The 121,504-nt window shown below is 45.5% G+C and overlaps 4 protein-coding genes and 1 long non-coding RNA gene across 8 annotated transcripts; 4 read left to right on the forward strand and 1 right to left on the reverse strand.

Moving 5' to 3' along the window:
• Positions 1–7,667: 7,667 nt before the first annotated feature.
• Positions 7,668–14,780, forward strand: LOC128829271 (tachykinin-4-like). Of its 2 annotated transcripts, XM_054014609.1 has the most exons (5): positions 7,668–7,724; positions 9,421–9,483; positions 11,570–11,669; positions 12,882–12,935; positions 14,349–14,780. In XM_054014609.1, exons 1-5 carry the CDS (start codon positions 7,704–7,706, stop codon positions 14,399–14,401), a joined length of 291 nt encoding a protein of 96 aa, XP_053870584.1. In that variant the 5' UTR covers positions 7,668–7,703; the 3' UTR covers positions 14,402–14,780. The 2 variants fall into 2 exon arrangements, with proteins under 2 accessions (XP_053870584.1, XP_053870583.1); XM_054014608.1 differs by lacking the exon at positions 7,668–7,724 and having other exon boundaries at positions 9,073–9,483.
• Positions 14,781–16,476: 1,696 nt separating this feature from the next.
• Positions 16,477–33,479, reverse strand: KAT7 (lysine acetyltransferase 7). 2 transcript variants are annotated; one of them, XM_054014547.1, is made up of 15 exons: positions 33,247–33,479; positions 30,695–30,842; positions 28,970–29,146; positions 28,520–28,759; positions 27,323–27,405; positions 26,998–27,087; positions 25,771–25,869; positions 25,486–25,596; positions 24,353–24,544; positions 23,890–23,979; positions 22,994–23,134; positions 21,243–21,336; positions 20,383–20,529; positions 18,897–19,003; positions 16,477–18,312 (listed from the first exon to the last, which is right to left on the reverse strand). In XM_054014547.1, the coding sequence occupies exons 1-15, from the start codon at positions 33,259–33,261 to the stop codon at positions 18,211–18,213; spliced, it is 1,836 nt and encodes a 611-aa protein (XP_053870522.1). In that variant the 5' UTR covers positions 33,262–33,479; the 3' UTR covers positions 16,477–18,210. The 2 variants fall into 2 exon arrangements, with proteins under 2 accessions (XP_053870522.1, XP_053870521.1); XM_054014546.1 differs by lacking the exon at positions 33,247–33,479 and having other exon boundaries at positions 30,695–30,881.
• Positions 33,480–33,600: 121 nt separating this feature from the next.
• Positions 33,601–51,942, forward strand: LOC128829239 (uncharacterized). Its single transcript, XR_008443303.1, has 4 exons — positions 33,601–33,852; positions 37,110–37,197; positions 51,394–51,495; positions 51,758–51,942. It is a non-coding gene; the product is annotated as an uncharacterized LOC128829239 (long non-coding RNA).
• A 4,021-nt stretch (positions 51,943–55,963) lies between these two features.
• FAM117A (family with sequence similarity 117 member A) lies at positions 55,964–86,191 on the forward strand. Of its 2 annotated transcripts, none has more exons than XM_054014548.1 (8): positions 55,964–56,104; positions 73,561–73,727; positions 78,079–78,174; positions 78,802–78,906; positions 79,297–79,431; positions 82,593–82,818; positions 83,210–83,363; positions 84,447–86,191. In XM_054014548.1, exons 1-8 carry the CDS (start codon positions 55,981–55,983, stop codon positions 84,787–84,789), a joined length of 1,350 nt encoding a protein of 449 aa, XP_053870523.1. In that variant the 5' UTR covers positions 55,964–55,980; the 3' UTR covers positions 84,790–86,191. The 2 variants fall into 2 exon arrangements, with proteins under 2 accessions (XP_053870523.1, XP_053870524.1); XM_054014549.1 differs by having other exon boundaries at positions 83,243–83,363.
• A 6,237-nt stretch (positions 86,192–92,428) lies between these two features.
• Positions 92,429–99,949, forward strand: SLC35B1 (solute carrier family 35 member B1). Its single transcript, XM_054014565.1, has 9 exons — positions 92,429–92,646; positions 94,249–94,352; positions 95,022–95,152; positions 95,812–95,842; positions 96,070–96,230; positions 97,508–97,634; positions 98,613–98,719; positions 99,058–99,211; positions 99,585–99,949. The coding sequence occupies exons 1-9, from the start codon at positions 92,444–92,446 to the stop codon at positions 99,635–99,637; spliced, it is 1,071 nt and encodes a 356-aa protein (XP_053870540.1). The 5' UTR covers positions 92,429–92,443; the 3' UTR covers positions 99,638–99,949.
• Positions 99,950–121,504: the final 21,555 nt, after the last annotated feature.

Below are 121,504 nucleotides of genomic sequence, written 5' to 3' on the forward strand. Positions count from 1 at the left end.
GGTGCGTGGGCAGGCGCGCAGGATGGGGGTGGGAGGGGGGAGCAGATTTAATGATAGGGGACGCTTTTAAAAATAGAACTGAGTTTGCCCTCCCCTGTTTGAGCGGGTGGGAGATGCGGCTGTTCTCGTTCTTTCCATGGTATCGGAATAACACGGAGGAGGGATGGAGTCACTGGCAGATGGACTGTCCTACGTGGGTTAAAACCGAGCTCTGCCTTAAACTGCAATCACAATAGAAATGACCGAAATAATGTCACTTCTTTAGCTTCCCTTCCTTCCTGCTTCTCCCTCCCTCTCTTTTTCCTCTCCCGTGCTTGATAGGAACATTAGCCACCTCGCAGAGCCTCACGTGCAGATGCATCGCTACCACATCCTGCCCCCCACGATTACATCCAAAAAGAAAAGCCAGCAAGGATTTCAGGGCTCAGTGGGAGAACAGAACCAGCAGCAGCAGTAGCCAAGGGCTGGATTCCTGGGGCTCCACCTGCTGAGGAGTGTGTCGTTGAAAAAAAAAGGAACATAAGTACGGCCAGACTGGGTGAGACCAACGGTCCATCTAGCCCAGTGTCCTGTCTTCCGACAGTGGCCAGTGCCAGGTGCTTCAGAGGGAATGAACAGAACAGGAAATCATCAAGTGATCCATCCCCTCGCCCCTTCCCAGTTTCTGGCAAACAGAGGCTAGGGACATTTCAGAGTTTGGTTTTGCATCCCTGCCCATCCTGGCTAATAGCCATTGATGGACTTATCCTCTGTGAATGTATCTAGTTCTTTTTTGAACTCTGTTATAGTCTTGGGCTTCACAACATCCCCTGGCAAGGAGTTTCACAGGTTGACTGTGTGTTGTGTGAAGAAATACTCCCTTATATTTGTTTCAAACCTGCTGCCTATTAATTTTATTGGGTGAGTCTTAGTTCTTGTGTTATGAGGAGTAAATAATACTTCCTTTTTTACTTTCTCCACACCAGTCATGATTTTATAGACCTCTATCAAGCCCCCACCCCCCGCCCCCGCCAGTTGTATTTTGCTGTGCAAAATATACCAATCCAGAGGCTCCAACTCTGTGGGTGCTCTGGGGCTGGAGCACCCACGGGGAAAAAATGGTGGGGGCTGAGCACCCACCAGGAGCCTCCCCATCAGCTTCCCCCCTCCCCCTCAGTGCCTCCCACCCACTGGCAGGCCCTGCTGATCAGTGCCGCCCCGCGCCTCCCGCCTACTGCCATCAGCTATTTCACAGTGTGCAGGAGGCGCTGGGGGGGGGAAGGGGAGGAGCGAGGGAGCGGTGCGCTCAGGAGGGGGTGGAGCAGGGCGAGAAGAGGCAGGGTAGGTGTGGCGCAATGGCGAGAAAAGGCGGTGTGGGGCGGAAAGAAGTGGGGAGGGAGTGGGGCCTGGGGCAGAGGCAGGGATAGGGTGACCAGACAGCAAATGTGAAAAATCGGGACGGGGGTGGGGGGTAATAGGAGCCTATATAAGAAAAAGATCCAAAAATCGGGACTGTGCCTATAAATCAGGACATCTGGTCACCCTAGGCAGGGATCAAGCACCCCCTGGCACATTGGAAAGTCGACACCTGTGTACCAAACTGCCCCACTTCTGGTGAGAAGCAAACTCTGAATGTGCAACTAGTATAGGGGGTCCAGAATAGATGAGAACCAGGAGGCCTGAGGCGATAGTGGTATTTCAAATGATACTGGGGAAAGAAAGAAAGACGAGAACAACCTTAGACATGGTCCATTCTCTCCAGTTCATGACGGCACCGACACTTCGTTTCTGACCTTAGGACCCAGCCCTTCAAGGTGCTCAGCGCTCCTCCATCACCACTGGCTTCAGTGCGAGAGTGGGGTGCAGCACATCGCAGAATCAGGCCCTTACCTGGTTTGCTGCTGATCCGCCCTTAACCCCCATGTGCCCAGTGCTATGGTTGTCAGCTGGAAGGGTTGCTCTCTCTGTCTGCTGCCCTTGCAAACCCCACCGTCATCCCCTAAACAGCCCAGGGGCCTTATCATGACAAACACAGTTATTGTTGTGGTTATGATGATGATGAAAGTGCCAGTTGGAAGCTACAAAGGGAATGGTGCTTCCCCGCCTGTTTACTCGCCCGCATCGAGCTAAGCAGCCATCTGGCACGGAGCATAGTTGCTACACAGTGTTTTGTCCCTTGCGTTCCCCACATATGCTCCCCCGGCCTCCTCATTAACCTTCCCTCAAGAGTCAAGTGTCTCCATTGTCTCTGGCCTGCTCCCCCGGAGAGCAAGCGGGGCTGGATTTGCATGACAAGGCTGAAGCACCCAGCTGTCCTGCGGGATTTCATGATCACTGCTTCCAGCAGCACCTGCCATCTCATTACCACCCCATTGATCCAGACCCCACTCGCATCAGGACCACGCTGCTGCATCTTCTCTGCTGTTTTTAGCTGCGCTAGCTAGATGAAAGCAAACGCGAGACTGCCTACCTAAGCTGCAATCATACCTCCAATTGCAGTGTAGACGTATCTTCTGGGCTCAGGAAACGCTGCTTGCCCAGGCCATTCCATCCCCCTCTAAATCTCAGGCTACTTAAATGGCCAGTCCATTCCCAAGTAACTGAACTACCCCTATATCCTCACATTCGATTGTCATTCTGCACCTGCTGGGCCGGTAGCTGAATCTTTCCTGGGTGCTGCCAAGGTGTCTGATGTACAGCTTCATGAACCAGGGGAGCAAAGGGTCCCCTAGGATCACTATTGGCATTTTAATATCGCTGCTGGTAATCTGCCGGTCGGGAAAGAAATTCCCTGCTCATAGCTTTCTGTGTACAGTCCTGTTTTCTTATAGATCTGAGGGTCATGCACCTTCCCTGACCAGCCAACACTGATGATGGTGAAGTGTCCCCAGTGATCCATCAATGCTTGCATAGCCGCAGAAACGTAGCCCTTTCTGTTGATGTGCTCTGTGGCAAGGTAGTCTGGTGCCAGAACAGGAATGTGTGTGTGCCATCTACCACCCCACTGCAGTTCAGGAACCCCACTGCTGCAAATCCATCCACTATGTCCTGCACACTGCCGAGAGTCACAGTCCTGCACAGCAAGAGACTATCTATGGCCCTGCACACTTGTGTGACACTGGCCTCTGCAATAGGGTTTCCAACCCCAAAATGATTTCCCACTGACTAGTCGCAATCTGGCGTTGCAAGTTTCCACAGTGTGATTACCACTCACTTCTCCGCTGTCGATGCAGGTTTCATTTTGGTGTCCTTGCACTGGTGGGCTGGGGCAAGCTTGGCACACAGATCTAGAAATGTAGCCTTGCGCATCTGAAAGATCTGCAGCCACTGCTTGTCCTCCAAAGCCTCCATTACAATGTGCTCCTACCTGTCAGTGCTCGTTTCTTGGGCCTGAAGTAGCACTCCACCACCTGCAGCTGCTCCGCATACACCTTGAATTGGTTCTTGCGATGTCCCACAGCAATCGGACCTGAAGAAGAGCTCTGTGTAAGCTCAAAAGCTTCTCTCTCTCACCAACAGAAGTTGGTCCAATAAAAGATATTACCTCACCCCCTTGTCGCTCTAATATCCTGGGACCAACATGGCTTCAACAACACTGCATACTCCAAGAAATCATCACGTTCCCGCTGATTCGGTTCTTCTTACGGCTTTGCAAATACCGGAGGATCATGTGTCCTGTCCTTGCAATGCTTATGTCAATAGTGCAGAGCTGTGCAGGCTCCATGCTTCTGTAAGAGATGGCGGACAGCGAGGAGGGCCACGAGTGTTCGTGGGATTTTTTTTTAAAGGTGCAAAAATTATGGGATACAGATGATGACGTTATGGGATGGAGACAGTTGCACACTGGGCAGTTGACCCTTTGCTCTCAGTTAATCCTGCGTGAGTCATTGCCAAAACTTCCCAAAAGACAGCATGCCGGATGGTGGTGGGTTGCACTCTGGAATACCAATCTATGGTGCACCGCACTGTGCAATGACACAAGCACTCCTGGTGAGTACATACAGCGCCAATGCAAGGAACCGAGTATGCATGCACACATGCGATATACGAACTGCAGCGGCTTTAGGCCGACATAAATTGTGTCTACAGAAGTTTGTAGTTTAAACACGGATACAGACTTGGGAAAGATTCCAGAAATATCTTCTTTTTATTAATTATTTGTATTTCGGTAGTGCCTCGGTCTTCCAGTGCTGAACCTGGACCAGCGGCGGCTCTATGTATTTTGCTGCCCCAAGCACGGCAGTCAGGCGGCTATTGGCGGCACGCCTGTGGGAGGTCCGCTGGTAACACGGATTCAGCGGCATGCCTGTGGGAGGTCCGCCAGTCCCGCGCCTTCAGCGTACCCGCTGCTGAATTGCTGCTGAAACCGCGGGACCGGCGGACCTCCTGCAGGCATGCCGCCGAAGGCAGCCTGACTGCCGCCCTCACAGCAACCGGCACCCCCCGCGGCTTGCTGCCCCAGGCTCGCGCTTTGTGCACTGGTGCCTGGAGCCGCCCCTGACCAGGACACCCATTGGGCTAGGAGCTGTGCAAGCACAGAACAAAAACATGGTCCCTGTCCCAAAGAGGTTACAACGTAAGTATAAGAGAAAAGACAACTGGTGGAGACAGACAGACAGATGTGGGAGAAGAAAGAAAGAAAGAAAGAAAGACTCCATACTTATCACCATGATGGGCAGCAGTCACAGCACACCAACTGCCTTATGGTTGTTCATTTTTTTGTAGGCATCATGGTAAAGGAGAACTTTTAAAAAGGGATCCCTTCATCTCTCCCCAAAAAAGCCCTCTTTAAAATCTTTCCTCCTCTGTTCTGGGAAGGTTCCTTTTTCTAGGAGGACCTTAACTTTTCATTTCCTAATTTATTTAGTGTTTAAATTCATAACCTTGATTTTGTATTATCTAATCTAATCTAACCTATTTTCACCATACACACCCCAATCTCTCTCTGCACACACACATAATCATCATTTATCTCCACAAATAAGCATCTGTCTATTTAATCTGCCTAGACACATCAGGCTAGATTCTTATCTCACTACACCAGTGTGATATCTGAGTAAGCGGGGTTACTTTTGGATTTGCACCAGGGTCATTAAGATCAGAATCTGGACTACCGCCACAAAAGTATTCATTGCATCAGAATGACTAGGAATAGAGTCACACGCTACCCTCTAATAGTGGGATTGCCCCTGCCGCTAAGGGAACCAGAAACTGTGGCTGGGGAATGTATGTTACATGCTGATCTGTTAAGCACTATATAGCCATGCTAGGGGAAAATATAGATGACTCCCCTAAGATTCCTGATGGGATTAACTCCCATCCCTGGCCTGTAGGATGCCCAGATTTCTTTCTCCTTCTGGGGAATTAGGCCCAATGTGGGGGTCCCCAACATTTTTTCCTTTGAGATTCCCAAACTACTAGTACTCTGATTTTCCACAAACATCTTTGCATTCATATACCAGAATCCTTTGCAATTTATGCTACTGCAATAATAATCATCAATCATCATCTTTTTCTCTAGAGGTTACAGCACAGGACTCGAAGCCAAGACTTCCGATGTCAATTTTGCTCTGCCACCGGGTTGCTATGTGAACTTGGGCAATTCACTTCACTGCTCTGTGCCTCAGTTTCCCCATCTGCAAAATGGGGGTTAATAATATTTAACCTACGTACCTGTGAGGTTTAATTCAAGCTACTAGAGAAATACAAAGGATGGTTACACTGTGCGGCAGCAGGGTGTCTTGATTCCAGTGACCTATGCAGAGTTTAGCAGCCCTACTTCACAAATCCCCATCTGCACCGGGTCCCAGCAGCACTGACTCATTGAGGCACGATGGTTCATTACGGAGCACTCTATGAGGATGAAGAATAAAGTCAGAACTAAAAGCACAACATCCTATGTCAGGGAACAGAATCAAAGCCGGGCTCTCTCCTCCGCTCCAAGCCCCTGTAGACCTGATAGAACCTGGCATGAATAAACTAGGCTCAGGCTAGTCTGATCATAGACAGAGACTGGATCTCAGAGGCACAGACAGGGAGGTAATTATATGAAGCTGCTTTCTGTGCAATGCTGGAGTTAACGGCCTGTCATCATGTCTATTAGAAATCTCTTTTTTCAAAGTTTTCAGCTGTGAAAACTTACCCTGGGCAGAAGCGCAACCAGAATGCTCTCTGTACAGGAACAATATTTATTTCCTCCCATTTTTTACTAAATTCAGGGGGGAAATTCATTCAAGCATGTCCAAGTTCAAAGAGGCAAAATAATTGGCATTTGCCAGTTTGAGATTTGCTTTAAAAATCCTGGGTATGATTCTTAGTTACACTCTGGCAAAAAGTGGCCTTAAAGTGGGTGGACGTTGCTCCTTGAGAATGCCCCCTCTACAGGGGGTTCTCTGACCAAGATAAACTTACTGTAAAGTTTCTAAATCCACCCTGCTCCCAGCCTCTGGGGTTGGGAACATATTGGGGTGTGGCTGGAATACTGCATGCTGTGACTATCCTCTGTTTCCCTGGGCCAATGGAGGCCATGGGAAGCAGGGAAGCAAGGCTGCTCTGACATACCCGGGGGGCTGAACAGGGCCCTGCATGGCTCCAGAATACAGGGAGCACAAACATGGCCTAAAGCCCTCTTTGCCCCCAAGTCCATCCCCATTGCTACCCCAAACAGTATAAAAAAGCATTTCCTTTGATCAGTTTTGAATTTGACACCTTTTAATTTAATCAAATGTCCTCTATTCTCCTGTTATGAGACAGAGAGAACAGAAGTTCCAGTCTACCTTCTCTAGACCATTCATTATTTTACATAATTTTATCAGGTCCCCTCTTATTCATCTCCTTTTTAAAAGGTAAATTATCCCCATTTTTTCACACTCTTCATGTGAGTTTTTCCATGTCCCTCTGCCTGTGAGATTAAATATCTAATGCCGGGCGGAATCTGTGTTGCCTTTAATAGCTAATACATGCTAGAGGCTGAAATTTCAATATTAATAATACTTTGAACTTCTCTAGCATCTTTCATCTGAGGGCTTGTCTACATGGGAAAGTTTTACCAGTAATACTGGTATAATAATATTGGTATAGTTAAGCCAGTATAACTCCCCATATGCACATTCTTATTACAGGGACTTTTTTTGGTTATGCTTAAACTGCTTTCCAAGTGACATGAGCTAAACTGAAAAAAGGCCCCCTTATATCAGAATAAAGATGCAGGGAGTGCCACTGCTTTAAATTTGCCCCTTAGCTTATATTGGTAAAACTTGCTCATGTAGACAAGTCCTGAGAATCTCAAAGATCTCTGTAAGCAGTCATTAATTAAGCCTGTTTTTCAGATGGGCAAACTGAGGCACTATGAATTGTCTAAGGTTACACAGTAAAGCAGTGAATCGAACCCAGGAGTCCTGGCTTTCAGATCCCCAACTAGACAGGCTCTTTTCTGCAATAGAGGAGCTCTGCTAGAGTGTTTTATACAACAGGTCACCAAGCGAAGTTGTGAGGAAGAAGAAATTTTCATTGAATATCCATCTAATTTTTCCTAATCGAAACTTCATTTCAAAGTGTCATTATTTCAAATGAGGATTAAAAAAAATCCCTCCTACACAGTGTAAGAAATCACTCAAGGAGAATGCTGGGTAAAGGTCTGGCTTCTGCTGGCAAGGTATTTAGGGGCAGTGTCTATAAACAAAGCAGCAGTGGGAGTATACAGCTAGCAAGGCAGAAGGACTGAGATGAGATTCCTGAAAACTAGAGTAAGATGGAGACGTTTTTATGAAGTCCTTGTTCCATTAGTAACTGTCTGTTCTAGGGTTTAACTATGACAAGATGCTCTCCGAGTGGGTGCACAGAATGTACAGGCTGAGTCAGACTCAGATGAATTGTAGAAGCTATTCAGTGGGTGAAAAGGTACTGTTGATGTCGTAGAGGGAACATGCACAGTTAAATAAACTGATAGGAAATACAGGATGAAAAGAGGTCCACCTCGTCCAGTTCCCTGCCGTCAGCAGTGGCCAGTGCCTGATGCTTCAGTGAAAGGTGAATCCTTTCCCCCAGCATACACACATTTGCCAGGCCAGATATGTAATGCGGTATATGGGGTGGATGAGTATTCCTTTTGGAGTCCTTCAGCAATCAGCTCCTGTCTGCTTGGTTACCCCTGTATTTGTGAGCAGCTTTGAAAAAGCTTGTTGGGTTCTGGTTTTAGAGGTGGTATAGCTGGAAGATCAATACTGTGTTCAGGGCCGACGAGACGGCGGGGAAGCCGGTACAAATTACCGGGGCCCGGCTTCTCCCTCCCCTCGTTGGCCCTGTTTAGCCGGTCCGCACTTGCTGGGGGGCGCGAACTCGCTCTCGGCGGCCCTGTGTGTTATGGGAGGGGGAGGAAATCACCGTCTGGAAACAATGTTTGTGTTTGGACGTAATTGGATGCTTCTTTGCAGTTGAGCTGTGGAGTCAAATTGACTCTCTTATCACTGTGGGCTGGTTGTGTCGTGTGATTTCAGAGCAGTGAGACCCAACATATCATTTCCCGGCTCAAAGGAGGGAGCTGTCCCTTCTGATGAGCATGAAATGGATGGCAGGAAGAGGGATAAAATGACACTTGGCAGTAGAAGATGAAGCCCTAAACTCCTGACTTCCTCAGGATCAGAGGATCTGCCATCCCCCCTGAGCAGAGCACCCATTGGAATAAGTGTGTGTTTTTGTGTGCAAAAGGAATGCTGCAAATATCAGGGAAAAGGAGAGCACCCATCAGGGAGAGAGAGAGAGAGAGAGAGTGTGTGTGTGTGAGACAGAGAGAGAGAGAGGTCAGAAGCCTTTACAAAGGCATAAGGATATGGCTTTGCCATGCAGCACAGTCAACCTGCCTTGAGGTTTGAGTGATGGAGAGAGGGAATAAATGACAGTACAGTGGAGCACAGAGCATCCCTCCCTCTCCTGTACTAAGCCCTCCTCCCCAGAGATTACCCTAGAATCATTGGGTACTTCTTTAGGTCATAAGAGTAGCTGCTCATTGATTGGACTGGGGAAGGTACATTCCTTTGAGAAATCTGGATAAATAGAGGCAGCAGAGCTCAGATTTGCAGACAGGTAAAAGGCGAATCTAGGACTTTGACAAGACAGAGGAAGAATAGAAAGAAACAGGCACTGAATTAGGGAATTGATGTCTTATGAAACTGATGTGCATACTTCGGTCTCTTACCAACTTACAGTGCAGCTATAAGACAGAAATAAACAAAAAAGAGGGAGGAAAAAACCCAAGATCTCGCTTCTAAACTCCCTCAGCAGAACGTGAAAGAGCCCCAACCTTCTCACGGAGTTTTTTAAAACCCAACTATTTAAACATTTGCTAGTTTAGACGAGGATCTTTAGCGGTTTAGACGAGGATCTTTGTCAAGAGCTATGGAAAGCTTTAGAGTTTTTTTCCTGCTGATTTTTCTTTGTTCACAGATTTTCTGTTTTGAAGATGTGCCCAGTTTGGAGAAAGACCCTTGGACAGCCCCGTCTCTGAAGGTAAATGGCTTATTCTTCCTTTCTTTGTGGATTTTTGAAGGCTGGGAGGGTGTTTTGAAGCCATTTATGGCTTGGGGAATTTATTCTCTCAGTATCTTAGCAGTCTGATTTAACTTTATAGTCTCCTGCAAAGGAGGACCACTAAGAGCTAGTAGTGATGCTTTGAACTGATGTAGGACTTGACCTCTTCAAAGTCCTTTCCAAACAACAATACTCACAACACCCTAGGAAGGTGTGGTAGGTAGGGAGGTATTTATTATCTCCACTTTACAAATCGGAAAACTGAGACCTAGACAGGTTAAGTGACTTCGCCTCAAGCGTCTCTGGTTAAAAAGGAAACGTGTGTAACATATTTTTAAAGGAATGGTTTCTAAGAAAAACATCCATCAGTAATCCCATTGGTGCTAGACACCACAGCAATGGGTACATTAGAAATAAGGTACTTTGAAGGATTACTACATACGGTCTAGACAGCGTATCTGCTTTGAAGTGCAGTTGCATACAGAAAAGGGGCTACGTTAAATATAGCACCTTCTTCAAATCCTATCTGCTCAGTTCTCTATCACTAGTAAGCGTTAGCCAGTGCAGCTAAGGGACAGGAAGCTAAAATATATTCTGCCCCATGTATCAGCAATTAAATTGTCATGCAAGCTTCCTCTGAATACTGTAAACTTTTCTACTGGCAATAAAGGGGAAAAATAACAACTATACTTAGCTTGTACGCAGTGCTTTTCATTTGTAGTTCTCAAAGCACTTTACAGAAGAAGGTAATGATATTCATCCCTACTTTACATGTGGGGAAACTGAGTCACAGAGCGAGGCCATGATGTGCCCCAGGTCATATAGCAAGTCAGTGGCAGAGCTGAGAACAGAATGCAGGAATCCTGACTCTCAGTCTAATGCCCTTGCCACTGGACCACACTATCGTCCCAGTATGGCTCGGCGTTTCAGATCTCATGGTGAGTTGGCAGGCCTGGTAGTCTGAAAACTCCTCTTATGATTTGTAAGCTATAAGCAAAGTTGACTGGGAAATTGCTGAAAGCAAAAGGTGGAACCCTTTAATGTCTTAATGATACATAGGAAGTGCCAGATTGGATCAGATAAGTTTGCTGTCCTGTCCCTGACAGTGACCAGTATCAGCTACTTCAGAGGAAAATGCAAGAACCCTACAGCAGGTAGTTATGGGATAACCTGTCCATCAGAAAATTTTCCTTCTGACGCCCAACCATTAGAGCTTGGTTCATGCCCTGAAGCAGGAAGGCTCATGGATCTTCAAAAATTCTGTGATTTTTTAATTTGAAATATTCTTTTTACTAACAGCACGGTATATTAAACAGGAACTAACTCCTACCCTTTATAAGAGTTCCAGCCTTCCAGGACATGAGGTTAGAGTTAAAAAAAAACCTCACATTCATGACATATATTAACGCATCTGAGAATCTTTACATTACAAAGGGCAGAAATCACTTATAGACTATATCTCAGTAATAAGGAACAAAAGAAAAAGTGGAATTGTGAGTTTGTTTGAAACCAAACACTGAAACACACTCGTCCCCCCAGTGCACACACTGAGCCCGATTCTCTACTGCAATGGAGAACTGGGCCCACATGCACTGGGGTTTGTTTTACCCCTTAATTTGCAAAGTATATACAGCAAGGCTGCTGCTTTGCCTCCGGCCGATTTACAAGAACCATGATGAAAATCACTCGTTGCCATTACATGTTGTATTATCATTAATGTTCAGAAGTGGTTAAAATGATCTGAGCTCTGAGTGGAAATTTCATAGCCTGGACTATCTAGCTACAGGGATTGGATCTCCTGGAGTCATTTAGTAGCACTATGGCAATTAATGTCAAGCTGTGTTATTGAAGTCCAACAAATCTCTGTAGATATCAGTATCTGCCTGTGTAGGAAGCTAACGCAGTAGCATGACCAGTTTGGCGTCCCTTAACTACTTCACCCTCAATGCTCCAAGCTGCTGCTTGAAGGGAAGTTTTCGCTCCCAGACTCTCAGCTCTTTGGTCATTACTAACAGCGGGGATGGGATTTCAGCTTCTGTCCTTGGCTCTCCCTTTTGCTTTCTAGGATGAGGGCTTGCAGAGCAGCTCCCTCCAGCGCTTTGCACAGCTGGTGAAAAGGGGGAAATTCCAGCAGTTCTATGGCCTGATGGGAAAACGGGCTAGTGGTAAGTTCAGTGCTTATCAGAAATTAAAACAGGCGTCCACCCCTGCTTAGTCCATCAGACCAATGCCTGCAAATTGCCACTGAATGCAAGGACCTAGTACAGAGAGGCAGACACAATAATTTTGCTTAGAGTCACCTGCCTCTGTGTCCCTAAAAAATGATAAATGAGCTTTTTCCACCACCAAATCCTAATGGGAATCTAAGTGGTACCTTGATCTGGTGTTAAGGGGAGGAAAAATGTTACTAATGAGATTGCTGTAACATGCTGATGTGCTCCAATCTGTATGAAAGGAGAGAGAAGAACAAAAACCATCTTGAAACATACTCATGCTGCTTACCCCACCCCCCAAAGGCAGATAAATACCATTCCTATTGTACAGCTACAGAAACTAAGGCAGGCGGTGAAGTGACTTGTCCATGGCCACTGGAGGAGTCAGTGGGATTAGGAGTTGGGTGGCCCTGGGTCTCAGTCTCACACTCACACCCTCAGAATACACCTCTCTTTCAAAACAATGAGGGGCAGGAGAAAGCTTCAATCTTCCATCCTGCCATCAAAGGATTCTTATTTGGACAGGTCAACACTCAACACCTAGTTCCGGGCTTTCCTGGGGTCAGGTCAATCCAGACAGACTAACTTTGCCCGAGCTTTTTTTTTAATTCCTAGCTTTAAACCACAAAAAACTTTTGAACCAAAGTCCCTTCTTAGGAACAATACTGTCCTCCTCGCTCAGCTCCAGAGTAGCTCCGGGCCAGCAGCAGAGGAAGAGACACAAGGCTCTTCACCCTTCTAGAGTATGGCCGTTCGGCAATGGACAATGGCTCACAGTAATATAGCAGGGGAATCGGTGACAAAACCAGAGTAAGGGCTTGTCTACACCCTGTCTGGGTATTGCTTTAGCTAATATCTGTTTGAAATCCATGTAGTTAAAGCTGTACAACCCTCCCTTAGTGTGGATGCAATACTGCCAGTATAAAGAGGCCTTATATCAGTAAACTGCAGCCAGACTGTGGGTTTTACTGCCTGAAACTATTCTGGTAGAAAAATAGTTTTACTGGTACAAAAACTGTGTGTAAACCAGGCCTAAAGGAGGCCGAAATGACCAATTCTCATGTCCTCTGTAGACATGCTATCGGTATGGGTCCCCATCTACTTTTCCTGCGTTTAACTTTTATACGTCTCCTTGCCAACCTCTGCATCTCTTTGCCGTACTAGGGCACCAAGGAGCGACGTTCATAGGACTCATGGGACGAAGATCCTCCAGTGGAGGTGGGTGAGCTCCCATGTCTGACGCTCCTTAGATCAGTCTCTCCCCCCGTCAGTTATCCTGACAGGGAGCTCTCAACTCATTATTCACCTGTCCTCCTCCTCCGCCCACTTATTTATAGCTGCTGGAGTTTGCAAGAACTTTGCTTGATGCAGACAGACCCTCATTGGTTCAAGTCTCTCTGGTGGCATTTGTGCGGGTACAGTTGTGTCTTAGTCATGCAGCACAGGGTTTTTATTACGCCCCCCACTCCCTTTCACAAAGGAACTGCCCTCTTGGCAATTTACCATCATATATACTGCATGCTATTCCAGCTCCAACTCTTGAGAAGAAGCTGGTATTAACTAATTGGGAATCTCCAACTTTCCTACCAAAATTAGTTTGAGCACAATTTAAAAAGAAAGATACTGATTCCCAAATATTGGGGTGCGAGGATAGGGCATTTCCCACCTTTAAGTCCACACGAGAGTGCAGCCTAAAAGCTAGGAATAACTACTGCAGATGATAGCATGACTTTATCCCCTCCGTGCAAAGTTATTCCAAGTTGGCGTTTTTCTCTTCCATAGAATATTTTGTAGCTGCAGTTTATATGATTTTGAAGGAAGCTAAAACTTGCTGGAACACAGGTCTCTTCTTACACCCGCCCCCACTTGCATATATTTTCTGCTCCAGAATTATTATTTGTATTAGGGTAGCACCTAGAGGCCCCACTCAAGATTGGGGCCCCAGTGTGCTAGGTTCTGTGCAGACACATAGTAAGAAACAATCCTTGACCCGAAGAGCTTACATTTTCAACAGACAAGATCAACAAGGGGTGGGAGAAATGATCCCCAGTTTGCAGATGAGAAACTGAGCCCCAGAGAGATTGAGTGACTCGCCCAAGGTCACACAGGAAGTCCGTAGCAGAGCCAAGAAAAGAAATCTGGGTTCAGGAGTCCCAGCCTTGTGCCTTAACCACAAGGCTACCCTCCTATCAGGCCTGAAGGTCTTCTCCACTGCAGAAATTGGATCTCAGACCTGGCCCATATTAAAAAGTTAGGTGGACCCAGCTACGTGAAAAATCCACCCCCCTGGGTGACATAGTTAAGTCAACCTAACACCTGGTGTAGACAGCACTAGGTTGACAGTCAACACCAGGTTGACTTAACTATGTCGCCCAGGGAGGTGGATTTTTCACGTAGCTGGATGAATACTGCTATGGATACTGGCTCTGAGGGAGGTGGATTACTTACACCAATGGGAGAACCCCTCACATTGGCACCGGCAGCATCTACATACATTGAAGTGCTTCTGCAGTGCAGCTGCAGTGCTACAACTGTGCTGCTGTGCATTTCAAGTGTAGACAAGCCCTCGCTACTATAGAAACCAATCCAAATAGACGTCCCTCATGCAGATATTTTTCTCTCCTCCTACAGAGTCAACACAGGACTGGGACAACAGCCAACCACTTCCTGCATGGGAGCCATAGCATGACCCTCCATCAGTGACCAACATCGGCTCCTTTCCTTCACAAGCATTAGACTACGATAGCTATGTCGTCTGCTCGTCCATTCACACCCCATGAACGGAGTAACACAGTGCTTTTCTAGTACCACATAAGCACTTTAGGATCTTTTCTTTTACCATTGTCTCCTTTGGTCAAACTGCTATGATATATAAATGTATTGCTGTTGCTGGGACGAGTTGGCGCTTTCTTTACGATGAGCAGGGCACAGGGTTAGTACGTCCCGTCCTTAATCCTGTAGCCGGGACAGATACACACTTTGGTTTCCTTATTGCATTATTTCTGCCGAGGTGATAAAGCCTGAAATGTAAGTTCTTAAAAATCAAAAGAGGAAGGAAATGCTTATCTAGTATCTTTTCTTCAGTATTTAAAGTTAATAACCTGACTGCAGGGAGCTATTGGGGACATAAAAGTTGTGTAACTAAAGTACACAACGTATATGGCAAGAAAGCTTTATTTTCTCTCCTTCATCTCCCATTTCAATTCATTATGGAATAAGCACCGATTGTGGGGCAAGCACAAAAAATAGCACCTGAAAAGCTTTCAGTCACCTCGTTGTGGGCGGGAACGGAGATATTTTTTGTTCTGTATTTGTACACAGAACAATTGCTCAGCAGTGTTATAATGAGGTGCGTCGCTCTGGTAGGTTAGGCCATAGTACTCTGTAGTCTAAGGCAGAGTGTAATTAGGAGGCTACTGCATTCGGTAAACTTTCAGCCATTAAGAGTATGAAGAATTTTCCAGTAATCACTAGCAGCCTCAGCTCAAAGAGATTACAGTGTGTCTCAGCACCATCTTCCTCTCAAGAGATACATACAGCTGCTGGTTGAGAGAGACGCTCCCCTCTACATCCCCACAAATACAGCGCGATCCTCACAGAAACCTTGAGCATCACATTAATATTTCCTCTGGTCCCGGTAGTCTAATAAATGGAGCAGTGATGTCCTGGTACAGCTACCAAGCTCAATGGTTCTCTGCCAAATTCTCCACAATAGTCGTTTTCTATGGCAAGAGTATCAGACTTCACTGGGGTGAGACATTCCCTTATTTCTACTCTCCAACCCTTCCACTCTAGAAGGGTGGGGGAATGATGCCAGCAGAGCTATTTGGCAATGTACTCATCAAGGTTTCATATATTCTCCTTGCTGATCAAAGGCTATTCCTCTTCGTGGAGGAACAGAAACAGATGGCAATACAGGGTAGGTGCACAGATGCTCATCCCAACCAGAGTGTAAGAGAGGAGAGCAGAAAAAAGGGAAACCCAGGGTGATTTGCTTCCCACAGTGAATCTCTGGAGAGAGATGGAACCACAGCAGTTTGATTAGCTTCCAATTTAAATCAGACATTGTAGCAAAGGCTCAAAATCTTTGAGGTCTGCCTTGAACTTCAAACTTTTGATCTTCAAAAGACAGAGACTTAGCTCTTCAAAATAATCCTGGGGGGGGGGGGGGGGAATGGAAGAAATAGGTCTCGTTTCAAAGAGTTTAAGGTCAGAAGGGACTATTAGATCACCCAATCTTACCTCTATAGCACAGCCCATTAATTATCAGCCAGATACCCCTATATTAAGCCCGAAGACGTCCATTAGACTAAAGCATTTCAGTCCTCAGGAGACTAAACTGTGTGCCACGGGCAGAGAACAGGAGACTAAAAGGTGCCATGATCATGGAAGAACAGCTAGGGTAAACAACGAGGCAGCTCCTCCCTTCTTACAGCAACTTTGGGTGGCCGCTTGGTATGAAGTATGGATGTTGGAGGTACAGTCTTAGGGCTACTGTACCTGCTAGAGTTCCACATTCCCAACAGCGCCATCCACTGCAGAGTCATTTCTAAACAAAGCTAATACAGGATCTAGGACATTTTTAACACAGCCAACCTGAAGGCTGCTTCAGTCACTATCCCCATTACAATGACAGCATATAGGGAGGTTCAAAATTAAAGTATCTTACACGTTAGGAATGGAAAAGCAGTCTCACTCAACGGAAGAGCCACCTTAAATCTCCACTGCTCAGGAAAACTAAAAGGAAGGAATTGACGACTTGAGCAGAGAACATGCTTTATTGAGAAGTAGATACAGGAATAGCACATTCTACCACATCAGGGGAACAGGGTTTAGCTTGTGTACATGACTGGCCTTCTTCCCCACTCCCCAGAGTTCCACCCTGCCAGATGGTTCCAAGAGAATGTCTTCAGCTACAACGTAGGATCCAAGGGCACTTGACAGCAATCCTCAGTAATGCCCACAAGAATATAAATCCTGTGCCGAGATCTATTTATTTAGGGAGGCAAAGAAAAAGGCACAGCCCACCATGAAAGGGCCCGTAGAGAACTTCTCCACACTGGGAATGGTCAGTGATTAACAAGAAATGGCCCTTACTTACCAGCACAGGGCAAGAGCTTCATTTCAGACACCACACAACAAGAGATCATCGGAAGGGTCTAAATGCAGCTATCACTCACCTCACACCTGTCCCCTCGCAGGAGATAGATGGGAAACACATGGCACAAGGACAGTGGTTATACTTGAAAGCCATTTTACGGAGGTTTATTTTGGTGGTGCAGAGGGGTGTGTGTGTGGGGGGGGTCACTGTTGTTCTACAAGAACAGACAGGATGCACTGTTAACAGAAAAGCAACCATCCATACAGCTAGCCGGAGCCGCTGTTGATGCACAGAATGTATGCTTTAGACAATCCAACAACTGAAGATATTGCTTTATAGACTTTCTGTGGCTGTTTGGACAAGGATATCAAAAATTCACCTGAAATTAATATTTTATTCCTTTAATATAGAGAGAGTCTTTTCAAAAAGCTACAATTCAAAGACTGTTTTAGGAGAACGACTAAGTTGAAATACACTAAACTTGTTTCTATACGTGTAAAGGAAACCACCAACTCCAGCAACAGGAAACCAGTGATATCTGACCTAAGAGGCCTGTACTGCCATGATACCGCACTAACCTCAGGAGAGCCTGCCACACCCAAAAGGGCTACTCTGTAACAGTATGTCACATCACAGTGCTTTCACACTATTAATCTGGACTCTTCCAGGGTAACACCAATGATCACACCACTCACTGACAGGTGCAAGTTGTGCAAGATTCCGAGTGTACAATATTAGCAGTCAGTTTTTGTTACACGAAGACCTGGTATATTATGTGGGGAAGCTCTCTTTAAAGAGGTGTCATGCTCTCTTACTGAAACTAATTGATACATGGGGTAAGGAAGTTCATCAGACAGGATTAGTTATAACAATGCTAAAGTCAGTAAACTGGCAGCATGTTGGGAACCTGCTTGGATGCAGATTTACAACCCTTTCCCCAAACAAAACGTTGATGGAATAATTTGGAGAACAGATTTGTAGACCTTGTTCAAAGGCCACAGAAGCTGTCCTGTCCATTACTTAGAAAGCAGAGTGCCTGCAGGAAGGAACACAAACAGATTATAGGACACGACACAACCTCATTGGAATAAGAACGTGAGGGTAGGACCAGTGACTGGACAGGTACAGTACCAGATATCAGAACTCCTTGGGCCAGTGCTTGGGTCCTATACAGATCCAATCCTTGCAACCTCATTGAGGCCGAAACATAAAGTTCCTCAGAACCAGCGTCTGTGGTGTGCACAAAAGATCTGGGCCAGAACAGTACCAAGGGGAACTGATCTTCCTGGAGGGTACTGTACCAGCCAATCACAACAGCAACAGATACAACAGAGATCCCTAGGGTACTTCCTACTGCTGGGGTTCTTCACTGGCTTCTGGAGTGATGGCCAGTTAAGTTCCCTTGGGAGGGGTCCATTTCAAACAACTGGGATCCATTGTCTTATTGGTGTTTGATCTTTTTGCCTCTTTGGCTATCCATTCGTCAATCAGATCCTGAGAAAGAGAGCATGAAAGGGCAGGTTAAACCAAAGAGAATAATTGATGTGAATTATCCATTGGACAACCCACATGTGAGTCCAACACTCTGGAGATGACCTGCGCGCCATCTGCTTGGTACCACAGAGATGATATGTTGTGAATGGAGCAGCCCATATTACTTTTTAGGAACTCCACTGATAACATAGGTCAGGCTGTCTTCACCTACAGGTGAGAGCCCCAGAAAGGGGAAATTTAAAAAAAAGTGAAGAGGGGAGCTGGGTTTGAGGAGTTGCTTAAGACTAGCAATGGAATTTCCCTATGTCAAAAAACAGCACAGAAGGTGGTTAAAAAGTAGAGGATTTCTACACTAGTTGGGGGGAGGAGGGAAAAAAATCAGACTGGGGACCCACCTGAAACTTTATCAGATATTTTGTTTCGCTTGAAGATTAAAAAGTTCCCTCACCAGAATCAAAGCGCAAGAAAACCCAACACAATGCATAGGGAACGTAGATTAAGATACGATGTTATCCTATGGACCTAACACACAAAGCTGAACTGTACAGCAACAAAAGTGCAGGTGCAGCCACCAGAAGTCTTACCTGTCTCTTTAACACCAGGTGTTTTCCCTTCCAGTACTTGAGCATCTGAAGTGCCTGCAGAGTACTAACGATGTCAACAGGGTTCACTGCAGTCTCCTGGCTGATTTCTGAAAAACAAGATCACAGTCCACAAGAGGATAGACCACCAAGGAATTCCCTCGAGACTGTAGCTGTCGTACTTGTTTAGTTCTCAAATACAACTTCATGTTATGCCGTGCCCACCCTTCATAATTATATCCACAAGATGCCTTGCAAATACTGAGATCTTTTAAGTTTAATGCCAATACTCATTCCTTTACTTCAGCCTGGTCAATGATTAGGGAAGCAGTGTTATCTAGTGGTCAGAGCAGGTACTGGGAGCCCACAGTCCATTCCCAGTTGTGTCACTGACTTGTTATGTGACCTTAGGCAAGTCATCACCTCTGTGCTTCACTTTCCTCATCTGTGAAATGGGAATAATTGTTATCGCCCAAGGGGTGGCTGTGAGGCTTAACTGTTTGTGAAGAACTTTGGAGAACCTTAGATTCTATACAAATTGCTAGTAATGAAGTCTACGTATCTATCACTGCATATAGTTGAAGTATTTTTAGAAATTTTCGGAAATTTCTCCTTAGCCAAATAGTTTTTCCCTTTTGAAATTAATATTCTAAATTAGCGATGCATTTTGTCCTCTAAAGAAAGCCACAACACAAATCACCATCCACCTCCTGGTACTCTCTGTAGCCAGTTGGGATAAGCAGTGACTGAATGCCATTTAGTCAGACCTCAATAGTGACCTCTGTGGAGGAAAACTATAAAGATTTACTGGATTGTCACACAAGTGTCAATTCAGACAAAGACAAGAAGAGAGGCAAAATGACCCCAGCTGGCCACCAGCACCAAACCTCAGAAGAAAACAATTTGGATCTATTGGGAACGAGCGAGAGAATACTCACCACCTACACTGAGTAATGCAGCAATGAAAAGAGTTGATTTTTGAAAGCATAGACATGAGCTAAGCAACAGTCCATGTGCCTGCTGTGTTCCTATTAACTAGATCTGCATAGCATCAGAGGTGTAAAACATTACTCATTTGTATCTAGTTATTCAGGCTGGCTTTTCTGGAGAGGGAGCTGTGCAGGGGAGCTGCTCTGAATGATGCTGACTTTCAAGTTGCTGTTTTGATCCCTATCACTCACTGTTTTTCTTTTTATAAACAAAATTAATTAAGGGCATAAACGTGGGTGCTTTGAGAGTCTTCAAAGCCCAGCAACCTAGCTTAATTTTAAAAACAGTGGGGTGAGACAGCCAGACAAAAACCCATCTAATTACAGTCTAGAGGAGCCACGCCACTTTAAGAACCCCAGTAAGAGAAAGCAACTCACCCATGAGGGTAAAATGGACCAAACGTCAGTCAGGGCAGGTTTGGAGAAAGGGGTGAAGAACAAAGAGCACAGAAACGTTCCTGAACAAGTTCTCTACAAGCTCATTTAGCACTAGAACACACCTTTGATAGAGATCTCTTTGCCTTGGAAATTATGCAGATAACGAAGAAGAACTTCCTTCCAGTAACTACGGTAGCTGATAAGGCCCAAGTCAGACAGCGGGCGTTCTGGAGAGCCAACCTTCTCTTCCACTTTGGAAAGTAAATAACCTGCGAGCAAGAGAAGACGTTTACTCACAGTATACCAGGCTCTCTCCTGACTGTCAACTAGCTACAGTTAACTGCAGGGATTTGTCATCACAGATGCCCAAAAAGCAACATGTGTGTTGCACAAGTTCACCAAGAAATAGTTAATCTGGGGCAGCCAATGCCTCCTAATGCTTTATTAGTAGCACTGGAAAAACAGCTCAAAAGTCTTTTTCCATACAGACAGACCAACTATAGCTAAGTGGTGAACGATTATAATTCAGTCCAGGAAATACTGCTGACTTGCATCATTATCAGTATGATCCGAGACACATTTGGAAAGAACCACAAGAGGCAACTGTGCAGATTTTGTTAGCATAAGTTTCCCTGCAAGGGAGGAACAGTACCTGGATATGAACCATGCTAAAGGCTCTTCTTTTGATTGGCCACTTCTGCACCCACATATCTGTTACAACCCTGCCCTGAATGGCCCCACTGGCGCACACATGCAAAAGAGTGTTCTCAACAGCTCTTCTGGGAGTCAAGGGCACTGATACATTATGTACAAGCTTGGTTTGAAGGAACCTTATCTGACGCAGCTGTGCATTTTTCTGCTTCTCAAAGGTCAGTGCAGGAATACAGTATAGAGACAAAACCTGAACTCTTGAAGATAGAGGGTTTGCCTCATTTCACAGACACGGCTGAAAGATTTTGCCATAACTTTTCCATATACGTACTGAAGTCAATGAGCATTTTGCCATAACCCTGCCTCATGTACTGGGGCATCGTCAGAATACAAGACACATTGTAGTTGAGGAAAGAATTCTTCTCCTGAAAGCAAGAAGAGGGAGGAACTAGATCAGCAGGTCTCAATCTGCACAAACAGCAAGTCTATCACTATTGCAACAAGCCAAACAAGGCAGCACAACTGACGCAATACAAGTTGAGGGAAACAGCAATGCAATAGCCAGCCTGACAACTAACTTTCAATGTGAGCTTCCTCCACCCACCAAGCTGGCTTAGAGTTTATTACTGTATTAACCATTAAACTGGGCATCCACTCTCATGATTGCTAGGAGTAGGATGGAAGGCAAATAGAGCCCTGTCATGAGAGATTGTTGATTTAACCAGGACATTAGGGTAGTGCTGGCACAGCAATCTCTGTTCTGAATCCAACAACCTTCTTAATTGCACATGCAACATAAAGTCAACACTGCATTAGAATGATACACATACTGCACTAGCAAAAAGTTTAATGAGTGAAGAGACCCATTAGGACAACGCAGGATATTTCTTTATGTTTCTTTAGTGCTTTATCCAGTCATAATTTAGGTGGCTTAAGAGACGGAGCTTCCAACACTCTCCTTGGGAGACTATTCTACTGTCTAATGGCTTTCATTTGCTGCAGTTTTTACTCTCTCAGGACAATTGCACCACAGAAACTGCATTTAAGTAAAGACAGCTAGGAAGTGTACTTCACAAAGATGTACTAGGCATTAAAGAAAAAGTCCAGAGACACTTCTGTCTATTAAGGAGGCAACATGGGTGAGCAGACAAGGCACAGAACTATGAGCCAGGAGACCTGGCTTTTACCCTAACTTCTGCCACTGACATGTGGCATGGCCTTGGGCAATTCACTTCACCTTTGTTCCTCAGTTCCCCTACCTCTAAAATGGATATGATATTTTCCCATCTCAAAGTGCTTTATAAAGCTCTAGGGATAAAACGCATTAGAAGTGCTAACTATTATTAGAAAATGAATCTAAATTTATCACAAAGGAATTCATCTCCATTTGAGACAGGGAGATCCTAGCTGACTTGTATACAAGTGATTACGAATTACTGTTTAATATAACAAAGTCTCTTTGCAAAAGTTTGATTTTGCTAGCAATTAGGAAAGCTAAATAGCAAAGCTTCTGTAGTTTAGCTTTGAAATTTTAGCTCTTCCTGGACACTTGGATGTTGGGACGGACCTGTCTGGTTTTAAGATTAAGTTAGATAAGTTTATGGAGGGAATGGTTTAATGGTAAAACATAGTAGCCAAGGAAAACCAAGCAATGGTACGTAAATAGCATAATGGCAAACAGGGGTCAGGCTAGAGACTCTTGCCTACATGCTCGGGGTATTACTGATCCCATATTTGGGGTTGGGAAGGAATTTTCCTCCAGGGTAGATTGGCTGAGCCTCTGGAGGTTTTTCGCCTTCCTCCGCAGCATGGGGCAGGGATCACTAGCAGGAGGGTTGAAGTCACTAAAACACAGGATTAGGGACTTCAACGGCACAGTCCAGGGAAGGGTCTTGTGGCCTGCAGCATGCAGGGGGTCAGACCAGATGATCATAATGGTCCCTTCTGACCTTAAAGTCTATGAGTCTATGAGTCTATGGGACTTGTAGAAAACTGAGGAGTGAGGGTTTGCACAGATGACCTCTGTCTTGAGCTACAGCATTAATACAGGTTTACATATATTGGTGGTTGATTTCTACTGACCTTGGAGAAATACCCTATCAGGTGGCAGCCAGTGTTGTCAGCTTCTGTCATGACATAGAAGAGGAAGGGTTCAACATCGTAATACAGAGTCTTATGATCCAAGAAAAGCTTCGCCAGCAAGCACAGGTTTTGGCAGTAGATCTGGAAGCAGAAGGAGAATCTGACACACCTGTTTGTCATGGTGCAGCATCTCTGAAAGAGAACCCCTTCCACTTTTGAAAGGATGGGAACTGTAACAAAATACAGATTAGAGTAGATCTGTTCTTCCACCAAACGTGCGTCTTCTCAAAACAGCTTCATTCCTAGCCATGGCAACAAAACCCCTCAATACCAGTTTCTAGCAGGGCTTAGAAGGGTCTTCCACTATAGCAATGGGTCTAGCCATTTGGAGGCAACTGTACCACTTCACTAGACTAAGCCCTCGGTTGTACCTGCCAGTACACATGCTAGTCAATTGTGAATGCTCTAACCAGCAATGGAGCTGGGTTGCTCCGCTGCAGTTTATAGCACTCGTAACTGAACGGGAGACAGGCAGTGGTGGCATGAGTCCAGGAACGGTGGGTACTCATTAAGGTTCAGAAGGGGAACTGATCATACAATTGACAGCAGCTCCTGCACTAGTACTTGTATGTGAACAAGCTGATGGAACCATGGACTTGCAGGAGGGCTGAATAACAACCACAAGGAAGATGCAGATAGACATTATTCAGGTGCACTGTTGCAAGAACCATCCAGTGCATTAAGGGGCAGTGGAGGCATTAACACCCCTTCTGGAATCAGAGGGAAAGAGGCCATGACCTCCTGCTTCTCTACAGTGTAAGGCAGGCGACATATAAAGTGCATTAGAAAGGTGAACACCAGAAGCAAGACTGTGCCACCATTGCAATTCCAGTTACCTTGTTCTTTTTCCCATCCACTTCAAACACCGAAATGGAGCCTTTGCGGTAAATTTCGTCCCCTGGTGGATGTTTCCAGACACATTTTGCCTACAAGAAAATGACAGTCAAAGTTAGGGTAACAATACTGCTCTAGCAGCTGCTTTGAAAGCAGAAAGAGCCTCTTGGATACAGTATAAGTGTTCCTAACAGGGAAACATTCATTCCTGGTCAGCTACAATGAGAAACTGGATTCCCAGCCCCCACTCCTACTTCACTGCGGTCCATCCAGCTGGCCCAGGGATTCAGACAATCTGAGAAAACCTGTCTTCCTTTCAAAGCTGTGCAGAGCACTTAGCATTCAGGCAGGCAGGCTCCCAAAGGGACTATTCGAGCCCAAAACAGCTACTTTGTTTTGACGTGTTTTCATTATACTTCCAATCTCCAAACCTAAGGAGCTGGGGAACTATCACCAAGGATTTACCATGTGTCTGCGCAGTATTGTCTGACTCTTCATGTATTTGAGGCAGAACTCGCACATGTAGAGGCGTCCCAACCGAGCATACTCTTCTGGATAGGGAGAATGATACCAGGTGTCCAGCTCATAGCGGCCAAAGGCAATCGTTTTAATCATGTTGCTGCCTTCTGTGATCTGGCCCTGAAGCCGCAACTTCTCCTATCAGCGGAAGGAATAGAGGAAACGTAATAAAAAAGGAAAGAGAAAAACAAACATTTATTTCCCTTCTGTGAGCCTCTTCCAAAGCCATCTTACAAAATGCAAATCCCCACGGAGCCCTCCATGCTAGCTTGACACATATTAACAAGTTTCTTGTCATGCCGGTCTGGCCTGTGATCTCCAGGACCTCACATCACTCAACCTTACCTTGGATGGTTAACTTGAAACAAATTTACCCTCCAGGCCCACTTTGTATTTTCTCCCTCCCACAAGGGGAAAAGGGTCACTGACCATTCTGGTCGAGGTGGCCCCAAGGTACCACCAGAGCCCATCAAAATTGCTTCTGGATCAGCTTTGGGGGTGGGAAGCGGCATCTCAAGAAGCTGTTATCAGTCTAGCTTAAGACACAGTTCTGAACTCCAGGATGGCAGCGCGCTGATAGGCTGGCCTCTTGCAGAGCATTTTAAACTCTCAACTCAATCAATACTCAGCTATTGTTTCAATGTGTGAAGCTGTTGCCCATTCTGCCCAGGAACACATTGATCTTCTCTCACAGGAGGAAAGCTGCAAATGAGCACTTGATAAATGGGATTGAATCACTCTCTTGCCTCAGAACTCTTGCAGTGTCCAAGACTGGAAATGCACAGCTCCAGCTGTACTGTGGGCAAATTCATTGTTGTCAGACACCTCTAGACTCCTTATATTTTTAAGACCTAAATACAGGAAGACAGTCAGCCCTGGTGTAACTCCACTGACTTGGCTCTTATTTTGAACATGTTACACTCTGCATTCTAGTGCCATTTACTCTTTGCATCGTTCAGAGGTGGTTCTTCTCACACACTCTCACTCATCAGCATAAACACTGCAGACTGTGGGGACGTTCAGCTCTTGGAAAAGCAAAGGCCGCTGCTAGCAGACATGTTAAGGATTAGGAGTCTCACCAGGTCTTCAGAGGCCCGTGCTTGTGCTCTTCGGAAAAGCTCTAGGTCATACTCGCTAGTCAGGTTTTCCAAGAGGGGTTCTCTGGTGTTGCCATAGGTTTGTCTGTGTTCCTGAAAAAGTTAAATATTAGGAGCTTTAAACCTCTGAATGATCTATGCCAACCCTGGGCTGCTGAATGCCACAGCCTTGTTTGCCCAGCAGTCTGCAGGATGAGTGGAAAGCAAAATCTCCATATGCTTGTGGCATACTATAGAAAGGAACGAAAGTAAATTTTGCTGTCATACCATGTACTTTTCTTTCTGCTCCTTGGTTAGTCCCGCATTTCTTTTCTTCCTCAGCTCTGCTACCTTCTCTTTGTACCGCAGCTGTCTCTCTGTCGGTGCCTGAAAGAGAGAAGCTAGGAATAGTCAATGCACTTAGCTTACTTCAAACATTGCCCGTATCCTTTCCGTTCTAAAGGACTCAACATTCCATGCGTTCCCCCTTTCATCAAGTCTTTCTCCCCTGAAGGGTACGTTCAGTTGATTGCTCGTCACCAATAGCTAGGAAGGGCAATATGAAATCACAAGGCAACATAAAGGAATATAGAGTATGTTACATGAGCAATGGGTTGATAATGTGTGCTAGCTGCATCTTCCATTAAAAAAAAGTGTTTAAATGAGTTTTATGAATTTCAAAGCTCATGAGAGAACACAGATTAGAGACAGGCAGAGCGCAGACATGTAAAGGGCAGAGTCCCCTTTCTTCCCCAGGCCTGTTAGTGCGCCTCAATCCCAATGCACAGAACCATACTCTGTCTATCTGGGATTTTATCATGTGAACCAATATTCCTTGGAAACAGACTCAGGTCAAACTTGTTACAAAAATAAACTCATCTAGATTTGAACCCAAGTGTCCAAAATTTGAGAAGCATGAACCACTGAAGGCCTTCTCTTTGGTTTAGCAGAAGGTATACTGACCAATGAGTTTCTGTAGAAACACCTTTGCTCTGCATTTCAAAAAGCACGAACAGAGAATAATCTCTCAGAACAGCCACTGCCTATTTTGCATAACTATAATAGATTGGTGGATTATGATGTTTCCTATAGCAATCAAGGCCAGCCACATCCCATGTTCTCACCAGCAACCAGGGTTTTTTTTTTTTGGAGATATCCTATCTCCTAGAACTGGAAGGGACCTTGAAAGATCATCGAGTCCAGCCCCCTGCCTTCACTAGCAGGACCAAGTATGGATTTTGCCCCAGATCCCTAAGTGGCCCCCTCAAGGATTGAACTCACAACCCTGGGTTTAGCATGCCAATGCTCAAACCACTGAGCTATCCCTCCCCTGCTCCAAACCCTCATCTCATGATTACAATGGAGAGGATAATGGTGCACGAGGGCCCAGCACAAAGCCCATTTCAAAGATGAATCAGGAAGCAGAATGCAAGAGTTCTAATCACAAAAGCTTGAAGGCCCAAACTGAGGTTTCGCACCTGGAATTGGGACACTGCTTATGCAGAGAATGCATACCTGATGTCTGGTGGCATGCCTGTTGTTGTCATCCTGTCTGTGGGACAGCATCCTCTCCTCGATCTGTTTATCTCGGCTCTGCGCTCTCACCTGGAAATCAGAAAAAAAGCCCTCAAAGCATGTGAGGAGTCTTTTTCCAGTTCCCCTTTGAATTCCAGTATACAGAATGCACACCGTGACACAAATATGCACTGCTGTTTCATGTCTAAAGTGAGACTACACTTCGAGCATAATAACCATCAGTTTAACGCTGGGCTATTAATGACAGGCCTTGACATCTCGTACTGTAAAAGCAGAATGAAAACAGAAGAAGAGAGAAAGTTACCTTGCACTCATCTGCTGAGAGATTATGATATAGTGGGCATCCTGATATGGAAAAGTGTCTCTCATGCTTCCCCGTTAGGTGTCCTGTGGAGAACCAGAGAAAAAACCTTACAGCCAGTAAGTAAAAAAGCCAATAATTAAAGCATCTTTAGATCAGGTGGTTAGACACTGTGGCTAGGTTTCAAAGAGGGGCTAAATAAGTTTATTACCCGTAAAACAGGACGAAGAAACCTCATGATTCACAAGATAAGCTGTAGGGGCCAAAAAGGAAACCCAAATATACACACTACACCACATTATCATGTTAGATCATCTTCCTTCCAAGTATCCTGCTTCTGGCAGTAACAAGGGTCTTACCTCAAGAACCCTATATTTTCCCCAAGCCTTTATGTTGATAACCCATCTCCTTTCTGACGGATCAATTTCCCGTCACATCACATCCATTCCCCTTGTACTCTTACCCCTCCTCTGCAGGGTGCAAGAATTCCAAAAGGATTTACTAGGATTGGAACCAACAAATTTCACCGATGTTCCATCCAGAATACCGCAAGATATCACAGCACTGACACGCATTGCCCACCTCAAGTGAGAAAGGGTATTTCAAAATCCATGGCCCATTCAGTTGCTCTCTTTGCTGAGAAACTATTAAAAAGGGGGCAACTGAAGTTCGCGTAGGAGGAAACTGAAGCAAGATCAAAACTATTTCCACATATGCCAAAGAGCCAACAGGTGGCACAGCATCCAGTCACTATTAACGGACTGGATCTCAACTACTGACCTAGAAGAATATTCCATTGACCTTCCAGGCCCAACGCTGCAGAGAATTTTGCACTAAGCTCAGAGCTTTTTGTACAAGTGATAGTGCATTGTGAGAACTCCACTGATCTGGGTGCAGATAGAGAAACTTGGAAAACATCAGCACTGTAACCATCCATTCTCAGGCTTTTCTTCTCCTCACCACCCTCAACTATTTCTGGCTAAAAGACACCCCTGAAAAGTATGTACTGCTGGCGTGTTCTAGTCCCCCCAAGTGGTTTTCTATTTCAACCACTCAACAAATACCCTGATCCCAATAAAATGCAAGCTGCTAAGACATACTATTCCATCCAGTGGGAGTTCTCAACCCTGTGAAACGCGGGCTACCGAGCCCAATGTCAGAAATGGAAGGGAGAGGAACTAATCTTGGAGCTGACTTTACCTAGGGAGTTGCAACCAGGCGTGGGACACTTCATGTTGAAGTTGTAGCTTTCATGGAAACGGCGGCGCTTGGGGCGGTGAGATAGGTCACTTCCAGAATCCTTCATGGACATGTCCTTGGCAATGCTCTCATCATGGGACACATTTGGACTAGATATATCTATGTCAGACTCTGAAGAGGGGGCATTCCCAGTTGGGGTGCGCGGTGGAGACTCGTCATGATCCACTGCATTTTTGGTATCTGAATGAGAGTTGAGATGTTATAGATTTGCATGAAGGGAAGCTTACAAAGAAATGAATTACGTGACTTCACACAGCCACCTGCTGCAAACCCTCATTCTTAGGGCCCTGCATTAAACCATCAGTCTCATAGGGCTGGTCTCCGAGAGAAAGCACACCACTTGGCTGACATCGTCCTGCAAGCACTCAAAGCCACACCTCACTCCCGTACCTCTATCAGAGAAGTCGACCACTTGCTCTGTTTCTGATCCAGATGAGCGGGTCTGTCGGAGTGGGTATTTTTTTGGAGTCACAGGGGTGGGTTGTTGTTGACTGCGGGTCACCCTCCTAGTAGAATAGGCAGGCTCCTCTGTGCCAAAGGATGGCGGATTACGAACTGGACTGGAATCTAGTTTAATAAACAATAAAAAACCAAATTAATTGAGGGTAACCACTACCAATCACGAACGTGCCTCCCCGCCTGATCCCAAAGCCAGGGTCAAATTATCTCTGGTTCTGCTCCTATCAACAATCCAAACTACAGGTTCAACATCATCTGACAGCTTGACCCCAATATCAAGGTATCTCTTCCAACACCATTGATACATCTACTAGCATCGAGATCTGTTCTGTTCGTCTAAGCTGCCCTCTTTCACAGTTTTACAGACACTATGAGCCACCAACAATCTGAGGAATGAGGCACAAAGTCAACTTGCTCTGTACTCCATCATTTATCCAATGGTTACAAACCATCTCCCACTGAGAAAGAGAAAAAGCTGCCTGTGAAGATGAGGATCATTACTAGTTAGATCAGCCCTCTGTATACCACAGCTGCTTTTGGTGCACGGCAATAGAGTTGGGACCCTGCATGTAACCTTCCAGCATTACCACCCTTAATAAAGATTCTCATGCAGCAAATTCTCCAGCAAAAAATGTATTTTTCCTTTTAATTACTGTCAGCCAAGATCAGCAGTCCTTAAGTCAACTATGAGAAAGTGGAAAAGTAAAATGTACCTTCTGTCTAGATGCCAAAATGTAGAAACTTGCAAAATATGCCCCACTGACACAATATATTGGTTACACTGTATTACACAACAGGCTTTCAACTAATCTAAAAATACACTCCTCCTCACAGCACAGAGCCTCAACTTCTATTTCTGAGCACCTCCAAGCAGCCTGAAGTCTCCAAATACCAACTTCCCTCTTTCTGTCTTGTTATTTATATGCTGTTCTCATCACCGTGATATTACTAAGCTAAAATTCAGGAGAAAAAGCCCTGAGGTCCAGTTTCAGGGATGTGGTTACAATGAAGCCATAACAGAACAGCAAATTCCAGGTGTGCCAGGCCTTTCTGCAAAGGCATGTTTTGAACATTTCTTTTGATTACAATACAAACAGCTGTTCCTTTAAATAACTCAAGCGACTTAGAAATTTTGGGAACGTTCATTCATGTGAATGATACGTAGCACTTCTATATAACTACTCGCTTAAGAATCTTTAAGTGCACCAAAACCACTAAACTGAGCATCACAAACGTTTATATTGGGTAGGCAGCATCCATTATACACATAAGGAAACTGAGTTAGAGAGGTCAAGTGACTTTTTAAAGGTCTCAGAAAATCAGTGGCAAAGCTAAGAATAGAACCTAAGGATTCCAACTGCCAATGCCTTTAACTACGAGACAACACTACCTTTCAGATCAGGGAATAGATAGGAGGTCAGACTTCCGACCCCCTGTTTAATCATTAGATTGAACAGCCTCATTTATATAATGCATCCTTGCAATGCCTTTGTTCCTTTCCCTGGCACACCTGTATTCAATGAGAAAAAATAATGAATGGGATTAACTAATGTGAAGGTATAGATTCACTGAAATTCCTTTAAGTATTACCAAGCCAAGAATATTGTGACTGCCCAGCCAGCTGCATCTGGTGGGGCTAGGAAGAAAGGCATTTACCTTGAGAGCTCTGACTGAGCCTGGCTGAGGAACGGGTCACGCGGGCGGATCTTCGCGACGTGCCATCGCTTTCAGAGCTGTCTGTGTGCTCAGGATCTGTAGAGAAATCGGAGTCTTCGGTTCCATCTGAACTACTGCCTGCATTCCTCTGTAACACCACAGACCCAGACATTAGCACAGGAGCACTTCTACTTGTATACTTGTATTAATACTAGAAATAAGAGAATATTTGATGCTAGAAAGATCATTTCAATACACAACAAAAACAAACTAATGGCTTTCAGGTAGTTTGCTCTGGAGGAAAAGCTCGCTTTAGTACAATAAACATGAGATATCAGACAGTACCATCCATAACACAGGATTTTTGCAAACAGATCAAGTCCCTAAAACTACAGATGACACTAATTTCATTTTAGAAGAACATACTTGAAGTTTCAAGCAATTCAGACATTAGCTCCCTAATTTAACAAAAAGGTTCCAGACTGACTGCTCTCTTTCCAGGGCTCTCACTACACCACTAAATAAATTAATGGAGATATCCCATCTCCTAGAACTGGAAGGGATCCTGAAAGGTCATTGAGTCCAGCCCCCTGCCTTCACTAGCAGGACCAAGTACTGATTTTGCCCTAGATCCCTAAGTGGCCCCCTCAAGGATTGAACTCCCAACCCTGGGTTTAGCAGGCCAATGCTCAAACCACTGAGCTCTCCCTCCCCCCATACTACACATAAGCAGCAGTGCTTCCCCTTTATCCGCTGAAAGCCTGCTCTTGCAAGAAAGTGAGACAGCAGAGCCAAAGCCCAGCAGAGTTAGCAGTGGGAAAGATGGGAATCAAGACTACATATTCTAACCAAATGACCATTCCACTTGCCCCACTGGGGCAGGGTTTGGGGTCCGGAGTGGGAGTGATGTGAAACAAAGCCCAGGACTGAGTGAACATGCCATGGCAGGTTGATGAATGCAGGTGCATCACCCTGAGTCTTCTAGATGCTCCTATATACAGGGAGTCCCAGCTACAACCCTGGGATTTGGGAAGGAGGAAGGTGAAGGAACCCAGGGGAATCTGAGGGGAGTATAAGGGGTAGCTGATGAAGTTCATCAAGGGTGAGCTTTGGCAGTGCACAATTGTGTGGTGTAGAGGGGGGAATGGGGGAGGGGTGAGATAAAAGCAATCCTGTGGGAGTGGTATAGCAGGAATAGCTAAAGCAACCCACGGTGGGGGTACGTTTAGGGCATAGAGGGAAATATGGGGGAAGAAATAAGGCCAAGGGTAGGAGGGTGGCATAGAGCTAAGCATGGGGAGAGCTAAGACAGTCAGGGTGGTAGTACAGGAGAGTGCACAGGGGGGGGGAATTAATGCAGCCCCATGCAAAGGTCTTCCCTGGGGTACATTAACTCCGCCAGCTATTTGCTTCGTTTTACAACAGGCTACATCAAAAGCACTGGTGAAGTCAGTACCAACGCAAATGTCCTACAATGATTTGTTTATACTGCTCTACATACTAATACACTGACACGGAAGTACACTATTTTCTGTGCCAACGGATTCATTTGATCATTATAGGGCAAAAATGAGACAGGCAGGCGGCAGCCACGTCCCGGGACTAGTGGGGCTGTGACACGTGGGTGGGTTTAGGTCTGGATTTTGCAAGCAAGTCGTTTTTAAGGGAGGTGACACTTGGGGGCCCGCAAGCCCAACCAGACTCCTGCCAGGGGTCCAGGGGTCTGGGAAGGGGGGGAGCCGCTGCTCCAGGGCGGGGAGTCAGGCGATCCCGGCCTGGGGGTGCCCTGGAGGGGAGGATGGGGAAGGCCAAGGCCATCTGGGGGAGCCACGGGGGCTCCATCAAGCGCTACACCCCTGTCCCTGGCTTGGGCACGGGGCGGCCCTACGTATCCCGGCCGCAGCCGCTTTGTTTTGCCCCCGCCGCGTTACCGTTCCCTCAGGCGCGCTCCCCCGCCTGCCCCAACCAATCACGGTGGAAGAGGGGCGGGGCGGATAGGCATCCTCTCCAATAGAAGCGTTAATGAGAAAGAGGCGCGGCCCCCGGGCGTGACTGACGGGAAATGCCGGCCTATCCGCGTGCATCTCGCGGTCACAGACCCAACCATTCAGGGAGGACCGATTGAATGGGAGGGAAGGGAGAGCGAACGGGAGAAACAAGGCACGCGTGGGGAGGTGACGGTAGGGGGCGGAGAGGGGCAGCAATGACGTCCAATCGGCGTCCAGCTGTGCCGCAAGGAGGAGCCAATCGACGACCAGGTCTCCAAGTAGGTGTCCAATCAGAAAGGCAAGAAGGCGGAACGTGCGCCAAGAGGGGGAAGGGGAAAAGATGACCGTTGGGGCGATGAGCGATAGCAGCGGTGACCAATCAGTGCTCAGCAGGCCCTACTGGGGAGCCATTCAGGTTGCAAGATGGGCGGGCGCAGGGGGCTGAAGGCCGCTATTTTCGCTCGGTTTTCATGGCTGTAGGGGGCTGTTCGGTGGGGGGCAAACGGGATCTAACCGCCCTTTCCCGCCCCAGGGCCTTTCCCGCCCGCCCGGCCCTGTACTCACCTTCCTGCGCGGCATCCTTGGTGGGGGTGGGGGCGGGGGCAGCGAAGGCAGTTGGTCTCCGGTGCCCCCGGCCCGGGAAGCGGCGGTAGCCGCCGCGTTAGCACCGGTGGGCTCCGTGGTGACAGCCGTGTCTCTCGTGCTCTCTCGCTGACGGTCACGCCGCGCCAGGCCGCTCCTCCGCCGCCAACAGCCCCTGTTCCCAGCTAGGTCCCTCACGCTTCCGCCGGGACACGGTCCACACCCCCGTCACGTGACTCAGATCTCGCCTCACGCCAGCGGCCGCCGCCATCTTGGATTCGGACAGGTAGAGTCAGGCTCTGTTGACACTGAAGCTGGCGGCAGCCATGTTGGATGTGGGCACTGACATTTCCAGGCGGGGGGGCTGCCCGCCATCTTGGTTTAGGGCATGAAGACGGATTCGACCCTAGTGACGCTCGAAGTTTGAAGGGCCGTTGGGGAGTCGGACAGGATGTTTTCCAAGGAGCCTGGTGGCTGCGGCGGGTTAGGGCAGGCCCCGACTGCCTCGGAGGCCCTGATCGGCCATCTTGGCTGCTGTCACTAGAGCCCCTTGCTGGTTTCATTGATCGGTTCGGTGTGAGTAGGTCGGTGAGTGTCGATGATTTTCCTTCGGGAGGCGGGAGAGTTCGGTATTGTGGTCTCCGTACTGCACCCTGCCCTCCTCTTCCTGACCACTTCATCCCTGGGCTCTGTCTCCTCCAGACTCAGTCGGGTATCCGCTGCTGAGGCGGGGTCGGACAGGGGGTATCAGGGGACTGGGAAACGGAGTTCTGTTTTACCCAGCTTGGGGTAGGGTGACCAGACAGCAAATGTGAAAAATCGGGATGGGGGTGGGGGGTAATAGGAGCCTATATAAGAAAAAGACCCCCAAATCAGGACTGCCCCTATGAAATCGGGACATCTGGTCACCCTAAGCTTGGGGTGGCAGCATGAGTTGGTGGATGGAGCAGCTCATTAGAAGACCAGTGCTCATTGTAGGATTGAGAACCCCAGTTCCCCCCCCCCCTTATTATTTTCACACGCTGCTGTTCCTTAATCTGGCATTGAGATGCTGTGTGATAGTCACTTTACCGTTCAATGTCTCCGTTTCCCCATCTTTCAAATAAGGATAATAATACTTCCTATGTGGATTGTAGGCATAACCCAGTAATTTTTGCAATATGCCTCATGGAATGAGTAAGTAAAATCTATATGAATAACTATTTATTGATTATTTTGTTATAGTCTGCGGTTACAAACCTGGGAAGGAGAGAACTCTATCAAATGGAAAGTTTGTGTGCCAGTCACAAATAATGAAAAAGATTAAAAGAAATGGAGGGGAATGTTATTAGATTTTTAAGATTGCAATTCCCACTAAGTTAAGCAGATTTCTTAGTAAACAGTTAATGAGCTAAAAGTTTATTGTGAGGTTTGTTTATTGCTATAATAATACTTGATAATGTTGTTTATATTTCATTAGCACCATATGGCAGTACCAGTACTTAAAAAAAAAAAAAAAAAAAATCTCACAGCAGTCTGATGGGGTATTGTCGATAAGGCCAGACCCGCCCTAGAAACTTTTGCCGTTATGGCATTTTTATACCAGCAAAAAGCCTTAGTGTAGACACAGGTATGTTGGCAAAAATGTCATATTGCTTGTAAAACTCATTTTGTTGGGGAAGCTGGGTATGAGCTTTGCACTTCTACTGCAGGAAGAGGGGAGGCCTTGCTGGTATAGTTATACCAGGAAAATCCTTTCTAGCATAGACAAGGTCTAAATGTTATCCCTATTTCTACTGATGATGTGACCTATCTCCTCCAAATCCTAAACCTTAAGAAAAACTGAGGTTGTTTCCTTCCACCCCAAACAAATCATGACGTTTGCAGGACTTAAAAATTCTAAGGTTCTTTAGCTGGATGTTATTCTGTAATCTTGATATCTGATGTATTTGAAGACCGGTTATGGAATCTAAAAGAAAAGTCTTGATCATTTGAGGTCATTTAAGAACAGCACCTTTTCATTTTTGCAAAAGTGTGAACTCTGGGGTTTTGTCCCAATTCTAATGTGGGCAGTTGTATTCTGCCTCACTTAAATCCTCTTTCAGATTCAATTGGATAAAGAAGCCTTTGCTAAACTGTTGTATAGTATTCCTGCATATTATTAAACACTGCTGGGGTGGGATGTGGCAGTTGCTGTATTTTAGTGTTGCGTGAAGGATTTGTCTGTACAGCTTGTACATCAGTTATAGTTTGTAAAGTGTTTTGAGATCAGTCTGGCTGAAAAGTTCTGTAGAACTGAAGTTCTGTTAAGTCACAGGTGTAAGATGCACACTTAAGCAACATTCCACAAAAATCATAAGTTAACTTCTTGCAAATGTGCACATCCTGTCAAGTTACCTACTTCTTTGGACGGGTCAGTGCTGACAGGAAACTATTGGCTAAATGGGACAGACAATCCTGTTGTGACAAGACTTGATTCAAGTTTCTTTGCAGAAGTTAATAACCAGTGAAGCTAAACAGCATTTTGCAAATTGCTTAGAGAATATTGCTCTATTATCTTGATATAATAACTGTCTGCTGCTCCTGAGGGACAAGAACTGTAGAATTGAGAACAAAGGGCATTTTGTGGCCAATGAGACCTTAGTTTCCATGTTTAACATGGGCAGGGCTTTATTGTAGTTATAACAACAAGATGCAACTATGGCAGCAGAGCTCTCTAAGCAACATACAGTATCTAACCATGTTTAGAGTTGGTTTATTAGGCTGTTCCTGCTCTGTATCTCCAGAGTCAATATTCACTTAGAAGTAAGAGTCAGGATCGGTGACTGCCTGTGCTCTAAGTGAATGGAAAGTCTATTTCTGGGAGTCTTTATTTGCAGTGCTCCAATGTGTAATATTCTGCACTTAGCCATAATGTTTCAGTTGGTAATCTCAAAGCATTTCACAAAAGTGGGTAACCATTTGACTACATTATACAGATGGTGAAACTGAGACACTGAAGTTCAGCAATTTGCTCAAATATTACGGAACTTGGCATCTAGGCCTCCAATCTCCCATGCTTCTAACAGCAACACTGGCTCATTTTCATAGTTCTTAAAATAGTTACTCCTCGGGGAATTCTGTGCAAAAAAAAATCCATGCATGATATTTTCAAATTCTGCATATTTTGTTCGTCAAAATAACAAATATAATCACGCCAGTTTCAGTTAGTTTGGAAATTTATTCCAAAATACCTGTCAACAAATATGTCTACAACAAAACAGACGACAAAAAAGATTCGGGAAATGTTTTTTGACAAATAGTTTCCTTACTAGGCATATTAATACAGAACTTTGAGTAATAATTTATTTAAAATACAATACAGAGAAGTGTTTCCTGCACCCCTCAGAAGCCATGCAAAGGCTTGGGGGAATCAGGAGTAATGAGGGAGAGGGAAGTAGTTGCTGGGAAGGAGCCTAGGAATGAACTTGGAGGGTTGTTGGATTTGGGAGGGGGATTGTTAGGGGGTTGGAGAGCCTCCCCCTTGCAGACCCTATCTGATCTCTAGCCTCTCCCATGGATTCAGGCACATCTGTCCCTATTCCTGTGTGTCCCACCACTCTTCCTCCCCCATTCCCATGTTTCCTTGCATTCCCTGCCCATCATGTGTCAATGCATCCCGCAGCCACCCCTCCCCTCCTTCCTTCTGTCCCCATGTATCCCTGCACCCCCACTCATCCACCCCGCCTCCCCCATCCCCATGTGTCCCTGCACCTCCTGCCCGCCCCCCCAGCAGTAAATAGTATTAGGATGATTGACAATACCCCTATTTTTACAAAGTATGCGTGAATGGAAAAAACACACTTTCCTCCTGTAAATTGTTATAGGTTCTGCTCAGGTGCCTGATGAGAAAGGAAGATCGAAGCCTTCATTGCTGAACTTTTCCATCCTCTGTTGGAAGGAGGAAGGGACCAGGTAACGACTGTTATGCTGCAGCTTGCCAGAACTTTTCTCGCACATAAATCTCTGATGGAGCTAATTTTAGGGACTGGGTGGCTCAGGGGATTGGTAATGGGATACCGAGGCGTTTGCTGTTTGCCTGCTAGTTCAAAATCCAGTTCAAGTTGGGAATGCTGGGAAATGGTAACATCTGATGGCTATTTAGTGACTTGCGTGTGGAGAATGTTCAAGGTCCCTGTCCAGCTCCTCTCAAAAATTCCACGATCACCAGTTCTGATTAGTGAAGTGGTATGTATTGGGGAAAGGAGCATGATCCAGGGAGCTGTCGATCAGTACTGAGGTGCACTGGCAGAGCTATGTAGTAAAAGTTTGTTGTGCCTGCCCGGGATATGGTTGGTTCAAACCCTAGTATAATCACTCTTTCACTAGCACAGATTGATTGACCTTTTGAAGATATATTAGGGAGAGGGTATGGGGAGGACATTTGTCTGTCTTTCTTTTTTGGCCACTGTATTAAAATAAATTCCCTTGTATGCAGCGCTGTGGGCTGTGTCAGGAACGAGGATCCTTCTTTCTGTCTGGGTTTTCAAGTGTTACCTTCATCGCCTCAGTTTGGAATAAGGCATTTACAGAAGTGTCATTTCTACACTGACTTAGCATTACCACTAGATGTCACCGTATGAAGCGACTTATTCACCCTTCTAAATCTAAAACTTAATTTAAGAATTTATCTTAAAGGGCTGGATCTGACTCCACTACATGCAATAATCAGATTAACTTTTATCTATGAAGAAAAAAACATTTCTGGCTGACAGATCCCTGTGGTCCCTTAACCAGGACTGAAAGTCTTCCAAGGAAGACCCAGAATGAAGAATTTTCTGGAGTCACTTTGGGTTAAATTTTTCAAAAGCACTGAAATAGTTTGAGCCTAACTTCCATTTTCGAAAGTGACTGAGGAACCTAAGTCTCATTGAAAATAATTGAGATGCATTGTCCAAATCTTAGCAGTACCAGCAACTATAGGAGGTGAAAGGAAAAGCATTCCTGAAGAAGGGTGTGACTCTTCTGAGAAGTAAAAGCAGTCTTTGTAATATCTAGGGAGGCAATGGTATGTAATGGTTAGGACAAAGGATTGAGAGTTGAGAGACCTGGAGTTCTGTACCTGGCCCTGTTACAGGCTTGCCAAATCAGTTAACACTGTCTTCGGTTACCCACCCATAAAATGGGGATAATACAAATCTACCTTAACAGGGATGTCATGAGGCTTAGTACATGTTTGTAAAGCACTTCACGATCTTCAGTTGAAAAGTGCTGTACAAGAAGTGTTCTATTATACATTATTAATTGCTAGGGTAGGGGGGTTATTTTTAGTGAGACATTAAGAGATCACTTTACCTGCAGCAGCACAGTTAGGTGAAGTGGGGACAAATGACATACGAGTAAAACACGACACAGAGGAGATATCTGAAACATGGGCTTTTCTTTGCATGATTGCACCTGTCCATTCCATTTCAGGTGTGCGTGCGTGCCCAGTGCACCAGAATCACAGATTTTTTTCCCTTAGCAGTGGCTGTTGGGGCAGTACATGGACCCTTCACTACCTTGTGCTGCTGCATGTTTGGCATAAAGATCATGGCCACCCCAGACCCTTCTCAGTTCCTTCCTACCATTGTGATTGGTAGTCGGAGCGCATCAACTTGCTATTGCAAGTTTCTCCCTTGACAGGAAAATTGTCTTTCATTCTGTGAATAGTAAGTGTATTTTTTAGTGTTAGATTAGTATAGGTTTTCTTTGTTATTTTTCTTGGAGCCTGGGTTCAGTTTTTTTTCACTTGGTACCAATGCCTGATACTGGAATATGCCTTGGTCTCTGGATTTTAAGCCTTGTGCAGACTATAAGAAATCTATGCCAGTGAGTGACCCTCATTCCACCTGCCTGAAGTGCCTCAGTGAGGTCGCATTCAAGACTGCTTCCAGATTTGCAGGACTTTAAACCCTGGACAAAAAACAATAGAGAGGTGAGGCAATGTCACGTCCTCTTGGAGGCAGCCCTGCGTATGCCTTCGGAACCTTCCCGCTTGGGGCACACACCGAGTACTCTGCATCAATGCAGATTGCTCCTCTAGACATCACTCCTGAATGTTGGCACTGATCCCCTACCCTGGCACCAAGAAAGAAGCACAGAAGATCAGATTCGTCAAAGGAGCAGAGGCTTGGCTCCACTAGCACAGTGGTTCTTAAACTGTGGGTTGGGACCCCAAAGTGGGTTACGATCCCGTTTTAATGGGGTTGCCGGAGCTGGCTTAGACTTGTGGGGGACAAGGGCCAAAGCCAAAGCCCAAGTCCCACTGTCTGGGGCTGAAGCCTGAGAGCTTCAGCCTTGGGGGTGAATGGGGCTGAGTGGGGCTTTGGCTTTGCCCACCCCCCATCTGAGGTGGCAGGGATCAGGCAGGCTTGGGCTTCGGTCCCCCTTCCGGGTTGGGTAGTAACTTTTTTTTTTTTTTGTCAGAAGGGGGTTGCGGTGCAATGAAGCTTGAGAACCCCTGCACTAGAGGATGGAGGTCCCTGCTACCATCCACCAGTAAAGAATCAAGTGGACAGGGTAGAGCATCCTCTGGGAAGAGATGCTTTCACGTACCAGTCTATTCTCATCCGGGGTTGTTCACTCTGGGATCGGTGCCCACGCTGTTGAGACCTACTCCCACTACAGTGCCGACTCGTTCGGTGCAACAAGAGCATAAGGAAAATCTCTTGGTACTGATGATGCCAGAGTACCTGTGTAGCAGCACAAGACCTATTCTGCCTTCCAATGACATACTCTCTTATGGTCCAGAGGACAAATTGGCTGGTAACAGTGGATCCTCCGGCCCCAACTATGGACTTACCTTTGAGTCATGATCAGCTCTTGGTACCATGGGGAGGCTAGATTTTTCAGAATATCCAGCACTTTCTCTACTGGGGCAGTCAAAGGATAAACCCAGCATGCTTTTCCTGGTGCTGCTATCTCTGGAGAGATGCTCCTTGACCTCGGCACCATTTAGCACAGTGGTTAGGCAACTCGGGGTGTTCCTCAGAGTCTGAGGTAGGGTCTTATGCCCCTTAATCCCGGAGTAGACAATGGCACTTCCCTTTGCCTTCATCAAGGGAATTTTGCTAATGGTACCTACCAGATGTCCAGAGACAGGGACCCATGGGTCCTATCCTATACTGATCGCCCTGCAGGAACCCATAGGGCATGCCTCCCACTTCCATGTCTGTACCACAATCTGCCCTCATTTCCTTCTATATTGGTGTCTGTGCAGTAAGAGGGAACTGATGGAGGTCTGGGGTGGCTCTGCCTTTTATACCATTGTGCAGCAGCGGAGGGCACGTGCCACCCCACTGGGTACGGCTACCAGATAAACCTCTGACTCTGGTGCCCTGGGTGCGCACACATCGGAAGTGGAATGGACATGTACAATGCATCTTGAAGAACAACAATTACAGAATAGGTAGTAACTTTTTTGGTTTTGTTATCCTCCCCACTCTCCTCCTCCCTCCCTCCCCCCCCAAAGTCATCTGCTTACATACAAATAATCCAGGTGGCCAGCTCTAAGAGATAGAGCTGTAACAGCCATTTAGCAAGAACAAGGCTAATGGTTCAGTACTTTTTATTTTTTGTTAGGTCCTGGTTTACTGCTGTGGATGGCTAATGACTTCCCACTTTTTCCCTTAAGACTCCTATAGATGTTTACGAAATGGTTCCAGTCAGTTCTTTTTCTAGCTTCACCAAGAGTTGTTCTAAATCTGCCACTCTGTTATCTCAGTTTAACAGCTGTAGTCAATAAGAACATAAGAATGGCCCTACTGGCCCATCTAGCCCAGTATCCTGTCTTCCGACAGTGGCCAGTGCCAGGTGCCCCAGAGGGAATGAACAGAACAGGTAATCATGGTCCATCCCCTGTCGCTCATTCCCAGTTTCTGGCAAACAGAGGCTAGGGACACCTTCCCTGCCCATCCTGACTAATTACCATTGATGGACCCATCCTCCATGAATGTATGTAGTTCTTTTTTGAACCCTGTTAGGGTCGTGCCCTTCACAACATCCTCTGGCAAGGAGTTCCACAGGCTGACTGTGCATTGTGTGAAGAAATACTTCCTTTTATTTGTTTTAAACCTGCTGCCTATTGATTTCATTTGGTTACCCCTAGTTCTTGTGTTATGAGCAGTAGTAAACAACACTTCCTTATCTACTTTCTCTACACCAGTCATGATTTTATAGACCTCAATCATATCTCTCCTTAGCTGTCTCTTTTCCAAGCTGAAAAGTCCCAGTCTTATTAATCTCTCCTCATACGGCAGCCGTTCCAAACCCCTAATCATTTTTGTTGCCCTTTTCTGAACCTTTTCCAATTCCAATAGATCTTCTTTGAGATGGGGCGACCACATCTGCACACAGTATTCAAGATGTGGGCGTACCATGAATTTATATAGAGGCAACGTGATATTTTCTGTCTTCTTATCTATCCATTTCTTAATGATCCCCAACATTCTGTTCGCTTTTTTGACTGCCGCTGCACAGAGTGGATGTTTACAGAGAACTATCCACAAAGACTCCAAAATCTCTTTTTTGAGTGGTAACAGCTAATTTAGACCCCATCATTTTATATGTATACTAACGCTTTCCAATATGCGTTACTTTGCATTTATCAACATTAAATTTCATCTGCCATTTTGTTGCCCAGTCACCCAGTTTTGAGAGATCCTTTTGTAGCTCTTTGCCTGGGTCTTAACTATCTTGAGTAATTTTGTATCATCTGCAAATTTTGCCACTTCACTGTTTACTCCTTTTTCCAGATTATTTATGAATATGTTGAATAGGACTGGTCCCAGAACATACCCCTGGGGGTCACGACTAGTTACCTCTCTCCATTCTGAGAACTGCCCATTTATACCTACCGTTTGTTTCCTATCTTTCAACCAGTTACCAATCCATGAGAGCACATTCCCTCTTATCTCGTGGCAGCTTACTTTGCGTAGGAGCCTTTGGTGAGGGACCCTGTCAAAGGCTTTCTGAAAATCTAAGTACACTATATCCCCTTGGTCCACATGCTTGTTGACCCCCTCAAAGAATTCTAATAGATTGGTGAGGCATGATTTCCCTTTACTAAAATCATGTTGACTCTTCCTCATCAAATTATGTTAATCTATATGTCTGACAATATTGTTCTTTATTATAGTTTCAACCAGTTTGCCCGGTACTGAAGTCAGGCTTACAGGCCTGTAATTGCCGGGATCACCTCTGGAACCCTTTTAAAAAACTGGTCACATTAGCTATCCTCCAGTCATCTGGTACAGAAGCTGATTTAAATTATAGGTTACAGACTACAGTTAGTAGTTCTGCAGTTTTACATTTGAGTTCCTTCAGAACTCTTGGGTGAATACCATCTGATCCTGGTGACTTTTTGCTGTTTAATTTATCAATTTGTTCCCAAACCACCTCTAATGATACCTCAATCTGGGACAGTTCCTCAGATCTGTCACCTAAAAAGAATGGCTCAGGTTTGGGAATCTCCCTCACATCTTCAGCCGTGAAGACTGATGCAAAGAATTAATTTAGTTACTCCGCAATGGCCTTATCGTCCTTGAGTGCTCCTTTAGCACCTCGATCGGCCAGTGGCCCCACTGGTTGTTTAGCAGGCTTCCTGCTTCTGATGTACTTAGCAATTTTTTTATTACTTTTTGAGTCTTTAGCTAACTGTTTCTCAAATTCTTTTTTGGCCTTCCTAATTGTATTTTTACACTTCATTTGCCAGTGTTTCTGCTCCTTTCTATTTTCCTCACTAGGATTTAACTTCCACTTTTTAAAGGATGCCTTTTTGCCTCTCACAGCTTTTTACTTTGTTTAGCCACAGTGGCTCTTTTTTGGTTTTCTTACTATGTTTCTTTTAATTTGGGGTATACATTTAAGTTGAGCCTCTATTCTGGTGTCTTTAAAAAGTTTCCATGCAATTTGCACAGATTTCACTTTTGGCATTGTACCCTTTAATTTCTGTTTAACTAACCTCCTCATTTTTATGTAGTTCCCCTTCCTGAAATGAAATGCTACAGTGTTGGGCTGCTGTAGTGTTTTTCCTGCCACAGGGATATTAAATTTAATTCTATTATGGTCACTATTACCAAGCGATCCAGCTATATTCACTTCTTGGACCAGATCCTGTGCTCCACTTAGGACTAAATCACGAATTGCCTCTACTCTAGTGGTTCCAGGGCCAGCTGCTCCAAGAAGCAGTCATTTAAGCTGTCAGTAGAACTGCATCAGAAGAGCTTCTCATTCCCTAGCATATAATGCTAGGACAATTCCCACGCTCACCTATACTGTCCTTGGAGAGATCTTCAAGTTGTACATGACAAATCGTCACTGTCTTTCACAAAAACATCTGTTTCAGGGCTGATGGCGTCTTTGTGCTGCCAACTGCATATCACTGGCTAGGAGTCTTGGGCCTGATTCTTTACTGTCTTGAACCTTGTGTAGTTATTTATACCTGTGCAAATAGGATGTAAAATGCCAACGTTCTGATTTGGTAGTTCTTAAACTTTTTTTTTTTCGCATGTGTACATAGATGATTCAAGGTGCAAAGCTGTAGTGAATCTAGTCTGGACTAAAGAGCGAATGCAATTGCACAGCAGTAAGCCTGGCTCTGCAGCCGTTGAGCCTTCACTTCAGTTGGAGTTGAGGGTGCCCAGCACTTCGCACTTTTCAGGGTTAGGCCCAGTCTGAGTGAACTTGTGTATAGCCCAGACTGTAGCAGTCATGAAGATAGTCTAGGATGTTGGATTCATTTCCATGTTGGCACAGTGTACTTATTCATGGATTTAGCAATTAAAATATTCATCAGCTGTTGCATGCAAAGGGGGACTCTTGTTTTGAGAGTATGTGCCTACTGTCCTTTCAGGAAACAGCTGGCTGAGATGGACCGATGCCTCTTCTTCATTCCCTTTCTGCTCTGATTTCCCATGAAGCAGAGGGCAGCTCAGAATCCTTTTGTCTGGTAACCCCAAGTTCCATTTCCAAGCCAGTTTGAATGTAGCAAGGATCTGGATTGTAGTGTAAACAATAACTACGAAAATCTTCAATATCAAGAGACCATCTTGGCCACCTACCACTTATTGAGTTGGAAGTTTTGCAGGGCACAGCTAACTTTAGGTAGACAAAGGTACTACAGGGAACTCCAACAGAACCCTTGCAATTACTTTTTCTGCTGTGGCTCTGGCATCACAGACAGTTCTCTGGAGCCAGCATTTTCTGGCATCCAGGAACAAGATCCAGGCCAGTTTGGCCCAGCTGACTTCTAGTGTAACGGAAAGTAGTCCAGTCTGAGCTTTGCTGAAAGCGAAAAAGTTTTCATTCAGTTATAGCTGCAGATTTCCTGGTTCTTTCCCCTGGCCCCAATGTTATAATTGAATTTATTGAATGGGCCCATAATAAAAGTAATTTTTGCTAAGCGGGGTCAAAACACCTCATGATGGGCCAAATGTTTTATGCCTTCCCAGCCCCACCCCCAGCAAGTTGGGGTGTTTTGTATCCTCTTGGCTGCTTTTGAATTCATGACCTGCTCCTTGAATACATTCCTTCCAGTCTAAGCAGTGCTCTCCAACTGCCTGGCACTGATGTTAATGTCTTGCTTCCTGATCAATCAAGTCCTTTGCACACTTCCTTAAAGGAAAACTCTACTCATTTTATTCAGCCCAATGGCCCAAACGTTCCCAGGGGTAAGAAACATTTATCACCAGGACTAAAACTTTGACACACGTGGGAAGGGAGATTAAAATGTTTATCCCACTTGGCATTTCTGACCCTATCCTGTGGGCAGTCATTTTCCTCTAAAATTGACCAAGGCGATGTGGATAATGAGTAGCAGAGACTATGTAATTTCCTACCAACCTGAATAATGGTTTGACTGTAATAAAGAAAAAAAAGGGGGGGGGGCGGCGGGAGGAGGAAAGCTTTAAGCACAAACTATGCCCTTGGTTGCAGATGGTCAATTTCCCTGGAGTCAGTGGGTGTACTGGGGACAGAATCTGGTTTGCAGTCAAGTATCAGGGGGTAGCCGTGTTAGCCTGTATCTACAAAAACAACAAGGAGTCTGGTGGCACCTTAAAGACTAACAGATTTATTTGGGCATAAGCAGTGGTTTGCAGTGTTTCAGTATTTAAATAGTGGCCCCAATTCCCCATTGTCCTGTGCCTTTTGTAGTAACACCAAATTGTATAAAATGTTATCAGATCAGACTGCTAGCATTTTATACCCACTTTACCCTGGATTACATGAGTGCAGTGGTGAGTTGGGCCAGTAACATGTCCTTTTTTTTTTTTTCTAATGTGTCAAACTATTATCAAAGCATATGGGGAAACAAGATGACCGTTCTTTCCAGTAGGCTTGCACTCTGCCAGAATCACTCTTCAACAAGATGGCCGCCGTAGGAGAAGGCTCAGAAATGCCGGCTGGAATTGAAAGTTTATTTGAAAACTCCTGTCTTCAGTTTATTTATGGTAAAACAAAACCCGCCCCAATCTTCTTTCCTTTGGAACTTCTAGACTTACGCTGAGCCAAATGGGTTGTTTTCCTTCAGTATCTGCTTTTTCTTCCTATATTCTGCCAGTTACTAAACAGCTCTCTCTATGTAACCTATTTCCTAATTCATGGGGTCTTAAGCTTTTTCAAAATGAGAAAACCATCTTAATAGAAAAATTGTCATTGGAATCACCTTGCCTCTGTGATAGAATAACATTCCTGTGCCAAATATAGCAGTTTACATGGAAAAGTAACATCAGGAAAACATTTAATGCATGTTTAACTTATTCTAATGCAATTTAGTAGCTGAAAACAAAGCAATCCAACACCAAGTGACCAGCCAGCTGCCTGCAGGCCACCAGCTAATGCTCTGTGGATCACAACTGGTCCATAGATAAGAGTTCTAATTACAGAGGGTCTCATACACTAGTTCAGAAGCCATGTTTCCCCCCCACCCCAGGAATGTAATGCTTACTCCTGCTGTTTTAAAATTCATTCTCCTAAGCAAGCCATTGTTCTGTGACTATTAACGCTTTGCATTTAACGTAGCCCCTCTTCTCAAGGGGATCTCAAAGCATTTTAACAAACAATAGTTAAGCCTCTGAGGTAGGGTAACCTTTTTATTGTGGTGCAGTGACTTTTTTTTTTTCTCATTGTGAGTCAATGGCAGAGTTGGGAACAGAACACGTGAGTGGGGATTTTTAGTGTCTCATTCTATCCACGGGACAGCATTCCCACACTGTTTCCCTAGGCAGACCCTTTATCTTCTGAATCCATGCATTATCTGGCATTGATTCCTCAGTGCTTGACTGGTTTCCTCTCACTGGTGCTAGTCTTTATTCATTTACATGCTCCCTTACTGAACTAGCAATGTTTGACATCAGTGATTCCTCTTAAGTGAATTTATTACTTTCTGCCGTATGATAATACATAACTTAGTGCAAATTGTCTGTTTCATAATATCTCATCTTACTTTTATTAGGCATTGATGGCAAAGGTCCCACTGAATTCAGTGTGAGCCAGATCAGACTCTGAAGTAGCTTAGATGTGTGGCGAATAATCTGTCAAAGCCTCTAATTTAAAAAAATAACATCAGTTCTGCTGTTTGTACATTCACATGGTTTGATGTAAAACTGCCCACTAGTGAAAAGCAGCCATCTTTGGGGGATGGGGCTAGAAGGCAGGTAGCCATTTTATGTAATAATGTAGAGTGAGTGAGAAGAATTTTGTTCAAGGACACTGAGGGAAAGCCTGGTTCATACAAAAACATACCCTTTGAAGTTTCACTCAAAGATCAAGACCTTAAAACTAAGCTTTGTCTCCCTCCCACCCATAGTAAACAGCAAGGAATTTACTTAATCTCATTCAGGACTTGTCTGATAGATCAGAATGGTGATATTGTAGCGGGATCTGTTCATTCTGAGAGATTTCCAGTTTGTCAGTCACTCCAGTGAAGCTGATAGACTCAGAGCCAAGGAGGGGGAGATGGAGTTGTGTGGTGTTTTTTTTTTTAGGTGTGACTCAGGGCAGTGAGAGGAGGAAAACCTGTTACACACAAATAGACGCTCCTACACATATAGACTATAAATACTGAGCATAGTCCTGAACAGACTGTGCTTTTTAAAAAGGCTACTCTTTGGGAGAGTATTGACTAGATCAGCACTTCGCTTCAGATACCATGGGACAGATTTGATAGATTTTGAAGCTCTGATGCAGCATTTGCTCTTCCTGATGAGGTAGCTGGGGCTCTGCAAACAGAGAGATGGGTGAGAATGGTAGTTGGCTGGCTGCAGTAGATCTCTGCAGTAGATTAGTTCTGCTTCTTGACTGTTCAGGATTGGAAGGTTACAGAAATTACAACAGCAGGATTAATAGAAACCAGCAGATAGAATACAATAAACAAAACTTGGGTTCTTAACCTTGGGCCCTTTAACACTCACAATAAGATTACATCACTTCTTCTGCTGTTTTACAGCATAGCATTCAGGAACCTCTGTTCTGAGGAGATGACTGCATTGTTCAGCTATATTTGAGCGCAGCATCCAGGATCCAGCACATCAGAAAAGTAACTGCTTTACCTCCGCCATTCTCAGAGCTGTGGCAGTGACTTCTGGAAGTGCAGCAGCTCTTGAAGAGGTCCAGAATGCACAGCATGTAGACTTTTGCTTCTGTGACAATAGACACACACCTTCCATCCTGGTCTGATTTGATGAGATTGAGGTGAGATTTTAAAATAGCTGCAGCCCTCTGGATGGATAAAAATTAGTTGTTTTCCCATTGTGGAGTAATTTAAAACCAACTGTTTTTAGCAGGATGCCAAATACTGCAGCTGTCAGCCTTGTTAATTATCAACTCATCCCACTCCTAACCATCTTCCTTCCTTACAGTTCTTTTCTCCTCTTCTTGGGAAGCTGTGCCTAAAAGTCTTAGAGGTAGTAAATTTAGAGGCATTGGCAGAACGAAATAAATCATGGCCCCAGGTAGGTAGGGCACTGTAGCTATGTCACTCTAATCTCATAGTGTAGATGCTTTCTACAGTGACGGAGGTTTTTTTGTTTTTGTTTTTCCATCACTGTAGGATCTCCATCTCCCTGAGCAACAGTAGCTAGGTCAAAGGAAACAGTCTTTGGTCAACCTAGCTGCATCTACACCAGGGATTAGCTCATCATAGCTACAGTGCTCAAGGGTGTGGATTTTTCACATCCCTGAGTGCTGTAGCAGTGTCAACCTAACTTTTAAGTGAAGACCAGACCTAAGAATCTAGGGGAGGAAGAAACAACTTGGTGGGGAAGACTGGATCAAATTCGGAAGATGATCTGGGGTAGTGCTTCTCCTCAAAGTAGCAAAGCTAAGCTGCATCCCACTGCAGCCTGCAAACACCCCAGCTGTATTTATAACACATGATCTGGTTAACTCAGGCACTGGGAGACATTTGTATGACCTCTGTTATGCCAGAGTGAAACAGCATGGAAACACCAGTGCTGAGGTGGCATGAAGCGTGATAGTTTTCGATTTGTGTGTCCAGTTGTAGAAACTGTTTGAAAGGCGAGTTTGAATTTTCATGAGGTGTGGACCAATTAAATGATCAGGGATTAATAGAAGGGTGACGCTACCAGTCAAAAGCTGTGACAAGAGACTGCGGTCACAGTTGCTTCTATTCAGCATTGCTAATTCCATTCTTCACTATTTTCTTATGATGGAGTTGTTCTCTTACCCATGTGCCCTCGTTGGTTCCTGCTCCATTCTTCTTTCTTGTATCTTGGCGCTCCCAGCTGACTTATGTGCATCTCCTGTTCCTTTGACACTATTCCATGTGGACCTTGATAGTTAAGTGTAGTTATTTCCAAGGCCAGTGGTTTGCTATTGAAAAGACTTTGTGTACAAAAAGGCAGAAACAGCCTAGAAGAGACAGACAGATTTCACTCTTAATTTCATACACACATTTTGAAGGGGTGGGGGGGATTCTATGTGGTCAGCCAGGAGAACAGGCTCAGGGACTTTCTAATTACCAGGGAGTTAAGGTACTAGTGTGAGGTCTTAGGTGAATTGAGGAGAACCTGTAGAAACAGCATCCAGCAGAAGAGCCATCTGGGAATATGTAATATAATTTTTCCCCTGCCTTCGAGAGAGAGGTGCTGTGAATAAGGGCCATAGTGTGTCCTTCTGGGAGAGGCTGGAACTAGAGTATTACTACTTTATTTATTATCGTCATCATCCTCTATGAATTATTTGTATTCCTGTAGCACCTAGGAACCCCAGTCATGGACCGGAACCCCATGGTAGTACTGTAGGTGTTTTACAAACACAACAAAAAGAAGGTAGGTTTGAGCTTCCGCACATGGCGATCCTAAATCATTCCTGCTCATGATGGGCTAGGATTGGAGTAGATGTGAGCTCCCACACAATTGGTGCTCCTGCATAATTTCTTACAGTACCATGTGCTAGGAGAGGGTAGGCCGGTAGTATCTGTGAGCTCCCAAACAGGGACTGATTCTACAGTACCCATAATTAGGAGTGATTGGACTAGGAGATTTTATGGGGATGGCAATGGGGGTGTATGTGTGTGTGTATATATGTGTGCATCTCCTGTTCCTTTGACACTATTCCATGTGGACCTTGATAGGATTGTGTGGGTGTCATATATATAATTTCTTTTAAAAATGTTAGTAACAAAATTGTAGCTTATATTTCATCTGTGCTTCAATTACAAGATTCATTCTATGCGTCTGTCATTCCTTCATTAACTGAAGTATTGCAACGTACACCTGCACACCCTCTGAAAGAGGGTTCTTCTTGAAATAAGAAGATGATTGCGCTTAATGCAAGAGTTATGTCCTGAGTGTTTCCCCATGCAAATTGAAGCAGCAAGCCTTGTGAGAAGGGAGATAGAGGAAGACGATGAAGAGCACTGCTCTGCTGTGATATCCACTAAAGGAGGTCAGCTGCTCACTCCTGTCACATAATGTTTTCTTGTCTCCAGAAAGGTTGGAGGGGAGCTGAGGCTGCTTTGCCACCTCACTCCTTTCCCCCTCTCTTATCTAGTTAAGCCACAGCTTCCCAGGCTCTGCTGCGTCTACATGAGATATGTATACCACACCCGTCTCGCTGCACACCAACCATCCCCTTCTGGGGAAGCAGAAAAATGATGTCTGAAACCATTAGACCGAATCTGATCCCAGGGAGGGCTAGGATAGGATTACAAGAGCCACTCTAAGTTTTTATATAACAATGTCTCTTGGCCTGAAGTTTGATCACATACCTTTCAGTTCGGACTAGGACATAAAACTATATGTTGCATAACAGCTTGCATACAAAATGTGTGAAATAGAACTACAAAGTTCAAATGAAAGCAAGAGCAGGAAAGATGATCCCAAATGATATTTGAGAATTAAGGGGGTGGGTGGGGTGATGGAGTAAGAGACAAAGAGGTAGTGAAAGGCTCTTCTAGGCAGTGGGAGATGCAAGGGAGAAGGTCCTTGCACCTGAAGGAGTGAAGGAATGGAGAAGTAGATTTTCAAAATATCTCAGGACCAGATTTCCAGGTGTTCAGCCCCTACAATGAGAGGACCAGATTTTCAGTACCCAGCAGCTCACATTGTGACACTTTTTTGTGAACAGATTTGCAAGAGAACTCTGCACCCAAAATCCAGAGCGATGGTGAAAATTTGGCTCTGATTGTGGGTACTGAGCTCTCTTTAAAACCCTGGCCTACCTGAGTGGAAGGGATAGGGAGGGAAATAGAAGTGAATGAATCCTGTGTGGAAATAAAAACAATTCTAAAGATCAGTTCTGCAGTCAGACGTATGCGAGCAGACTCTTGCACCCATGCAGAGCCTTTGAGTTTACATGTGAGTGTAGGAGGTCTGCCTGTCTGGATCTGATTTGCAGGATTGGGTCTTATTTTTGTACCGAATAGAGTATTTTCAAAGAAAATGAGTTCGCTAATTCCAGCTATCAGACAGTAAATGGTGTAAATTGCAGAAAACTGGTGCGAAGATGTTGTATAGTGAATTAAGTTTAAAACAATAAGTGAGGCCAATAGCAGAGAAAGAAGCTATCCAATATGATTGATAAGAAGTTTATGCTGATGTGCTATGTGTCTCAAATAATTCCTTACTTTAGAACATTCAGGGTCCTACTTAAACTCTCCAAATCCAGGTGAAACCCCGCTGCAGCTGCCATGCCAACACTTAAACTCTGTGTACTGCAAGCCACCATCACATCAGAGAAGATGCACCAGGCACAAGACCATGAGTACATGTGAGTTTTGCATACCTGTCTGTGACATTATGGAGTAGCTACCCTGCTTTGTTGTCCCTCTGTTGTGGTACCCATGGTGTGTTGGTTTGTCCACTGCCTAGAAGCTCTGGCAGTACCCCCATGCAAGATAGTTTGGGGGTGGGGGGGGAGCGTCTGCATTTTCTGGCTTTTTTGAGGTTCATCCAGTTCATTAACGCTGTTTTGAACATATTTAAAATGTAGCTTAATTTCCTGTGTGTATTTGTTTCTATCTTTTCCTTAGCGGATCCAAAGAGAGTAAGCTGGGAGTATAAAGCAGAATGGAACCAAATTCATCCACTGCAGTTGACGGTTACACTAGGGTCTGAATTTGGCCCAGGGCATTTAACCACCTTCACCATGTTCCTGTGATACAGCTTTTAAATATTTTATAGGATTTGGATCTGTTGTGATTTTTTTTTTTTTGTTTTTTTTAAGCTTGTAGATTTTGAGATGCCTGGAATGCTGTGGCAGGTAGGTGATATCAAAATAAAATGTATTAATAATATGGGGCCTAACTTTGAGGTCGTCCTTTTTATTCATTCCATAGGATTTGACCTATGTGTATTATCACCATGTATTCACATGATGGACTAAAACTGGATCATCTTGGATTTTCTCTTATTCTCTACAGGCGGCCCAATGATCCTGTTTTCCCCCCAACCTTTAACCCTTCCATTATTATTGAAGCCCTATACTACAGTGATCTCCCTTTAGGCAGGGGTGGGGCACTGGATGGGACAATCTTTGGAAGCTACAAGTGCTGCTCCTTCATTTAATTAGAGCCACTTCCAGAATCTGCACTCCTAGGGGCTTGATCCTGCAAGTAGCACAGTATCTCCTGGAGATACCGAATGCAGTCAACCCATTAAAGTCCATTTGAGTTGAGGGCACACTGCAGATTGGAGGATTGGCATCTAAAGAGAAAGGGTATGATCTCTTTGGCAACAGGAGCTGGATTAGACCCTAAAACCTAGACTGGGAGTCAAATCCTGGAGGTACAGAACATCATCACTAATGGCTTGTGTACCTGGCACTAGCATGAGTTACTCTGGTTTGAAAGCAGCATAAATTGCACTAGTGCAAGCCCTGCCGTATGCTGGTGTAGCACATCTACCTTGAGACTTTGCATCAGTGCAGCTCTGCTGTTGCAAAAATTGCTAATGTAGACAAACCCTAACCTATCACTTAAGCCCACGTGGCTTTCCCTTCCTTGCCTATACCTGTTTCTAATTTATCTCTGTGGCATCTTTATAAATCCACAGTAGCTACTTAGCTTTGATTTTTTTTTTTCTTTTTCTGTCCCTTCTCATTCACCTATCACATTTTTTAAAGTGATATTATTGGAGGGGAGAGGTATGCTGAGATAGAACTCTTGGATTTCACCTGAAAGAAGGAAGAAGCTATGGTCCATCTAGTAGGGAATAGTATTAGTGAAACTACTGTTAAGAGAAAACTCTCCTTAATAAGTTTTTCTAGTTTAAAGACAAACCATGAACATTTCACTGACTTCAGGGGGGGCAGAGTTAGGCTAAAACTGAGTGCTTTTGCAAACCTCAGCCTTGCACTGAAAGGCACTAAGGGACCATGGACCAAACATGAGGTCAGACATTAGGAATCGTGAGTTCTAATCCTGCCTGCTAACTTGTTGCATGGCCATAAGCAGGTTTAAACCTCTTCCTGCCTCAAGTTTCCCCAACTGCAAAAGAAGGCTAATACTTAAAAGCCTCTCTCACAGGGATATTGGAAGAATAAATATTTGTACATGGCTTTGAAACTATAATTACTAAGTATTTTCATTAGTGACTTGTTCATAAACACGCTTTGCAGTCACTGAGGATCCAGCATTCTTCACGCAAATTATATCCCCTCAAAGAAAGTACTATAAGCACTTCAGGCAGTTGTTAGAAATGGCTAAGTTATTTGACGTGGATGATGGCATAAGTGTGTTATTAATGGACTGTTCAGTCAAAAACTGTAATAGTACTCTAAGTGGATACAAAGATACCATCTTCTAAAGAGATGGATTTCATGCAGTTATGAAATGTTGCAGCAATATTTTTGTCTTCTCTTTTCTCACAAGAAAAGACTGAAAGTATGTTTTGATTTCTGTTCTTGCAGAATATATTTTCCATAGGTAATATCTTTTTTTAAATTGAGCAACCCATCCCCTACTGGTAGGTAACATCCTAAAAATTTAAAATATTAAGCTATATAAGCAACTATGCTCACTTCCCCTCTCCCCCAACTGTGATAGCTTTTTATTCTAAAATTTCAGAGGCTGGGACAACTTTCTTCATATTGTGTCTAATAATTATCAGGACCACCTAGCAGTACACTTCCCTCTTTAGCTCTGACCTATCCGATGATGCTCTTCTAGCTATATCACAGTACTGGCAGTAAGAAAACATGCTGTCCTTGAAGAAGCACACTCTCTGTGAAGTAGAATATGGATGCTGCTGCAAATGCATCACATGGCATCGTGTGTCAAGAAAAATGGATTGTTACTTCTAATTGTCCTGTAAAATAATTTCATTTTTTTAAAAAAGTCTAAGAATGAGAGTGCTAAAAACTGAACCTGTTAAGCTACCTCATTTTCTTTTCTTCTCTTTTTTTCCCCCCCTCGCCCCCCCCCCCCCTGCCTTTTGCATGTAGATAAATCAGGAGCTGGGCGTCTAAATGATTTGGAGGATTCCTGGAAGAGGTGAAAACCTAAGTCACAGTGTTCAAATCTGACCTAGCAATGACTGAAACTTGGTACTTTCTGACAGCTGCTCAGTAAGGCTCACAGGCTGGGAAGTGAATGGGGAATGCTTGCTGTAACTTTAGTGTGAATAAAGGACTTTAGTCTCCTGATCTGACATCTCCTGGGAACACTCAAACTTGATAAAAATGAAATTAAGCACCCTTGTGTGAACACTTATTTCTTGTGGTCTGATTGAAGATGGAAAGATAAATTACAGCAAACTTTTAATTAATATCAACTGGAGTAGTGCACCAGAACTAATATTCCGTGTAACAATAAAAATTAAATTCAAGCTTTGTAGTCCTGATAGCTAGTGGTCCATTTCAGCTAAACTTGTTTATCATCATAGTTATTTCAGCTGGTATTAGGAAACAGTTGGTATACCCTTCATTTAAATGATCAGGCACCTATTATAGGTTAATTCCTGAATCCAGAGGAGTCTTAACTATTTTTCTATGCTCCTTTTATTCCAGGTCATATAAGAACCATTGTTTAACTGCAAGCTCGTGGGACCCTATTATAGTGATATGTTTTCCTCACAAAAGAGGTTCAGTGTAAGTAAAGGTTTTGCTGCCCTAGAAATAGAGGTCCAGTACACCCAAGTTCTGAATAAGATGGTGTTTCTGTTCAATATTTGGAGAAAATAATCATCTATGCTCATATGTCATCAACTGTGCTCAAGCCCTTTATCAGTGAATCACTTTGGACACCGAGAAAAAAGACCAAGTTTCTTGTTAGGTGTGCAGTGTGGCAGAAGTGTTGCTTTGTCCTGCTCCTAAAGTAGCAATGAATTAAACCTCTGCTTCCCTGGTCTAAAAAGCTTCTACAGTAGCAAACTTGATGTTCAGTTCACTTCACAATTTTTAAGGTGGTGGCATGTCAGCCGATGAGCTTTAGTAATTCTTGTTAGACAATGGTCATGTTCTAGCGCCAGGCGCAAGCCAGGGGTCCTGACTCCCACCCTCTACTAACCACCTTTTTGTGAAGGGTTGAGAGAATATAGTGTCTATACGTCAAAGCCTACTAGGTGTTTTGTGTCAGCGGCTACATCCTGTGTGTGCTCGGCGCAGGCAGGCCCTACCCCAGCGAGCTTCCCCCACGTGCTCCTGGGGCAGGCCTCGCCCTCTTGCCCCGCCGGAGCTGGCTCTAAAAGTGAAAAAGAAACTCGGTCTCGCCAGGGAGGCTGCGAACCAGCCGGCAGGCGCTAAACCCCAGCGCTCACCTGATCTACCGTGGGGGGGGGACCCAGCGTCGCCTGCCTTCCTGATTGGCACTGGGGCGGGGAGTGAGACACAAACATGTCCTGCGTTTCTGATTGGGGCTTGGAGTGAGGGGTGGGACGCTAATTGGAATGCCGATTGGCCGCCGAAGAGAGGCAGGCCTTCCGCACGCTTCTCCTTTTCTGATTGGTCCCTGGTGCGTTGCCCATCCGGTCGGGATAGGAGGGGAGTGCGATATTATCATTTCTTGCTCTTCTGATTGGACCCTGCGTAAGGGGCGGGGCCTTCGCAGGTCTCCTCCCTTCTGGGCACTGCTCAGGGCGTGGCGGCGGCCCTCCATTGGCCGGGGGGCGGAGCTGGCCGCCGCCGGGGCCCAATGGGCAGCGGGGTGCGTTGGTCAGCTCGGCCCCCGAAGCGCTGATAAGTGGCGGCGCGGGGGGTGTCGCTGGTTACTGTCGGGGCTCGCGGGAGGAGGCGGGTGAGGTCGGGCCGGAGCTGGGGATGGCGGGGGCTGCCGGGGCCTCCTGCTGCCGGGGCGGAGTGGGGGGGCTGCAGCCGCTCAGGGCCACCATCCCTTTCCAACTGCAGCAGCGGCGCGGGGCAGGCGGAGACGGCGGCCGGGCAGGTAACGGGGGCCTGAGGGGGGGGGCGGGCTCTGGTGCTGGGGGGGAGTGGGCTGGGCTGTCGGGCGCGTAACGAGGGGTTGAGGGGCCGTTGGGGGGGAGGGGAGCGAGCGGGGGGGCCGTGGTGGGGGGGGAGGGGAGAGAGCTGAGCGAGTGGGGGGGCCGTGGTGGGGGGGGGAGGGGAGCGAGCTGAGCGAGTGGGGGGGCCGTGGTGGGGGGGGGGAGGGGAGCGAGCTGAGCGAGCGGGGGGGCCGTGGTGGGGGGGGAGGGGAGCGAGCTGAGCGAGCGGGGGGGCCGTGGTGGGGGGGGAGGGGAGCGAGCTGAGCGAGCGGGGGGGCCGTGGTGGGGGGGGAGGGGAGCGAGCTGAGCGAGCGGGGGGGCCGTGGTGGGGGGGGAGGGGAGCGAGCTGAGCGAGCGGGGGGGCCGTGGTGGGGGGGGAGGGGAGAGAGCTGAGCGAGTGGGGGGGCCGTGGTGGGGGGGAGGGGAGCGAGCTGAGCGAGTGGGGGGGCCGTGGTGGGGGGGGAGGGGAGCGAGTGGGGGGGCCGTGGTGGGGGGGGAGGGGAGCGAGTGGGGGGCGTGGTGGGGGGGAGAGCGGAGCGAGTGGGGGGGCGTGGTGGGGGGGGGAGAGCGGAGCGGGTGGGGGGGCTGTGGGGGGGAAGGGGAGAGACCGTACCCTGGAGCCTCCGCTCCAACAGCGGTTAGGGCAGGGCCCCCGCCCGGCCACAGTCCCCCCGCGCCCCCACCCTTCCCCCGTGTCAGTGGGGGGTCCCCCCTAGCGCGCGCACCCACCCGTCCGCCACGTGCTACAGAACCCAGCTGTGCGTGACCGGCCCTCCGACGCAGCACCCCCTCCCGCAGCAGCACCGCGGGGGCTGGTCGGGCCCTGGGGTGCACCCCCCCAGCAGTGACCCTAGCTCCCACCCCTTTCATCTGCGGCCGTTCCGCTTCCTGCTGGGCTGTTCCCCGCTGACAGCTGGCCAGTAGGTCTTGCCCACCTATTCCCATTTAGGGGCCCGTTTCTGTCTGTGTAGCCAGCCTTGTTGCCAACCCAAGTTCTTCTCTTGCACGTGCAGTAAACAGGTGTGTGGGATGCATACAATAAGGCCTTGCAGGGGTAGCACCGCAAGCAGACTAGGGTGGGTAAGAGTCAAACAGCTCAAGACTGAAGGAAAAGGAGCGGCCTATGCAAGAAGTGGTGGGATATCAGAAAAGAAGATCTTTATTTTGGCATACAGCGCTTTACAGGATATGGCACTAAATAGAGCAATTTGGAGAGAGACTGTTTATAGAGCAGACTCCATTTGGTGGGATTTACACAAGGAAGAAGACCAAAAGCTGCAAGTGAACAAAGCAAGGCCCTTTCCCCACCCAGTAAAGCATCTTCAGCTGTACTCCTGCAGAGCCTAATCTATTCTTTAGGGCATATGGCAAAGCACCTTGGCTGGCTCTTGCCTGAGGGTTGAGATGGAGAGGCTTATACTTTGGTTGCTTAGGTAAGGTAGAGTTTTGCATAGTGTGCTACTGTTTGAGTTGTAGGTGAGCCCAGAATCTTTGCGGTGAGCTGGTTTTTAGTGGTGGGGAAAATAGCTTACTTGTTAACAGGCAGTGAGTGTGTGATAACATGCTTAACGTCCACTCCTAGAGCTGGATCAGGTTGGAAACATAACTTCCCTGTATTTATCGACTGGTACTGGCTTGGTTATGGTGACATAACTCTACAAGTGCCTCCAACTCTTTGCCTTCCTTTTTAAAGATGGGAAATGGAAATAAGGTACTTTCCTTCACAGGGATAGTTAGGAGGATTACTTAATGTTTGTAACAAGAAGATGAAAAGCTTTATTGAGTGTGCCATTATCAACTTGGCAAAATGGAGGACAAACTGAGCAATGATCCCACCCAGCATAGGGATCAAAACTTGTTAGCTACATACTCTTTGATGGAAGGATCTGTATGCTGAGAAAGGGAGGAGGAAACAGAGACCTATAGCAGAGAGCAAAAAGGTAGGATTTTTCAAAGTCATATTATAACAGTAACTGGTGATCTTGGCTTCCTAGAACCTCCATTCTTGGTGTCAAAGTTAGTTTCGAGTTTAAATCTGAATTGTAGCAGCCGCTTTCCTGAAGGGTGTGGGTGGAAAGCCCCTGCATCTTAATCTAAACATGCTCTCCAGTTGATTAAATGTACCGCTTACAGTCTCTTTATTCTAACCATATCCTCATTCTGAGCAGAGTGACTTTGGCCCAAGCCATGAGTATATAGCATTCAAATGGCTGATGCTGCGGCTCAGGCTTAAACTGAAATTATATAGTGGTGCAAGTTACTTTTTTTAAGAGGGAGGTAATTTGAATCCTTATCAAGTACTGTGTCAAGGGAAATAGTATATTGCCTAGAGCTACAGACAGTTGAGGCTTGTTTTCTGTTCCCACCTCTGCAGTTGACTTTGAGAAAAATCACACTGCTGGTTCCTACATCTGTAAAATAGGGATATTTACCCATCATTGTAAAGCACTTTTAGATTCAAGAGAGAAGTTTTTTCAGAGTATTAATGTAAGAAAAGTACATAAAATGAGTATGTACTTGTGAGTGCTTTTTAAATACAAGTTGAGTGGGTGGAAATGAGAGTAATGAGAACCTGGAATGGGTGAGATATGGGGGAAAAACACGGGGGGGGGGGGAGGGAGGTGGATTTGGGATGAGAAGCAAAGATATAGTGGAAGGTGAACAAGAGCTAAACTAACCGGAAGATATTTTTGACTGCATTAAAACCATTCCGGTAGATGCGGTAAGTTTAAAATTCCATGTGGGCATTCTGATTACATGCACAAATAAGGAGCTTTCATCTTTGGGCTCTTGCAGTCCCTTCTGCACATTTGCCTGTTTGAGGCAGGGAAAATTTGTTCTTTGTCTTTGCATTATAACAAGTTCTTTGCCTTATTTTAAGATGGCTTTAGATCACAATTAAAAGATGCTAAATTGAAAGCTATATCTGGAGTTGAACAGCACATCCAATGCGGAGGTCACTTGACTTGATAGAGAAGCAATCATTTAAATTCATTTGTACTATGAACCATAATGGATCCCAAAACTGCATTGCCGAGGTATCTCAAGTCTTTTTTTTTTTTAAATCACTAAGTATAACTTTTTTGGAGGGCTTATATAATCTTGTGGAAACGTTTTTCCTTCCTCTGTGATTGCTGATTTATTTGTAGGGTTGCTCATGAGTGCTGGGCTGTTGCTGAAATCTTCCTTACTATATGAAACACTGAAAGAGCCGTGCAACACTTATTTTGGACTAAACACAAGGATTGCATGGGCTTTTCAAATAGTAAAGAAGGTTGGTCAAATTTTGGCCTACCAACCTTGACAGCATCCTTTTGAAATCCTTTTATATCTGGTTTTATGAATCAGTTCTTAAATCTACTTTAGGGTGGGTTAGAGCAATCACTTTTGTAAAGTGAGAATGAATGGCTGTTCCTCAAGTGTTGTGCATTTCATTATTTGAGGCTTATAGTACTAGTTCTTTTTCCTGCCACTGTGAGGATTAGTATTGATCAGAGAAGCCATTAGAGTATTTTGCCCAATTTTCACTTGAAATGAGTTCATGAAATAAACAGCACATTTCTTTGAGCACTAATCCCCCTCCTCTATGCTGCCTCTACTCTGAAACTGAAATGAAACTGCTGTGAATATGGCAATTTATCATTTGACAGTCTGAAAACTTACAAAATTAAAGCAAAACATTATTGAGAAATTAGGACCTATGTAGGTTAGCTTTTTCTGCTGGCTGCATTATGGAGTCTCATTGTGGCTCTGTACTGCCCTGTGACATGGCATTAGATGCTTATAGGTTTTCTGAGGGTTAGAAGGCTGAAAATCCACTGACAGTATTCAGAAACAGGAATTGCTGGTCTTCATTTCTTCCTGGCTTTGTGCCCTCACTGCTCAGGCTCTGGCAGCTTGAATTTTTCCTCTTGATCTCTTTCATGTACAGTTTGAGATGTATTTAAATTTCCATTGCTGTGCCCCAGTCACTGTTCATACAATAAGCTTCACTTACTATTTGTACGTGTGGGAGCTACTGCAGTAAATTGGCTGTGGTTTAACTAAAAACTCTATCAGTGTTTCCTAACTCGAAAACTTTCATTGCAATCTTGGGATCTCAGCCCTGAAATCTGTTGCTATCAATTTTTTTTCCTCATTCCTGTGCCCTGGCTTATTGGATTGGCTCATGAGTGGCTTGACTGCTGGCCTGCTGAGGTGGGTTACTCTTAAAGAGCTGAAGCCCAGCAGTTTCTCCAGTACTAGCTGTGTGTCTTTCCATGGCTTCGACTGATGCATGGAAAGACAGTCTGCGAGCCAGTCTGATTCTGCAGCTGCTCTGTTCACAGAAAATCCTGCTGAAATAAAATAGGGAGCAGCTGTTGAATCTGCCCCTTAAAGAGCTTCTGCTAAACTACATAGCTATTCTGCAGTGGAGAAGCCAGGAAAACAATTCCACGGCGACTAGGGTTTGTTGTCTTGGTGTTCAGAAGTCTTCGTGCTTTGAAGTTTATAGTGTGTGGCAATGGGAGGTAGCCATGATGGTTTCGGTCATCCCTTATCTCGGCAGAGGTGTAGTTTATGCTAGTAAGGTAGGTAAATTACTACCCTGTCTTGAAGAGCCTATTCAGATACGGGCCAGACCTCTACAGTCTCCTTTTACACCAGTTAGATGGCTTGGAGACTGCTGGTGCTATCAAAATTCCATAGGTTCAGTAACAGTCAAGAGCCTATATTCTCACAAAGGTGGAATCAGCTCTTTGGAAATTTTTAGGTTTATTTCAGTTCACTATAGACAAAGCTGTGCTGTGTGAAGCTTCGGTTTCCCCCAAAGTATATTCCGAGCTCCACATTAACTGGAAAATTTCTCTTAGTATCCAGACTCTAATCTCCACAGGGACCTATGAATACATTTCTACATGCTTCATGCCCTTGAATCTACTGGGATGAGAACCAAGCAGTCTTGGCTTTCTGGAGATCTTGCACCAGATGGCTTAGATTTGGCTTTCTAATTGTCTAAAGTAAATTGTTGAGGTCCTCTGAGCTTTCTCCATGCCAGACTGACCATTGGAAATGGCAGCTGCTTTAAGAAAACTTGGAACTTAATGTATGTGGCAGCATTGGTGTACGTGGTACTTTATGAATGCAAGTGGACCAACTACCTGCCCTGCTGAGCTTGCAGTCTAAATTAGACAACACATAGGAAAAAGGAGGGGATGGATCAGTGCACCATAAAAGCAAAGCGACTCCATAGTTGTTTTCTTAGTAGTTCCAGTAGTGATGTTAAAAATAACAAAACTTGTTTATACTGTAATTTAAGCTGTGTTAAAGGGTCATGTGGTGAATCGGGGATGACTGGTTAGTGGTGCACAGGTGGTCACAAACTGCATTTTAAGGGGAGTCTTGGAGGAAAGGGAGGACATTTCTTGATCCACTGGAGGAGACACTCTATCATCTAGGGAGTGGCATGAAAAAAGTGCATAGTGGGTGGAGGGCATAAGAGTCAATTATTGGTGGCAGAGTGTAGTACATGAGGGGGAATAGTGTGAGATGAGTAGAGATGCAGGCAGAGGGTCTTCACCTGTGCATGCATGTAGCTGTGGTTGGGGGACGGCATTGGTTAGGTATGACTTTTTGCCAATTTCCATACCTCCTGTCAGCTTAATAGAGACTGTATTGGTAAAGAATTATGGACATGATCGCTTATTGGTAACTATTCCCTTTTCACCAGGACAAAAAAAAATTCCTCTGTCATGTAGTTTATAGAATTGTATAGTGTTCTTTAACTTTTCAGGAAGTTGCTATTAACTGAGGTGACTCATCTAACTAGCATTTTGTAGCTTGCTCTCTGAATTTGCCTGTTCCTGAGATGCCAGATCTTTTTCTTGCTGCGTAGATCCTGCTAAACCAGTGAAGAACTGAGTGAATTACCAAATCAAGATTTATCATGGCATCAGTGTGAAACCGTGTCTGGTGAATATTCTAGATTTAAACTGGTTGGGACACGGTTTCATAAGCGGTTAAGTCTGTGTAGGCTTGGCAGAATAAAAATGTTGTTTAGGAGGAAAATGTCTGTTTACCACTTGAAAGCATTGTGAATGTACTTTGTCTACATGATATAGCTAGAGCAGAGCCTGATAAATTAATATGTCTCCTCCTCACCTCTGTCATAGCCGTTCTGAAATGAACTTGAAGGCTGCATATGAAGGCTTTCACTACCAAAATAGTGGCCCAGGTGTTTGTGGTTTTGCTGTTCTTAGGTTTTCTTTTGTGCTGTTGAATAACTTCGCCAGGTGCATTTATGCAGGGATGGTCAGAGTGGGGCCCACAGCCTACCCCTCATCTTTAATATGTACCTGTCCTCTGGTAAGGAATTGCTTTGTGGGAGTGATTGCTTAGATCCAGTAAAGCGTTGAATGGTGGAATCTGTAGTCTCCATATGCTGCAGCCATCCTTTACTTTAAATAAGGTGTTGTGGCCAATTATCTGATCAGTTTAACGTAGGTTGGCTAAAAGTTATATGTCCTTGAAGTAATGGATCTCCTGCTAACTCTGGCATTCCCTCCCAGGGATTTCTGGACTTCTGGAAGACATGTGAATGTGATGTTGATACCATGTTGAGCAAGGCTGAGGATCTTGTTGCTAGTAATGATGGGAGTAACTTTAGCTGCCTTCAGTATTCAATTTCTTGCGTTGTTGGCCTGATTTTTTTCCTCAGGTGAAACATGTGCATGTTGGCTGGTTATATAGTAAAGTTTCACATGCATGTGTTTAGTATGTATGGAATGAATCATTCCCTGTGATGGGAGTAAGTTGACTGGTTTCATTCAGCAGATCTTGGATTCCTGGGTGAGTCTATGGTTGTCTTAATTGGCAGCCTACCTGTAACCCTGTGTATTGGATGAGAGATGTCTCAGGCAGGATTAACAGGTCAGGTTGTGTCAACCATACAAAAACAGGAGAATTAATCCACTTTCACGCCAAGTGAGAAGATAGTAATTGTAGGAGATGTAACTCAAGACACTATGAACTCATGGGATGAACTTCAGTAATAATAGAGCCTAACTTGGATTGTATTGTGCTATGTCATACAGCAAAGACCCTTGCACAGAAACTCTGCTCAGCTGAATTGAAGGAATGAAGCTGAACTATTCCTTGCAAAAGTCATGGGACATCCTGCTGCTTTCCCCTCTTAAGGGCTTTTTCAAGGGGGTGTGGATTGACAGGCTTTGAGGGATTTGGGACAGGGAGGAAGTTGTCCAGAAACTGAACATCCTTAGGGACTGGATTGAAGATGGGAAGATCTTGAAGTTAATATTCTTGCTGCTGCTCTAGACAAAAGCAGTTCATCTTTGCCCTATGCAATCAAGTCAGTTCTCTTTATCTTCTATAAAGTATGGCTATATACCGTATAAGGCTCTGACTTGAGGCCAGATGCAAAACACAGGTGGTGTAATGTTAAGTGTAGAACAAGTTTGTCATGAGCCGGGTAATTAGAGCCACTTCAGGGTGTTGGTGTCTTCAGTTGATATGGATCATACCCTCACTGTAGACTTGCTGCTCTCAGCTGGCTTGCCTCTTTGCAAGTCTGGGAACGGGGAAATAAAGGATGTGATCACATCTGTCATTAATTTTGACTTGTATTGACAGTTCTGTATCAAACAAGCTGCTCCCTGCTTTAAAATTTTGCTTCTATTGGATAAATTTGAGATTAGTGTGCCCCAAAGGAACGAGATGGCTTTTGTGGGGTCTCTGAATTGCTCTCTTGAGATCTGGGTTTGTGTCTTTACATTCTGATGGAAAAGAAAGGATCCAAACAATGGAGTTTCCGATGGTCTACCAACACATTTCAATAACATTGCTTTGAGTATGATACAGAGCCGGAAGTACTGGAGACAGTAATCTGTTAGGGACCGGGACTGTAAACTCTTAGTTCCAGGGACTGTTTTACTTTGCATTTGTACAGTGTCTAGTAGATTGGTATTCTGATCTCAGTTGAGTCCTCTAGACTCTACTGTAACTCATTATAATACATAATAAAATAACTTTTCCTGTGGCAAGTAGTTGGGTACAAAAACAAATAATCCCAGTTTAAACTAGTTATGTTAAAAGAGGGGTGGGCAAACTTTTTAGCCCGAGGGCCACATCTGGATATGGAACTTGTATGGCGGGCAATGAATGCTTACGAAATTGGGGGTTGGAGTGTGTGAGGGGGTGAGGGCTCTGGCTTGGGGTGCAGGCTCTGAGGTGGGGCCAGAAATGAGGAGTTCAGGGTTCAGGAGGGGGCCAGGGGATTGGAGTGTGGGGGAGGATGAGGGCTCTGGCTGGGGGTACGGGCTCTGGGGTGGGGCAGGGGATGAGGGGTTGGGGTGCAGGAGGGGGATATGGGCTGGGACAGGGGTTTGGGAGGGGGGCAGGGGTGGGGTGTAGGCTCCAGGTGGCATTTACCTCAAGCAGCTCCTGGAAGCAGCGGCATGTCCCCGCTCCAGCTCCTAAGCGGAGGCACAGCCAGGCAGTTCAGCGTGCTGCTCCGTCTGCCGGCACCTCCCCTGCAGCTCCCATTGGCCATGGTTGCCGGCCAATGGGAGCTGTGGGGGCAGCACTTGGGGCGGGGGCAGCATGTGGAGGCCCTTGGCTGTCCCTACACATAGGAGACGGAGGGGGAACATGCCGCTGCTTCCAGGAACCATGCAGAGCGAGGCAAGCCCCCGGCTGGATTAAATTAATCTCGAGGGCTGGATTAAAATGTCTGAAGGGCTGGATTGCGGCCCTTGGGCCCTAGTTTGCCCACCTCAGTTTAAAAGCAAGCTGACCTCATTGGTTACACTTCCCTTTTCCCCAGATTAGCAAAGCCATAACAGAGATTTTGGTAACATATTGTGTGTTGTAATTCCTTGGTATTTTTACTTTTGCACTGGTGTCATGCTATAACTTGTAAACTTCTGCTATGCTTCCTACTCTGAAGAATTTACTTACTGGCTTCGTGTTGGACACCAAAAGCAGCTGGGGAGGCCTGGAAGGTTTCTTGCATGTTTTTTCTATTTGTTGTAACCTTAGAAATATCAGCAATATCAAATCTGGTCTGTTTTTTACTGGAATATTTCCAAGGAGCCAGAGGATTGAATGGGTATTTCCTCATCCTTTAGTCGAGGACAAAGTTGAATCTTAGTGATCTCTACTCCTAACTGTTTGTCAGGTGTTGGGTTTGTTTTTGTTAAACCTATTTAAAATAAAAGCTTTTAACAAGGACTAGAAATTGGTTCCTCTCAATTGTTCAGGGTTTCACTTCTGTATTTGACATAATCCTACTAGATCTCCAGTCATCTATAATCTACTAGGTAAAAGTGTAAACAAGACCTAAATTTCAAATGTAAAAACCTGTTTCTGAAGCAACCCTTATATGGTCCATATAAGGTAACAGAGGGTCCTTTGGCACCTTTAAGACTAACAGAAGTCTAGGGAGCATAAGCTTTCGTGGGTAAGAACCTCACTTCTTCAGATGCAAGTGCTCCCTAGACTTCTGTTAGTCTTAAAGGTGCCACAGGACTCTCTGTTACCTTTTACAGATTCAGACTAACACGGCTACCCCTCTGATACATGGTCCATATAGGGTCAGTAACCCTCCTGTTCTTCTTTGCCAGTTCAGAAGTGCTGCATATATGCACTAGGATAAGTGATCTTCTTGCTTGAAGCCCCTGTTGAAGAGTGCCTTCACACCAGACCAGGCCTGAGAATGTCCATTGGAGCCAAAGATTTCAAGTTGGAGGATGTTGAAATACTCCAGATTGTCTTTTTTCTAATTATAAAATAAGCTTTAGAGAATTAAGATAAAAGGTGAAAAGTTCAGCTCATTTCCTCCAGTAACTGGGTGTTTAGCTGCAGCCTTGGACCCTAAGTAACTTGTGTTTGTGTTCAGTGGAGCTGCTCCTTAAGGCATGCATTGTCTTTGGATTTGATTGAGTGCCACAGAAAAGCCTGAACTTCTAGTATTCCTTATTGAATAATTTCCTTAAATTACATCTGCAGATGGCTTTTTTCCTTGGACAGCTTTCTCCAGCTGCATTCAAATACAGCCTGTAACTAAGGAAATGGTTACAAAGACTGCAATTTCTTTAGTTTTGCTTGCAGGCCAGATCTTAAAACTCCAGCCCAGTTTAGCGGTGCCTACAGGAGAAGTTGATTTGGGTCATAACTAATGTCAGTCTAGCTCTCTAATCTGGTAACTCCTCTTGTCATACGCTGCTCCTTATCCTTGGCTATGAGTGAATGAAAATCCTTTTCCATAAGGTCATCAAGGGACTGCCTCTTTCAATGCAAAATGGTAGCCTAACCACCTGATTCAGCCTATAAGCTGGATGACTGGAAAGGCTCTTGCGTGTTTTTCAGAGGGTTGCATTTTGGAGTTGGCGGTCTTGAAACTGTGTTGGAGTTTGGAGTCTGGATGTCTTGGAACTGTGTGCACAGATCTTATGCAAGAATCGGAGGGGTACTGTGGTTTAACCTCAGCTTCTGCCTAATCACCGGAAGATGCAGTGGATTTCAGTGCTCCCACGGCTGTGCAGTTTGTATATGTTTATTGAAATGGAACCAAGGGCTATGAAATGTGTAACTGGTGTGTGTGTGAATTTACCCTGTTGGTTGTAAATCTTTTACAAGTAAAAGGATTATAATCCTAAAGGTGGAGGAATAGAACAGAGGCAGAGATGTAGAACATTTACTTTGCAAGGAGATGTCCTCTTAAAATAGAAATGTCTGCCAAGAGTTGTGGAAGTTTTCAGCTAATTGTGCTACAGAGAAATGTTAATGCTAATTGTTGGGTTGGGGATGGGCATTTTTGTCCTCTTCCTAAATCCTCCTGTAACCTGGTGGTTTTTTAAACTTTCACTACCATGAACAAACCCCTTGGCTGAACTTTCTTCCAGTTCAAATTATTCTCTTCTCTACCTACTCATGTATGTTGTATGGTTGACATAAGTTATCAATGGATGTCTCACTTGACTTTACCCCTCCTCCATATTTGTGAATATAGTCTTCCTTTTCTACACTTACTGTTTTCAGCTCTTGGAACAAGGAGATGCCTCAGTAGCTAATCTGCTCCTTATCTTGCATCATGGATCCCTTTTTTCATACCCAGTTCAGTGTCTATTTCTATTTTCCAGTACTTGGGAGTTCTTCCAATACTATTGCGATTAGGGGCTTATTAGTACCTAAATAGCTCTGCCCTTCAGTGACTTGAACAAGAAGCCAGCATCTTCAGCATGCTCTCTCTGGGGGCACTTACAAATGCTCCTTTCGTTTCTGGTACAGGCGTTAGCTCTGCCCTTTGTCCCTTCCACTTCAGAAGGCCCGTCTATTGTCATCTTCCATAGAGACAGCTCTATCTTTTCTGTGACATCCATGTGAGCTTTAATCCTGAACCCTACCAACTTCCACATCTCACCTTGATCCCAGTCTTGACTATTGGCTCCTGACTATGCCCTAAATTCCTGTTAATTTCTTCAGACTAAAATCTTAGGCCTCTCTGTAGAGTTCGCTGTGTGCTAAGCACAGGAGTATTGATCAAAGATTTTAAACTTCTTCATAACTGACAAGTGAAGTTACCACTTTGCAGAACTCCTAGATAAAGACCTATATATTGCATAATACTAAATTGCTCTCAAACCTTTCGATGTCATCAAGGTGTGCTCTGGCAGCAGTTTGAAGAGGAGGGAGCACCTAATGATATATTGCGGGTTAGCAGCATATGGAATATTCTTATTGAAAGGCATTAAGGGAGAGTGTAGCTTCTTATAGATTTGGCTATCACTTCCAGAATGTGAAGGACAAGAGCCACATCTGGGAAATAATAAAAGTTTGGTTTAGTCTTTGTTCTGATGATAGATGATGCTAGTAGGACTGATGGATGCTGCAATTTGCCAGCGCTGCAGTGTAACTTGAAATGTAGTAACAAATCTTTCTTGCACCTGCCCAGTCTGCAAAATATAAATGCCAAGTTTAAAATGAAAATTGAGAATAAATCTATAGACTCTGATCACTGATATTAAATGTTCTAGCCTTGTAAGTGACACAGACCTCTATCCATTTAACTATGATAGACTCAGGACAATAGTACGCCAAGATATTGAAATAACTCCATGATGCAACACTGATCACCTTTGTCAATATTAATGCTTTCACTGCTGATCATTGCACTGGAAACATCTAGATAGTGCTTTTATGGCACATCTTGACATTCTGTAAGACTAAGGTAGCAAATATCTGTTGGTATTTGGAGGCCTGATGCCTTCAATTAAAGTGACGTCAGATGAAGTGTCTCCCTGAATGTGGTTTGTGGACTCCTGAGTTTTCTCTAAAATGTGGTCCATTAGACTATAGCCCTCCATGTGTCTTATACTAAAATATAAGTAGGTACAACAGAAAACAAAACTCCATGTAGACGCTTTTCCTTGAGAGAAATCCCTGCAGATTTATTGACTGTACCCATAACATCTTGAATTTGGATCCTGTCAGATTAATAGCTGAGCTATTAATAAGGCCTAGTTCATACAGTTTCTGTAGTGGTGTAACTATGTATATTAGGGGTCTGATTTTATTAACAAATATAGTTATTGGTACAACCCCTGGTGTGGACACAGTTACACTGATTAAAAATGTGGCTTATACCACTTTTGTTAGTCTCTAAGGTGCCACAAGTACTCCTGTTCTTTTTGCTTATACCAGTGTTACTTATTCCCCTTCCCATCTAGTTGAAAAGGTGTATGCCAGTCTAGTTAAAGCAGTACTGCTTTCCAGTGTTGACATGACCCCTTAGGTAGGAGATCACCAAAGAACATCTAGATCAGTGGTCCTCAAACTTTTGTACTGGTGACCCCTTTCACATAGCAAGCCTCTGAGTGCGACACCCCCTATAAATTAAAAACACTTTTAAATATCTTTAACATTATAAATGCTGGAGGCAAAGCAGGGTTCGGGGTGGAGGCTGATAGCTCATGACCCCCCCATGTAGTAATCTCGCAACCCCCTGAGGGGTCCCAACCCCCAGTTTGAGAACCCCCTGATCTAGATGATGGAAAAACTGTTACTGCTAATTCAGGAGGGGGGGCACACTTTTTAGACACTCAGCCAATGGCCTACCTTGATGTTAGGTTTCACTGTGCTGTAGGAGGTCTTTTAGATGACTTGAAATCAAAGTACCTGTTGTAGTTTGCGAGAACTATGATGGAACTCAAGCACCCCTCTGGAATTTTATCTGCCTAAAATTCCTCCTGTCGTTTCAGCTAGATATAAAGTATTTACGGTATGCTTTGAAAAATTTCTGCCCAAGTGATGTGAACTGTTCATATGTAGCTTGTAAAGCTTGTTGCATGCTTTGGGATACGTGGCTGGAAGGCACTGTATACATCAGTTATTGACCCTAGTAATCCTCACATGAATGGGAGTGGCCTTGGCTGTATCTCTACTGGATTCTCATTTTCATGAGAACCTCTAAAGTAGACATCTTGCATTAAATGTTTAGATTCTTTGCTTGAGCTAATGAGCTCAGAATTGTAACAAACTCCTTGATGTGCCCACGTATCACAGCACACAAGTAAAATTTCTCCACTATGATACCTGTAATAGCCAGGCACAATGAAATAAGTTTAGCATCAGTTCAGCCTTAACTTTGACTTTTATCTAAGCTCTGTCAGTTTGTTAGACCCTTAAAGGGACACAGTTAATCTTAAGAGTTGACATGTTTCAAAAGACTTCAATGTCTGATTAAACTGCATGTCCTTGAACTTTTTGAAACATTTTTCTGCTTCCTTTTTGATAAGGATTAGCCCAGCAAGGGAGAAACTATAAGGGGTTTTGTGAAATAAACTATATACAAATGCAAAACTACTGGAAATATTTTTGCTAACTTCTGTTTGTATCTTAGGTGTTGCCTGTAACTATATTGGGTACAAAATTTCCAGCTAGAAATGTGTTGATGTCCCTTTAATGATTTTTAATAAGTTTGTCCAGGGATCTGATATGTCCTTCTGCAGATGAGAAAGATGAGATGGGCATTTACTTTTTCTTCCTACAACTCCCTAGAAAGCATATTTGCTGAGAGGCCAATGCTAATGTGATAGGGATAGAGTCCAGAGTTCTAGTATAAAAAATGAACTGAAAAGGCACCCACCTTAATGATCAGGTCACACTTGACCTGAGTGAGTAAAAAGGACTATACAAAAGTTGTCAGTGCAGCAGTGAGAGACAACCAAGTGGGTCTCTGAGATATAGCGACGGTTCTGTTATCTTGAGTGGCTTTGCTGTCGCATGAAAATCGAAAGCCCTCAAACTTGACTCTTGTCAGCTGTGTAGTTAGCTTTGGACCAAATCCAGAGCCTACAGCCAGGTGGCAGGGCTGTTTGGACTTAGTGCAGTAGGATGATAATAGAACTGCTGTAAACAGGACACTCCACCCTGTCTCGACTTCTCTCATGCACCCTCTTTGTCACGCTGGAAACGTTGTTTTACTGTCTCCAGGGCTTTTTTTAGGCCTATTCACTTTGACTGGGGGGGGAGTACCCCTCATCCAACACAAGCCCTGCCATCTGACTTCCTCCACACCCACACCTTTCCCCCATCTTAGATTGCTACTGCCTTTAAGGGAACACTGCTGTCCACTTGCAGAATTGATCTCCTGTAGTGGCAGGATGCTGCATCTGAGAGAAGGAATCGCGGTGTGGCCAGTCACATGTTGCAAGTAGGCATTCCCTCCTCAGGACTTTAATCTGTGCAACAGGCATAGCTGTCTTAAGAGACTGTGTTCATGCCCACACTCACTTCTCATGTATGCTGTGGAAGTCATTTTAGAATGGAGAGGAGCTGATATTTGCCGGACCATCCCCACAATCCAATTGTGTTTGCAAATGGAAAGGCATCAGTCCTCAGGTATCAGCAGGTGATGGCTATAGCAACACAGAGGACCTTCACTGGGGGTGTAAAGGGAGTTTCTGAGATCCATAGGCGCTGACTCCGTGGGTGCTCTGGGACTGGAGCACCCATGTGGGAAAAGCCTCCCAGATCAGGTCTGCCCCTCCCTCCCCACGTTTCCCACCTGCCATGATCCGCTGTTTCGCAGTGTACAGGAGGCTCTCGGGGGAAGAACGAGGATGCGGTGTGCTCAGGGGAGGGGGCGGGAAGAGGTGGGGTAGATTGGGGGCAGGGCCTGGGGCAGAGTGGGGGTGGGGGGGTCGAGCACTTGCCGGCACATTGGAAAGTCCGCACCTGTGCTGGGATATAGTGTACTCTGGGGTGTTGGAGATGGCGGCAGGAGGTTGCCCAATTATGGGAGCATGTTTAACTCCTCTTCTGTCAGAAACCGATTCTTGAGGACCCGCATGAGTGGAGGAGACAGCTGATGCCATATATAATTGAGATGCAAGTGATGCAGCCTGTGGGGCAGTGACTCACTGAAAGGAACTGCTAACACTTCAGCAGGTTTTTAAACTAGAATTAGGGTGGTGGTTTTTCTCAGGCTGAGAGTTGTTTGAGGCGGGGACCATCTCTTCATATTTCTACAGGGCTGTCCACAATCCTATTTGAGGAGCTTCTCGGTCCTATTGCAGTACAAAAATCTTTTCCAGCCCTACCACAGGCCTCTATGGCAAGTTGCTTTTTGTTTCCATTCCTCCTCACCTGGAACTCAATTTCCATTACTTAAGTCACTTTTAGATGACCGATTAAGTTGAGGGGGAATCTCACCAGAAGCACAAAGGTTAGTAAACAGATGGCAGCCATTTCTGAGCACGTAGGATGCCATGTGGCAAGGACTGAAAGCCTTTGTATATTGAATCATTTGGTTACTAGACTATTAGTACTAGAACTATTAGAAGTTAATAGAAATATTAATACTAGAATACAGGCTTAATTTACATTTTAAAACCAAAGTGCTAAATTATTTGTCACCCTCTGTGCTCTGAATCTGGGGGGTTCATATATAAAACACCTGAACCAGGGCTGTCCAAGACCTCATTGACTCTTTGCCAAGAGGCCAATGTGCTGATTTTAATTTGCATATTAATTTACATGTTTAATCAAACTAAATGCAAACAACCCCCTAGTGTTGACTTGAGCTTGCATGTGCCTTTATAGAATAGAAAATGCTCATTTGACTTAATCAATAATAAAAATAAAAAAAAAACCCTGCTGTTCTGTCACTGCACTGCAGTTCCAGGGAGAAAGGGACTACTCTGTGTATTGTCAGGCCACACATGGAGTGCACACCTACTTTAGAGCTGGCTAGGAATGTAATGTGCTGGGGGGTGAGGTAGTATGTAACATCTCCCCTCTTTCAATGTGCCTGCCAAGAGAGAAGTTTGGCATTCTGTACTCTTAGCTGTTGGCATGAAATGGAAGCAGGTCTGTGCACACAGTTACTGACATGGGAACTTACACTGGTGGTGTTTACAGAAGCTTTTCTGTTCGTCATAAAGCTGCAGTTGTGAAAATATTGCTCTCCAAATAGGCAATATAGTTGTCCAGTGGACTGAGCATGAAACCGAGAGCCAGGACTCTTCTGAATTTTAGTTCTGGCTGTGACACTGACCAAGTCACTTTTACCCTGTGCTTCATATTTGCTCTATAAAATAGGGATATGTATTTACTAACCTCCCTTAGCGCTTACATAGCACCGTTCATTGGAGGATCCTAAAGTGCCTCAAGTAAATATCTCCTTTTTTACAGATAGGGAAACTGAGGCACACAGGCTCCAGCTTGCATGCAGTGTCATTATGTTAGATTAGAACCCAGGTTTTCCGACTCAGTAGTGTACTTTGGCCACTAGGCAACATTGCTATGCAGGCTTAATAGATGTTTGCACAGTACAGCATTAATGCACAAATATTGTATGTGTCAAGTATTTCAGTATGCCACTGAGCTGTGACTACCTCGAATTCTTACGTTTGATTGGAATTTCTAATCAACAGTTTCAAGCAGCTACTTCAGCACTGAAATAAAAGTTCCTGCACTAGGAAAAGAATCTTACTTTGATAAACATTAACATAGATCACTCTAGTGGGGGCATTTAGGCAGATTTCCCTTCCCTGACCCAGCTAGCCGATGACCACGGTGATTTCTGACGGTTGATGAGTAACAGGACTTTCGTTGTGGTCTAGATTCAGGCTGGGAGATGGCAAGTGAGAGCGTACAAGCTTTCGCTACTATAATGGCATGAGTGCAGTGGATTAATTAGGAATAATAGGACTTCTCTTGTTGCTTCCAGTAACTGAACTAATTTCTCTATCCCTATCTGTGCATTCTGGTTGCTCTCATAATCATCCCTGAAATGGGTTTTCACTTGGTTGCACTGTATCAAATGGAAGACCTCTAAAGCACTAAGTGTTAGTTATGGGCAGAGACTTACTTTTTTTTTCTGCTTTTTTCCTTCTAGCTAGTGTTCCATGTGCTACTGCTGTTGAAAAGACATGCCGGACCAGAGCACCCAGAGTGAGGCGCACCTCTTCGCTAGATACCATCCTTGGATCGTACCTCCTAGGACAGTGGCCACGGGATGCTGATGGAGCTTTTGCTTCGTGCATGAATGACAAAGCTACCCAGGTATGGAAGGTACCTTTGCAAGGTCTGAGGTAGCGGCAGGGTTACAGAATGCTGAACTGGGGCTGCATAAACTGATTGTTAAAGAAGGCATCAAGCTTTTGTCTGTTCCGCTGCAACTTTCTAGGAAGACCTTCCCCTCTTACTACTTAGCCTCACTTCACTCTGGTTTGGTGTGGAGTTAGAATTCTCTTGTCCTTGTTTGGAGGCAGATGGCCTCTGGCGCTTTGCTTCAATACTGGCTCGGTGATGGGGTTGGTTTTTGTTTTTTTTGGTGGCTTGCAGCTCTGGGCCAAATCCTTATATAATACTCATGGGCTCTGTGCCACAGCAAGAAGTCAAGGGTGCTCCCACAGAGGACTTGCTCAGTGCAAGCCACACAGCACTCTGCTGTATAATGGAAAGGCTCCAGACTTTGAAGAACTCTTAGCAACCTGTAAATATTACTGTATGGCAATGGATACTGGTTCTGCACGTGGAGAGGTGGAAGAATTTAGAAGGATAAGAGCATCCGTTCACTTAACTAGCCATTTATTTAGCACATTAAAGCTGTCTGTTAATGGGAATGTTCATTCATCAGCAATTTATTACTTACTGGGCTGTTTGCAGGAAATTCTCAATTGGTTTCCAAGTTCGATTGTCCTGTTTAAATGTATTTTCGCCTGTTATTGTATCTGCTGCAACAAGCAGTTCAGGGGTTGGAGGGCATTCTGAACAGAAAGGGGAGGAATTCTTTCGCCTTGTACCTTTGGGGGTAGGAGATGAGGGAGAAGGTCTCTTAAAGAATATCGCCCCAGAAAGGAAATTTAACCCTCGTGTTTTAGGATCTGCAACTAAAAGGTTAATTTTTTTAGGCATTTGACCTGCTTTCCAGGCCCTCTTCTCCACAGTATGTTAAATGCTGATATGTTCATTTGACCCCTACTTCCCATGTGGATTTAACTGGTGTGGTCCCTTAAGCAAGTTATGCCAATGAGGTAACAGTACCTTCCATTTGATTGTCTGAAAGCTCTTTGCAAACGACACCTCCCAGCACACCTGTGAAACAAGTAATTATCACCACTGTTTTGTTGATGGGGAAACTGACAGGGTTAGCAATTTCCTGGGGGAAAAAAACTAAATTAGACCAGGGCGCTGGTAAAATCCTGGCTGACATCTGATTTAAACTGGGAAAAATAATTGCATCAGTATCCAGCAAGATCAGCAAGCATAGAATGAATCTACATCCATTCAAAACTTCAAAAGGAATCAGCTCAGTGTGTCCAGTGCATCAGAGTTGGTTGTCTGCTACAGAATGTGGCATGGCCGACTGGACCTGGGCTGCTAGGCTGCACTTCTGTGCACCTGATTGCTTAATACTTCAAGCCTACAACTCTGCATGATTGTTTTCATATAATCGAATGTTTTCAACTTTTGTTTATACAATATTGAAAACTGAAATGAGTCACGAGCAGGTGGAACTTCCTTGAGAAAATATTGAACCAAAATGTATAGACATTCCAGTGTTCCGTATTATAATTACATACATTAGTAATATGCCCACTGCAATTTACATTTTTCTTTTGTACGGCTCTAAAGTAATCTACTGCCCTATGTAGCCACAATTTGAATAGATAACGAAGTGTAATGCGGTGTGCAGTAACGAATCCGTTTTTAAAATAGAAAATGCCTTAAACAGGGACTAACTAGTTTTCCCTAGAGTGGTAAAAAACACCATTTTATCTGCTAAAAAACACCTCTGGTAAATACCATGCCATCCCTGGAAACTGAGACACATAGGTTGTGACTTGCCTAGGTCACACACTAAACTTGTGGCAGAGCTTAGAATAGAGCCCAAGCTTCGTAGCTGCCAGTCCTGTGCCTTATCCATATCATGTTCTTCCACCTGTCGTCCCATTCTAACTTTTACTGAGATGCAGGATAATCTGTGGTGCTGTTCTGCAATTTACCAGACTGAATTTTTCAGTGTCTTCAGGCACAATGAAGCTGACTCCCTGGAACTTCTGGTGGTCAGTGCATGTTTACATCTTTCTTTAAATAGCTCCTAATCAGCTGTTTTGCAAAACTCTCTAGATCTGCTTGCTTAAGGTGGTTAAGTGAGATGCAGCTGCAGGTGCTGAGTGTGGGGGCGAGGATGGCAGCAATATACATGATTGGAGCTTGTGGTTTCATCTTTCTTGCTGCACAAAGCATTTTGTCCCTTTTCACTCTGAGGGGAAGTGGTTTTTGCCACAGTTAGTACAACAGGTTCTGTAATTTCCTTCTCTGCTGACAGACTTGGCCCTAGAGAGGTAGGAGGCACATGCATGCTCAGTCTTCAAGCGTTCCCACTCCTGCAGGGTTCTTTCTTCCTTTTTAGGCTCTGTTCTTCTGATGTGAGCCTTTAAGCAGTGCTAAGTACTCTGGTGTTAAGGTTCTCTAGCCCTTGGAGTGCAGAGCTCAATGTAGATATCTGGAGCCCACTAAGGTGGTGAGGGACCAAATGCTGCTTTGGAGTATAAGACCCCCACACCTACTCTGAGGGTCCAATAGCATTTTACAAACAACTTGGAATAAATTGTCTTGAATATCCTTCTTAGCATTGGTTCATAAGTACATGAAGTGTCCAGCGTTTTAAGAGGCTGAATTACTTTAACCCCAGAGCAGTAGCAGCCCTGGAAACTGCAGTTCAGGCATCCCCATCAATGTGTCCCTGCTGCTCTGACCATGTTGGCGAATGTGAGGTAGGGTCAGCCCCATTCCCATTCAGTCTTTGATCTGGCAGACACTAGTTTGTTTCATGGAAACCACTAAGTAGCAACAAATTTCAGGTGTTGCAAGGAACAGAATTCTTTGCTTATTTGAAGTGGGCAACTGGATCCAATCTGCCAGCATAAGAGGACTTCACTTAAGTTTTTGGTCTAGTACTACCCTTCCTATCTGCATGCCACATCAGGCAACAGTGGTGCTGCTGCAATCCCAAAGAGGATAAAATCACAAGCTTGTTGGTGGAAAAGCAGCATGCTAAACTGCCAATGGTATGGGTCCTAAGGAGTCCAGCTCAGCCTCTACTATTCAGTGAAAGTTGGGGCACTATTCAGCTGTATTCAGTTATAAAGCTTAATCTGTCAGAGGAAACCGTGTGCCTTTCTGGATAGCTTGTCTTGTCCCTCTGGCTTGGACTGTAACCTTTTAAGCAACTTTCTGTAGAGAGGATTTTGCAGCCTTAGTGACTCAACAGGCCTGTTTTAAACAGCTGCTGTTTTTGCAATGACCTCTCCAGGGAGGTCAGTTGAGTTGCTTGGAGAGAAACTGTTCTCAGGCCTTTGCACCTTCTGGCAGCTTGTCCAATGAGGGCTGAGGAGGAAATTAACATCAATCCCTCCCACAGAAATGGCAGGGAGGGGAATGACTTGGGATGAGTGGTTTGCAATGAGTTTAAATGTGGTGGTGGGGAAAATGACCGCTGACATATTTGAAAGTGAGGTACCTTGGGACTCGTTTCTGATTTCATGGATGAGATATTGGGAACTTAAGTTCACTGTCCAGTGCAAGGAAATTCACATGCTTCACCTAGCTGGAGATTGGCAAACCGTTTCTTTTGATGATTGAAATATAGCTGTCTCTTGAAAAACAGTTCTGTAAAATAGTGCTGAGGTTGTTTTCCCCGACAAGTTCAAATTTGCTCAGTTTACTGTCAGTCTGGCAGACTCAAACGGGATCTGAGTCAAGCCAGATTCTGGCATCACTCATGCATTAGACCCAATACAAGACTCCGGTAGCCAACTTCTGCTTTTGGTTACACGTATGAACTTCCACTCAAGGCTGGACAGGTGTAATGGGTAAGAAGAATCTGGCCTAGCAGTCAGAACGTAACAATTTGCTCTGAGCTGTGCTGACTCTGCTAGGCTAACATGAGTGAAAAGGAAAATACGTACATCACTCCCGTCCCCAGATCTGACTGGGTACCTGTGGGAGGCAGGAGATGTCGTTTGTACATGCCTGTTTTTTTCCTCTGGCTATGCATAGCAGTATTATTCATGACTGATATCTGAGCACCTGTCAAAAAGAGAGTCAGTGGCTTGAGTGGTTCTCTCCTTGCCTATCCCAGTGCAGGAAGAGGTAGATTCAAAGAACCACGAGTTCTAACAAACATTGCTTGATCTCAGAGTATTAACATTCAACTATTTTCTGATCTGTTTTACTATGCATAGTACTGAACCCCAAAACGGTTAATCCAGAGCTGAAGGAAAGACTGGAATATAAGTGTGGATGCACAGTACTTGTTCACTTTTCTTCCTAGGAGGCCTTATCCCCTGCCTAGAAGACAGTAAAGTTGGTGGGTGCAGTCCTAAATAATCTCTCTTCCCTTCAGACTCCAACGTCCTGGCACGAAGTGGAAGTCGGGAAGGCCACTGCCAGTACTCATAAGCGTTCCGCATCTTGGAGTAGCACGGATCACCGCAGAGAGGTAAACAGATCCCCTTCTGCAACTTAGCAACCAATAAAAATCTTATCATTATGGACCATACCTTGTCCATAAAGTGGGGAAAGCGGGTATAACTGAAGCTGAGATATTAAACTCCCATGTGCACTCATTAGCCCTTAGTTTGAGGGCTGCATGGCCTAAGCAAATATTCTTATTGTGTCCATAAATCTTACACGGCAGGTCAGCATGCTCTTCCCACCTCACCCACCCTTTATTTGATAAACTGCAAGTCCCTCCTCTAGCTAGCTTCCATTGTAAGGAGTTTGACTATAGCTCAGGGCATCACTTGCAGAGAGGCCATGCCCATAACACTAACCCTTGGGGTGAGCTCCATTGAGTCCTGGTTCAAAGCTGATGCTGTAAATGGAAGACTAATATTCTTGGACCCCTGGAAAGGGAAAGCTGTCTACACCCTTCTAAAATGGGGGAGTTCACTATTAAACCTTTGGAATAACTTCCCACCCTCTGAGAAATGTCCAAGGTTTGTTCTAGCGTGACTGAATGTGTCCTTCAGTCTTGTAGGGGGGAACACTGGGGAAGGGATGGTGAATTTTGGTGGTGAGCCCTGTTTTCTTGTCCAGTTCGATATATGCTGAATTTGTTTGCTAGATTGCTAAACTGAAGCAGCAGCTCCAGCGAACGAAGCTAAGTGGCAAAGAGAAGGACTGGAGCTCCCCACTCCAGGGGGATCACGCTGTCCTTGGATCAGTCAGGGTACGTTTCATGTTTCCCCTCCTTCCCAATCTGTTTTGCAGTGTACCCTAATGAGCCTGGGGAGCACAGTCCAGTTCTGCTGCCGGATTACAAATCCAGTTTCCAAGTGGTTCTCAGTTTTGTTTAAATTCTAATATCCAGTGTGGTGGTGGTGGTTTTATAAAAAAAAAAAAAATCTTCCCCACATATCCCTGAAGGCTTTGGACTGCAGTCAATGGGTTTAATATACACACTCTCCTATCAAGGCTTTCCCCAATCAGCTGGCTTCCTAGAACATCCTGGCTGAAAATTCAGAGCTGTGGGATAGACACAGCTGTGCTGGGAGATCTGTATGAGTTTGTGTGGCTGCAGTGGACCCCTACGCCTCAGTCTGACTCTGTGTTGTCACAGGACTCACCTCCTGGACTCCCTCCTGCATCTCCTGTTTTGAGGCTCAGCCCCTGCTTACATAGGAGCCTGGAAGGACTGAACCAGGAGCTGGAGGAGGTGTTTGTGAAGGAACAAGGAGATGAGGAGCTTCTCAGGGTGAGTTGTCCCTTTGGGGTAGAATCATAAGTATCAGGCTGGAAGGGACCTCGAAGTCATAAAGTGCAGTCCCCTGCACTAAAGCAGCACCGAGTAAACCTAGACCATCCCTGACGGGTTTGTCCAAGCCTCCAACAATGGAGATTCCACAGCCACTTTGGAAGCCTATTCCAGAGCTTAATTACCCATCTAGTTAGAAAGTTTTTCCTAATATCTAACCTAAATCTCCCTTGCTGGAGATTAAGTCCATTTACTACTTGTTCTGTATTCAGTGGACATAGAGAACAATGGATCAGTCTTCTTTATAACAGCCGTTAACATTTCTGAAGATTTATCAGGTCCCCCATCATCTTTTCTCAATACTAAACAAGCCCAGGGTTTTAACTTTTCCTAATAGATCCGGTTTTCTAAACCTTTTATCATTTTTTGGTTGCTCTCCTCTGGACTCGCTCCAATTTGTCCAGATCTTTCCTAAAGTGCGGTGCCTGGAATTGGACTCGGTACTCCAGCTGAGGCCTCACCAGTGCTGAGCAGAACAATTACCTCTCATATATGACACTCCTGTTAATACACCCCAGAATATTAGCCTTTTTTTGCAACTGTCACATTGGCTCGTATTCAGTTTGATTCACTGTAACCACACATGCCCCCACAGGTTTTTCAGCATTACTACCACCTAGCCCGTAAGTCCCTATTTTGTAGCTGTGCATTTGATTGTTCCTTCCTAAGTGAGGTATTTTGCACTTACCTTTGTTGAATTTCATCTTGTTAAATTCAGACCAGTTCTCCAATTTGTCAAGGTGATTCTGAATTCTAAGCCTGTCCTCCAAAGTGTTTGCAACTCTTCCAAGTTTGTCACCTGCAGATTTTGTAAGCATACTCTTCACTTTATTATCCAAGTCATTAATGAAAATATTTAGTACCAGATGCATGACTGACCCCTGTGGGACCTCATTAGATATGCCCTTCCAGTTAGACTGCAAACCATTAACTACTACTCTTGAGTATGGTCTTTCAGTTGTGCAGCATCTTTTAGTAAGCTCATCTAGAGTACATTTCCTTTGTTCGCTTATGAGAGAGTCACTTGGGACTGTATCAACTAAAATTAAGATACGTCATGTCTACAGCTTCTCTCCTAGCCACCGGGCCAGTAACCCTGTCAAAGACGGGAATTAGGTTGGTTTGGCATGATCTGTGCATGCTGGCTATTCTTGATAACCGTATTATCCTCTAGGTGCTCACAAACTGATTGTTTAATCATTTGTTTCAGTGTCTCTTCGGGTATCGAAGTTAGGCACACGGCTCTAATTCTGAGTCCTCTGTGGTCCCCTTTTTAAAGATAGGTGCTGTCTTTGCCCTTCTCCTGCCATCTGCGACCTCACCTGTTTCTTCCATGAGTTCTCAAAGATAATTGCTAACGGTTCTGAGATTGCTTCAACCAGTTCCTTATGTACCCTAGGATGAATTTCGTCAGAATTCGTTGACATGAATACATTATCTAAACATTCTTTAACATGTTCGTTCATTCTCTGTCTTGACTTGTTCTTTCCCCCTTGTTTTTAGTGTTGAATATCTGGCCACCTTTTTAGTGAAGACTGAAGCAAAACAGGCCTTAAACATCTCCGCCTTCTTAATACCATCAGTTAATAGCTCTTTCTCTGCTAAGTAGGGGACTTACGCTTCCCTTCGTCTTTCTCTTGCTCCTCGTGTATTTAAAGAACCCCTTCTTGTTGCCTTTCGTGTCCTTTGGTAGGTGTAACTCCTTTTGTGCTTAGCTTTTTCTGATTTTGCCCATACATACTTGTGCTATTCTTTCGTACTCCTCAGCAGTTTCTCCATGTTTCCACTTTATGTAGGATTCCTGCTTGATTTTCAGGTAAACAGCTCCTGACAGAGCCATATTGCCTCTTGCTATTCCCCCTGTCTTTCCTTTGCATCAGGATAGTTTGCAGTTGTGCCTCTAATAGTGTCTCCTTGTGAAAATGCTAACTCTACTGAACTCCTTTCTCCCTTCATTTTCTTCCCATGGAACTTTACCGAAAAGTTTTCCTCGGTTTGTCTGCCCCCCCCCTTTTTTTTTTAAACAAGCCCATTGTTTATTCTGCTGCTCACACTCCTGTCCTTTCCTGGGGATCATTAAATCCATCATTTTGTAATTGTAGATTTTTAAAGATTTAGGCACCTAACTCCGATTGGTTTCAGTTGGTGTTAGGTGCCTAAATACCTTAAAATCCAACTCTAAGTGACTTTCACATGGTCACACAGAGTCTGTGGCAGAGCAGGGAACTGAACCAAGGTCTTTTGAGTCCCAAACCACTGCCCTAACCACTTGTTCATGGGTTTGTGTTTGTCATTAAAACTATAGGAAGCAACCAAGGAAGTTCTGAAACTCTTACAATTGCTTTGCCAATGGATGTTATGATTATCTGCTCATTTGTCAGCTCTCCACCTTCTTACTTGGGCCCTTTGGGTATGGAACTTCATCCCAGAGCTGAGCCATAAAGCTGCCCCTCTGCTCCACATCCCTCTTCAAACCCACTGCCGCTGTGACACTTAAGAAATCAGCCAGTTAACTACACTGTTGAGAATATGCACCCTCATTTTAAAAAGCATATTAAATGATGGTAGTGTCCCAAGGTCTCAGTCCGAATCAGGGCCTCCTTGTGCATATGTAGAAGTCCCTACACAGAAAGCTTTTAATCTAAAGGATTGTGCCTATACCAGTTCTGCATAGTTGCCTGTCCTTCCCCATTTGTATGTTGCTTGTCTAAGATTACATAAACTCTTCAGAGCAAGGGTTGTCTTTGTATTGGGCCAGGCTCTGTCTGTGTCCAGCAAGGCCCTCAGCCTGACTAAAGTATCCGGACATTGCTGCAGCTTAAATATTGAATCCTTGCCTAAGGGGGTGTGGCATTAAACTGGCAGGGAGAGGGAATTTGTCTGAAGGCTAGTAGAGAAATGACTCTCTAATTCAGCACCTCCATGTGTTCTGGGTGGGTATATGATCTGCCCTTGCCTGTATAAATCCCAAAGTGCATGGTCTGGAGCAGTAGGATTGCTTCAGTCCATGAAGATCTAAATGCTACTTGTAAGTTCTGCCTGCCTGTGTGAAAGGGGGCTGAGGTTGGGGGTTTCTGTTCATTAAGCTTTTCTCCCTCTAGATTCTGGATGTTCCAGACGGCCACAGGGCACCAGCCCCTCCCCAGAGAGGCTCTGAGAATCTTCTGCTGCTGACTCTGGAACCCAGCAGTAGCAGTTGCAGCAGCCTTTCTCTTTCCCCATCCCCTTCTGTGCCTCTCCGATCTTCTCCACACACCCCTGCAAGAGCAGCTACAGAGGAGCTTTCTTCTGCCCTGGACGAGCCACTGCCTGACCCCAAGGAGAAAGGTAAACGGCAGGAGCTAGGCTCAGCAACGGCCTTCTCCCAGCATAGGGAGATATGGGAATGTGAACGCATTAACCCTTTAGTGTAGCAACCCAGCTCTCTCCACCTCCAGTGTCTTTTGAATTGGGCTTGTGGGAGCCCAGAAGTTAAATAGGAGATGGGGAGAGTGGGGTGGGGTGTCTTTGAGTAGGTGCTGGAACCAATTAGAGTTGCAAGGACTCTTATGTGCAGGGTTTTTTCCCCTCAATCACTTGAATTCTCAGCACCAGGCTAACGGAGGATACAAGTTGGTAATTGAATGCAGTTCTGGTGCCAGGACTTTTTAGGACACTACTGTGATCTCAGGGAGCTTATCCGGTGTTGATTTAAAAGGACTCTGTTGAATTCTTCTAGAATCTTCTCAAAAAAGTCTTCCTTCCCTGCTAGAGGATGGTAGTCCCTCTCCAGTCCTGGCCTTTACCTCATCTCCTCGACCTAACCACAGCTACATGTTTAAACGGGAACCTCCTGAGGGGTGTGAAAAAGTCCGGGCCTTTGAAGAGGCTTTGTAAGTATGAGAAGGGACGATGTCTTGAGGGAGAGTTTAAATGAGTGTGCCAAGGCTTATGCAGTTTCCCTTGCCTACATTGTACTGCGTAACTGTCGCTCCCCCCTCTTGCCCCAACTCCAAGGAAAAACTCTTGGGAAGTATACAGACATTAGATGTGCTGCCCTCTTGTTGGGTGCAGAAGCAACGAACCAGAGTGCTTCTGACACACTGGAGGACTCTTCTGTGAAGACTAGTGGCGACTGCCTTCCCACCACACACACACAAGCACTTTGCGTACCTAACCAACATGCCCGCTTGGCCCTCAAATAAACCAACTCTGCTTTCCCCAACCCCCAGCAGGATGGAGCTGTTGACCTTACCTGTGCTATTAGCCACCCTTCCTGCTCAGCCTGCTTGTTTGCTCCCATAACCACCCACAGTTCCCTGGATGTTTGCTCCTGGTCAGCCTGTTGCCCTTCTACTGGTCTCCAGTTCTCGGCTCAACCATTGAGCTGAGAACTGTTAGGAGGGCAAGCAAGAAGAGGCCAATGAGGCTTCCTACCATTGTCAAGGGTGACTTGGATCTCATTCCCTCTCAGGCAGGTCTACACTTAAAACGCTGCACCACTGTAGTGCTTCAGTGAAGATGCTACTGCACCAAGAGCTTCTCCTGTCATAGCTACCGCCTCTCGTGGAGGTGGATTAACTGTCAATGGCAGACCCCTTTGATGTAGCACTGTGTACACCAGGGGTTAGGTCAGTATAACTGCATTGGTCAGGAGTGTGGATTTTTCACATCCCGTGTGGTGCAGTTACCGATGTACATTTATAGTGTAGACCTATCCCTAGAGTCTTGGTCTGCCCAGCTGCTCGGAGCCCTCACTCGTTGCTGGCCGAGTGCTTCCTTTGTGTTTCTGAAAGAACTAAAGAGACTGTTCCCTGCCTGGAAAGTGGCCAGCTTGTGAAGGGTTAAGACAGTAGGAGTCTCTGCCCTCCCCACAACAAGCATATACTATTAAAGTGGCAATTGCTTGAACAGCTGTATGCGCTCTGAGGGCTCCATTCCTAACCCATTTCCTTTTGTTTCTCTCCCTCCTTCAGATCCCCCAGCCCTGATCAGAATTTTCTGCCCTCCTGTCCTGATAAGAACAAAGTCCACTTCAACCCAACTGGCTCTGCCTTTTGTCCGGTCAGTCTGGTAAAGCCTCTCTTTCCAAACATGGGCTTCCTGTTCAGAAGTTTCCCTACTACCCCCAGCCCCGTGCCACCAGGCACCTTCACCTCCTGCCAGTCCACTGCCCCAGGCCCATTCCTTGGGTCGCGGAAAGACTCCGCAGCAGATGGCTTTCGCGAGGTCTCTAAATCGCCTCCACTGAACTTTGAACACTGGAAGCGCACCCAGACAGAAGAGAGTGTCCTCTTTCATAGCTCTCTTGTGGTCTGAGGCCGTTGGGAGACCCGGCACAGCAAAGCATCTGTGGTTCTTCGATGCATCTTAAACAGCCTGTGGTGCCTTGAAGTTGGGACTTGAGGGTTAGATGGGCAGCCCTGGGATTGAAAACCACAGCAAGTTTCCTCCAGAATGATGGTGAAAACTGTTAAGTACAATGTGCCACAGGACTCTTTGCTGCTGGAGTGGTTCCTTTCTTCGAGCCCCCCAGTACTTAAAGCACTTTCCTCTCCTGTGTTGAAATGTCATTTTTTTTTCCTGTATGATTGTTTTGCTGTCAAAGAGCAGCTGGGACACTGCTGCTGGTGGGCAGCATTGTAATTCAAGCTACCTGGCTCTGTAAATGAAATTCCTTGCTGCAGGTATTCAGGGGACATGGGAGTTTCCTAGCACTTCTCATCCCCACAGTTGTCAGATGGATTTCCTGCACCCAGAGGGGAGGGAGGCCAGTAGCTTGGCTGCCTCCTGGAGAGCTGGTAGAACCTGGCTTAGCTGATTCCAGTGATCTGAATGTATTGGGCAGAATTTGACAATGAATCTGCACTCTATCAAAGGCAGCTTGAGCCACTTAGAACACCCAAAATACAGACGAGAAAGACGTGAGGGGTTTGGAAGTGAACTGTAGACAGTTCCACTACTGGATATCCGAACCCTTTGAAATAGCCACCTAGAGCTTTCAGGAGCCTCTTGGAATGCCTTGCTGATCAAAGATAGAGAATGCAGATCAGATACCTGCCAGTGCACCTTCAGGGACCTCTGTTTGCAGAAGACCTGTACTCTGGGAAGCTTCTTCCATGCCAGAGGATGAATAAGGAGAGAGGTGCTGCTGTGGAGCTGTCTGCATGGCTTGGTAGGTACCGGAGGGCCTCTCAGACCCCCACCGCCTTTTTTCAGGGGAAGAAGATGGAAATCGAAGTCCGAGCAGCATACAAAAGGCTTCCACGGAATTGTGGAAGGTTGCTGCTAGTAGAGATGTTACATGCTGCTTTCCAACTGAATGCTGTAGACAACCTGACTGGTTCTGGTATTGTTTGCATGTGCAGGGGTGGAGTTGGGGATCAGAACCATTTTGTCTCACTGCAGAAAACCTTTATGCACAGACATAAGATCATCCTAACTGGGCTGGAGTCTGAGATCTTGCTAGACCCAGCGATGCTTATCCCAGCACAAAGCCTTATAAGGTGAAACTATAACATGGGGAATTTGGATTGTAATGCCTCTTGAAAATGAAAGTATTTGATTTGTGTTCTGTTGCTAAGGCTCTGGGTTGTATTGAAGAAGCCTATTTTCTTGTATCTGATGTAGAAACTCTATTTTCTTCCAAAGACACTATTTTTGCAGCTGTTTGAAGTTTGTATTTTATGTATGTATTGCAAAGCTTAAAGGAGGAATGTTAGCCTTGGAGTTTTTCTTGTCTTGTGTTCAGAGTTTTTTGCAGATCTTGGTGTTGCCAGTAAAAAAAAGTAATTATTATTATTATTCCAGGTATCCAAAGCTCCTTTTCTCTTTCTTTGGGGTTTGAGTGTATTTAGTCTAGACTGGAATCTTTGCATAGTTTAATCGACAGACACTGAAATGACAAATAAGCCGGATCGACTGTATTTTCTGCTGCAATGGCCTCTATCTGTTGATAAGTTACCGTCAGCTTTGAACGTGGGCTTGCCAGCAAAGGGAGTGGTTCAATACTATTTACCACTATCCGCTAGATGTGCCGTAGCTCCCCTGCAGAGCATGTGCTAGGCAAGAGACTCACTAGTGTGCTATACCTCAAGTGGTCCTTGTACTGTTTTTAGGCTTAGGACTAACTTTCTACATTCTTGCCAGTAATGGGAAATAGCAGCTAGTGTTAAAATTGCTTCTCTGTAATGTATTGAAGATGTGTGCTCATCTTAGCAGTATGAATACAGCTTCTAAATTAGGCTGTGGAGAGGAAATGCAGCCAGCTTGGAGGAAAACGCCTACGTACATAAACTCTGTTTTGCAGCTCGTGCAGTAGGATGAAGCAATCTACTTCACATTAACTCCCTGAAGTTGGTCGTGGCATTTTAGTGCTGCACAGGGAGAGCTCTGCAGCTGTTGGTAGCAAAGGCTTATTGAAAACATGAGAGGAACCTCACTAGGCCAGGTAACCATTTACCCAGTGAGCTGGGGAAAGCTGCAGGCCTCAGCTCAGAGAACATGTCAGATTTATTAGAGGAAAGTGCAGTGAACAAGGTACTGCATTTCTTTTGAAACCTTGAGTCCCTCTGTCCAGCTGTTCTTAAATCAGAATTTGCTATTGCAGTGGGGGAACGCTCTGCTACCAAGGAGAGTTCCAAACTGCTCCCAACTCTTCAGCGGTTACCACCTTCTGATGTAACCTCAGTCATGAGTTTGAGTATTTTTGGCAGGGAGAGATGGGGAAGTCTTTAAACTAACATGCCAAGTAGCCTTAAAAACACTTATTTTTGATTGCTTATAAACGTGAATTCGAACAATCTCTTCCTGACATTGCAAGTCACTCCATCTGCAGCTCTGCCAACACCACAATCTCTGACCCACACCTGCCCTACTGCAGACTCTGGGGGAAAGGTTGTCCACCAGGCCAAACTGTGTGGAGAAGAGAAATGGCAACTAGACACCAGGAAGCAGACCTGTACATGTGCTGCCCCAGGAATAGCGTTCTTTGCTGTTAATCTGTAAATCCACCATTTAACTCCAAATAGAGTGGGTAATAGTGGGGCCTGTTCAGAGCCTGGCAACCTCTATCACTCAGTGCTGTGGTTTGAGACCTGTCATGGCTCCTAGGATGTGCTCTGCTAGCTGTATGATTCAGGGAAGCAAGATGGAAAACTGGCCTCCTGCTGGAACACTAGGCTTCTCATAAATTGCTAGTGAATTCATTTCTCCGCACCCCCTGCCTGCAGACTGAATGACATGCTTCACCCCTCTCCTCCGGTGTGCAATTAAAACGTGATGGGGTGCCCTGCTGGAGTACTCCTTTCACCAGTCTGCATTCCAGTCAAGGCTGGGATTATTTGAATAAAGAATCCTTACTGAAAGGAGACAGAAGCAGTGAGGAATAAATGACTACAGAAAGGGGAAGCTAGCATTGAAAACCATGGAGCCTTGTCTTTAGTTCTAGCTAGAGCTGGCCTGGTTCCTGTAATATGCTCCTCAGCTATAAACTCCACATCCACCTAGACAGATTAGGATACATGGTGTGCTAGTTCTCTACAAAAATGCCCAAAGCTTTCTGAGGGCTCTGGGTTGTCCTGTTGATGAGGGTGAAATGTTTGGATTTGTGCTCACAGAAAGCAGAAGATAACCTAACTGAATTGGGTTAAGATCCTGAATGCCAGGGAGCTGTATGTAGACCAGTGCGAGCGCATTCTCCCTGGATAAGTAACAGCAAGTTTGGATAACCAAAGGAAAAATACCCCCCCCCCCCCACACACACACACACACACTTCCCTCAGCAGTATTTCATCTCTTGTCTAACCTGTAGTTGTTCCTAAAGAACTTCTGGTTTTGTTGCCAGTCTGTGGACAATGTGGAGACACTAAATTACATAAGAGCTTTTTATTCACAATCTAATTAGTTCCAGAAGCTGGACTTTTGGAACTGAGTGGACAAGATAATTTTTACAATTGGCAATATCACAGGGGTAAATTTAGCAGAGATCATTTAGGGAGGGGCTTGTCTATTATAGGCAGGTACTACGAGCATTTAAAAAGCATTCACTGCCTCCATATATTTTTCTTCTCCAGAACCCCACCAGTATAGTTGATCCTTCAGTGTTCCTCCATGATGATCTCTAATCTTAGGGAGCTGGGTCTAGTAGCTACAAGCCCGGTCTTAAATTTAAGGGATGGAGTTGGGTTCTAGAATCACAAAGCAGTTTCTGTATCACTGTTAAAATTAAGTTCTAATAAATATAGCTCCCTGAGTTCTTATTGCCCCAATCCTCTTCAGTCATGCCAATATACAGGTCAGTAGGACTCGCTGATTCTTGCATGGTAGCACAGTTCGGGTTGTAGACAGGAATGTTTAAATATAAGCTTTTTTTTATTGGGATTCAACTTCATGGAGCCACTTCTGATGCTTCTAAATTTGGGGGAGTCCTGTGCCTCTTGAAACAACATGACCACACTGACAATCGGCGTACAAACCCTGTATCTCTCAGTGAGAGGCAATGTTCCTTCCGCACTCCCACTAAGGTGGACCTAGTGAGGAAGTCAAAGCTGTTCTCATCTGCAGGCTCTGTGTTTAAAAATAAAGAGTTGCAGATGTGTGGGGTCAGCCCAGCAGGAGGTAACCATTCTTGCTAGACAGTAAGAACATCCTTCAGAAACTCTGAAGCTAATTGCAGTAAGCCAAGTAGTTTGAATGTGCAAGCTGGTAAAATGCTCTGAATATTGAACACTGAAATGGTTTCTAAAAGTCTGTCTTCAAGGTGAATCTCTACAGAACAACTCCAACCCCATCCTGCTTTCTACAGGTGCACAGAGATTCTGCATTGGTATTTCCCCAACCTCTGGATTTAGTTTGAAGAAAAGCAAATGGAACATCTCATGCTGCTAAATGCAGGATGTGGTCCCTATACCAATCCCCAAGCAGAAGGCAGAGCTGTGGAAAAATGCCTGTTGGAGTTGAGGTTTTTCTTTTAAAAAGGGGAAGGAGGGAAGAGAACATTCTTTGTGCTGGTGTGTGTTAATTGAAACACAGCAGCCACTCCTTTTTAAAAACCAGAGGAATGAGAACCTGCAATGCAGTGTAATTGTAGTATTTGTAGATTGGGGGAGGGTGATTCATCTGTCAGCATGTGAGGGTGGGGAAGGTGGCTGTGCTTTCCCTAGCCTGGAGCTGCCAGGGGAGGATGTACACCTCACCGACAGTCAAGGGAAGTGTCACAGCTGATCCCACTTGCACCCTGCTTGCAATAGCCCCTATGCACTGCTGGGGAACGGCTGTCATGAGAACCCTCTCCTGTGACCAGGCGTCCTCCAGCAGCACTCTCTCTTTCAGGGGGTGTAGAACAGGCCCTATCCCTCCCCAGGCTCTTCCTTAGGGCAGGGTCCTAGGGCTGCCTTATGCCTGTTTTGGGACCCCAAAATGGACATCATGTAAGTGGAAAATCCCTTCTGCTTCATATCTATCTTCATTTGTGTAGGGGTTTAAAGCCTAGTGTTAGGATTTGCCTTTGTTCATTTGCTTTCTGGATAGGACTTGACTTGATACTATACATGAATAGGCGAATATGTACCACTTCTAGATGTACTGACTAGACCACTTAGACAAAGTGGCTATTCACCCCGAAAGCTTATGCTCCAATACATCTTTTAGTCTATAAGGTGCCACAGGACTTAGTCTGGCTCTGTAAAAAGTGACACAGAGGGCTGCCCCTCTGATAACGATGCTTTGTCTTTAGTGCCAGTAGCCTCTGCTTTTGGAACAGGAGAAAGTGGGTTCTGACTGTAGCAAGACAAGAATTGAGTAGTGGACTGAACTTCACGTGAGCTGGGTTCAAGTCCTATCTCAGTGAGACTTCCTGTGGGAGTTAGGCAGGTTACTTTATTCTGCACTAGTTTTTATCACCAGGGGAGAACTGTGTGCAACAGAGGACTTTGTTTTGGGTTTTTTCTAAATATCCTCTGTGCTCTGGCTGTGGTAGAGATGGCAGCCTGCAGAAGTGCACCTGGCAGGTGGGAGTGGAAGAGGGTGAGGGTTGGGAAAGTCCCTCCTTCCTCCGGCAGTTCACTCTAGAGGCTCAGAGCAGCCACTGGGAAAGCTCTTGTTTTCTACATCCATGAGCTTACCCTTCTGCCTGAGAAAGTTCCCTGGACCTGCTGCCCACAGGCCTCAGCCTGCAGCTTTAGATGAGGTGGGCTTAGTCCCCTGGGGTGCTTGAATGTCACTTGATAGTCGGTGAGGAAACTACTGCAGGGGGCAGAGCCCAAGTTGTTGAGGACACAGGCTGCCCCTCAGCTCCCCAGCTGTCAACTTCACTCCCTCCCAGGGGCAGCTGAAGTCGTGGTCCAAAGTGCAGTAGGGCGGATGTGGGGGCTGGTGCTCCTGGAAAAGGAAGAGGTGATCTCTGCACATGCTGGGTGGGGGGCAGGGCATGGGGTTATACCCCTAAAAAAACACACCCAGGACACGTAGTACACAGAGGTGATGGCCAATGCAATAACTGGATTGTGCCAACAGAAGGGCCTCTTCCCCCTCCCCTCCCCGCTTCTACCAGCCCCCCTGCCTGCCTATTCTCCCCTCTCCCCCCCCCCCCGCTTCTACGGGCCCCACCTTCTACCAACCCCCCCCCGCGGCCTGCCTCTTCCCCCCCCTTCTACCGGCCCCCCCCGCCTGCCTCTTCCTCCCTCCCCCATCTTCTACCAACCCCCCCCGCCTGCCTCTTCCCCCCCTTCTACCGGCCCCCCCCGGCCTGCCTCTTCCCCCCCCCCCTCGCTTCTACCGCCCCCCCCGGCCTGCCTCTTCCCCCCCTTCTACCGGCCCCTCCCGCCTGCCTCTTCCTCCCTCCCCCATCTTCTACCAACCCCCCCCCCGCCTGCCTCTTCCCCCCCTTCTACCGGCCCCCCCGCCTGCCTATTCTCCCCTCCCCGCTTCTACCAGCCCCACCTTCTACCACCGCCCCCCGCCTGCCTCTTCCTCCCTCCCCCATCTTCTACCAACCCCCCCCTGCCTGCCTCGTCCTCCCTCCCCCATCTTCTACCACCCCCCCCGCCTGCCTCTTCCTCCCTCCCCCATCTTCTACCAACCCCCCCCTGCCTGCCTCGTCCTCCCTCCCCCATCTTCTACCAACCCCCCCCTGCCTGCCTCGTCCTCCCTCCCCCATCTTCTACCAACCCCCCCCGCCTGCCTCTACCCCCCCTTCTACCAACACCCTCCCGCCTGCCTCTTCCTCCATCCCCCATCTTCTACCAACCCCCCCCCTGCCTGCCTCTTCCCCCCCCTTCTACCGGCCCCCCCCCCCGGCCTGCCTCTTCCCCCCCCCTCGCTTCTACCGCCCCCCCCTGCCTGCCTCTTCCTCCCCCATCTTCTACCAACCCCCCCCGCCTGCCTCTTCCTCCCTCCCCCATCTTCTACCAACCCCCCCCCGCCTGCCTCTTCCTCCCCCATCTTCTACCGACCCCCCTCCCGCTTCTACCAGCCCCCCTGCCGGCCTCTTCCCCCCGCCCCCTTACGGGCTCCCCGCTCCCAAGGCAGAGGCTTCCCCGCAGCATCGCCAATAGTAGCTGCGGCGCATGCGCCTGGGACGGGGTCAGACCTGCTCCGGCAGCCCTTGTATTCGACTGACACTAAGACCACGCGCGAAACCGAGCGTCTGGTTCCGCCTTCGAGCCAGGGGGCCAATCCGCGCTGTCCACAGTGGAGTACGTCACTGCAGGGCACCCGCACTATGGAAGGCCCCCCGGCCTTTGGGGATCGGAGGCGCTGCCTGATCAAAAAGCTGCTGTATGGGGCTCGGCTGCGGGGAACAGGAGGCAGCGACGGGCGGATTAGCCCCGTGCGGGCCCCTCTCGGCCCGGCATGCGGGACCCCGGCCCCTTCCACTCCCGCTCTTCCTGCCTCGCCTGGTCCGGCAGCGCCGCGGGCAGCCCCAGCCCGGAGCCGGCGGGTCTCGGGAGCGCGGCTGTCTCGAGTAGCTTTTATGAGGCCCCCTGCGCCGCCGCTGCTGCCGGCTCCGCTCCGCGATGTGCGCCTGGAAGTGCCGCCTTCCCTGAGCGGGCCCAGCGCCGCGGCCATGGGAGCGAGCGGGGGCGGCCCCCTGCTGCCCGAGCGGCTCCGCCTGCCCGTCTGCTTCCTGGGCGTCTTCGTCTGCTACTTCTACTACGGCATCCTGCAGGAGAGCATGTGCGTGACCCCCGCCCCGCCCGGACCGGCCCGGCCCCCGCCGGAGAGACCGCGAGTGATTCCTCCCGCCGGCCCCCGCCCGGAGAGACCGCGAGTGATTCCTCCCCTCCCCCGCCCAGCCCCCGCCGGAGAGACCGCGAGTGATTCCTCCCCCCTCCCCTCCCTTCCCCCGCCCGGAGAGACCGCGAGTGATTCCTCCCCTCCCCCGGCCCCCGCCGGAGAGACCGCGAGTGATTCCTCCCCCCTCCCCTCCCCTCCCGCCGGCCCCCGCCCGGAGAGACCGCGAGTGATTCCTCCCCTCCCCCGCCCAGCCCCCGCCGGAGAGACCGCGAGTGATTCCTCCCCCCTCCCCTCCCGCCGGCCCCCGCCCAGAGAGACCGCGAGTGATTCCTCCCCCCCTCCCCTCCCTTCCCCCGCCCGGAGAGACCGCAAGTGATTCCTCCCCTCCCCCGGCCCCCGCCGGAGAGACCGCGAGTGATTCCTCTTCCCCCCCCCCCCTCCTGCCGGAGAGACCGCGAGTGGTTCCTCCCCTCCCCGGCCCCCGCCGGAGAGACCGCGAGTGATTCCTCCCCCCTCCCCTCCCCTCCCGCCGGGCCCCCCCCGGAGAGACCGCGAGTGGTTCCTCCCCCCCTCCCCGCCCGGCCCCCACCGGAGAGACCGCGAGTGATCCCTCTTCTCTCCCCCCCCCCCCCCCCGCCGGAGAGACCGCGAGTGATTCCTCTTCCCCCCTCCCCCTCCTGCCGGAGGGACCGCGAGTCACACACACCCCCGTCCTGACACTAGCGAGCGCCTCGGTCTGGGTCCTGCACTGACCTGTATTTCTAGATTACACTCGTGTGTGTGGGCGTTTGTGTTTCATTTGTGGGCATGTGCTGAGCTCCCTTCTGTGCAAGGCCTGAGGGTGGGAAAGGTGTTCCTGTTTTCCCTAGCCTGGAGCTGCCGGGGAGGATGTACACCTCGAGTACATTATGTACCTTATGAGTGACAGCCCCTCCCAGCCCAGGTGCTAGGAGGGCATGTGAGTGACCCCTGCCTAGTGCCCCTTCTGCCCAGGCACTGGGGAGCCCCTCTGCCTGGATCTTGCACCAGAGCATGTAAGAGCCCCCTCCCAGCCTGGGGACCAGGACTATTTATAGCAGAGCATATAAGTGACTCCTACTCCTCTGTATCTGGGTCTTACAGGAGGCGTAAGTTGCACCTTTCCACTGTGAAGTCCCCCTCTCCTAGTCTGGGGACCTCCCCCACTTTCTGCAGTGGCAGAACCTGGACATGTCATCTCTCCTGAGCATCCTACCAGAAAGCAAGACATCTCCTTGGGGGAATCCTCAGGATCCTATGTTGTGCTGGAGTGTGACTAGGGTTTGAGAAGCCTCATTCCACTGCAGGCTTAGAGCAAGCCCAGCTGAATGGAAGGTGGGGGGGACTGGCAGATACAGCCGAGGGCACTGTTTGCTACATGTTTGTGTAAAAAGGTTGGTAGCTGTTGGGCTAAATCACCTGGGAAGAAAGCATGAGTAAATGTGCACCATGCCTTATGCTGCAGTCTCACTCAGTGTACCTCTCACCCTCTCAATCTCCTGTTTAATTCATTTGTTCCTACAGAACTAGAGGTAAATATGGAGAAGGTGCCAAGCAGGAAAAGTTCAAATATGCTTTGTCCCTGGTCTTCATTCAATGCGTGATCAATGCCATCTTTGCCAGGTTAGGTAAGTGTTCCAGAACAGCCAGTATGTCACCCCTTGCTTTTCCGCACCAGGGCCTCTTTGAGCCTGACTCCCATCTCACTTCCTTCTCCTCTGGGCTGGGAAGTGACTGTCTTCCAGAGTCATGGGGCCCACCCAGTGGTTACCTGTAGTGCAGGTCACACTCCCGATGCCAACGATTGCCTAAGTCACAACTTCCAAGGGACTGTGAGCTTCTGTTGAGCACACAGTGGTTTTTCCATTTGTGTCTGCACAGACATTGCACAATTACCGGCTAACCTGATTTAATAAAGAATTTTATAAATGAAAGACACTGCATAAAACCAGATTCTAAATTCTTTTCATTCAATGTGGTTTTATTGTTGGGAAGAGTCAGAGTAGACCACTAGGATGTCCAAGCTTTTGTCTCCTGTGAGAAGGTCTATACCTATTCCCTTGGTTTTTTTTCATCTTCCTTCTGCCCCACCAGGTTTCAGGAATTCAATATAGCTCCTTTGCCTCAGAGAGCATGTGAGCTGAAAAGACTGAGTGGTTTTGATGATCTGGAGAGTTTATCTCCCCTCTGCTGTAGATACTTTGTGGCCTTTGTATCTCAATGGCATTATAAAATAGCCTTATGATGCCAACGTCCAGTCTCATCAGCCCATGTGTGTTTCTTGTATGTTTCCACAGTGATCCAGTTTTTTGACGCCATCAGGGTGGATCGGACCCAGAACTGGCTGTATGCAGCTTGCTCGCTCTCCTATCTGGGTGCTATGGTTTCCAGCAACTCAGCTCTGCAGTTCGTCAACTATCCAACTCAGGTGAAGAAAGGCAGGCAGACAAGTGTGTTGGGGAGAAGGTTGCGTTGTAAAAATTCCCCTTTACAGATTTGCCCTTTCCCTATTGAGGATTTTTACAAATTCTAAATTGTGCACTCTTGGGATGTGGGATGCTCACATGATCCATCAATGCACTGACAGGAAACCATTCTAATTAAAGAGTAAGTCACTAAAAAAGATTGACCGTGGAGGATGCTGCAGTTCTGACCCTTGTTGCCCTGCAAGAGTGGCAGTGGGGACGGTATTCTATTGCTTTTCTTTTTACTCTATCCCTGCAAAGCAAAGTGGTGATAGACTTAGTGATTCCAAGAGGGACCATCCATCCAGAGGGATAACAAACATCCAGAGTTATAATACGAATTGCTTAAAAAAAAATCAGGGAGAAGGAAAAATCCTTATGTTTCAGGGTTTAAGCCAGTCTTAGAAACCTGTATTGGGGAGGGCTTAGATGATCCTCCATCTGCCTACTGCAGGGTTTCTTGCATCTTTTTTTGAAGGATCTGGTGCTGACGACCATCAGAGACAGGACACTGAACTAGATGGACCCTGGGTCTGATCCAATATGGCAGTTTCTGTGGTCCTCTTGCCCAGTGTGGGGAGGCTGTAGTATGCAGCTAGTTAAGATACTCTTTCTCTTACAGGTCCTTGGGAAGTCCTGTAAGCCCATTCCAGGTGAGCAGCTACGAAGTTATAGCTTTGTGTATTTCTCATGCCATGAGCAGGCTATGGATTGCATTCCCAGAAACAGTCCAGCTGCTCACCCGATAGCTCCATGCCAACTAGTGCGGATAACAAACTATCTGTGCACTTCCAATTAGATCCAGAACTGGACACAGAGTCATTAGATTCCTAGCGGAGGGGTTTTGGGAGCACTTTACCAAATCATCTTTTCTTTTCAGTCATGCTCTTAGGGGTGACGGTGCTGAGGAAGAAATACCCACTAGCCAAATATCTGTGTGTCCTGCTGATAGTCACAGGCGTGGCTCTGTTCATGTACAAACCTAAAAAGGGAGGTGACGGTGAGGATGACCACATCTTTGGCTATGGAGAACTCCTCCTAGTAAGTACTGGGCTGTTGAAGCATAAGTAGTTCCAAGGTTTTGTGTTGGTGAAAGGTACTAGAGGAGAAAACAATTACTAGTGCAGGCTTCTGCCTGGATCTACCCACTGTGAGGGATTGGCAAAAAGCCAGCATTAGAATGCTTGGGTAGTGATGATCTTCCCTCTGGTTCAGAGGGACATGCTTGCACACTGCCACGTGGTGATGTAGGGTGAAGTGCTGGCACCTCGTCAGAATGCCCTCTGAACTGTTTTTACATAAGCAGGTGGAAGCAAGAATCCTATAGAATGTAAATGCTACTCCTGGGGGAATTCTGCACCTCTGCACACAGGCAGAATTTATGTTCGCCGTAGATTTCTTTGCTGCCCCACAGAAAAATGACTTTCTGGCAGGAAAACAAAAGGAAGCCACAAGAGCAGTTATACAACCCTCCCCAGCAGTATGTTTCGGGTGCCCAGGGCAGCCGGCAGAGAGGTAAATCACCTTGGGGTAGGGGACGGGACTGGGAAAGACCTGGCTGGTGCCTCCTACCCTGCACCAAGCTCAGCTGCTAGTCACGGCTGGGCTGGGGAGGACGGGACTTTCTCTTCCCCTGCACAGTATCCAGGGCTGGGTCAGATCCACCCCCAGATTTCTCCCCCGGCTGCAGGAAGCTCTGTAAACTGCCTTCTCTCTCTCTCCCCCCCCCCCCCCCCCGGTGCTTCCTGCACCCATAGCTCTTCAGTTGTAGGGGAGGGATCACTGTACAGGGAGCTGCTCCCACATCCGCCCAACCCGTGTGCATCCAGACCCGCTCATACCCAGACCCTCCTCCCAAGCCTCACCACCTCCACTCCCCTGCACCCAGAACGCGCCCCTCCCCCCGACAAGCCCCAGTCTCCCTGCACCACCCCAATGAGCCAGCCGGGTCCCCACCCTATTGAGCCCCAACCAGTTGCACCTGACCCCGCTCCCACTGAGCTCCCTTCCCCAGCATCTGGACCCCCCACTGAGCTCCCCACATTTGGACCCCCTGCTGAGCCCCAACCACCTTCACCTGGACCCCCTATGTAGCCAGTGGCCTGTGCTCCCCAGTGCCATGCTGGAGCTGCCTCATTTATTTGACAAATAAAATATGCAGAATTTTGCAAAATTTTAAAAAACTGTGCGCATCATTTTTAATTTTTTGGCGCAGAATGCCCTCAGGAGTAATTCAGTGCTGTTCCAGGAAGGGAGTAGCTGGCAGAGAGTTCTCTTCTGATCTTCTGCAACATTTTTTTTCCCCCCCCTTTCCTTAGCTGCTGTCACTGACATTGGATGGACTGACGGGAGTGTCTCAGGACCATATGAGAGCTCATTACCAAACTGGTTCCAATCACATGATGCTAAATGTTAATCTATGGTCCACCTTGTTCCTGGGGGCTGGTAAGGAACATCTGAGGAAGCCATAGCGACCTGGCCTGAAGACTAATTTGTAAGATCCTCTAGGCAGGACCCTTGTCTCTTGTTCTAAAAAGGGCCTAGTATGTCTTGCAGAGCTTCTTTTTGTTTGTTTTAAACCTAATCTGTGGAGATTTTATTGTAGTTTCTTAAACTGCCACCAGTGGACACCGCTTCGCTTCTCCTAAAGCTCCATTCCCAAAACTGCAGTCACATGTCTGAAAAGTTCCTGCTTTCAGGCTGGCTCGGTAGCATCGATTGTAGCTTCCTAGGCTACATTTGGTGGCTCTCTTGTTTTGGCAAAGACTGGGGTCAGATCAGGCTTCTAAACAGAAGCCTCCTGTTCTCTCTCTCTCTGTGTGTGTGTGAGAGAGAGATTGTTGGCGGCTGTCTTTTGAGAATCGGGATACAGAGTGCAAGGTACAGTCTGTTGTCATGAGACACTGACAGTGATGTTTGTTTCATCTGTTCCATTCATAGCTGAGGCCAAGTTTAAAAGTGTAGCCGACATCTGGAATGTGAAGGACATGTTCCTTGCTAAGACGACATTCTTACGTTCTGCTGTAGCATCTGATTCCTCTCACTTACCTCCAGGCACCCCTTATGCTGGCTGCAAACACAATGAGTTCAGACTAAGTGGGTCCAGGACGACAGCAATAGTGCATAGAGCTGCAAAACTGAGGCAGCAAAGTGAACTTAACTCCTGGATGTTATGTTATGTTAGTTTAAATCCTGGGATGGGTAGCCAACTTGCTGTTTTCTCTTCCAAAACAACCTATCTGGCATGGTGCAATGACTGAAAGTTCTTTGCCACTGATATGCTCTGGGTGGAGCTTAGTCTTTGCTGTCTGTATCTGTTATCTGACCATAGTGAACGTGAGCTAGGAGTATGAATGCTCTGGCCCTGTCTGCCCAGGATGTCTCTGCCTTGAGTTCATCCTGCTCTCTTTAAACTTTCTGCAGGTATCTTGTTCACTGGAGAGCTCTGGGAATTCATGAGTTTTGCTGAACGCTACCCCAGCATCCTCTACAACATCCTGCTGTTTGGCCTGACAAGTGCACTGGGTCAGGTAAGTAACTTTCTGGTTCCCTTACCCCAGGCACTTGATGACCAAAGAACGTTGAATATTAATTTACTTGTGTGACGGAAATGTGAAGTTGTCTGGTCTTCCTGCCAGATCTGATTGTTCCTAGCTCACTATTCAGCCAGCATTTTCAGATCAAGACTGTCAAGGTTGCGTACAAATTCTTATGTCATCTTCAGGTTGTGGTTGGGATTTGTTCTTTGCCAAAAGATTCTCTGAAAAGGTTTAAGATGGATCTTCATGTTGATATTGCCTTCTCAGACAGACTGAATCAATCTCTCTCTCTCTCTCTCTCTCTCTCTCTCTCTCTCTCTCTCTCTCAGAGTTTCATCTTCATGACTGTGGTATACTTTGGACCCTTAACTTGTTCAATCATCACCACAACCCGCAAATTCTTCACCATTTTAGCATCTGTCATTCTATTTGCCAACCCGATCAGCATGATGCAGTGGGTGGGAACTATCCTGGTATTCATGGGTAAGTCCTGGAAGCCTGGCTTTCTGAAGTCTTTTCCTTTATCTGTTAGAGTGGTGGAGTATAGATGGGAGGGGGGAGGGGATGGGTTGACCTAGGATTTTGGACAATGGATTTTCTTGGATAAGCTTGCTGGCAAAACCACTATCTCAGTGTTTTGGGGAGGGGAAGTGGGAGGGATGGGGATATCTTTGAGGCTGTTGCTATGGTCACATATCCAACTGATTTCGGAGACCTTTTTTGGACTCTTTAAAATTTCACAGGTACCCACTGTCTCTCAAGTAATTCGGCATCAGTTAGCATGTGGAGCTATAGAAAGGACTAATTGTACAGGCCTTGGGCTTTCCCTTAGAATTTTTTTCTCATTTCTCTGCAGGTCTTGGACTTGATGCCAAATTTGGGAAGGGATCAAAGAAGACAACACATTAGGAAGACTTTTGAACTCTGCAAAATTGGAATGAACTCTTTAACTTATTGTCCTGTACCTCAGCATCTGTTACGAAACTGGACTCAGGATGAGTGCCTGGGGAAGGGAATGGGTATTGGTTTTTAATTATGAAGTGTTTTAAAATGTGTTAATTTTAATCAAGAGTTTAGCCTTTTTTTTTTTCCCCCCTGTAATCAAAATTGCATTGATGGATCCCAGTAGCGGGGAGAAATTCAAGTCTTAATGGGAGAAACACTTCATACCTTTATTAAAGAAAAGGAGAGAAGAGTCAGTTTTCTGACCTTTATTTCAAAGCCGTCTTCTGGTTGTTCTTGGAAAGCCTTGTTCTGTGCAACCTTGCCGCGTTCTCAGTGTGTAGAAATATTACAACTAGCATTCCTCCTCCACCATACTCCAAAGGAAAGTGTTGGTCTTTGTTTCTTCTGTCTGACTTTGGTGCAGTGTAGCAAAAGCCCAGGATTGAGTGACAATATTGAAAAGAGAAATCCCATCTCTCCCTAGGAGAACATGGTTGGTGAAGCAGTGAGAGGAGTTCTAGTTTTCATTAATATACCCAACTTGTACAGCTTGTAATCTTCTCTCCATCAGCACTATTTAAAATAGAAAGAGCAACTTTGGGTATATATAACAAAGTCCTGGGCTCGGCAGTTTTCATCCCATCTGCTTAACCACTTGGGGCCAAATTAATTCTCTTTCATCCCACCCCCTCTGCTGTTGAAGAAACAAGGCCCTCTGCTGCTAAAACCATGCCAAGGTTTTGTGACAGCAGCTTCTAAATGTTGAAAGTGATCTTGTTAATTAACCGCCATCACTGAGAGCTGTGGAACGCCTGCTCCTGAGTGCACAGGCTGTCTCCCAAGTGTTGTAGGGGGAGGAGCTATTAGCATAATGATGCCTTCAAAGTTGGAGAGCAAAATTCTCCAAAGAGCAAACTTTACACATGAAAGCGTGTTTCCACCAGCTGTTGCTTCATTTCCATCTGTTCTGTGATTTGGCCTCTTGCCCCTCCAGATGGGATCTTGATCGCCTTCCTGAGTGACTGCTGCAAGTCTGTTCTTCCCCACACCCCCTGCAACCTTTCTGGCCACAGCTTGGCTTTCATTAATCTTTTTAATGTCCCATGGCTCTTCCCAAACGACAGGTTTCTTTCAAAGTGGAACTTTTTAGGTAAAGATATTAAAGTTCATCTGGAAATTTTTTCCTCCGTCACCAACTCCTCCACACTAGCTTCCTATTTCCTCAAAGATCGACTGATTAATAGAAAACATGTTCTCTGTAGTGGAGAATCCCTGATTCAACTCTCCTGCTATTTAACTCTGAGTCCTGTGTTCACCATGAAATGTAGCTTGATGAACTTGATATCCTGGTGTCTGGTCCTACGAATCTAGCTATTCTTAGTCCCTATGTAGCCTCTGACATCTCCCATGTAGGTACAGCTTTATCCTCTTAACATCCCATTTCTACAGTTCAAGAAGTGAGCCATAAACTGTGACTTCATTCATATAGGGAGCCTATGGCAGAGCTAGAAATTGGACTTGACTCTCCTGATTTTCAGTCCAGTGCCTTAATTACAAGGCCATCCTTTCTCCTTTTAAAGAAGACTAGCACGAGTGACAGGAGATGGATATGGCCTATGCACTTTGAAGAAATCTATAGCTAAGACTCGATACACTTATGCTAGAGGAAACTGGAGCAGTAGCAAAATTGTTCTAGGTTGGCGCCATGTTCTGATAAAACTGTTTCTTGCACTTGCCCCTTTAAAATTACTGTTTAGATTGGTGCCTGAATTCCTTCTGAAAACGATGCCTTATTCCCACATAGCTCAGGCTCCAATGTAGCTGAAGGGGTTTGTACTACTAACATAAACAGGGTTTACTGTAGTACTGCTTACTCACCAACCACTGAGCTCAGTACAGCCAGGGCTGACATTCCATCAGACAAACCCAGCACATTTTTGGGAGATACAAGAATCAATCTCTTATTAGTAGCGGTGACTTTATGCCTGGTGTACACTGCAATTTAAAGGGGAATTAGTCGGTTTTACTATACCTTAGCTAGACACCAATTTGTTGTCAGGACAATGGAACATCATCTTTAAAAACAAACCAACCTCTTCTGCAAGGCTTTAAGCATTACTCTCCCCAGCCAAACCCTGCAGATAGTTGGATTGCTGGTGTTAAGAAATCTATTTATCTGTTGGCTGACTTGTCAGCGTTTGCTGAAGGAGAGTCACAGAAGGATAAGCTGTGCCTAAACTCAGCCTTCTTCAATGTATTTGATTGTCCTGCTATACAGCTGGAAGAGGTTGGAAATGGAAATTGTCTTTAATAAAAGGGTGATTTGGCAGAGGTGCTGACAAATGCATGATTTAGACTGGAAACAAAACAGCAAGTGCAGAACACAGTGAGTGCATCCAGTATCAAGATGACAAGTTAGCAAAGGCCACATCCTCCTCCTCTCTTCTCTGCCTGTTCTGAGATTTGTGTACTAGAGCAGGGGTGGGCAAACTTTTTGCCCCAAGGGCCACATCAGGGTTGTGCAACTGTATGGAGGGCTGGGTAGGGAAGGCTGTGCCTCCCCAAACAGCCTGGCCCCCTCCCTGATTGCCCCCTCAGAACCGCTGTCCCCTATCCACAGCCCCCCTGGGACTCCCACCCCCTGTCCAACCGCCCTCTGCTCCTCATCCCCTGACCACCCTGTCCCCTGACTGCCCTCCTGACCCCTATCCACAGGCCCCCTGGGACTCCCACTCCCAACTGTCCCTGATTCCCATCCCCTGACTGCCCCCCCCAGAACCTCCACCCCATCCAACTGCCCCCTCCTCCCTGACTGCCCCCCAGATTACCCCACTCCCTTACCACCAGTAGTTTGCCCATATCTGTACTAGAGAGGTCTATTTTTATTTTTTTAGAACTAGCAAGTCACCACTAGGGGGCACTCTCATTTCAAGCATGTCAATATTATACATGAATAAAACAGCCCTTTGGTTAATATACTTTTATTTCTAAAGTCTGTGGGCTCACAGCAGAAATAAAATTTGGGAATCAAGGTCTTCCTCCAGTATTATTCTATTTGTAGAGTCTCTGACCCCCGAGATGCAATAGTGAAGATGCGTCATTAAGACCAAATACTGATTCTTCGCTACATTTCCAGTATGAGGGCCATTCCAGTGTGTGTGTGTGTGTGTGTGTATATATACACGCACACTTTCATGTTCTCTTGTCATTGTATAAGACAAACAGGTGGCTTCAGCTGCCACAGGCCTTGCAGTCATTGTTTTTAAAAGCACTTCTGGCAGAATCCTGTTAGGAACCTTGGCAGTTCCTGGGAGATGAGAGTCCTGCGCATACACAGAATAAACAGCAGGTTACATTGCTGCAGTGTTTGTGTGCAAGGTCCCTCTAGGAGGTACTGGTTGATACAGCTAAGAAAGGTGAAGTTTTATTTTACAGCTGTCTGAAACACAGCATCCACAAGGGGAACAGCTTGGCAGCTTTCCTTTTCATCCTTCCCTTCTTTACTCGGGCCCCCTGCAACTCCATCAGCCTTTTGTTTAAATAGTTACTGCTGTAAACTCTCGGCAAACAATGTGGTATTGTATGAATAAACAGTTCATTAAGGGGATATCTGGCTGTATAGAGTAGATATTTTTTTGGGCACAATACAGTACAGCATTAAAGAGTCTAGTGACAACTGTTTAATGGATAATGAAGAGATGATTACCTCTGTTTATTAATTGCTATCTTAGGGTTGTCATTTTTCAAAAGTGCTTAGTGATTTGGGGATTTATGCACTTATGCTTGGCATCACATTCAACTAAACAGGCTTTTTTTTTTTTTTTTTTTTTTTTTTTTTTTTAAGGGAATAGTGATTTGGAGTTCCCAATTTACATGGACCTGATTTTCAGAAAGTACTGAGCACTTGAATTCTGAAAATCAGGCCCCCTTTTCAAGTCTCTCAAGTTGAGCACCCAAAACTCACGAGGCATATTAAAAAAAAAACCAAAAAACAAAAAACCCCTTACATTGATAGCTGAGATGGGGCCAAAACTAGTAGTGACCAACACAGAGAGGGTGATCCTTTCAGGGGCTCTGCAGTAGGTGAAAGAGAATGCTAGTGAGTCCTTGGAGATAAAAGGAAATATGTTTACACACTTATAACAAATGTTTGCCATTTGGTGGTCAAACAACATACTGGTTTTAGTTAATTGGCAGAGTTCTTTCTCTGCACCCCACCTCCATCATGTGTGTATACAGATTACAGCAGCTGGGACTAAAATCAGGCCATTTGTGGTCCATAGGAGCAGTTTCAACCCATTGAGGCTCCCATTGGTTCAATCCATGCTCAGCTTATTCTCTGCTAAAATTGTTCTTCCCATGGCAGAACTCTCATCCGGTCCCTATTCCATTAATCTTTTGCTCCCAAGAGGTTGATCCTTTAACCCTTTCTCTTTTAAGTGACTTGTGGTGTTTACAGCGCCAGTTGTGGACTAGAACCCCATTGTGCTAGGCAATATACGAACACAACAAAAAGGAAGTCCTTGCCCCAAAAAGCTTACACTCGTGCAGCTGTGCCATCTGTAAACAAGGTCTATGTTAGGTATTTAGGATGAGGGTCTGCTGTTGTCATCAGTTACCTAACCCTCTAGTAACACTAGTGTGTGCATTCACTGCTTCCATTCCTGATAGTTCCAATACATCATACTTATTCCATTTTTCTTTTTATCTTCTGAATTTCACTGGTGCTTATTTCACAATCCTTCCCACCTCCAGAGCTGGCAAAATTCTATACCTTTAAAAGGAGCAGCAGTGAGAGAGAAAAAAAATTGGCACACAGACAGAAGGTGCAGAGAATGGAATTGTCTCTAATTTACCAAATTTTTTTTGCATATAATTCAGCCGCTTTGTAATAAGTGGTTGTGAGATGCCTAAAAAAAGCTGGTTTGACTTTTTTTTTTTTTTTTTTTTTTAAATGGAAGTTTTTCCTAGCTGAAGATCAGGTTAGCTTTTCAGCTACCCAGTGGCTTGAGAGTTAAAAAAAATTAAGTTGTGTGTTGGTTCCCATTGTTCTATCAAACCGCTTCCTCACCACCGTGCTACTGGGATACTGGATGGAACTCCCTTTGGACTCTCTCTGTGTTGACACTTAAGAGTGATGTGATGCAAAGTACTTCCTCCTCAGAAGGTGTAAATGAATTGCTGATCCAAGAAATATGAGACTGGGAACTGCTACCAAATGTAGTTATCCCCTATGGCTCTGCAGAACAGTAGAGTATTTTTGAAGAATTCCTATTTATTTCCACAAAATAAAGGATGCAGATAAGATCTTCAAAACAGCATGCAAAGGAAAGAGAAAGCAAAAGTCCCAACAGTTCCCAGGGAAGGCAAAATGGAGAGTTTGTGAGTCCAACTTCAAACTGGAATCAGTATTCCTGGCGATAGGGAGTACCGAGCATCTCACAGCAGCAACTGGGATGGGGATATATGCTTGAAACAGGTACACTCAAATGGAGCAGTTTTGTGCCTGGATTTATAGTATGCAAACTAATATATGATTCAAACAAGAAATAAGGCAAGGGATGCATGTAAAATAGGCATGACAGAGATAATTACATCACACAGATTGGCACAGAGATGAGATATTAAAGGTTATAAATATTTTAAAGAAAAGTGAAATCAATCTGTATTAAACCTTTCATAATTAAGAAAAACATCCTTTTCCTGTTTTCTCCACGTTGTCTGTGATGTTTGTGTCTTCACTTTAAGAGTATAGCTGCATGTACGAAACCCTTTAGTCTTTTTATTCTTCTCATTCTATTTTAGGTATTTATATATTAATAATGTGTTTCCATAGAGATTTGCCAGGCATTGTACTTGGTTCAGAGTGGTCATTTAAAAAACAAAAACTCAGTATGTTTTCCACATGCAGTGTAAATAAATATACATAATTTAATATCAACTCACCTTTACCAGCAAAAAGGTATACAAGATATTCTGCAGGGGACAACATCTCTATTATTATTTCTTACTTGTTCTCCCTTAGGGCCTAGGAGTCTTAGGCAGAGATCAGAACCCAATTGTGCTAAGCACTATACAAAACACAGTGTCTCACATTAGATACATCACAGGGACAGTTCTGCCAGTTCTACTGATAATGAGCTCTGTCCAACCACATTTTAGCAGGAGGCATTCCATCACTGGAGAGTGGTGCCTAGAGAAATGTGTTGGTTAGCCAAGGGGGCAAGGTCTGTGAAGATAAGCTGAGAGAAGATTTCCATAAGCGTACTGATGAGTTTACATAAACAGTCACAATAAAAAGTTTTGGGGACTACAAAGAAAGGCTTTTGTATGGAGACAAGGTGGGAAGTCTTCCTAGAAACCCCAACTTCCAACTTCATTTTGTTTTTTCTCCTTTAAACCATCCCCACAGAGGAGCAGGACTCTCTGATGGGGGCTTGCCTCAGCCTTGGAGCAGGGGTCAGACTGTGGCAGCATCAGTTGACAGAAGAAAGCAATCCTATGAAGGACTAACTTCCATCAACAGCCACGCACTTCTGCTTTCTCCTCTCACCTGCACTCCCAATAGCTGAGTTCATTACCTCCACCTACTATTCCAGAGATGGGAAAAGACAGATTGGGATTTGAACTTGCATGATTTTACAGCCTTATCACCCAACGCTAATCTAAGAATTTTTAAAGCTTTTCTTACATTGTCTTCAGTGGAAATTTATTGTTTCCCAGGTAATGCCCGGTCTTCCTTGCTCCTTACTAGGGGTGAGGAGTTCTGCAACACGTTGCCATTTTAAAAAGAATTTGGTGGTTCCTGCTCAGGTCGATAGTGGCTTTGGTGGCCTATGTGAATCGAGCTGGCAAGTTTCTCTTCAGTTCCTAGTGCACAAATAGTCATATATACAAGCACCCTAATAGGCTATAAGCTGTCAGTTACTGTAGGTTTCTATAGTGCCTGCTACCATAGGCCTCAACCCTGGTTGAGGCCTCTAGGCTCTACCACAATATAAATATAAAATAATAATTGGGACTAATTAACCCTTCCTATCCATCTCAGAAGAATAAACATCCCTAGAGGCTGTCTCCTTAGGGCAGCAATGAAACATAGGTAGGGCAGTATGGGGATCCTTGCACTATTGCCTTCTCAGCTGTACCTGCTTAGAGGGTTTTATTTTCAAAGGGTACATCTATACTTACCTCCAGGTCCGGCGGTAAGCAATCGATCTTCTGGGTTCGATTTATCGCGTCTTGTCTAGACGCGATAAATCGATCCCGGAAGTGCTCGCCGTCGACGCCGGTACTCCTGCTCCGCGAGAGGAGCACGCGGAGTCGATGGGGGAGCCTGCCTGCCTGCCGCGGTAAGTTCAAACTAAGGTACTTCGACTTCAGCTACATTATTCACGTAGCTGAAGTTGCGTATCTTAGTTTGAAGTGGGGGGTTAGTGTGGACCAGGCGAAAGACTATTACTAGGTAAATCTTACATGCCAACCAGAGTGCATGGGCCATCCCTACAGAGCAACTCAACATGCTTCACCCTGAGCCTGCAGGGTCTGAGCAAGACTTTCCCTGCAATTGTATCTTCCAGCAGCTGAGGGCCCACTGAAATTGACAGTAGTGTTCCTGTTCTCTGTGTTCTCCTGTGCTGGAAACCAGGAAGTGTGGAGAAGGCGGTGACAACTACAGTGGAATGCAGAGAAGCGAGGAAGGAGGGAAGAGGTGGAATGCCACAGTATGGGTAGGACAGGAGGAGGAGCCAGTGGGGGCTGGAGTTTGGCTAGCAGCAGAGAGGGACAAACACGGGCTAGGTGCACAAGAGCCTTTAATCACTAAAGCATGCTTCCCCTACAGAACCTGGAACTGAGTCTGGGGGTCCTTAGTCTCTACATTCCTCTGCTGTCAGCAAATACCTGTGAAGCCCACTGGCAAAATATGTGTCTCATCTTCTAATGACTGGTCCACCTGACCTGGGAGATAACAGCCTAATACAGCTACCATTTAGTCCATTAGCACAAATAGCAGAAGACTGAGCTGTGAATCTAAAGGTCCAAACCCTACTGATGACCCAAACTGGTGAATATAGTTTCACATGATAGAATTTGTTGTTTTTTTCAGTTTGTTACTTTTTTTAAATTAGGAAACTACATTAGAAACAGGTCATTAAAAGAACATTAAGGTTGTGAAGTCAAGCGCTCAAATGTTAGGAAATTTCAGAAATAAGGTTCCCTGTGAAAACTTAATTCAGCCTCCTTATATACAATATATATATATATATATATATATATGCACATTATGATGGTCTTTAATTACATGACCTTGTACTATTTTTTTTCCATAAGACTCCTTCCTCATTTGGTGCACAGGATGGAGGTTCATCTCGGAATGAATCAGGATTGTGTGGTCAGTGAGGCGGTTGTATGAGTAAGGCAGGGAGGAGAGAGGACAGGCTCATAGTTAAGGAACTCAAATGTCACCCTAGAGAACTGTATTCTATCCCTGCCTGTGTCACAGGGTTCCTATGAGATGCTGGGCAAATCACTCAAACTAAAATTGTCACAGGTGACCACTAACTGTGTGTTCCTCATTTTATGGATGCCCAATGTGATACACCTGGTCTAGAGTTGCACAAAATTCTGAATGCTCACAACTGCAACTGGAATCAGTTGGAGCCATGTTTTGAATAAAAAGTACTATGTAAATATTAAGTACTCTGGAAAATAAGGCCTTAGGTGTTTCAGGCTGGCTACCCAAAATTAGTGTACACATTTAACAGTTTTTGACCTTAATCTCTCTCTGTGCTTCAGTTTCCCAGCTGTCAATTGGGAATAGTACCATTACCTAATCTCAAACGGGGAGATAAACTCATTAAATGTTTGTGAAGCACTCAGCTACTGTTGCCTGAGCACCAAGCAAATGCCCATGAAGAAATTTTTTTTTTTTTAATTCAGTGAAAAGTATGCATGGTGTGTGTTAAATAAAGCCTAGGGGCACACATTCAATGTGGAGGATAAAAAGAAATATTAAATAGCTGCCCATTCACTGAAAGAGACATGGTACCTGTGGGGGGGGGGGGGGGGGGGGGGGAATAGTATGTGATCATGTGATTAAAGTGTATATGTGCACAGGGGCCAAATTGAAGTTGCCTGGCAAAATTTAATTCTGACATTTCCTATCTTTGGAGTGTTTGACTTTGCAACCTTAACATTCTTTTAACATAATTATTTTGGATGTCATAGCATGTCATTTAACCTCTCAAGTTCTCTATTAATGAATAGCATTCGGTCCTGCTCAGAGGTATTCTTTCCTTAAGATACGTTTGATAAAGGTGATAAACCATAACTAAACATCTGAATGTTATATTGCCACCTTTTGATTACAACAACCTAATGCCATTCCAGACCTATTGTAAAACACTGTTCTTGAGGAAGCAGAAACAAGCAAAAGCAACTGATAAGCTGAACATGGGGAAAAAAAATCATAGAGTCCTATTAAAATGCTTTAAGATGGATGCTGCAATTTATAATGCTCATTATACACCTCTATCCTGATATAATGTGACCTGATATAACACGAATTCAGATATAACGCAGTAAAGCAGTGCTCGGGGGGGGGGGGGGGGGGAGGGGGCGGGGAAGGGCTGTGCACTCCGGCGGATCAAAGCAAGTTCAATATAACGCAGTTTCACCTATAACGCGGTAAGATTTTTTGGCTCCCAAGGACAGCATTATATCGGGGTAGAGGTGTAATTTGTACAAGAACAAATAAGTGTAAATTAATAATATGAACTTTCATTGTTTTATTCTCAGTTAAAGGGTGTACATTTACATACATGAGGTTTTTTCCATTAGTGAAAAAGAAAGTGGAACTTGTGACGGGTTGGATCACAGAAACCCCCTGGGAGCTGCCACCTGATGTGCCAAGACTACTTCTACTCCTGCCTTCCCTGCCAGCTCAGGACTCCAGCACCCTGTCTTGCTGAGCCAGACACATCCGTCTGCTCCAACAAAGACCCAGGGTCTGAATTACTTGCCCCGAAGCTGCAGGTTTACCTGAAAGCAGCTAACAGAAGTATTCCTGTTTTTAACGCTCAGATGCCCAACTCCCAATGGGGTCTAAACCCAAATAAATCTGTTTTACCCTCTATAAAGCTTACACAGGGTAAACTCAAATTGTTCGCCCTCTATAACACTGATAGACAGATATGCACAGTTGTTTGCTCCCCCAGGTATTAATACATACTCTGAGTTAATTAATAAGTAAAAAGTGATTTTATTACATACAGAAAGTAGGATTTAAGTGGTTTCAAATACTAACAGACAGAACAAAGTAAGTCACCAAGCAAAATAAAGTAAAATGCACAAATCTATGTCTAATCAAACTGAATACAGATAATCTCACCCTCAGAGATGCTTCAGTGAGTTTTTTCCTCAGACTGGACACCTTCCAGGCCTGGGCACAATTCTTTCCCCTGGTACAGCTCTTGTTCCAGCTCAGGTGGTAGCTAGGGGATTCTTCATGATGGCTCCTCTCCTCCCTTTGTTCTGTTCCACCCCTTTATATATCTTTTGCATAAGGCGGGAATCCTTTGTCCCTCTCTGGGTTCCCACCCCCTCCTTCTCAATGGAAAGACACCAGGTTAAAAATGGATTCCACTTCAGGTGACATGATCACGTCACTGCAAGACTTCATTGCCCACTTGCCAGCACACAGGTATACAGGAAGACTTACAGGTAAAACACACCCATCTGCAGACAATTGTCCTGGTTAACGGGAGTCATCAAGATTCCAAACCACCATTAATGGCCAACACTTTCCCATAATTACAATAGGCCTTCAGAGTTATAGTTCATATTTCTAGTTTCAGATACAAGAGTGGTACATTTATACAAATAGGATGATCACACTCAGTAGACTCCTTGTTGTTTTTGTAGATACAGACTAACACGGCTACCCCCTGATACTTGACTCAGTAGATTATAAGCTTTGTAATGATAGTTTACAAGAGACCTTTTACATGAAGCATATTCCAGTTACATTATATTCACTCAGTAGCATATTTTTATAAAATTATATAGACTGCAACATCACAGAACCTAACTAAGCTGTGCTCCTTGCACAGCTATGTACCTTGACACCATCACTTTAGGAGTTTAAAACCAAACTGAGTAGGTTTTGGAAACCTTGTCTTCTTTTCATCCTCTTGTCCTTTATCCCTTTTTTGGTCCTGTTCTCTTTCCCTGCAAGGTGACTAGTCAGATTTCATCTTTCTTTCCCCTTAGTTCTCTCCACTCTCTCCTCCTCCTCAATCTAGATGAAATTTTAAATAATCATTACTCCTTTCCTAGATCCTCTCTCTTCATTGTCCCCTACTCATCTCATTCTTCATTGTTTCTTCTCTTACCCTCTTCTGTAGCTCGTCCTTTTTTAATCCTGATTAATGGCTGTTGAAGCCCCCCTTTCTCTTTTTGTTCATTTGGGTCTTCCTACCTCCTGTTATACTGGCTAAATCATTCTCTATTTCCAAGTCCTTTGTCCAATTATCCTTCTCTACCTGCAGAGGGGGAAACAGCAGTGATAAAAATCCTTTAGATTCTTCTCCACCCAGTTCCACTTCTCCACTAAAATCGATTGCTGTGATAACATTGAAGATTAATTTTTGTTTGTGGAGAGAAGCAGGTTTGAATAAATTGGAGGACTTTTGACAATATTTTGAGCTCCTCTGCTCTGTAGGTGCTGGCAGAGTTAACAGGATCTTAGAGAAAGAGAAATAGTTTTACAGACCATTAGGGCTGGTGGGAAGCAGCAGGATCAGGTTTTAATGAATACAGGATCAAAAGCATCTTAAAGAAAACCAGCCGCTGAAAACAAGAGCCAGGCTCATCAGGGAAGACAGGAGACGCTTCTAACAAGAAACAAAGCACTGACTCAAAGACATCAGGGAGTCATTTCCTCATAATGGCACATTTTAAAGTATGATTTCCTCCACTAAGAAATTAACTTTGATACTTTTCCAATAGGTGTAAAAATAGAACCATACACCAACTGCCTGCAATTAAAATCTCAAAATCAGATTTTTCTCTAAAGGAGACCAGCGCTGTCTAACAAGATTAGCCCTCTCACAAATAAGGCTGCAGGTTCAAAACATAACACTAATGCACTGGGTATCCTGTGGTGTTCTGCAGCTAGGAAGGTGAATCCTGACAAGCAGTGGTGCACTCAGATCTGGGCGTGTGTTTTTGTACAGGGATCCTAATATTACACATTGACCTAAGAGAATGACTCTTGGCAGTAGTGTTTGTCTCGCATATCAGACTCAGACTAGGAATCCTTTTGGTTTGTATTTTAAATGCATCTTTTGCACCTGGGGCATAAGCAGTTCTGTTTATTGCAAAGTACGCTGCTGCAGTCCACCATATACTGTAATATTTTGTCATTATATGTTTTTAATCAGATAATTTCAAAGCACTTCAGAATCAGTTAATAAATCACAACAATCTTGTGAGATAGGTAAACTGAAACGAGAGGTTACGTGACTTGCTCAAAGTCACAGAGCAAGTTGGTAGAAGACCTGAGAATAAAACCTAGGAATTGTGGCTCCCAGTCTCATGCTCAAACATTAAAATAATGCTGACCATCTCGTCACACACATAAACCCTCAGAACCTCTTCTTCCTACATCTAGAGTCCCAGATGAATGTCACCCATGAAATGTAATCTAGTGGTCTGTGCACAGGACTAAGTGCAAGAAACTCCTAAATCCTAAAGTAATCCTGAGTCTGCTAATGACTTGCTGAGAGGCCTTGAGTAAGTTTCTGAATCTCTCAGTGGTTCAGCTTTAAAAGGATAATAATATTTAACTTCCTGCCTCATGGGCCACTGAGGATTAGTTAATATTTATACAGCATTCTGAAAATACAGGTGCTAATTACTAGTCAGCTTCCCATGAAGGAAATGTTGGAATACAGGAGCCCTTCTATCTATCAACTATTCTCTTATGAATTTAATTTAGTGGAAGGAGGGCTATGGAAGAAAGATTCCACCAGTTTCCTTTCCTTTGAAAATCTAGTCTATAAAAGCTACAGGCTTGCTTGAGACAACCCGAATCTCAGCAGCTCTTTGTTAGATCACAGATTGTGCAGACACTTGCCACATCTTGGTGCATTCAACAAGTGCACTAAAGAGTGGAGCAGTTGCCAGAGCAGTTCGTGGGACGGCGGGAGCAGCTCACGGGACAGCTGGTGGAGTGGAGCGGCTCGTGGTGAAGGCTGCGGCGGAACCCCGTCGGCCTCGGATCACGTAAGGTGCCCCTTAACGCCCTGTGTGCCCCCCCCCCGAACTCTGGGGCTGCACTGACCAGGGACAGAGACTTTGGGGGGTTGTTGGACTTTTGGGACTTTGGTGATCTTTGGGTTGCTGGTTTCAAGAACCCAAGGGAAAGGACACAGCCCAACTTGCTGGGGTGCGGTTTTTTTTTGCTCATGGTTTGTGTTATGAATCCTGTTTGTGGTGTTTTTTCCAATTTAATGCTGATGTCGTTTACCTCATGTTATTAAACATTTTTTGTAACACTCAGACTCCGTGCTTGCGAGAGGGGAAGTATTGCCTCTTAGAGGCACCCAGGGGGTGGTATGTAATTGTCCCAGGTCACTGGGTGGGGACTCGAGCCGGTTTTGCATTGCGTTATTGAAGCGGAACCCCTAGATACAGAACCCGGCCCTTGTTGCTGCCAACTTAGATGGGCAGAAGCTAATTACTTATCTTGCCCAAAATTGTATGATGTAAGCTTTATCTAGGGGTAAGGAAGGATCCTGCATTTCCAGGAGGATGGAGTGGACACCCTAATGGACGTTATATGGGGAGGAATAGCTCAGTGATTTGAGCATTGGCCTGCTAAAACCAGGGTTGTGAGTTCAATCCTTGAGGGGGCCATTTAGGAATCTGTGGCAAAAATCTGTCAGGGACAGTACTTGGTCCTGCTGAGAAGGCAGGGGACTGGACTCAATGACCTTTGGTCCCTTCCAGTTCTATAAAAAACGTTTTTTAAAGTCTGTTACTATTACCAAAATTTCATGGTTAAACTACACAACACCAGTAATATCAAGATTCATTTTTAAAACCTTTACTTTAAAAAACAAACAATAACTGTATGCTCAGAGCAAGGAATGAGCCCATTATTGCTCATGAATACACTGAAGCATTCCTTTGGGATTACATTTGGAAAACGAGTTGTGCAGATTTCCCCCGGCCTAAGGAGAAGTGAATGAAATAACTTTCATTGTGTGTTTGACTGTTGCATAGATAAAAGCCTCATTAAGTCTCTCCAGTGATTGGAGATTGGTTTTGTAACAAAGATAGCAAATAGAGGAAAAAAATAAATATCTGTTTTCATACCCTCCTGATCATCAGGAACCTGTATGAGTTTTTAATTAGTGCTGCATTTTCATTAAGTTTGTATCTGTACGTGTTACCGATTCTTTCCTGGATAACATGGAGATAATTATAAGAATCCAGTTTTTCAGTCTCTCACAAAAGGGATGGTGGATATATTTAATCATGATGTAGAAACACTGGCAGCTTTCTCTGAGCCCAGCCTCCCTCTAATTACATTTCTACATTTTAGTAAATTGAAAGGGAAAAATATAGGAACACAATAATTAAAACAAAAGAGGAAGTGAATATTAAAAAGCAGCAGCTGTTTAAGATTCTTACACACAACTGTTTCAAGGACATCAGTTTAATCAGCATCACATCAAACCAAACATCTATGTACACAAAGGCTATAGAAACAGCACCTCCAAAGCCATTTCTACATTAGCATTTGCTGCATCTTTTCATGCAGAATAAACAAACAATCTGTTTCATATCATTCAGATGATCACGGGGAATTTATACCCCATACGTGTGCACTGGAGGGTTCAGTACTCCCACATGCACACTAGTGTCAAAACTCACATAAGTGCACCACTTTTTCAAATTCTCAAGCTCTGAGCAGTTACCTCTATCTGGGAATCAGCACTCTCACTAGTGTCCTCTTTTCTATGTGTGCATGTTTACTTCCACATGCACAGCTACAGCAGAGGGCAGGACTGACCTAAGTTAACATTTCATATGACGGATAAAGGGAATTTCATCTTTTTCATGATTCAACTGGATTTAAATTTCCAATTATAAAAAACTGATATTTCAAACTTGTTTGACCACATGAAGAATCCATGTTTCCCAACATTTCCTGAGCTATATAAAAGGGAATACCTATTTAAATGACATGGATAACATTTAAAGTGTGAGAAATCCATCTGTGCTTGATCTAACCAGAAACCCTTGGATCCAAATGCAGTTGCTCAATCAGTTGATTGAAAGGAACATCTCCATTAGCTTCCAGGAGAAGTGAAAGAGGCAAGCTTTTGAGCTTACACAGAGCTCTTCTTTAGGCTTTTGCGAACAGGGGCTGCTAACAGGGAGTTTCGCAAGGGAGTTCTCCAGGTGAAGGAGGAGCAATACAGCACCCTTTTGGGCTGACAGGGGGCTGCAGACGGGAGTTTGACAGAGGGAGCCTTACGATGGTTAGGAAGACCCGCAACACCTGTGCCAGCACTGCTACTGTCTCCTCCACCTGTGCCTGTAGCCAGACAGAGTGCCTAAGCATGGATGCCTCTACCCAGATCCTGGTGTGGTTTTGCAAAGACTGTAACTTGCAATTTCCACTTACTGATATCCAGGCTGGGGGGACCATCCAATGTGAGAGGTGCCTGCTGGTGGAATCTCTCAGGCAGCAGGTGGGAGAGCTACAGGAGGAGGTGGCTAGGTTGAGGAGCATCCGTATCCATGAGCAATTCCTCGACAGTGTCCATGTGGAGACAGCTGAGGTAGCTGTCCCAGTACGCAGGACTGCTGATACACCACTGGTGGAGGAGGAGATGGCTCAGGGTGGACACTGGCAGCTGGTTACTTCTGGCAGCAGGCAGTGCTCCACCCTTGCTCCGAACCCTCCTGCCATGGTTATAGGTAACCGTTATGCTGTTCTTGACACAGGAAAGAAGGAATCACTCCCTACAGTAAAGGAGGAGAAGCCTCGTACCCCTAAGGCTGGAAAGTCTGCTGCCGCCACTGCGAATAGGAAACGTAGGGTAGTGGTGGTCGGAGACTCTCTGCTGAGGGGGACGGAGGCGCCCATCTGTCGCCCTGACATCTCATCTCGGGAGGTATGCTGCCTGCCGGGGGCCCGTATCCGAGACGTTACGGAGGCATTGTCGAGGATTATCCAGCCCTCTGACTACTACCCCATGCTACTCATCCATGTGGGCACAAATGATACTGCGCGGTGTGACACTGAGCGGATCAAGAGTGACTACAGGGCTCTGGGAGTACGGGTGAAGGAGTTTGGAGCGCAGGTGGTATTCTCTTCAATTCTTCCTGTCAAAGGTAGGGGCCCAGGCAGAGACAGATGCATCATGGAGGTGAATGCCTGGCTGCGAAGATGGTGTCGCCAGGAGGGCTTTGGCTTCCTAGACCACGGGATGCTATTCGAGGAAGGACTGCTAGGCAGAGATGGCATTCACCTTTCGAGGAGAGGAAAGACCCTATTCGGACACAGACTGGCTAACCTAGTGAGGAGGGCTTTAAACTAGGTTCGACGGGGACAGGTGAGCAAAGCCCACAGGTAAGTGGGGAACATGGAGACCGGGGAGATGGGTCGGAAACGAGAGGGAGTGTGGGCTATATTGGCAGAGAGAAAGGAGAGTCAGGACAAAACTGGGAGGAAAGATCAAACCAGTATCTTAGATGCCTATATACAAATGCGAGAAGTATGGGGAATAAGCAGGAAGAACTGGAAGTGCTAATAAATAAATACAACTATGACATTGTTGGCATCACTGAAACTTGGTGGGATAATACACATGATTGGAATGTTGGTGTGGATGGGTACAGCTTGCTCAGGAAGGATAGACAGGGGAAAAAGGGAGGAGGTGTTGCCTTATATATTAAAAATGTACACACTTGGACTCAGGTAGAGATGGACATAGGAGACGGAAGTGTTGAGAGTCTCTGGGTTAGGCTTAAAGGGGCAAAAAACAAGGGAGATGTCATGCTAGGAGTCTACTACAGGCCACCTAACCAGGTGGAAGAGGTGGATGAGGCTTTTTTCAAGCAACTAACAAAATCATCCAAAGCCCAAGATTTGGTGGTGATGGGGGACTTCAACTATCCGGATATATGTTGGGAAAATAACACAACCGGGCACAGACTATCCAACAAATTCTTGGACTGCATTGGAGACAACTTTTTATTTCAGAAGGTTGAAAAAGCTACTAGGGGGGAAGCTGTTCTAGACTTGATTTTAACAAATAGGGAGGAACTCGTTGAGAATGTGAAAGTAGAAGGCAGCCTGGGTGAAAGTGATCATGAAATCATAGAGTTTGCAATTCTAAGGAAGGGTAGAAGGGAGAACAGCAAAATAGAGACAATGGATTTCAGGAAGGCAGATTTTGGGAAGCTCAGAGAGCTGATGGGTAAGGTCCCATGGGAATCAAAACTGAGGGGAAAAACAACTGAGGAGAGTTGGCAGTTTTTCAAAGGGACGCTATTAAGGGCCCAAAAGCAAGCTATTCCGCTGGTTAGGAAAGATAGAAAATGTGGCAAAAGACCACCTTGGCTTAACCACGAGATCTTGCACGATCTAAAAAATAAAAAGGAGTCATATAAAAAATGGAAACTAGGACAGATTACAAAGGATGAATATAGGCAAACAACACAGGAATGCAGGGGCAAGATTAGAAAGGCAAAGGCACAAAATGAGCTCAAACTAGCTACGGGAATAAAAGGAAACAAGAAGACTTTTTATCAATACATTAGAAGCAAGAGGAAGACCAAAGACAGGGTAGGCCCATTGCTCAGTGAAGAGGGAGAAACAGTAACAGGAAACTTGGAAATGGCAGAGATGCTTAATGACTTCTTTGTTTCGGTCTTCACCGAGAAGTCTGAAGGAATGCCTAACATAGTGAATGCTAATGGGAAGGGGGTAGGTTTAGCGGATAAAATAAAAAAAGAACAAGTTAAAAATCACTTAGAAAAGTTAGATGCCTGCAAGTCACCCGGGCCTGATGAAATGCATCCTAGAATACTCAAGGAGCTAATAGAGGAGGTATCTGAGCCTCTAGCTATTATCTTTGGAAAGTCATGGGAGACAAGAGAGATTCCAGAAGACTGGAAAAGGGCAAATATAGTGCCCATCTATAAAAAGGGAAATAAAAACAACCCAGGTAACTACAGACCAGTTAGTTTAACTTCTGTGCCAGGGAAGATAATGGAGCAAGTAATTAAGGAAATCATCTGCAAACACTTGGAAGGTGGTAAGGTGATAGGGAACAGCCAGCATGGATTTGTGAAGAACAAATCATGTCAAACCAATCTGATAGCTTTCTTTGATAGGATAACGAGCCTTGTGGATAAGGGTGAAGCGGTGGATGTGGTATACCTAGACTTTAGTAAGGCATTTGATACGGTCTCGCATGATATTCTTATCGATAAACTAGGCAAATACAAATTAGATGGGGCTACTATAAGGTGGGTGCATAACTGGCTGGATAACCGTACTCAGAGAGTTGTTATTAATGGTTCCCAATCCTGCTGGAAAGGCGTAACGAGTGGGGTTCCGCAGGGGTCTGTTTTGGGACCGGCTCTGTTCAATATCTTCATCAACGACTTAGATATTGGCATAGAAAGTACGCTTATTAAGTTTGCGGATGATACCAAACTGGGAGGGATTGCAACTACTTTGGAGGACAGGGTCATAATTCAAAATGATCTGGACAAATTGGAGAAATGGGCTGAGGTAAACAGGATGAAGTTTAACAAAGACAAATGCAAAGTGCTCCACTTAGGAAGGAAAAATCAATTTCACACATACAGAATGGGAAAAGACTGTCTAGGAAGGAGTACGGCAGAAAGGGATCTAGGGGTTATAGTGGACCACAAGCTAAATATGAGTCAACAGTGTGATGCTGTTGCAAAAAAAGCAAACATGATTCTGGGATGCATTAACAGGTGTGTTGTGAGCAAGACACGAGAAGTCCTTCTTCCGCTCTACTCTGCTCTGGTTAGGCCTCAGCTGGAGTATTGTGTCCAGTTCTGGGCGCCGCATTTTAAAAAAGATGTGGAGAAATTGGAAAGGGTCCAAAGAAGAGCAACAAGAATGATTAAAGGTCTTGAGAACATGACCTATGAAGGAAGGCTGAAAGAACTGGGTTTGTTTAGTTTGGAAAAGAGAAGACTGAGAGGGGACATGATAGCAGTTTTCAGGTATCTAATAGGGTGTCATAAGGAGGAGGGAGAGAACTTGTTCACCTTAGCCTCTAAGGATAGAACCAGAAACAATGGGTTTAAACTGCAGCAAGGGAGGTCTAGGTTGGACATTAGGAAAAAGTTCCTAACTGTCAGGGTGGTTAAACACTGGAACAAATTGCCTAGGGAGGTTGTGGAATCTCCGTCTCTGGAGATATTTAAGAGTAGGTTAGATAAATGTCTATCAGGGATGGTCTAGACAGTATTTGGTCCTGCCATGCGGGCAGGGGACTGGACTCGATGACCTCTCGAGGTCCCTTCCAGTCCTATAATCTATGAATCAGCTCTGTAAGCTTGAAAGCTTGTCTCTTTCACCATCAGAAGTTGGTCTAATAAAAGATATTACCTCATCCATCTTGTCTCTCTACTATCTTGAGGCCAACATGGCTATAACAACACTGCAAGCAATTCACTAGAAGTAGTATTTTAGCCTTTCAGTGCTCCCACTACAAGAAATTAAGATCATCACTAGAGACTCAGCATTTCTGGGCATATTTGGAACAAAAGTCAGGTATCAGTCCATTGCAAGATGCAGATGATAAAACTGTATTCACTGCTATTTTTATTCAAGCTACCTAGCTGAAAGTTAGCTCCGTTCTACATATGCTGCAGTCACACTTTTGATAGAAGTGTAGACATACCCTATAATTAAATCTCAAGCATCAGCCAGTCATCTGCAGAAATCAGAATGGAATCTCTCTCCCCCCCCCCCCCCACACACACACTCACTCGGCCAAATGTATTCTGGGTCCTCCCCCCCGCCCCTTCTTCTGAAGCATCTGATATTGATCACAGCTGGGGACAAGACACCAGATGAGGTGGACCAGTGCTCTCTGGTGATACATAGAATCCTCTCTCTTAGATGCCTGGCAGATGCATCTTGGTCACATACTCAGGGTTATACTGATTACTTACAACCCTAAATCTGGCAATCTTCCCCCAGAGAAAACTGACAGGGACCTTGGGGAAGGGAGTTCAACTTCCTCGGCAGCCTGGGCTATTGTTTACCTGCTAGGATCATCTGAATACATCTCACTTTATTCCCTACCTCTGCAGAGTCCTCGGGCATTGGTGGTAGTTTTGTCTCTCCTGTTCTCTGCATGGGGCACAAAACAGTTTAGTCTCTTGAGAACTGAAATGCTTTGGTCTAATTAAAGTCATCTGGCTCAATACAGGGGTATTTGGATGATATTTAATGACCTATGATATGCAGAAAGTCAGATTAGATGATCTAATGGTTCCTTCTGGCCTTAAGCTCTAAGAAACCCAGCAGTCTTTACTGAGCATGTAGAAGGTGGGGCAAAGGGAAGGATTAATAGTTATAAGAAAACAGTTCATGGGAGAAAAGTAAATGTGTCATTTCCACAAGTTTTGAATGCTAACTGCAATCCCATGCCATCTAGAATGCAGTTTTATGGCCATTTCTTCATAGCAAGCAGCATGACCTGTTGCTTTGTCACCTTGGGCAGCAGCTTGTGAAATATGAAAAACTAACAGGGTCCAAAGACTGATGATTACTTGGATGAGACCCCTGCAAGGAAAGGAAAGCCCAGCAGGAAATAATAGAGTAGGTGTCACTCTTCTGAGTTAATACTGGACGTCCTAGCATGGTGCACTGGGTTGTTGGTGATATCGTCTTTCAGCTAAGATAAAATGCCAGCGCTCTGATAATTTCTGTTTAATACAGAGCTGAAGAACTTTTAACGATGACAGGCATGTTAGCCATGCAACCTATTTTACGGAATTACCTAATTATGCTTACAATTTTAATTGGAAACTGGATTCCTTACTTACTGTTACTTACAATCCATTTAGTCTCTGATAAGCACTTGCTGTGTTCCAGTGCAAAAGTACCTGCATTTCAGTGATAGAACAAACAATCCCTATTTAGAATAATCAAAAATGACAACTTACAATATTGTAGACTCTGCCTTAGCTGGCCTTCAGCTTTCATCTAGCTGTTCTCTCCATTCACTGAGAAGTGGAATTTTTAAAACAAAGTCAGATAAGGAACTGCATGTTTCAGATAATTGGTTACAGGATACAAAAGTGTATCCATCTGTAGGATTCCAGTTCAAATCGAGCCTGGGTTGGTAACTGGAAGCCTTCCTTCTCCTTGCACAATGTGTCCCATCAAAAGCTTCCCTGCTTCCTTCCCTCATCTGACGCTACAACAGATATTGAGCTGCACTGTAACAACTTATGAATACTCTACACTGGGGGTGTTTTCCATATGACTATATTAGTTTACAATAACAGGAGATTGTCTTAAAAAAAACTAGAGGCAGCAAGGAAAAGAATGGCTCAAGATAAGCTACCTCTCTGCAAATGCTTGAGTTGCTAAGGGACGACGACAGCTTTGCTGGTTCCGACGCCTCTCTATCTAAACTACAAAACTGGTGTGGACCAACTCAGGAAAAGGCAAAAGATCTAAAGTCCTGGGGCTGGTTTATATAGGAACCCCGTCTGAAGAGGAGGGTGCTAATCGTTCGGAAGGAGACC

Source organism: Malaclemys terrapin, chromosome 25, assembly GCF_027887155.1.
Source record: "Malaclemys terrapin pileata isolate rMalTer1 chromosome 25, rMalTer1.hap1, whole genome shotgun sequence".
Lineage (NCBI taxonomy): Eukaryota > Metazoa > Chordata > Testudines > Emydidae > Malaclemys > Malaclemys terrapin.

Coding starts and splice junctions, on each gene's coding strand:
- KAT7 (XM_054014546.1), bottom strand. CDS start 30,866: ATGTCTGGGTCTGTGGTGTTACAGAGGAATGCAGGCAGTAGTTCAGAT. Junction 27,088..27,322: donor TCTCAGCAGATGAGTGCAAG/GTAACTTTCTCT, acceptor TCTGATTTCCAG/GTGAGAGCGCAGAGCCGAGA. Junction 21,337..22,993: donor TGATAGGGTATTTCTCCAAG/GTCAGTAGAAAT, acceptor TCTTGCTTTCAG/GAGAAGAATTCTTTCCTCAA.
- FAM117A (XM_054014548.1), top strand. CDS start 55,981: ATGGCGGGGGCTGCCGGGGCCTCCTGCTGCCGGGGCGGAGTGGGGGGG. Junction 78,175..78,801: donor GCACGGATCACCGCAGAGAG/GTAAACAGATCC, acceptor TTTGTTTGCTAG/ATTGCTAAACTGAAGCAGCA. Junction 83,364..84,446: donor CGGGCCTTTGAAGAGGCTTT/GTAAGTATGAGA, acceptor TCCCTCCTTCAG/ATCCCCCAGCCCTGATCAGA.
- LOC128829271 (XM_054014608.1), top strand. CDS start 9,373: ATGGAAAGCTTTAGAGTTTTTTTCCTGCTGATTTTTCTTTGTTCACAG. Junction 9,484..11,569: donor GGACAGCCCCGTCTCTGAAG/GTAAATGGCTTA, acceptor TTTGCTTTCTAG/GATGAGGGCTTGCAGAGCAG. Junction 12,936..14,348: donor ACGAAGATCCTCCAGTGGAG/GTGGGTGAGCTC, acceptor CTCCTCCTACAG/AGTCAACACAGGACTGGGAC.
- SLC35B1 (XM_054014565.1), top strand. CDS start 92,444: ATGAGGCCCCCTGCGCCGCCGCTGCTGCCGGCTCCGCTCCGCGATGTG. Junction 95,153..95,811: donor TCGTCAACTATCCAACTCAG/GTGAAGAAAGGC, acceptor TTTCTCTTACAG/GTCCTTGGGAAGTCCTGTAA. Junction 95,843..96,069: donor GTCCTGTAAGCCCATTCCAG/GTGAGCAGCTAC, acceptor TTTTCTTTTCAG/TCATGCTCTTAGGGGTGACG.